This window comes from Bolinopsis microptera, chromosome 12 (genome assembly GCF_026151205.1).
Source record: "Bolinopsis microptera isolate Bmic1 chromosome 12, MBARI_Bmic_1.0, whole genome shotgun sequence".
Classification (NCBI taxonomy): domain Eukaryota; kingdom Metazoa; phylum Ctenophora; class Tentaculata; order Lobata; family Bolinopsidae; genus Bolinopsis; species Bolinopsis microptera.
The window spans coordinates 5,941,195-6,085,373 of record NC_087083.1 but is presented as its reverse complement, the minus strand read 5'-3'; the positions used below and the strand labels follow the sequence as shown (position 1 = coordinate 6,085,373).

Below are 144,179 nucleotides of genomic sequence, written 5' to 3'. Positions count from 1 at the left end.
CCCGGCAGCTGAAAAGACATTAGTTCGATGTATTTTTGAACGCTAATTCCCAATTATCTGTCCGTCAGAGCTCATGCGATAATTAGATTAAATTAATTAAATTAAATTAAATCAAATAAGCGTAGAGGAGTTAATCGCCGTAATCCTAAACTCACAGCGATTTGGATTTCTCGTTAACTACTTTAAGTGATAGATAAAACTTTAGTTAGTCCTCTCGAATAAAATATCACACACATGCCACTGTTTTGCGCTACCAACGCATTATTTGGACCATATATACCACAGCCAAGTGATCCAACAGTGATGTGGTCATGACCACGTGTGTGCATGACGCGGCATGAAGCGTCATCACTAATAGAACATCAGTAAAGTTACATTATAGAAATAAGTTATTGTCACGAGAATAAGTTACGAGAATCAGTCTTGAATTGTTTTTTGGATTTGTCACAGCCAGGGTATAAAAAAGGTGCGTGTGTATAACTATACATGTGACATGAATAACACGTTCTTCTTAGTGAATACCTATGTGAATACTTATGTTGAGTCGCCGATATAAGATTGGTAAAGATGCAACAATAATGGCGGTGATACTAACGTACAAGGTCGGCATGCGGGCAATCTTCCCGGGTCGGATTACGATGACGAAACGAATCTAAAAGGGATATACTTTGAGCTAGTATAGTAATATCCTGTTGTTAATGTTAATGTTGCATATGTTGGTTATTATTTCACAAAAATCTGTATCTTAATTAGGTTCAACCGTTTGTTTTGAAAGTTAAGGTTTGTAACCTACATCTGAAGAGAACTATCGTTTATTCTTTACAACTTGTTGAATAGAGTAAAGATCCTCCAGCGGCAGGGGTTCCTAAGACCTGTAGTGATTGTAAAGCCATACCTCCGTGCATGAGTATTACAGGTAACCTGGTAACCTGGCAACCTGGTAATTTGATACTCTAGACATGGACAGGTTAGTGCTCTTCATAGTCTGGATCGCATTGTCTCCCATGATGACAGCAGAAAGTTGCTCGAGTATCTGTAAGTTTATATACAAAGACGATTCATGGGCTGATGTAACTGGACATAAGTATGTGGATATTAGGGCGGTGGCAGCTGATTCAGTGACAGGGGTTGTATCTATAAGCTTGAATTATTTTCAGACTTCGTCTCAATTTGATGAGTTTAGGTTCATGGATAATTATGTGAAAAAAAAACGACTTTTAGCATTTAAAGTTTATTGCGATGAACCAAAGATAAGGTTATATGGAAAGATATCATCGGGTCAGACGTACGGTGAAAAAGTTGTTGACACAGAAGGGGGGAAGCCAACAAAGATTCAGGTATCAGATCTAAATACAGATTTCTACAAATTGTTTCTCGGAGTGGGAGAAGAGGCTAAAAGTTTTGATTACAACTTTGGTTCGGTACAAAATTGGTCTATTTTTCAATCCCAAACTGAAAATCTCCGACTTTCTGACACAACCAGGATAAGAAATAACATGCAGACTAAGTATGGATGCACGGCTGTTGAGTACGTCTCAGCTTGCAGCAGCCCCGCTCCAACACTTTGTGACACTGAAGCATCGGTCTCACTACCAATACAACTTGGAACTGCTGTTACCCTAACTTGCTCAGGATCAGGGGCACCATATTTAGGTGTTAGTTGGACTAAAGGTGGTCGTATAATTCTAGAGTCAATAACAGAAACATATGAGGACTCAGGAGCGGATCACTACATCAAATCCACTCTAGTGATTGGCTCTCCAAGTCTGACTGATCTTGGTTCTTGGACCTGCACCATCTTCAACAAGAACTTTAAAAATAGTGTCACCAGAACGTACGAGCTAACCTACTCCAGCGAGGTAAAAGTTATATCAAAACCAGATCTCGACTATTACACAAGTGAAGAGGATGGGGCTTTTATATGGGAAGTAGAAGGATGGCCTCTTACTGACACAGCTCTAGATTGTGAGAACACACCGCCAGCTTTTATAAAGTATGATACCGATGAGAGTCGCTATTTCAACAGTAACCCGCCAAAGATGAAGATCATTTTGTCCCTGACGACTGAAAACATTATAAGTTGCATTCTAAAAGATGGAGATAGAATTCTAGACACTCATACTATCACAAAAGTTGTTTACAACTGTGAAGTAGGAGAAAGGGGGGTTGGTAAGATCTGCCAGGATTGTTCTTTAGGACAGACCAGCCTAACAGGAAGTGCAGATTGCTTTGCTGCAACAAGTAGTTGCGTGGCAGGAGAGTATGGAGTCCTGAGCTGTGAAGATGATGACTGCTTAGGCAATGGTCCATTGGTTCTTAATACATGTAAGATTTGTCCATTAGGTAAAATAAGTAACCATGGTGCTGTGAAGAAACAAGAATGCTTTGAAGTAGAACAAAAAAACTGTGAACCAGGTACCTATCATGGGCACGGTGGCACTTGCACTAAGTGCCCGGATGGAGAAACCAGCCTGGCAGGGTCTGTTAAGGTGCAGGAATGTGAGTCGAAGACAAGTGAATGTACAAAAGGAAACTTTGGTGTTGAGTGGGCCTGCACACCATGCCCGGATGGACACATCAGCCTTGATAGTGCTGTAAAGGAACAAGAATGTTTCGAAAAGGACAGTAGTTGCAAAAATGGCACTTACGGAGTTGAAAACTCCTGTGCAGACTGTCCCCAAGGACAAACAAGCAATAATTATGCAGTGAAGGAAGAGGAATGCGTTCCTGTGACAAGCACTTGCGAGGTAGGGTCTTGGGGAGTTAACGGTATTTGTCAAGCATGTCCAATAGGAGAGATAAGTCTTGTTCATGCAGTCAAAATTCAGGAATGTTATCAGGTTAGTAGCAACTGTGGGGCAGGTACGTATGGTATTGGTGAAGACTGTGCTAAATGCCCAGTTGGTAGGACTAGTGAAGAACACTCAGTAAAAATCCAGGAGTGTGAATTTGCTTCAAACACCTGTGGAGAAGGAGAATACGGGGTTGGTTCTAATTGTCTGGTATGTCCTAAGGGTACAAGTAGCATTGAGCAAACAGTGAAAATACAGGATTGTGAGCAGAAAGAAAGCAAGTGTCCAGAAAATGAGTATGGGATCAACTCAGACTGTAAAACATGTCCAAAAGGCCATATCAGCTCTCAATATTCTGTAAAGATACAAGAGTGCAACATAGTTGCAAGTACCTGTGAAGCAGGCACATACGGACATGATGGTAGCTGCACCAAGTGTCCAGTTGATGAAGTAAGTGATATGGGTTCAGTGAAGATACAAGAATGCTTATCAGCTAATAGCAATTGTAAAAATGGAGAATACGGCATTGATGATAACTGTAAAGTTTGTCCTCATGGAACCAATAGCATTGAATCGACTGTAAAGGAACAAGATTGTGAACTAAAGACAAGCAACTGTGCTGAAGGGGACTATGGAGTAGGAAATAAGTGCACACACTGTCCTCATGGACAAATAAGCGCTGAAGGTGCTGTTAAAGAGCAAGACTGCACCATGGCAAAAAGTAACTGTGAAGCTGGAACTTTTGGAGTAAACGACCAATGTTCGAACTGTCCGGTGGGACAAACAAGTCACCCTTCAGCAGTGAAGCAACAGGAGTGCTTGCCGGTAAACAGTTATTGCAAAACAGGGCTCTGGGGAGAAGAAAATGACTGTATGAGTTGTCCAAAAGGTCAGATCAGTCTTTCTAATGCTGTAAAAGTGCAAGAGTGCTACTCAGTTGAAAGTACCTGTGAAGCAGGCACATACGGACATTATGGAACGTGCACCAAGTGTCCAGTTGGTAGGGTAAGTGATATGGGTTCAGTGAAGATAGAAGAATGCTCATCAGCTAATAGTAATTGTAAAACAGGGGAATACGGTATAGACGATAACTGTAAAGTTTGTCCTCGTGGAACCAATAGCATTCTATCGACTGTAAAGGAACAAGATTGTGACAGACAGTCAAGTAGTTGTGCTGAAGGGGACTATGGAGTAGGAAATGAGTGCACATCCTGTCCTCAAGGACAAATAAGCGCTGAAGGTGCTGTTAAAGAGCAAGACTGCACCATGGCAACAAGTAACTGTGAAGCTGGAACATTTGGAGTAAACGCCCAATGTTCGAACTGTCCGGTGGGACTAACAAGTAACCCTTCAGCAGTGAAGCAACAGGAGTGCTTCCATATGAATAGCGATTGTACAAAAGGGTCGTGGGGAGAAGAAGATAACTGTATGAGTTGTCCAAAAGGTCAGATCAGTCTTTATAATGCTGTAAAAGTGCAAGAGTGCTACTCAGTTGTAAGCACTTGTGAAGCAGGCACATACGGACATTATGGAACGTGCACCAAGTGTCCAGTTGGTGAAGTAAGTGAGGTAGGGTCTGTGAAGATAGAAGAATGTGCAGAAGTTGTGAGTCTCTGCAGCGAAGGAAGGTACATAACAGATAACGATTGTGCTTTATGCCCAACAGGACTTATTAGCTCCGATCACACTGTAAAAGTTCAAGACTGCCAAAATGTGACTAGCACCTGCACTGAAGGCACATTCGGAGTTGGTCAAGACTGTTCACCTTGTCCGAATGGGACCATTAGTAATAATAACGCAGTTAAAATCCAAGAGTGCTCATTAGCAACCAGTTTCTGCAAAGAAGGTTCTTATGGTGTGGATAGTCAGTGTTTAAGTTGTCCGATAGGTCAAGTCAGTCGCCCCTCTGCAGTTAAAATACAAGAATGTTTCTCAGTAAGCAGCTCTTGTACAGAGGGATTCTGGGGAACAGTCAATGATTGTAAACCATGCCCAGATGGTCAAATCAGTAAGCAAAACACTGTTAAAATACAGGATTGTTTCGGTTCGAATATACAAAGGACAGACTGCATGAATGGTGAGCAAGACCATGATAATGACTTTACCATAGAATGTTTGAATTCCCCAGCGAAGAACAACACGATTCAAACAATTGGAATTGCCTCTGGTATGGTTGGACTGGCAATCCTACTTTGTGTTTCTGGACTCATCTATTTACGAAGGAGATCTACAACACCGGAGTTAATCGAGAATCTCGTTACTGAGGGGATGAACTCCATCAATCAAAATGTAAATAATCCAGCATACTCAAACGCTGACTGTGCAATAAATCCGGCAATTGTTAGAATTGATGGAGATGAAGGTAGTAGCCATATTGACAGAGCTTCTACAGCTTGTGATGACACCTATAGCTATGCAATTTTCAACAAGAGTAGGCATGCGGAAGAAGTAGATGCAAACTCTAAAGATCATTATCATGGGAATGATCAACAGATGTCTTCAAAGTTTACATATGCTGCTTTGAGAGCAAACGAAGGTATTCAAGAGGGTTCAGCGCTCTATGCAACACTCAATCAGACGGTCAATGTAATTGTACCTTTGGTTAGTAAAGAAGATAATGATATCGAAGACGAAGATGCGTACGCCTGTCTTAATAGGTCTGCAACGATAAATAAACCTCTACTGAAAGTGCACTCAATGAACAGACAGACAAAGGCACATACTGATACTTACTCAACATTGAACGAGTTTAATAGAGATGTAGAGGGTGCTCACACTGTTACCTGTAATAGTAACGCTGGGGGTTCAAATGAAGTGCTCATAAATCCAGTAGGTAATGACGATTACTGCTATGCTGTTGCTAATGTAAAAAGGAATAGCATGATTGGTACCTCAAATCAGATGAATGCAGTGAAATATAAAAATAATATCGATTCTGAAGAACATGTTGGTGATGATCTCTATGCCCGTCTTGATAAAACGCAGTCCAATAAACGCTTGATTTCGTCAGAAAGCCCAGGTCTCCTGAGAAGTTGTACAGATAGTAACACTACGGTGCGTGTAGAAAATAACTCATATGCAACATTGGGTCAGTTATTATCACTCCCTGTAAATGAAGAACTTGATTCGAATACTGCCGAAGAAAGCATGTATGCTAATTTTACTACAAATACACGCTCAGATAGAAGTGCACTGACTGTTACGAGTTCAGTGAGTGGAAGGTAAGAATTAACAATTTAATGCTTTACTAGATTTGTTAAACTTAAATAATACACCTTCCTTTTCGTCAGTTCAAATCATTTCACGAGTCTTTTGTTTTTCGGCCCTAACTGTGTTGAGACATCGGCAATTACGCAAAATTATCATCAGGTATACAGTAGTATATTTTAATTAGAATTCACATTACAGGGAAACCAAAGCAGTCCGTGAAGAGGATAAAGAGAGCGCCTACCATGAGATCACATCTGAGGAAGAGGAACCAACATACATTGAGAACAAACTCCCTGAGGAAGAGGAACCAACATACATTGAGAACATACTCCCTCCAGTTAATAACAGGTTTAATTTAATGAACTATTAACTATTAACTACTAACTTTGTTATTATATGTACTTTGAATTATATATTTCTGTACAAAAAATAAATTATTAAATCGTGTAAATTACCACCTGACAAAGTTTCATCAAAATAATTGTATAAAAATCAATAAAACTTTGTGTACCAGGGACGATCAAGGACTCAGTATGACGACCACTGGAAAGGAGTCAAACTACATCGATAATGTGATATATCCAATTGGAGAAAGGTGAATTGCTGAAAATAAAAAATGCTATAGACATATAGCACTAAAAAGTAATTCTGCTCATTTAATAATTAGAAAATCAAAGCAGTTTAAACTCAAAAGAATATGAATTCAAGCTCAACTGTTCTTACCATTAGCAGAGGAGATACAGGTGCCGCTGAGACTGACTGTGTGTACGCATGTGTAGAACTAGGAGACTCAGCAAGATTCCACCAGAAACGAAAATCTGCTGAAGAAAGAATTGACCAGCCAAAGGACATTGAGTCGAACTACGTTTTTGTATCTGAATTTAGAGACTGCTCAGTTAGCGAGGTACTATAGTAAGGGGGCTTATAAGTATACTACTATAGTACTTTAGTGTAGGATAGTCAGATATTTGAAGACAGTATATTAAGTAGTAAGGCCAGTAAGTTAGAGCGAGACTCACTGCTTAACCTTATTACTTTATTACCAAATACTTACTTTAAAGAGCTTAAATATATTGATCAGAAACTTTTCAGTAGAAAATTAAATTCGATAAAATTGTCTGTTTTTTTAGAAATGGGTCCCATAAAGAATTGTTTTAGGAAGTAAACCATCGTTATTAAACGACTAAAGTAAGGCACGACTGTTAGTTATAACTTTATAATTAAAAGTGACGTCACTGATTAGATATAATGTGAATTGCAGGGTAATTTTCGAATAAATTTTGTATCTACTATACACCTGAATCCTAAAACTCTCCCTATTAAAGTCCATAACATCGATAATATTGTGTCTTTTAAGAGTAAGTTGAAAAAATATTTGTATGATCAGTTATAGCCTCGTTAGACTTTTGTTAGTGGTTAGGTATTTTTTGTGTGATGTTTTTTTCGAGAATCCTCTTATTATTTTTTAGTTTGTTTTTCGGTGCGTCAATAAAATCAATTATATTGAATGTATATAACTTTAATTCCGTTTCACCCGTTAATCTAATTTAACCCCCCCCCCTCCCCCCATTCTACGTCCTTTCTTGATTTTATAAAACCCGATTTTATTTTCAACTTTCTGCTCCGAGGATGACTGTTTTTGAAATGAGCCGCTCAGACATGGGCACCGTATTGTGTAAATTGTTTAGATATATTTTATGCAATATCTTTGTCGCATGGTACTAGTAGCGGGGTAGTAAATACTGTGTTTCGTTTCGTCACACTTTGAGGGTGTAATTTTACAATACATTAATTATATTAATTGTATTTTTTTATGATATCCATTTGAACTGCTGTGAATATTTACACAGATGTTTTTTATGAACGTTTCCTGTTCCCTTCCTGATAAGATCCTTTTCCTTGTCGCAACAAACGGGATCAATACAAATTTACCCAAGAAACATATCATCTATATCAATAATGTTTTGATCCGGATTTACGTTTCTTGTTCCCTTCAACATTTTTACTTGTGGTTCCATCTCCAGTGCACTCATAGTTGAAAGGAAAAGTTTGGTTTGATTCGGTATTTCAGACACTTTCGGACTAATATCCTGATCTTTGCAAATGAAAAACGATGGATTTAGTTAGAAATATGATTGCCCGATTTTAAGTTTATGTTCTGATCATTATAAAGTGACAATCATCTAATTGTTTTTAAAATATCACATATTTTCTTCGCCACATATTACAAATACCAACGTTTAAATGCCAATAAAACACACCTCGTCACATTAATCTTAATAGTCAGTACTCCCGACGTGCGTCTTGGCCAGGATTGGCAGATGCTGCTTAGGAATGATTGCGGAGGTAGATGTTGCGGAGGCAATAATGGCGGAAATTCTTCTAGTAAGAGCTGATTAGCGTTAAGTTGCACAATATAATACGATAGCAAACACAGGTCCATTGTTTGGTACAAAACAACCATATGCATATCTCCACAATTTTCATTGCATCCGTGATCACGTCATGATCATCGAATCTCCTGCAATCCATTGGAGAGGCGCGCATGCACGTGGGCAGGTTTGATTGAGCGGAGGGTGGTGAAATTGAGCGGGTATTGGCAGCAAGGATTAGGTCAAGGAAATGGATACATTAGGCAAATTTGCAAGCAGTAAACAAGGAAAATCTGCAGTGTTTTCTCAGCATTTGTTGGCAATTAAACTGATAATTATCTCAATCTGCGCTGCTTTGTTATTATTTTATTTGCCACCCATACGTCCTGCAATTTTTATTCAGAAGAAGAACTGGAGCAATTGTGAATTGTAAAACCAGTTTCCCTGGTTTTAGTCGGCAACTTTTAGTTTAAAGCCCTGGTCTTTTGAGGTTCAATGCTTTATTGTATATTTTTATTAAAAATCCGCTATAAGTCGAAAGCATTATTTTATGAAATTAAAAAAAAATCAGATACGTTCTAATGTAAAAAGCATATATATTTTATTTGACAATGACAAAAATATGTTTAATATTTCCTAAACAATACTTTTTACTTTTTATCGCATCAAAAATATCAATCACAACCTAAGTTATGAATATAACTATATAAGTGATAGAGTGAGCGTAAATGTGACGCATCATAAAGCACGGCAACGCGCATTTATAATCTGTGCTTGCTCGCGCACGTGCAATCTTTTGATGTTGTTACGCAACGACGCAGTCCAACTTTGATGAAAGAACGACATTTTCTATCGTCAATCTTTTCTCCCTTCCGACGTTAATAATAATTAGTAATCTTTTTTTGCTCTTATGAGTGGGTCAATCATTTATTTTGAATTGTAGTTGACGAAGTGAGAGTCTCCACTCAGTGTGTAGACTTTCACTTCGTCAACTACAATTAAAAAAAAAAGTTGATAATAATTATAAAAAATCTATAGCCTAAATCAAAATTATAAAATGACAATCTTTAGCTTTTCTATATATTATTTTTTAATAATACCGTGCTAAAAATCGCAAGTTTTCAACTCCGTAAATCCATTTGAGTGCTAAAATGTTTTTCAACGGAGGGTCCCTTTTTGGCAACTTTTTTGTGTTTTTACTGCTTTGGACTTTTGGTCGAGTTTAATTTATAGTAGTGGTATTATAGTCATATGTAGAACGCTTGAACCTTTTATGTTAAATCATTGAATCTCCTGATATAATATATAGTGATATAATATATAGTGATATATAATAATATAGTGATATGAGGTATACTGTATAAGTGTAGAAGTGTATAGGCTATTTTATTTATACAAGTACTTTCTCTTCGCGAGAAGATCGTGGTCAGATTTAAGACATCATAAAACCAACATTTTATAAGCATTCCTAACTTCCTAAGTTTTGATCATCTATACAATTTCGACGGCCTTTAGAAGTCAGCAATATATATTGCTGTTTGAACCAATATTAATTTGTGGTCCACTTTTCTGCAGACTCTGCAGAAGCAATGACATCATTTTCTTTCACAGCTAGCACAATAACTTTGCAGAGGACAATAACTTTGCAGAGCACAATAACTTTGCAGAGGACAATATACAGTGTTTACCCTGCACGTGCAGTTATTCTGTTATAGTGTTATTGTCTTCAGCATCAGGAAAACATAGGGCTCACTTTGTGTACCATTATATTTATGTTAGTGTGAGTGTACTGTTACTTCTTTATAAGTTTATACTACCAAACTGGGCAAAACTGTGGACAAAGCAGTGGAACTGAGAGTTTTAGGGTATACAACTTTAACATGCTCGATAATTCTTCGTTTTTCTCTTTATCTTCAGTATTTTCGGTCCAAGAGAAACATCTCTTGGACACTGATTACGCTGATGACATGGCCATGTTAGATAACTCAAAAGAGGGGCTGCAGGAAACCACTGACCTTCTCTGCAAATACAGTGCCTATGCGGGTCTGAAGATTAATGCTGGCAAAACACAGAGCATGGTTGTCAGCAAAAGTGCATCGCAGAGGCCGTATTCTAAAGACGACACTATGGACATCAATGTGGAAGGTTTCCCAATACAGCAGGTCAGCAATTTCACTTACTTGGGTGCAATCATCAGTGCGAATGGAACAATTGACAAAGAACTATCAGCTCGAATTCAAAAGGCCTCTGGGGCATTCTATCAGCTTAGCAGTATATGGTACAGTCGCAGCATTAAGACTCCAACTAAAATCAGAATTTACAAAGCAGCTGTGCTCACTATACTGCTTTATGGAAGTGAGGTATGGAATACCACACAGACGCAGATGAAAAGATTTGAGGTGTTCCATCATAGATGTCTGAGGAGAATCCTGAAAATCAAATGGTTTTATCATGTATCTAATGCTGATGTACTTAAGCGGGCTAACATCGCCCCTGTTGATACTTTCGTACGAGCAGCTAGACTCCGATGGTTTGGCCATGTGGTGAGGATGCCAGAAGAAAGAATACCCAACTATCTTCTGCACTGGATCCCAAAGCATGGTAAAAGGTCAAGAGGTAGACCTCGGAAAAACTGGTTGTCATGTGTCCGGGAGGATGCAGCAATCTTCACAGGTGTCGATAACATCACGATAGAAGATGCAGAACAACAAGCTACAGACAGGGTTCACTGGAGAGGTCTAATACGCCGGAGAAAGGAGTTACTATGTGGTGCAGGCCACTCCAACGACTAGGAGGAGACCTTTTCAAGTACAAGTAAGTAAGTTTTAAAAAATATTCGACTTAATTAGCGAGACAGGATGAAAGGTTTTCGCAAAACATTTAGCTATATTAATGATCAAAGCGGCCTTGATCGACAAAAGATGTATAGCAATTGCAAAATTAAAGTAGCAAAATTTCGTGATTCTTTTTTATTAACAATAATTAATTTCATGCTTCCTTCACAGGAACTGCTGAAATGAAAACCCCCAAAAATATCTGCGTATGTGCCTGAACTCCTGGATAAATTCCAGCACATGGCTATATAATACAGAATATACAGAATTTGTCTTTTAGTAGCTGGCATGTTTTATGAACCTCTCGATGTAATATCATACAATTTCCCAGTTTCTAGGATCACAATATTGTAAAATCTTGTAACTTTGTAATTAGTTCCTTTACAGTTTGGCTTGAACCAAACTTCCCCGAAAATATTGTTGGGTATACCGTATATATTATATATATATATTATATATATAGGGTATTATTGACTATTGTTTTTTGCTTTTCTCAAGAAATCTTCTCATCTATAGATGTGTATAACCCGATTTTTTGTATTGCTCGCTAAACTCCCGCGGAATTGTTTCTGATTAAGATGCAAGTGTACCGTGTAAGGTGTATGATTTGTGTTTATAATGTTGCTTGCTGTTTACGCAACAGCACACTCGTTACAAAACCCAGTGTTTACATTAATATTATACAACATCAGTCCAAGTACTTAAAATAAACAAAGTGGTGGAGCTGCATGTGGTAGGATGTTAAAAACCACTATATAATGTTTTATTTTCAGACCGTGCGGTGAAGCACCATAACTTTCCTTATTTACACTAAGTCTGTTATAACAAGCGTTTTGCTTTGACCACGTGACTTCTCCTCCCCTCCTATTGGCGCGCTCGCCCACGTGATGCATGCTGATTGGCGCGCAATGTCACGTGACACATGATCTGCTCACGTAGGCAGTCATCTGCTCAGATGGCGTGAAGCGCGTATTGCCTTGCAGTCAAGTGACTGGTATATAATGGTCACGTGATCCAGCTCACTCTCACGTGACCACGTTGCAGGGTAAACAGAATATATGAAACCGCAGGTTTAGTAGCCCCCCAGTCACGGTATAGTGCGAGAGGGTTAACCACTTTACTTTGTTTCGTACTCACCCGGTAACCCTGGAGTCACTTTATACGCTTCGTAGCGCATTCCAGTGCACTTTTATTTTATTGGTTTTACGGCAATCCTTTGACGATCCGTATTTGAGTAATTGTTTAAGGTTTTGAATGTAATTCCTTTTTTTGCGTTGCTCTTTTTATGTAAATCCACTGAAGCATGAATGAATTTCTAGCATGCTAGTTGCTAAGTTTGCTCGAAAGTCGAAAAGGCGAAAGCCGAAAAGGCGGGGAAATGCGGGGAAAAGTCCTCAGTTATTTTACTATGTTATAATAACATAAACCCGCCACGCAAAGGGTTTATATAACAGATCATCCCGCGCTAGCGGGATGATCTGATAAACACATACGAGTGCGCGCAGCGCACGAGTTTTGTGTTAATATGTAATCCCGAAGCGCCAGCTGAGGGATTACATTTATTTAGCCCTGAGCGTGAAGTGTTTATGGATTATAATTATCTCCGGCGATTTCGACAAGGGATTGTCGAAAGCAGGAACACGATTGGAAAGCAGTTCATCAATCTGAATGTCAAACCGATCTGTCATAGTGGAGCAATAGCTTGAACGTTAGCAGGAACAAGAGCTGGAAGGAGAGCAAGCAAAACAATACTATTTTTAGGGCACGGATAAAGGTAGCTGGCTAGTCGCCAACTTCTCACGCCACGCGTTGGAGAAATTCCAAGAATTAGCTGCTTTGGCAACGTTCCCAGGAATTTGCGTGTAAAAGAAGTGGACGGTTACGATGTTTCATATCATTATCACGTGGTGCGCTTTCGTGTCACGTGGTATAGACTCGGCGTATGCTATTGGTGGCACGTGGTACGCACGTGACGCGCCCACGTGATCGCGCGTCTAACTGTTCTACTATTATCGAGTTCTAATCAGCAGTATCATTGATTATTGTAAGTCGGAGAATTGAATGATAAACATCAGTTACGACTAAAAAGCGGGCCGGGTTTATACAAATTTCCGGGGCGGGATGTTATCACCTTGAGATGTTTATCTAACAGCGGGCCGGGCTGAGTGATAATATGATCCCGCGTCGAAATCCCGGAGATATTTATATATATATATAAGCTTATCGTCGGTTTATATATGGTTCATTAAACATTACTAAACACTATAATAATAATAGTGTTTATACTAAACATTGGCAGCCACGCATTTTCCACTGTTTATCATATAATCCTCTCTCACTTCTACAACGTTTATAATAAATATTTGCATTTGCAGGAGATTGCGTTAAGATATATTTTGATTTTCGTTAGGAGTTCGCAATTAACAAAAACAGAAAACACATGTTTACTGGTGTTTTTGTAAAGGGTGTTGCCGTAGTAAAATGACAAAAATATAATATGCGTCCAGTTTTTTCTATAATAAGTGCCTTTCAATATTATATAATGAAATATTATTAAATGAAACGCATCCTTTATTTATAAATTAAATCACTTACCTTGATTTATAATAATCCTGCAGGAGGCGTTTATAGGTTTCTATGTATTTTGTCTTCTGTAATATCCAAAATGTTTAAAAAACCATCAATTCTTAATCGTCCTGCTTCTGAGGTGTTACGTTCATATTTTATTTGTGCGCTCAAAATATTTAAACAATAAACACCTTCAATCTGTCCTGGAAATCTGTTAGACTCATAAACGAACCCAAAACCAATTTGTCAACAACATTTGATCTGGATATATTTGAATTCTATAATATTCAATATTTGACAGGAATCTCAACTTTGAATTGCCTTTAATAAAAAAGCCTCTAAAATTCGTGACAATATGGTTCAAATATCATTAATTCTACGATAATTAATCTATCCTTTGACAAAAGTAAATCTCAATCCATCACAAAACCTTGAATGCGTCCGCCCACGATTCAAATGGATCCATATAATATAAAATACAATAAACTGGTAATGCATCACCTATGTAATGATTTGGTGTCCTGTATCCCTTTACATACTCCAGTGGTTGCCATGGTAATTCCAGAAGTTTTTATTTTTGACCATTTTTGCCGATCTGCTTGTATAATCGCGGACAGAACAATTCGCTCTCTCAAATAAAAAGATTACATATAATTCCTTATGTAAGCTGAATAATAACTGGGATTTTATGTCTTGATTTGCAAACCTTTTACTAAAGTATACCACTACTAGTTCCCGGGTATTCCAAATATTGAGAGAAAACACATCCGTATACATGAAAGTTGCCAGGTAAACAATCCCCTTATACGGTAGAAAACATGACCATATATGGTAGTAAGCACATACCCTATAACACGGAGTTTCCTGGAATTAGCTTGTTTTTTGGTAGTCTCCTGATGCATATATTCGTTGTGTTCTGTTTACCTGACCCTCTTTTTCTATCTTTAGTTTCTCTGACCAGCTTGGTCGGTTTCTGTAGAAGATACTTCGTGTTCATATTGCACAGTCTTACGCGTAACTGACTTCAGTTCTTTATACTGTAGAATTCCAGGGATTTTATAAGTGCTTGCAGTTGTTATTTAGTAGTTTAGTATTTAAGTTGAATTAAAGTATAAAAACAGTGCGACCAACCCGAGTGTCTGAAGTCTGAACCACTGACTGAAGAATAAAAGTATATACCTGGAAACTTATATATTTTTCATTTCAACTGCAGTCTCCTTAATATCCGTCCATACTTAATTCTTCAGAATAGAGCATGATAGCTCATCTTATAACTGATCTGTGTATTGTTTCTTTGAAAATATTCTACCGTTTTGGCTCATATATAGCAGGGACAAAAGGAAATCGCGGCATGTACGGAATCGCGATTTTTCCCATAATTTGCGACAAATTTTATGTATAGTTTAATGTATAGCCTGTTAAAAATCGCGGTATCGCGATTTTTGGCCAAAATAATCGCGAAATCCTTTTGTCCCTGATATATAGGGTAATAAAAAATACGTGGTAAAAATTGGTACGTAATAAAAAAATGCAAAACAAAGTGACCAACTTTTCTGAAATTACTTTTTGAGTAAACGAAAATTCATTTCCTCTTGGTCTAAACATCCCCATAACTCCAAGTCCCAATATTATAACACGTGTCTCTATCTCGGACCTCTGCAGCGTCTACGTAACAATAGTTGCATGCTCTAGAAGTATTATCTCGTTTCATGTCGTAATGATAAACAATAGAGTTTACACACCATAAATGTTTCAGCTGCAACCCTGCACTGGTTGTTAATAACAATAAAACACAATGGTTTCCTTATCACGTGACCTACTGGTCCGTACACCACGTGACCTACTCTAGCTCCCAACTCCTCTGCAGGCCTGCATGGTCCGTACACCACGTGACTTTACCATCTCCACAGCTCGCTGCGCGCGTCTCGCACCACCTGACCAACACGTGATAACGCGCACCAAGGATTCAGAAACCCGGCCAGTAGCTGCAGAGATCGCAACTACCGGGATGAGAGCTCATTACAAAGACGAGGAGGTCACGTGAGAGAAGTGCAGACACAACAGCCTGTCCCGTGACCAGGGGTACCAGAATGAGAAGAATACAGGGCGTGAGCAGACAGAGGAGTGTGCAAATGTTGTTGTTATGTTGCCTTTAGTTCTGAGGATGGTGATGTCGTCGTCATGTTAGTTGCTACCAGAGAACCATTCATGTTCTTCTCCCATCGCTGCATTTTTTGATTCGTACCTTTAAGTATTTTAGTGCCCCTTTATGTAGCTAAAGTCGGTATATTACGTAGTACTGCTAGTTCGTGTGATCTATAACAAGATTCATCAGCTGAACAAAGTAGTTAAATTAAGCTGTTCATCACAGTTGAAACGGTTAATTACTAATTAGTACTCATGCTCCCACATAAACCTTTCTTCATTAATGCATTATAATGCTCACAGAAGATTTAGAGCCCAGTGGCTGAACCATTAAAGTTGTGAGCCAGTCTCCATTACCCCCACGTGTACTCTCTACCGCATGTGCACTCGCCGCGCTACGAAAACACCACAGCTAACACGTTAATCTACCATTTTAATTACAGGGCTGGTACCAATTAACTGAACTTTTAACCGGGAAACCAATGAGGTTGACGTTAAGAATGTCTTAGTGCTACTTGCGGGCCCTAGCTACCAATCAAAAAGCTCACTTTAGTAAAGAAAGTGAGGGTGGTTCAGCCACTAGAGTTTCAGGGCGATAAGTTTTATTTTAAATTTTTATAACGTAGATTAATTATAAAGTTCGTAAAAACACGTGGGGAGTTTATGATTAGGAGACGGATTGGTTGGGCGGTTATCGGTTGTTCCGAAGAGATAAAAAGAATAAGCTCTACTTTAGACTCTACTTTTTTATTCCTTTATTAAGGACGGGATGCTTCAATTTGGTTCACATTTTCATCTTATTACTTTATTATTTATCCATATTCATGCCAATTGCAAGTCATCCGTTCATCGTAAGGTGATTTTTAAAGGTTTGAATTCTTTTTGGCATATATTTAATTTTTTGATAAAGATATTAAAATCTTTCTTATCGATATTTCAACAATTCAGTTTATAGCTGATATTATTATTTTGCGAAATAGAGACCATTTGATCGTTTTTAACTGTGATATAGCATAATTGTATAATGCCTATATATGCATACTATCATGAGCAGAGGCAATAGTTTATCTACCTTTTAGAAATCCCAGTGATGCTGTCAATTATTGGTGAAAACTCTGTCTATGATTTCAGTAATTGTGGTACTCTATCATAAGTAGACAGCCTATGACAATTACTTAAATTACAACATAAATTCCCATAGGACTGTGTGACCGGAATATTTCTCATTGTAAATTGCCCTGTCTGTCCTTAATGTTGGTCACTTATTGGCATGTATCCTAGGTCACGTGTCAGAACAGTAATACTGGACCTTATATCACGTGAAAAGGAACTACTATGTAGGAACTATACTATGTAGTTACTTAGTTACTATACAATAACTGTTGGGATATGCTGCCGATTAACCATTAAAGTACTCCGTTACCGACTGTATCGTTATTAATAATCCGCAGTTTTCCCACAACAAGCAGTGAGCTTGTGAGAAGCAGGAGAGCTGAACAATCAGGATCTAGTATCGGGTCACGTGATGAGATATCAGCCAATCAGGAACACGTATAACATCACATTAACCAATAAAAGAACCATATTTCGGGTATGTGTACTATAAGTGTGGGACAGATCGGCGTCGTTGATAAGCAGCAGACACTGAACTCTTTCCTCAGTTACTGTTTTCCTCTTTCGAGGTCGGCAGCTCTCTAAGTTTACCACCATGGTCAGCCTCCCCACGTCTAGTTCAAGTAAAGGGGGGAGGGGGGGGGGGGGGGGGGGGCTCTCCTTTCTTCTTAGCGTACCATCTTAGTTAACTAACATACAGTTTTATTATTCTCTATCTTTCTGCACCATCCTACATCATCCTATATCATCGTACATTATCGTACAATCATCCTACATTCACCTGTTTCCTACCTTAGTACCTTACGTGCAACATATTATGCTTCTATAGTATCCGGCCCCCTTGCCATTAAGTTTACCAAATACCAACTCCTGGTCATGTAGTATCCGGCCCCTTGTTTTATCAAGCCGCAGTCTCACATGTACTGAGCTCTTAGTCATCAGGTAGGAATCTGCGTTTAACATATTTGTAATACTTGAGGAGGACAGGGGTAGTTTACTTGAGCCACGCAAGTTAAATGACATTGCTTGTAAACCCGGCTTATCGACAGAAAAAGAAGCATGCTCCTCCTCCTTCTCCTTGTTCAGGTCCTCCTCCTCCTCTTTTAGGCCGGAACGAGAAACATTGGCAAACTTCACCACCACTTCAGAGGTGCTAAAACACAGTTCAGTTCAAGTTCAGAGGTGCTAAAACACAGTTCAGGTGGTGTTCATGGTGCTATTAATACACCTTGGTCCCCGAGCACGAGCTTGCCGAATTTAGCACATTCTATTTTAAGGGATTATTATGTGACCTTATTGCGTGTACTCGTAGATAGCCGTGGCGTCCTGTAAGCCTTTGCTTGTCCGTGATTGGGCGGTTGGGAGAATGGGGCGATGTGATTGGGCGGTGTTGAGGTGTGTGTTTTACTGTGTGTTCCTCGTTGTGATTGGTAAGTAGTCCTGCAACTTCTTTCCTTCTCTTGTCCTGACCTCTCTTCTGGGCCCTGTCCTCCGTTCAAATTACAGTTCACTCTTGTTTTGTGTTAATACCCGTAGATCTAATTTACAAAATCATTGATTGTAACTCGTTAGTTAGTTAGTTGGTTAGTTGGTAGATAGTCTTTTAGTTTTGGAGGGAAAATGCAATTGTCGTCACCACATGCCACAAAACCGGGTAACTTACCGGCGCTGGCCCGACTCAGACCAAGTCTTTAACCCCATTTAACTATTTAATAAATCAATTGTTTGTAAATAACTAAGGAAAAGCACAGTTATTCTGTATGTGATCTTCCTCTCTGACCTACAACACTATAACAGGTAATATCTAGTCTCTAGTCTAGTACCTTGAATCTTGATAATCACTGCTTTCTCTCTCTCTCTCTCTCTCTCTCTCTGCTCGTGTTTCACTATTTGCACTATATGGTTTGTAGTCGTCCTGACTGGGAGATCTATGAATACTAATTATCCTTTAAACCAATCAAGGAAACAATGCTCATGCACCGCCTCCCCTCCTAATACGATACAGCTACTAATTTATGGTTTCTTTATACCGCACCGGGGAGAATGTCCCAACCTCTCAGCCATATCTCTTATCTGCATTTATATTGACTGTTGAATAAGAGATGCGAGATGTGAGTTGTATTTCATAAAACTTGCGGGCTGGTCTCTCCAGCGCTCCTCCCGGCTCCACTCAACCCCCTGCAACCTCACTAAAATAGGACCGGGGTTGAATAATGCAACATGCTCTGGTGTCAACAATCTGCTGCAGGAACAATGGGCTAGTTAGCATTACAAACTGCGACAGCGAAGAGAGGAGGGAGGTCAGTCAGCTCTGTGCTGTATCATCCGCACCACCCCAATTATGAGTTTTCTCCTATTTGTTTTGTGCCTCACGTGTGGGGCAGGTTAATTGGCGGGTCTGAATAAAACTTCAAGGATCCCCCTTGGTAAAGTATTAACAAAAAACAAGGCCACGTGATATGGTAAGGAGCAAACCTACCCTCCTCCAGTCGCCAGATTTCTGACATAATTTCCTTCACACTCACCTCACCCGGGGCCCCCTCGACCCGGGTCCTTTATACAGGTCCTTTATAGAGGTCGGCCCTGGCGTCAGGGGTGCAGCACAGGGAAATTGAAACAAGTTCCAGCGGAGGCAGTTAAGCTAGCTCCAGAGCTGGACCTAATGTAAAATGACAATGATTTGTGCAGGGCATGCTGTAATACGCGGTCATTGTAGTAACGAGTTTGTGAATATTCATGGACCGGTGAACTGCAGTTTAAAAACATCGAAGTGCATCTCTCCAGTCTTTACTGTCCTTTCAACGCAGATCAGCACAGTTTAATTCACAAAACTAAACACGTGGGGTTTAAACCACCGTTCTGATTGGGTTGATTCTCCCTGATGTTGTTTCTAAGGTACACCACCCCCATTGTGTGTGTGTGTGCTCCTTTAGCAATATCATTGTTGTCAAATGTCAGCTGCCTGTCATTTGTTTAACCCTTAATTATCCCTAGTGCTTATTTAAACGGGTTTACAAGCTATTCAATTTGTGCAGGGATCTCGCTGATAAAGAGATATTATAGGGGGGCAGCTAAATTCATTAGTCTATATTGTAACTTTAGGTTGTGCCCCCCATGTATTATTCATAGGGGCTGACTTGATAATTATTTGGATAAGATTCACAAGCACCTCGTTACAGAGGGATCTGGGGTAAGATCATTGGGGTTAGTCACGGAGTGGTGTTAGTTGCACGGAGCAGTCACAGAGTGCAAGTTATATAGTCTCGGTCTGTAAGTGGGAGCAGTGACTGATCTCTGAGTATGAGTTGTGGTTGTTAGTCCCGGAATTGTTAGCGGATATCGGGATATTGGGACGTATTTAACACATTTCTACCTGAAGTCGAACATTATTTTATTTTAGCCTATCACTCCTGATGATATACGTATTTTATCAGGCTAAGTATATCACCCTTGATGTTTTTCTTACTTCATCCTTTTCTGGCCTAAGTTTACTCTCCGAGTCTCCGAACTTCATCATGGAACATTGCAAAAACTTTATTATTATATCTGACAACATAACATTGTGTAAGCAACATGCTGGTTAGGAGCTCATTTGGGTAACAAACAGAACTTGTCTGCTACGGAGGTCAGTCCATAAAAAGACACATGGTCAACTAGACTTGTAGTAGTCTTAGTTTAGACTAGTTTATATCCCAACAAATCCAAGGTTTCCAAGAATTAGATGCACCGAGATTTACGCTTATGTAAAATGCATGTGAGCGATTATACTTATGTGCCATACATTAGGATACCCTAAATTGAACTCCTGTTAAAATCTTGTTGACCTCCTGTTATATTTTTAGGGAAAGATTCGATTTTGATGTTATCCCTTGTTTAAAATCTTTATTTAATAACAATCATGTTAAAATTGTTGCCCAGAATTTCACGACGTTGTTTAATGTTCTTATCAAATCTCGACCTTGTGTATTTATCAACAAAAATTCATTTGTGCAATCGGACCGGATGATTCATACCTCATCAATTAATCAGAAACTTGTATCTCTGAAATAGATTTCCAAGTAAATCAGGGCGATACTTTGTATTCTACGAAATGTAGAAATCCGACAATCATAATATTTGGATAGATTGCTATTGGTAATGTTATTTAATAGTATTGCTATTGGTAATGTTATTACTTAATAGTATTACGTTCCTTAAACTTTGGGATACCACCTTTCACATCTTAACCAGCTGGTAATGTCAGTATACGTTTTAAATTGAAAATTCTGTGTTGTATAAGGTTTACTTATCAAAATCCAGTATTGCCAGCGCGTTTTATAAAATTTATTTATTGAAATCCATTATAATTGCTAGCTTTTTTTATAAAATTTACTTATTATGATTTAGTATTGCCAGCGCGTTTTATAACTATAAGAGTATAAGGGTTTTTTAAAATAAAATCCAGTATTTCCATTAAGATTATAAGATTTGCTTTAAAAAGTTCAATATTGTGTTTTATAAGATTTACTTATAAGAATTCAATATATTGCCACCTTATCTTATAACTTTATAAGATTTATTTATAAGAATCCAATATATTGCCACTTATTTTCTAAAAAGCTAATATGTAGTAACTTTACATCGACTATGGTTTTTTTCTGAATTTTATAATTTCTGTCGAAAAATCCACATTGTTGCGCCGTTTAGATATTTTCAATCTACTTCATAAGTTCATAATAGGTTTTTGTCCATTATCGTGTTTTTGTTCTCCGCACTCCTTTTAAGCTTTTACAACAGCAAAACACAGAATAATTTGTTTTGCTCGATTACAAAATTATGCGGTGGACTCATCGATAATACAGGACATTAAGTTTGGAAATGGTGATCCCATAATTATCACGGTTATCAAATTACTCATGTTTCAGTACAAATAAAAATATTTAAAATTAAGCACCGTTTGAAAAATTACCGGATTTCTTGGCTGAGTACGATCTTACACTATTGCCGATATAATCGACGTAAAATCTAATTGTTTTTATAATCTATAAACAATTTCAGATAAATAACAAAAACACTTTGAAGTGGCATCTGTACGTGTAACTAATAATCGCTTAGAAGCATTTGCCGTGAAATTACTTTCGTCAACCTACGCAAACCAAATCTTTCTCCGTTACACGTCACGCACAAATTGGATACAATTTCGAGATTATAACTCAAATTGCAGCTAAAAATCTTCCTCTCATCTGTCAATTTTAGGTTTAACTAGTACAGCGATTAAAAGTAGTTGTAGAGCGTGCAGATGATATTCGCACGGTTTATCCCCAATTATTTGGGAAAATATCAACGACCGTTTACCAGCTCGTTAATAGCTGCTACTGTATTTTCCCGACTTATCTGAGTTATCAACCACTAATTCCGAATTGTAGATTTGTTTAGCTAATTGTATTAACCAGCTTTCAAGCTCAAGTTCACACCGTAGTCGACCAATCAACTGCCTTTACAACCATGACGACCAATCCCCATGACGACCATGGTGTTGATCACGTGCGCGCGTCTCCAACCACCACATGAGAAACTCATCGTTAAACGATATTTTTCCCATAGTTAGAGATTTACCGAACTTGCATTATAGTTTATTACAATTATTTATTATTTCATTCGACCAATTTCATAATTATCGGTCCATGAGCAGCGATAGTTAGCCGACTGCCTTTTACTCACGAGATTGGTCGGGTAATGATAATGCAATTAGTTTAAATTTTGGTCAAATTGTGAGGTCACCATGGTGATAGATATTCTCTTGTCAGAGTTGAGATTCAGAATGTTACAGTGTCTAAGGGATATTCTGAGGGTGGTTAGGAAAGATACGCAGATGTTATTTTTTGAAATAACGTTAAGTGTTTATTTTCATTGTTCAGTTCTATCCCACTTTTAACAACAACCCATGTTTCCAGTTAAAATGTCTGTTGTTCAAATTCCTATCAACTCGGAGAAGTGGGGTCAACTACCGGACCTTCGCAACGAACTGAGGACTACCTCCACCGCATCATCCCCTCTTCAGGTTACTTTTACACACGTTTTAGTTCACTATGTGAAACACAAGGAAATATCTCATTATCAAAACTTATATAAATTCATGACCACGAGTTCTTCACAAAGGACACATCCAAATCTGCCTCTAACTTTGATGTCTTAATTAAAAGATTTTCTTACACGTATAAGTATATACCTTTATCATAACGTTCCTATTACTCTATTATAATGTAAAGTAAAACCCTGATTTGCCGCTGAGCTTTGGGGATAGGCTAAAGCTGCGTTTGCGGTAAATCGGGTTTTTACTGCATAAAATTTAAGTATTCTAATCCGTGACGCGTTCAGGCCCGACACGAAGTCACTCCCCCGATCACCGGATCTGTGTCTGGATCTCCGGTTCAGTTTTCTAACTGTCCGGAGTCCCCTGCTAGAAGTGAAATGCTGACAATACCTGCTCTCTCGACCCCCTTCTCTCTGACTTCTAGTCTTCTGGTCAGTATGGTTAACATGGTTATCATGGTTAACATGGTTAACATGGTTAACATGGTTAACATGGTTAACATGGTTTACATGGTTATCTCTAGTCCTTAATATCTTATCATGATTTTACTTATAATATTTATCACAAGCTTTATCCGGCAACATTCTGTAATTGTTACTAAATTCTTGCGCACTGGTTTTGGTCAACATTTTATAAAATCTAATATCCCTTCAGCAGCGGATGACACCCTCAAAGACGCAATCTGAGAAATGTAACGCGTTTAGTATTGACAATCTGATCAAGCCAGATGCCAACATGAAGTCACCTACCTCCTCTCCCACGTCTCCTCCTACTATCTTCTCTACTACTCCTGGTAAGTCATAGTCCCCATCACTCTCTCCCTCACTCCTTATCTCCCTCTTTCCCTCCCTCACTCCTTCTCTCCCTCTTTCCCTCCATCACTCCTTCTCTCCCTCTTTCCCTCCATCACTCCTTCTCCCCCTCTTTCCCTCCATCACTCCTTCTCCCCCTCTTTCCCTCCATCACTCCTTCTCCCCCTCTTTCCCTCCCTCACTCCTTCTCCCCCTCTTTCCCTCCATCACTCCTTCTCCCCCTCTTTCCCTCCATCACTCCTTCTCTCCCTCTTTCCCTCCCTCACTCCTTCTCTCCCTCTTTCCCTCCATCACTCCTTCTCTCCCTCTTTCCCTCCATCACTCCTTCTCCCCCTCTTTCCCTCCATCACTCCTTCTCTCCCTCTTTCCCTCCCTCACTCCTTCTCTCCCTCTTTCCCTCCATCACTCCTTCTCTCCCTCTTTCCCTCCATCACTCCTTCTCTCCCTCTTTCCCTCCCTCACTCCTTCTCTCCCTCTTTCCCTCCATCACTCCTTCTCTCCCTCTCTCCCTCCATCACTCCTTCTCCCCCTCTTTCCCTCCCTCACTCCTTCTCTCCCTCTTTCCCTCCATCACTCCTTCTCTCCCTCTTTCCCTCCATCACTCCTTCGCCTCCTCTTTCCCTCCCTCACTCCTTCTCTCCCTCTTTCCCTCCCTCACTCCTTCTCCCCCTCTTTCCCTCCCTCACTCCTTATCTCCCTCTTTCCCTCCCTCACTCCTTCTCTCCCTCTTTCCCTCCATCACTCCTTCTCTCCCTCTTTCCCTCCATCACTCCTTCGCCTCCTCTTTCCCTCCATCACTCCTTCTCCCCCTCTTTCCCTCCATCACTCCTTCTCCCCCTCTTTCCCTCCATCACTCCTTCTCCCCCTCTTTCCCTCCCTCACTCCTTCTCCCCCTCTTTCCCTCCCTCACTCCTTCTCTCCCTCTTTCCCTCCATCACTCCTTCTCTCCCTCTTTCCCTCCATCACTCCTTCTCTCCCTCTTTCCCTCCATCACTCCTTCTCTCCCTCTTTCCCTCCATCACTCCTTCTCTCCCTCTTTCCCTCCATCACTCCTTCTCTCCCTCTTTCCCTCCATCACTCCTTCGCCTCCTCTTTCCCTCCATCACTCCTTCGCCTCCTCTTTCCCTCCCTCACTCCTTCTCTCCCTCTTTCCCTCCCTCACTCCTTCTCTCCCTCTTTCCCTCCCTCACTCCTTCGCCCCCTCTTTCCCTACATCACTCCTTCTCTCCCTCTTTCCCTCCATCACTCCTTCTCTCCCTCTTTCCCTCCATCACTCCTTCTCTCCCTCTTTCCCTCCCTCACTCCTTCTCTCCCCTCTTTCCCTCCATCACTCCTTCTCTCCCTCTTTCCCTCCCTCACTCCTTCTCTCCCTCTTTCCCTCCATCACTCCTTCTCTCCCTCTTTCCCTCCATCACTCCTTCTCTCCCTCTTTCCCTCCCTCACTCCTTCTCTCCCTCTTTCCCTCCATCACTCCTTCTCTCCCTCTTTCCCTCCCTCACTCCTTCTCTCCCTCTTTCCCTCCCTCACTCCTTCTCTCCCTCTTTCCCTCCATCACTCCTTCTCTCCCTCTTTCCCTCCCTCACTCCTTCTCTCCCTCTTTCCCTCCATCACTCCTTCTCTCCCTCTTTCCCTCCCTCACTCCTTCTCTCCCTCTTTCCCTCCATCACTCCTTCTCTTCCTCTTTCCCTCCATCACTCCTTCTCTCCCTCTTTCCCTCCCTCACTCCTTCTCTCCCTCTTTCCCTCCCTCACTCCTTCTCTCCCTCTTTCCCTCCATCACTCCTTCTCTCCCTCTTTCCCTCCCTCACTCCTTCTCTCCCTCTTTCCCTCCATCACTCCTTCTCCCCCTCTTTCCCTCCCTCACTCCTTCTCTCCCTCTTTCCCTCCATCACTCCTTCTCTCCCTCTTTCCCTCCCTCACTCCTTCTCTCCCTCTTTCCCTCCCTCACTCCTTCTCTCCCTCTTTCCCTCCATCACTCCTTCTCTCCCTCTTTCCCTCCCTCACTCCTTCTCTCCCTCTTTCCCTCCCTCACTCCTTCTCTCCCTCTTTCCCTCCATCACTCCTTCTCTCCCTCTTTCCCTCCCTCACTCCTTCTCTCCCTCTTTCCCTCCATCACTCCTTCTCCCCCTCTTTCCCTCCCTCACTCCTTCTCTCCCTCTTTCCCTCCATCACTCCTTCTCTCCCTCTTTCCCTCCCTCACTCCTTCTCTCCCTCTTTCCCTCCCTCACTCCTTCTCTCCCTCTTTCCCTCCATCACTCCTTCTCTCCCTCTTTCCCTCCCTCACTCCTTCTCTCCCTCTTTCCCTCCATCACTCCTTCTCCCCCTCTTTCCCTCCCTCACTCCTTCTCTCCCTCTTTCCCTCCCTCACTCCTTCTCTCCCTCTTTCCCTCCCTCACTCCTTATCTCCCTCTTTCCCTCCCTCACTCCTTCTCTCCCTCTTTCCCTCCCTCACTCCTTATCTCCCTCTTTCCCTCCATCACTCCTTCTCTCCCTCTTTCCCTCCCTAACTCCTTCTCTCCCTCTTTCCCTCCCTCACTCCTTCTCCCCCTCTTTCCCTCCCTCACTCCTTCTCTCCCTCTTTCCCTCCATCACTCCTTCTCTCCCTCTTTCCCTCCCTCACTCCTTCTCTCCCTCTTTCCCTCCCTCACTCCTTCTCTCCCTCTTTCCCTCCATCACTCCTTCTCTCCCTCTTTCCCTCCATCACTCCTTCGCCTCATCTTTCCCTCCATCACTCCTTCTCCCCCTCTTTCCCTCCCTCACTCCTTCGCCTCCTCTTTCCCTCCATCACTCCTTCTCTCCCTCTTTCCCTCCATCACTCCTTCTCTCCCTCTTTCCCTCCATCACTCCTTCGCCTCCTCTTTCCCTCCCTCACTCCTTCTCTCCCTCTTTCCCTCCCTCACTCCTTCTCTCCCTCTTTCCCTCCCTCACTCCTTCTCTCCCTCTTTCCCTCCATCACTCCTTCTCTCCCTCTTTCCCTCCATCACTCCTTCTCTCCCTCTTTCCCTCCATCACTCCTTCGCCTCCTCTTTCCCTCCCTCACTCCTTCTCTCCCTCTTTCCCTCCATCACTCCTTCTCTCCCTCTTTCCCTCCCTCACTCCTTCTCTCCCTCTTTCCCTCCCTCACTCCTTCGCCTCCTCTTTCCCTCCCTCACTCCTTCTCTCCCTCTTTCCCTCCATCACTCCTTCTCTCCCTCTTTCCCTCCCTCACTCCTTCTCTCCCTCTTTCCCTCCCTCACTCCTTCGCCTCCTCTTTCCCTCCCTCACTCCTTCTCTCCCTCTTTCCCTCCCTCACTCCTTCTCTCCCTCTTTCCCTCCCTCACTCCTTCTCTCCCTCTTTCCCTCCATCACTCCTTCGCCTCCTCTTTCCCTCCATCAAGTCCTCCATCATACCTTAATGATAATATTATGTATGTATTGATTCATTACATAATCTAAATGATTTATTATTTCCAGTCCGGAGGACACCTCCTAACTTAACGGAACAAGGAACCCAAGTGACTGTTTCCCTCAACACTGAGCAAGTGAAACCTGCCACCAAGTTTGCAAAGCCCCCTTACAGGTACTTTTTCAAACACAACGAATAGTTTCGTAGTTATAATAAGTTGAATTGGAAACTCCGTAACCCAAACTAATGTAACAAACCTCCACGTGTGCTATTTTAGCATATAAATTTGTGATACTGATAATAGATATTTTTGTTTTTTTTTTTCATATCTTGTGATTTGAAACTGATTTAATAAGAATTTTATAAAGAATCACATTCATAATTCACCTATCTGAATTACCGAGAAATAATTATTATTAATGAGCGAGAGTCCTAACAAAGCAAATCTAGCCTCCTTTATTTCCGGTTACAATATTAACTTCTAATCTCACTCAATTTCAGTTACAACGCACTGATAGCCATGGCTATAAGGTCCTCTCCCAACCAAAGATTGACTCTTAGTGAGATATACGAGTTTATAATGGGAAAGTTTCCATACTATCGGGATAACAAACAGGTAAACTACAAATTAATGAACAAATTGTGTGCTTGAATATTAATTTATTGGTTCATAAATTGTAAAGTCTAATCATGGCTTTTATTTATAAACACATTTTTTCTGTAAGTAAACTAGTAAAAATACATTTTTAACAATTTTATATTATCAAATCTCAAGTGTTATCCATACAATTGTATCAAAAATGGTGTAAGCAAAACTTGAAAACTTGGTCAACAATTCTAAAATTCTAAAAATATGAAAACATCACACAAAAAGATTACGAGCTTCATTTCGAATGAACGGCCGTTTTAAAACCATGACTGCATTATTGCATTAACCGATCACCTCCATTAACCCCCACTGTCTCTAATATCTTCACAAACCTGCCTCCACCTCTAACTCTCCTCTCCGCCAAACAGCCTCCCCACTAAGTAGGACATATCTTCATAGCAGCTATCTCCTGATCCCCCGGACACGGCGGGCTCACCTGCTCCCTCCACCCGCTCCCTATATCCACACCCCACCTCTCCAGCTCCCCTGCCAGCTCCATTCCCATCATGCAGGCTGAGTCTAGACCCTGACTACCGTACTTTGCTATAGCTTCTGCCATGCTCATACCTGGGGGAGGTAGGGTAAATCTGGTTTAGTAATAGTTACAGTGTTATGATATAGCCTTCTTACTTTCTTAGGTACCATTTTATACACAAGGAAATATTTTCTATGATCGTAATCATAAGTTGAATTGGAAGATCTGTAGCCCAGAGCCCTCTGTGATGTAATGGTGTAAATCTGGTTAAGTAGCAACAGTAACAGTGTTAGAATGTTATGAGAGCATATTGACTGTTTGAATAATTCAGAGATATTGAATCTTTAGTATTGTACACTTATATAATATAACAATAACTACAGTAGATGGGGGATGATCCAGGTGTGTTAGAGGGCTGGGTAAGAGTTGCTGGGTAAGAGTTGCTAGGTAAGAGTTGCTGGGGAACTGTTACCAGGGTCGTTAGGGTGGCGCCAGTCTTGTTGGCTGCTCACAAGAAATGTTACTGTTGAGGCAACACAGGGTGTCAGAGGAGGGGAGAGAGGTATATTTAGAGATTTGAGGGATTGCTATTCAGTGGGGGATTACTATTCAGTGTTGTAAGCCTGTTATAGAGTTGGAACAATAGATATAGGGCAAAGTTGAAACAATAGGTATAAAGATATAAGGCTGTGATACAGTTGGAACAATAGATATAGGGCTGTTACAAAGTTGAAACAATAGATACAAGGCATTAGGCAAGATATTGTGCATAGCATTAAAACGAAGCATTCAGATTCTACGGAACTGGATATAACTATAAGGACTACTTGAGAATATAACAAAACTTACGACGACTGAAATTTTATGAAACTTTAGAACATTTCATAATTACATGAGATATAAAGAGGTTTCCTTCCGTAAAAGCTAAGAAAGTTTTCTAAACTAAAACTGTAAATAGAAGAAAACTGTTAAGTAAGTCATTGCGAGCTACAGTAAAACCCTGATTTGTCGCGGAATTTTGGGAAAGTACAGCCATGGTAAATATGGGGTTTTGTTTATTCGCATTATATTTATTGCTGTAAAAGTGTTAAGCCATAATTCAGGTAAAGGGGATGCCCGCGTTACATCTGGGTTTAACTGTAGCAAGTTAAGACACTTCAGATTTGTTTGGAGAGGCGAATCATATAAAGTTTAGGCTCTTGGATTCTTCGAATAAAATATCATCTTTAGAGAACCTCCTGAATAGAATCAAGTTAGACTCATACTTAGGTGGAACAAAACAGGCTTAAAATCAAGAATCCCAAAAATTTCGTGAAAACTAATATGAAAGGAAAAAAGTTAAGACACTCCCAAACCTGCAGCTATAGCAGCAGCAATAAGGTCCTCAATCTCCGCAGTACAGGAACCATCTCCAGTAGTCTTACACCCAGCTCCAAACACCAGCCCGGCACACCCGTCAAAGTAACAGTTTGCTAGAATCTTCTCTGAGTCGACCACGTTGCCTTCTTTGCGTAAGAGGGGTATGTTAGGACATTAACGTATAACAGTAACGTATAACAAACATTAACATTATAAAGGGGAGCCTTTATGTTCGTCGTCATGTGCGACATTTTGTGTGTCATGATACGGACATTAAAACAACGTATCTATTAAAAATATAAGTAGAGCTTAAAGTTTTTACCTGCGAGAATATTGAAGTCCCCGAGGTTCATGATTGCGTTACATCTAGCTTCAACTGCAGATCTCTCTTCAGCTGGCACAGCATCACAGGGCCTATCTCTGTGAAAACAGATGTGAAATGTAGCAATATCTCAATATCTGCTAAGATTGTAGTCGTGTAGTTGAGGCACTACGTCTTATAAAGAGAAAGAGTTTATCCAGCTAACTGACTTATAGAGATGGAGACAAATACTCCTTTATAAGTTTATAATACTCTTTTATTCCCTTCATAAGAGTATTTAACAGAGTCACGTCAGAAAGGGTCTTGAAGGTGTTTATTGTAAAAACAAGCTAATTTAAATACCACAAATTTATAGCACTTTTACTTTATTTACTTGTTCTGGTAGCGGGAACTATTATATTACTATTAGTAATATTAGTAATATTAGTAATATTAGTACTTTAGTAATATTAGTACTTTAGTAATATTAGTAATATTAGTAATATTAGTAATATTAGTAATATTAGTAATATTAGTAATATTAGTAATATTAGTAATATTAGTAATATTAGTAATATTGGTAATATTAGTAATATTAGTACTTTAGTAATATTGGTGATATTAGTACTTTAGTAATATTAGTAATATTAGTACTTTAGTAATATTAGTACTTTAGTAATATTAGTAATATTAGTACTTTAGTAATATTAGTAATATTAGTACTTTAGTAGATACCTATAGATAGGGAGGGCACCATCCTCTGGTTCCATTACTGCAGTATCAGGATCAACAGCCCAACTGTTGCCGAACTCGGAACTGGAAGCAGCAGCCCAACTGCCAGTGTATGGGTTCATGAAGCCTCTCCTGTAGGAAGGGGAATGTTAGTGGGGGAGGGGTGGGTGAGGGGGGGCTAGTAAGTTATTAAACTGGAGGAGGCTACCTGGGGAAGGGGTAGCTTGGGTTTATCAGATCATTATTTCGGCATATTCCTCAGATAGCAATCCATTGGAAATATATCTTCAATTGGATACTTTTACCGTGGGAAAGGGTAGAGATACAAATTAGCTGATTAGCGACATGTAATTATCAACTTACGAGAGAAACTCATCTCCCGCGTCACAATTAGCGTTAGCACACAGTCCTCCAGTGTTTCCAGCGCATTTAGACACGCATACCTGGGATTAGCAGGGATTATCAGTTGCGGGAACATTTGGTATCAGCTGCTCCCTTGGGAATCAGTCGTTTTTCATGATTAAGTGAAATTACTTAAATCGTTTCAGTGGAGAGAATAAAGTTGGCTTGTTTTAGTTTTTAATACTACTTATATCTTTATATAATTAAAAAAACTACTATAATATGACAAAGCCCTCATTCGCTGATAGAATAAACGATAAGTAGAATTCTGCAGAAGAGGCACAAGATTTACCTGGCTTGTAACAATTCCGTCCCACTTGACTTTAACTCCAGTGCTCCCTAGAGTCGCAACGTATTTCAAGTCTATGTTCTCAATGAAGATGCCACCTGGAAAGGGGTTAATTACTTCAGCGCTATTTACAAAGTGGGCCTGAATTAGCTACATGTAAGCACCGCAGGGCACAGGCAGGCTGTTTAGTTGATTTAGGTCAAGCTTCAGAGTTGAGACTGTGAAAAGTTTGTTTAAGATCAAAATGTCATAGTTAGATCCCAAGTCATTATAACTCTCTTGGCCATTTTAAGTTTAAGCTGCAAATCATGAATTATTTAACCTAATTCCCACAAAAGCCTTCGCTCTACATTTACGTATTATATCTAGTTTATCTAGATTTAAGTTCTAACCTACTAACCTATGTATCTAGATCCGCCTAGAGGTACCATAAACTCCTTCCCATTATTGTTTATCCGCCACATTCTCAGAAACTGAACTTTCTCGTTCTCGTAAAACACTGTTATAGAAGAGTAATAATTAGTAGTAAAAACCAATTAATAATTGTTAGTAAGTAGAGATCTGACCTTTTATTTTATTTAATATCTGACATTTCAGCATATTGACCGACTTACACAAAACTTCTTTAGTAGCTACTGTACGATTTAACAGAAATTCTTACAAGAAAGTAATATAACGTAATCAATAAGTACTTATTACTGATGACTAATAACTATTACTTACCAGTAATACTGGTAACACATGACAATAAGTACTTATTACTGATGACTAATAACTATTACTTACCAGTAATACTGGTAACACATGACAATAAATACTTATTACTGATGACTAATAACTATTACTTACCAGTAATACTGGTTACACATGACAATAAGTACTTATTACTGATGACTAATAACTATTACTTACCAGTAATACTGGTAACACATGACAATAAATACTTATTACTGATGACTAATAACTATTACTTACCAGTAATACTAGTGACACATGACAATAAATACTTATTACTGATAACTAATAACTATTACTTACCAGTAATACTGGTGACACATGACAATGAATACTTATTACTGATGATAATAACTATTACTTGCCAGTAATATGGTAACCATGAAAATAAATACTTATGTACTGATGAATGATAACTGAGTGAGCTTACCGTAAGTACTGGTTTATCAGACAATAATTCGCTTTATTACTGATGATCCATAATAATCTATTGATACTTTACCGTGAAAGGTAGAATACAAATTACTATAGATGTATTTTTAACTGAGAGAACTCATCGGATTACTTACCAGTATCTGGGTAACACACTGGATACAATTATCAGTACTTATGTACTGCTGACTAATATACTTTATTACAGTAATTACTTCAATCACATGGACAATAAATTGACTTATTACTGTATTAATACTACTTATACTTACCTAGTAAAAAAACTGTGACTATAAATATAAACTTCATTACGTGATAGATAATACGACAGTAAATTGCTAGACCAGAATACGGGTGTAACACATGACCATTTACTTTATACTGATGACCTAGATAACGTATTTCATTATTCTCATGAATACTATCACTGGAAATTAATTACTTCATTTACGAAACCTAATTAGCTATTACGTACCAGCAGATACGGGTGTTCAGTGATTACAATAATACTGTAATTTTAAGATCAAAATTCGTATTATTGCCAAGTAATATTTTGGTATTAACATGAAATAAATATTATTATAACTAATTAAAAGCTTGTTACTTACGTATTATATCTGTATCAATTAGTCAATAATAACCTTGTACTGATGACATAATAACTTCTTACCAGTTTATGTTTATCCACATAGAAATGAACTTTACTGATGACTAAAACACTTTATACAGTAATATGGTAAACACATACAAAAACTTGATGTGATACATAAATATTTACCATTCCAGTAATCTGGGACCACTGACTACATAGTACTTCACTATATAGCTGATGACTATTGACTATTGACATGACCTTTCTTTACCCATTAGATCAATAGTACTTTTACTGATGACTAACTATTACTTACCAGTAATACTGGTGACACATGACAATAAATACTTATTACTGATGACTAATAACTATTACTTACCAGTAATACTGGTGACACATGACAATAAATACTTATTACTGATGACTAATAACTATTACTTACCAGTAATACTGGTAACACATGACAATAAGTACTTATTACTGATGACTAATAACTATTACTTACCAGTAATACTGGTAACACATGACAATAAGTACTTATTACTGATGACTAATAACTATTACTTACCAGTAATACTGGTAACACATGACAATAAGTACTTATTACTGATGACTAATAACTATTACTTACCAGTAATACTGGTAACACATGACAATAAATACTTATTACTGATGACTAATAACTATTACTTACCAGTAATACTGGTAACACATGACAATAAGTACTTATTACTGATGACTAATAACTATTACTTACCAGTAATACTGGTAACACATGACAATAAGTACTTATTACTGATGACTAATAACTATTACTTACCAGTAATACTGGTGACACATGACAATAAATACTTATTACTGATGACTAATAACTATTACTTACCAGTAATACTGGTGACACATGACAATAAATACTTATTACTGATAACTAATAACTATTACTTACCAGTAATACTGGTGACACATGACAATAAATACTTATTACTGATGACTAATAACTATTACTTACCAGTAATACTGGTAACACATGAAAATAAATACTTATTACTGATAACTAATAACTATTACTTACCAGTAATACTGGTAACACATGACAATAAGTACTTATTACTGATGACTAATAACTATTACTTACCAGTAATACTGGTGACACATGACAATAAGTACTTATTACTGATGACTAATAACTATTACTTACCAGTAATACTGGTGACACATGACAATAAATACTTATTACTGATGACTAATAACTATTACTTACCAGTAATACTGGTGACACATGACAATAAGTACTTATTACTGATGACTAATAACTATTACTTACCAGTAATACTGGTGACACATGACAATAAATACTTATTACTGATGACTAATAACTATTACTTACCAGTAATACTGGTGACACATGACAATAAATACTTATTACTGATGACTAATAACGATTACTTACCAGTAATACTGGTGACACATGACAATAAGTACTTATTACTGATGACTAATAACTATTACTTACCAGTAATACTGGTGACACATGACAATAAATACTTATTACTGATGACTAATAACTATTACTTACCAGTAATACTGGTGACACATGACAATAAGTACTTATTACTGATGACTAATAACTATTACTTACCAGTAATACTGGTGACACATGACAATAAATACTTATTACTGATGACTAATAACTATTACTTACCAGTAATACTGGTGACACATGACAATAAATACTTATTACTGATGACTAATAACTATTACTTACCAGTAATACTGGTGACACATGACAATAAATACTTATTACTGATGACTAATAACTATTACTTACCAGTAATACTGGTAACACATGACAATAAATACTTATTACTGATGACTAATAACTATTACTTACCAGTAATACTGGTAACACATGACAATAAGTACTTATTACTGATAACTAATAACTATTACTTACCAGTAATACTGGTAACACATGACAATAAGTACTTATTACTGATAACTAATAACTATTACTTACCTGTAATACTGGTAACACATGACAATAAATACTTATTACTGATGACTAATAACTATTACTTACCAGTAATACTGGTGACACATGACAATAAATACTTATTACTGATGACTAATGACTATTACTTACCAGTAATACTGGTAACACATGACAATAAGTACTTATTACTGATGACTAATAACTATTACTTACCAGTAATACTGGTGACACATGACAATAAGTACTTATTACTGATGACTAATAACTATTACTTACCAGTAATACTGGTAACACATGACAATAAATACTTATTACTGATGACTAATAACTATTACTTACCAGTAATACTGGTGACACATGACAATAAGTACTTATTACTGATGACTAATAACTATTACTTACCAGTAATACTGGTAACACATGACAATAAATACTTATTACTGATGACTAATAACTATTACTTACCAGTAATACTGGTGACACATGACAATAAAGCAATAAATACTTATTACTGATGACTAATAACTATTACTTACCAGTAATACTGGTAACACATGACAATAAATACTTATTACTGATGACTAATAACTATTACTTACCAGTAATACTGGTGACACATGACAATAAATACTTATTACTGATGACTAATGACTATTACTTACCAGTAATACTGGTAACACATGACAATAAGTAGAAAGTACTTGTTACTGATGACTAATAACTATTACTTACCAGTAATACTGGTGACACATGACAATAAGTACTTATTACTGATGACTAATAACTATTACTTACCAGTAATACTGGTAACACATGACAATAAATACTTATTACTGATGACTAATAACTATTACTTACCAGTAATACTGGTAAGACATGACAATAAGTACTTATTACTGATGGCTAATAACTATTACTTACCAGTAATACTGGTGACACATGACAATAAGTACTTATTACTGATGACTAATAACTATTACTTACCAGTAATACTGGTAAGACATGACAATAAGTACTTATTACTGATGACTAATAACTATTACTTACCAGTAATACTGGTGACACATGACAATAAGTACTTATTACTGATGACTAATAACTATTACTTACCAGTAATACTGGTAACACATGACCATAAGTACTTATTACTGATGACTAATAACTATTACTTACCAGTAATACTGGTAACACATGACAATAAATACTTATTACTGATGACTAATAACTATTACTTACCAGTAATACTGGTAACACATGACAATAAGTACTTATTACTGATGACTAATAACTATTACTTACCAGTAATACTGGTAACACATGACAATAAGTACTTATTACTGATGACTAATAACTATTACTTACCAGTAATACTGGTAACACATGACAATAAATACTTATTACTGATGACTAATAACTATTACTTACCAGTAATACTGGTGACACATGACAATAAATACTTATTACTGATGACTAATAACTATTACTTACCAGTAATACTGGTAACACATGACAATAAATACTTATTACTGATGACTAATAACTATTACTTACCAGTAATACTGGTGACACATGACAATAAATACTTATTACTGATGACTAATAACTATTACTTACCAGTAATACTGGTAACACATGACAATAAATACTTATTACTGATGACTAATAACTATTACTTACCAGTAATACTGGTGACACATGACAATAAGTACTTATTACTGATAACTAATAACTATTACTTACCAGTAATACTGGTAACACTTGACAATAAGTAGAAAGTACTTATTACTGATGACTAATAACTATTACTTACCAGTAATACTGGTAACACATGACAATAAATACTTATTACTGATGACTAATAACTATTACTTACCAGTAATACTGGTGACACATGACAATAAATACTTATTACTGATGACTAATAACTATTACTTACCAGTAATACTGGTAACACATGACAATAAGTACTTATTACTGATGACTAATAACTATTACTTACCAGTAATACTGGTAACACATGACAATAAGTACTTATTACTGATGACTAATAACTATTACTTACCAGTAATACTGGTAACACATGACAATAAGTACTTATTACTGATGACTAATAACTATTACTTACCAGTAATACTGGTGACACATGACAATAACTACTTATTACTGATGACTAATAACTATTACTTACCAGTAATACTGGTGACACATGACAATAAGTACTTATTACTGATGACTAATAACTATTACTTACCAGTAATACTGGTAACACATGACAATAAGTACTTATTACTGATGACTAATAACTATTACTTACCAGTAATACTGGTAACACATGACAATAAGTACTTATTACTGATGACTAATAACTATTACTTACCAGTAATACTGGTAACACATGACAATAAGTACTTATTACTGATGACTAATAACTATTACTTACCAGTAATACTGGTAACACATGACAATAAATACTTATTACTGATGACTAATAACTATTACTTACCAGTAATACTGGTAACACATGACAATAACTACTTATTACTGATGACTAATAACTATTACTTACCAGTAATACTGGTGACACATGACAATAAGTACTTATTACTGATGACTAATAACTATTACTTACCAGTAATACTGGTAACACATGACAATAAATACTTATTACTGATGACTAATAACTATTACTTACCAGTAATACTGGTAACACATGACAATAAATACTTATTACTGATGACTAATAACTATTACTTACCAGTAATACTGGTAACACATGACAATAAGTACTTATTACTGATGACTAATAACTATTACTTACCAGTAATACTGGTAACACATGACAATAAGTACTTATTACTGATGACTAATAACTATTACTTACCAGTAATACTGGTAACACATGACAGCTGCTTTGTCTTATCCCCACAAGCCTCAAAGTTCCCGTACACCACCCATAGTCCCTCCTCGTGTTGAGCTATCACAAATGTTCCGATACCCATGTAGTCGTACGCTTTACCGTCAAATGTAAGGATGTGGGGGTCACCGTATACTTTACAACACTGAAGGGGAGAGTAGGGGAGTGAGGGTTTATACTTTTATAATACTGCAGTAGGGGAGGGGGAGTGATGGCAAGTATTGGTTGTACTGATCTGACAGTTTTTGAGGGGTTTATCATGGCGTATAGATTAGGGTCTTCACTCTTCAAGGTCAAACACGGACGTTTTCTATCAGAGACCATTTGTATGTATATAGAGCATCTGATTAAGTCTTGAGTCTCATTTGATGAGTCGTTCTGATTTTTCTAGATCGACTCAGTGATGACAATGATCTAATGAGCATGCGAACAGCACTAATAGTTACACGTATTAAATCATCACAGATAAGTAGTAACCTGATCATCAGGTGGGGTAAGGTCCTCATCAGTCACCATACTCAGTCTGAAAGAAGCGGCTGTCTCAAAAGAGCCGTGACAGTTAGCAGCTTTCACCTCCCAGTCTCCTGCAGAATGTTATGATATTACCTTATTTGGGCATTACCTTATTTGGGTATCACGTTATGGCCGTATAAGGGTATAAAAATCAGGGTGTTGGCTTTATGCAAGGTTGGGTTTCTATTGCATTTCATCGGTTGACGAAAATATCGTCAAGTAGCCCATTAAAAGTCGAAAATAGCATTCCTTACAGTTAAGGCTGTTAAATTATAGTGGTTAACAATTAATGTGGAATCTAGTGGTGAGGTGGGGCATATTTTTAAACCAATCAGCATCCACTGTTGATCAATCAAACGTCATAATAACTGTCACGTGGCAGCAAACATGCCTCCACCAGACTGCACATCTCCACTTACCCTGAAAGTTAGACTTCATAGTCCCAGTGAACACGTTCCCCTCCCCAACCTGCACACCATTCGCGAACCACACGTAGGACGGTTCAGGAGTACCAGTAGCCGAGGCTTCCAGGTTCAAGTCGGAGCCTCGTTTGTATTCTGCGTCAGAAGGTGATGTTCTTATCTGAGGAGCTGGATTAGGTTGGGGTGTTAGAATAGGTTTGAGGTTTTAAAATAATTTATATTCGTAGATTATTTTTTCACGTCTCTAAACAAGTAAAGAATCTTCGATGAAAGCAAAGATTTGGATGGACAAATATTCCTGGAATTAGAAGACACCTCTAAAGAGTCTAAACACGTGTAACTGCGCGCGTCTCACCAGTTGGAGAGAAGGAGCACAGTCCCCTGCTTGCCACAGTGACCCCAACCAGCCCCTTCTCACACGTCTCCTTCTTAAGAGTGCACTCGTTAAAGTAACTAGCACAGTCACTGCCACACACTGGATCGAACTGAGCGTCACAGTCGCCCGGACACACACACTCGTATTCGCCGGTGTACGCGTCGGGTTCACAGATCTGAGGAGGGGGCGGTTGTGTTTGTTGTAATTAGATATTGTTATTAATCAATAATCATCATGATTAATTATGATAATTGATTATAATAATTGATTATTGGTTATGGTGATTGATAATAGTAATTGATCATCATGACCCGTAGTCCCTACAAAAGTAATAACAATAATATAAGGTCCCTTCGGAGCCAACATAATCAATAATATCACTCCGGGCATATACTATCTGAAGTAAGAACTAATTCCACATTAAGTCAAAGCATTAATTGTCAAGGAACGTTTTCACATAAGAAACACGAACTGAGACTACCTTTGGGTCCTGGCAGTCAGCACCACCACAGATATCTCTTATTTCTAGATACGCCTCACTTGAAACACTGGTGCCTCCTACACCGTAAGCTGTACACGTGTACCAGCCTGAAAGGGTTGTGTAGCAACTGTTGCTTAGTAAGGGAACTGTTGTTTAGTAAGGGAACTGTTGTGTAGCAACTGTTGCTTAGTAAGGGAACTGTTGTTTAGTAAGGTTACTGTTGTGTAGCAACTGTTGTTTAGTAAGGGAACTGTTGTTTAGTAAGGGAACTGTTGTGTAGCTACCTACTGTTGTTTAGTAAGGGAACTGTTGTTTAGTAAGGGAACTGTTGTTTAGTAAGGGAACTGTTGTGTAGCTATACCTACTGTTGTTTAGTAAGGGAACTGTTGTTTAGTCTACATTAACCCTCAGGGCTGTGTTTGTCCTTCTCTGATGGTTCAATTTTATATCATTCATAGGTTTACGGTAATCAGAAGTTATGACTGTAATTAGGAGCTCGAAGGTTCATTTTATATTTTACACCATCAATAGAAGAGGTTCAAGAATTATAAAAAATCCCTGGTTACCAGTCAGCTGTGACCAGTGAGCTGTGACCAGTGAGCTGTGACCAGTGAGCTGTTACCAGTGACCAGTCAGCTACTGGAATCAGTTTTCAAACCTTCGTGTTCGTAAAAAGCAGCGTCTATCTCTTGTATGGTGGTTTGTTGTGTGGGATTACCCTCGTTCATGTTATCTTGTAGTCGCTTCTTGTTTAACTGAACGATATAATCATATAATGTTACAAGAAACTTTTGAACCACTGCTGGATTACCCTTATAGTGAAATCACTGCTGGATTATCTTTTAATGAAAATCTCAGCTATCTTTTAGTTGGTCTAATATTTGAAAATGCTGTCTTTAAATTTGACCCAATAAATTTAGAAAACGTAGTGTCAGTAAAAGTAAAGAATTATTGTCGTCCAGAGGACGGGTACCATGCTAGTGGTTATAAAGCTCACACTGTCCCATGTCTTGATTTCCATCTAAACTTGACATATTTCCCATGTAAATTCCACAACCCAAACACTTACCTCGTTATTCTTGATAATGACAATCCTAAGAGCGTTATCAGCAGAACACCTGAACGCAGCTGCCGTACCCTCGGCTACGGTCAGGTTTCTTGGTGGGGTTGTTATGACAACAAAGCTATCATCCTGGCTTCCTGAGCCGCCTTCGTCATCGTAGGTAAATCCTGTAGAAGTCACATAGATTATATAATTATAAATAAGTAGGATATTAAGATATGGATTAGCAGGATATAGCATATTTGAATATAAAGAGGAATCAACATTATCAGAAGTAAAGCTAAACCTTGAATCTCACAGAGATACTTAAGATCGTCTCTGCTTGCAAAACCAAGTGCTGTCCAGCAAACATTTAGATTCTTGCACATAAACGCAGTGTCTCCGGAACTGCAACCCTCGAGACCAAACACTTGGCTCGGTGCCAGAAGAGCGATCACCAATAATACCAACATCATCTCGTGAACTAGCAGTGCCACAAGGAGAATAAGAAACTGGGACTGTAGAAATAAAACAGACTACGCCACGTATTATTGAAACAGTATTAAACAGGTTATAGGCGGAAAAATGCTTTTCCTTGACACGGTCCACGTTAAGCAATAAAGTAGTCACGTGGTGTTGTTTTGTGAAAGCTGTCTGTGCCCCCAGGTAGCACCTGGGTGTGATGTGTAGCGGTGTCCGTGCCTCACAAGGACATGTCCAGTCAATCTTTGTTTGTTCTGAGTTACTATAGTTACTAAAGTTACTATGGTTACTAGTACTGCTACTGCTTTGACAGTTTAGTCATCTCACATGATAACAGTTATTGTATGGGTGGATGCACATAGACGGGGTAATGGTGCTTGTAGACAAGAAACTTTTGTACCTTAATTCAATTTGAAGAAGCACAACACAGTCGCGCGGCTATTTGTCTTGGAAGGAAAGTAGCCATGTTGCAAGCATTGCAAATGTATCGTCACAGTGAGAGAGTTGTGTACATTGGTAGCTAGTTCTTACTGGCTTCTTCTTACTTAGTTACTTCCTACAGGGAATTAGGACATTTCATGAACCAAACACACAAGCTTTCATTCAGTCACATGGAAAACAAACAAATATGCAACTACAAATATGCAATGTTAACCACAAAGTTAATTGAAGTCAATTTAAATGAAAAAAAAAAAAACAAAGCGAATATGCACTCAGTGATAAATTTGGAACTTAAACGATAGTCAATTTTCTAGCAACGTCACATATAAATGACTGATCCAAATTTTGCAAGATCAAGAAAACAGTCCATTAAAATAATCTAAAAACTGATAGGAACGTAATAAACTTTCCTCACTAAAACACGAATTGAGCGAGTAATAACTCATTAATTATCCATTAACCAATACTGATCCCAGGGTTGGCAGAACAGTATTCGACACAACTTATCCCTGAACAAGTGTTTTGTGAAGGTCCCCCGGCACTACAACGATCCTGGGAAGGGTAACTACTGGATGCTGAACCCTTCAAGTGATGAGGTAACTAACTTTTTAATTGCAATAAATTGAGTGGATCTTTCTTAAAAAGGGTGATTTGAAATTATATTTTATTTTGTAGCTAGATGCTTTCAACCCTTCAAACTCTTGATAATTAATCACTGTATTTATGAAACAAATATAATCATAATGCGAGCAATCACGCGACAAAAAGCGAGAAAGCTGAATTCGAACTTACACAGGTGTTTATCGGAGGAAAGTTGAGACGACGCCCTAACCTCAGCAAAGCAGACAAATCCTACATGCACCTTCGCACAGTAAAAACAGTGCCCACCCCTAACTGGCTAAACTACACCCTGACCCCCCTCACCAATTCCGTGACACTAGCCTCCACCACACGGGATCTACTCTCATCCCCTGCTCTTGCTAGAGAACTGCTGGCCCCTCAACTCGTCCCTCTTTACTCTGATCTCGCGTCTTCTCTGTCCCGTCCCAGCGCTTTCAGTGCTATAAGTAGGGGTGTGACTGACAGGGCTATTGACCGGCTGATGCAGTTATCCTCTCCTCTGTCTGCGCTGGGACTCCACGGACTCAAGATGAGCCCGATAGTGTCCCCTCTGGAGGTGAGGAGTCAGGGACTTAGGTTTGAGGAGAAGAGATGAGGGAGTGTGTGTGTGTGAGGTGTTTAGTTTGCGCTGTGTGACTATATTATGGTGTAGATCTCTGGATACTGCGTGGGGGGTAATGCGTGATTTTTTCGGACACGTGGCGGTGATTTGCCAATCAGATTCCAGCATTGACCAATCAAAACAAAAAATCACTTTCGTGTGTCAAAACAAATATGGTTTGCCTCCCAATAAGTATTTAGGTCTGTCATGGGCCCTGTGACCATATAGGCCAGTTTTGCTATTTTAGTATTTTACCTGATTTTGAATTAGTGACAATGTCTGATCAATCCATGTTAAGGTCTTTGTAGATTTATAGATCTTTAGGAAATAGGTAAATTATTGAACCGTTCTTTAACTTATATAAGTTGTATAAGTTAAGTTATATTAGTTATATGGTTATAATACTTTTGGACACGATGGTTAATATATGGTTAATATAACTTATATAGTTAACTTTAAAAAGTTAACTTATATAAGTTATATAGTTTATATAACTTATATAACGTATAACTTATACACTGCTATTTGCTAGATTGTAGGGATGACTGACGCGACAATCAGTTAGGCTGATTTGATTATTTTTACAATTTAAGTTAAAACTTCCAGCAATCCACTGAGTGTAACTGAGATATAACTGGCAGATGTAAGGAATTTCATGAATTTGATTATACACGGTGTACTCTAGTATACTCTGGTATACTCTAGTTTACTCTGGTATACTCTGGTATACTCTGGTATACTCTGGTATACTCTGGTATACTCTGGTATACTCTGGTATACTCTAGTTTACTCGGGTATACTCTGATATACTCTAGTTTACTCTAGTATACTCTGATCTACTCTAGTTTACTCGGGTATACTCTAGTTTACTCGGGTATACTCTGATATACTCTAGTTTACTCGGGTATACTATGGTATACTCTAGTTTACTCGGGTATAATCTGGTATACTCTAGTTTACTCGGGTATACTCTAGTTTACTCGGGTATACTCTAGTTTACTTTGGTATACTCTGATATACTATAATTTACTCTGGTATACTCTGATACACTCTAGTTTACTCTGGTATACTCTGATACACTCTAGTTTACTCTGGTATACTCTGGTATACTATAGTTTACTCTGGTAAACTATATTTTACTCTGGTAAACTATATTTTACTCTGGTATACTATAGTTTACTCTGGTATATTATAGTTTACTCTGGTATACTATAGTTTACTCTGGCATACTATAGTTTACTATAGTTTACTCTGGTATACTCTGGTATACTATAGTTCACTCTGGTCTACTTTGGCTCTGACGTAAGATAACCGCGGATTGTGATTTTTTGAGTGTATTGAATTGTTGACAGTTTGAGATTTTAATTATGATCTATGTATAACGATATTTATTACTTTTATAATATGTTCCATGGTATAAAATTGATATTATTTTACATTGAAATTTGAAAGATTTGCAGTAGGAATTATTGTAAATTTATTTACATAACCAGCTTGTGTGTATATCAGTATCAATTGATTGTAACTGTGGGTCCTTCACAGCATTGTTTGCGCAGCTCTGAACGACAAGTGTTAATTCAGAGCCGTGCCAATAATGATGTGAAGGAGTCACGGTTAGAAACCACAAGCTTTGAGAATTAACAAAATGGAATGTTGTTTTACAAATTGCTACCAAGAAAAGAATGTGTATTATTTTTTATTTTACCTTAATCGATGATAAAATCAAAAAAGGGAAAAAAATTGCTACAAAACTATTTTTTTCGAACCTTTTTTGGAGGCCTGAAGTCAATATTTCAATTTGAGATTAAATTTACCCTTGGATCGACTTAAAAATGAAATTCCCAGGGCCAAAATTCACAGTGCACATGCAGTTTAGATTTAATGAATTTTTCTTTAGTGACCAATTAGTTAGTTAACTATCATGGACAGCATGAAACAAATTGGAATATTGAAATCTTGATTCCGAGTAGAGAAATTATTTCCCATTTTTAAAATGCGATATTTCCTGGACCGAAATATCACAAATTTTTTCAAAATTTACAAAATTTGTGTCCAGTGACGAATTGGTAAAATAATTAATTATATAATTATGGATGGATTGAAGTAAAATGGAATCGTTTTAACCAGGTGAAGCCACACCCTGGCTCCATAATTTAAAGAATTTGATTCACTTCTAGACGAAAAGCTCGAATAATACATTTTTGACATCCAAACATTCATAAAATACTCTTTTTACATTTTTTTCAGCAACAATTCTTAATAAAACTAGGCCACAGCTTCATTACAATATTAATATTATGACTTATTTAACTATGCAGAAACAATAATAAACATATTGTATAATATCACTGACATCATTGCAATAAAAATGAATTAGATCCATTTCACATTCATGTTTATGGAAAAAATGCAGCTTCACCGGGTTCATTACCAATTCCGTGGTAGGGACTGGTGATAAATCCGATTTAACCACGATTACTGTGGTTAAATCGGGTTCATCACCAACTGTGGTACATAAATCGGGTTCATCACCAGCCACAGTTAAATCGGGTTCATCACCAGCCACAGTTAAATCGGGTTCATCACCAGCCACAGTTAAATCGGGTTCATCACCAGCCACAGTTAAATCGGGTTCATCACCAGCCGCAGTTAAATCGGGTTCATCACCAGCCGCAGTTAAATCGGGTTCATCACCAGCCACAGTTAAATCGGGTTCATCACCAGCCGCAGTTAAATCGGGTTCATCACCAGCTGCAGTTAAATCGGGTTCATCACCAGCCGCAGTTAAATCGGGTTCATCACCAGCCACAGTTAAATCGGGTTCATCACCAGCCGCAGTTAAATCGGGTTCATCACCAGCTGCAGTTAAATCGGGTTCATCACCAGCCACAGTTAAATCGGGTTCATCACCAGCCACAGTTAAATCGGGTTCATCACCAGCCACAGTTAAATCGGGTTCATCACCAGCCGCAGTTAAATCGGGTTCATCACCAGCCGCAGTTAAATCGGGTTCATCACCAGCCGCAGTTAAATCGGGTTCATCACCAGCCACAGTTAAATCGGGTTCATCACCAGCCGCAGTTAAATCGGGTTCATCACCAGCTGCAGTTAAATCGGGTTCATCACCAGCCACAGTTAAATCGGGTTCATCACCAGCCACAGTTAAATCGGGTTCATGACCAGCCGCAGTTAAATCGGGTTCATCACCAGCCGCAGTTAAATCGGGTTCATCACCAGCCACAGTTAAATCGGGTTCATCACCAGCCACAGTTAAATCGGGTTCATCACCAGCCGCAGTTAAATCGGGTTCATCACCAGCCGCAGTTAAATCGGGTTCATCACCAGCCACAGTTAAATCGGGTTCATCACCAGCCGCAGTTAAATCGGGTTCATCACCAGCTGCAGTTAAATCGGGTTCATCACCAGCCACAGTTAAATCGGGTTCATCACCAGCCACAGTTAAATCGGGTTCATCACCAGCCGCAGTTAAATCAGGTTCATCACCAGCTGCAGTTAAATCGGGTTCATCACCAGCCACAGTTAAATCGGGTTCATCACCAGCCACAGTTAAATCGGGTTCATCACCAGCCACAGTTAAATCGGGTTCATCACCAGCCACAGTTAAATCGGGTTCATCACCAGCCACAGTTAAATCGGGTTCATCACCAGCCGCAGTTAAATCGGGTTCATCACCAGCCGCAGTTAAATCGGGTTCATCACCAGCTGCAGTTAAATCGGGTTCATCACCAGCCACAGTTAAATCGGGTTCATCACCAGCCACAGTTAAATCGGGTTCATCACCAGCCGCAGTTAAATCAGGTTCATCACCAGCTGCAGTTAAATCGGGTTCATCACCAGCCACAGTTAAATCGGGTTCATCACCAGCCACAGTTAAATCGGGTTCATCACCAGCCACAGTTAAATCGGGTTCATCACCAGCCACAGTTAAATCGGGTTCATCACCAGCCACAGTTAAATCGGGTTCATCACCAGCCGCAGTTAAATCGGGTTCATCACCAGCTGCAGTTAAATCGGGTTCATCACCAGCCACAGTTAAATCGGGTTCATCACCAGCCACAGTTAAATCGGGTTCATCACCAGCCACAGTTAAATCGGGTTCATCACCAGCCACAGTTAAATCGGGTTCATCACCAGCCGCAGTTAAATCGGGTTCATCACCAGCCGCAGTTAAATCGGGTTCATCACCAGCCGCAGTTAAATCGGGTTCATCACCAGCCACAGTTAAATCGGGTTCATGACCAGCCGCAGTTAAATCGGGTTCATCACCAGCCGCAGTTAAATCGGGTTCATCACCAGCCACAGTTAAATCGGGTTCATCACCAGCCACAGTTAAATCGGGTTCATCACCAGCCACAGTTAAATCGGGTTCATCACCAGCCACAGTTAAATCGGGTTCATGACCAGCTGCAGTTAAATCGGGTTCATCACCAGCCACAGTTAAATCGGGTTCATCACCAGCCACAGTTAAATCGGGTTCATCACCAGCCACAGTTAAATCGGGTTCATCACCAGCCGCAGTTAAATCAGGTTCATCACCAGCTGCAGTTAAATCGGGTTCATCACCAGCCACAGTTAAATCGGGTTCATCACCAGCCACAGTTAAATCGGGTTCATCACCAGCCACAGTTAAATCGAGTTCATCACCAGCCACAGTTAAATCGGGTTCATCACCAGCCACAGTTAAATCGGGTTCATCACCAGCCGCAGTTAAATCGGGTTCATCACCAGCTGCAGTTAAATCGGGTTCATCACCAGCCACAGTTAAATCGGGTTCATCACCAGCCACAGTTAAATCGGGTTCATCACCAGCCACAGTTAAATCGGGTTCATCACCAGCCGCAGTTAAATCGGGTTCATCACCAGCCGCAGTTAAATCGGGTTCATCACCAGCCGCAGTTAAATCGGGTTCATCACCAGCTGCAGTTAAATCGGGTTCATCACCAGCCACAGTTAAATCGGGTTCATCACCAGCCGCAGTTAAATCAGGTTCATCACCAGCTGCAGTTAAATCGGGTTCATCACCAGCCACAGTTAAATCGGGTTCATCACCAGCCACAGTTAAATCGGGTTCATCACCAGCCACAGTTAAATCAGGTTCATCACCAGCCGCAGTTAAATCGGGTTCATCACCAGCTGCAGTTAAATCGGGTTCATCACCAGCCGCAGTTAAATCAGGTTCATCACCAGCTGCAGTTAAATCGGGTTCATCACCAGCCACAGTTAAATCGGGTTCATCACCAGCCACAGTTAAATCGGGTTCATCACCAGCCACAGTTAAATCGGGTTCATCACCAGCCACAGTTAAATCGGGTTCATCACCAGCCACAGTTAAATCGGGTTCATCACCAGCCACAGTTAAATCGGGTTCATCACCAGCCACAGTTAAATCGGGTTCATCACCAGCCACAGTTAAATCGGGTTCATCATTAGCCGCAGTTAAATCAGGTTCATCACCAGCTGCAGTTAAATCGGGTTCTTCACCAGCCACAGTTAAATCGGGTTCATCACCAGCCACAGTTAAATCGGGTTCATCACCAGCCACAGTTAAATCGGGTTCATCACCAGCCACAGTTAAATCGGGTTCATCACCAGCCACAGTTAAATCGGGTTCATCACCAGCCGCAGTTAAATCGGGTTCATCACCAGCTGCAGTTAAATCGGGTTCATCACCAGCCACAGTTAAATCGGGTTCATCACCAGCCACAGTTAAATCGGGTTCATCACCAGCCACAGTTAAATCGGGTTCATCACCAGCCACAGTTAAATCGGGTTCATCACCAGCCACAGTTAAATCGGGTTCATCACCAGCCGCAGTTAAATCGGGTTCATAACCAGCTGCAGTTAAATCGGGTTCATCACCAGCCACAGTTAAATCGGGTTCATCACCAGCCGCAGTTAAATCGGGTTCATCACCAGCCACAGTTAAATCGGGTTCATCACCAGCCACAGTTAAATCGGGTTCATCACCAGCCACAGTTAAATCGGGTTCATCACCAGCCGCAGTTAAATCGGGTTCATCACCAGCCGCAGTTAAATCGGGTTCATCACCAGCTGCAGTTAAATCGGGTTCATCACCAGCCACAGTTAAATCGGGTTCATCACCAGCCACAGTTAAATCGGGTTCATCACCAGCCACAGTTAAATCGGGTTCATCACCAGCTGCAGTTAAATCGGGTTCATCACCAGCCGCAGTTAAATCGGGTTCATCACCAGCCGCAGTTAAATCGGGTTCATCACCAGCTGCAGTTAAATCGGGTTCATCACCAGCCACAGTTAAATCGGGTTCATCACCAGCCGCAGTTAAATCAGGTTCATCACCAGCTGCAGTTAAATCGGGTTCATCACCAGCCACAGTTAAATCGGGTTCATCACCAGCCACAGTTAAATCGGGTTCATCACCAGCCACAGTTAAATCGGGTTCATCACCAGCCGCAGTTAAATCGGGTTCATCACCAGCTGCAGTTAAATCGGGTTCATCACCAGCCGCAGTTAAATCAGGTTCATCACCAGCTGCAGTTAAATCGGGTTCATCACCAGCCACAGTTAAATCGGGTTCATGACCAGCCGCAGTTAAATCGGGTTCATGACCAGCCGCAGTTAAATTTGGTTCATCACCAGCCTCAGTTAAATTTGGTTCATCACCATTCACCATTTTATAAGTTACACATGACATTAAGTGCATTTAATACGGATGCGCTTTTCCAGAAGTATCCCAACTCCAGCATCATGAGTTTCCCTGGAGTTGATTCAAATCTAAATAGAGTTAGACTCTACTATGTAAAATCACAACCAAAATTATAAATAGTCATAGCGTGAGCGTAAATCAAAATGTATCAAAACCTAATTTGCATGTGGGCGGTCGTACATACATACTTAAAGAATCTTTCATTTTATATAGTAGATGGACTAAAGAGCCCGTGGTCAGTGGTCACAGGGAGGAGGCTAATAGTTTTCTTTGATAGTTCAGGTCACTATCATTATTTCCCCAAATTATTTTTCACGTATTTTCCTTAATTATAACTTTATAGATTTACTATCGACTTATAAATATAGTAAGTTATAAATATGATTCATCGAACAATTAATGAACACTACTATCGAGCGTGCTAAATCACTCTACAGTCGATCTGCGAGATTGTTCTAAAAGGGCCCCCGATAGTTGAAACCAACTTCAATCGATGTATTTGCGGACGCTGATTCCGAATCACCCCCATGAGTCCATGACATAGAGTTAAAATGCTCCCCGGACGAGATATTGGCGAAAAACTGTCTCAATCACGTGATATAACCGTATAAAGAAGTTAGTCTAATTTCTCGTTAGGGTTAGGGTTTCAGCATATGCTTTTGTTAGAGATTGGGTTATGGTTAGGGTTGGGATCAGATTAGAGGGTTAGAGTTTCGATAGTCGTTCAGGACAAGCTAGAGAATGGGTTGAAAAAGTCACGTGACAGTCGAGTGTAGAGTGAATAGTGATTAATCATCATCCCACTACTATTCGATCATGAATTGCTTTAAAATGATTTTTGTTACCCTCTGGAGGATTATAAATTAAGTTGAGGCTAACTTTTAAAGGCTCCGGAGAAATTGTTCACAAAATGAAACAGCTGATCAGAGAAGATCTTTGTATTTAATTTTCTCAAATATTGAGTTTCATTTTAATAAAATAAGGAGATGAAAAAATCTCCAAATACAATGATTTAATGGTACGGGTCAATTACCTTAGAACATTATGTAAATTTCCATATTTTCGTTCCCAAATTATTTTATTCAGGTCACCGGAATTATGTCGAAAATAAATATGTCAGTCAATTACCTTGGACATTAGAACATTGTGTAAAATAAACGCAGTATTAATTACATTGACTTTAAGATCGTTATTACCTAGACCTTTATACAAATATCAAAGGTATAGGGTCAATTACCTTTGTGATATTATGAAATTGTAAAAGTATAACATTAAATTAAATACGGAGAAATTGTTTACAAGATGAAACAGCTGATCAGAGAAAATCTTTGCAATTAATTTTCTAAAAATATTGAGTTTCATTTTTATAAAATAAGGAGATGCAAAAATCTCCAAATACCATGATTTAATGGTACGGGTCAATTACCTTGAACATTATGTAAATTCCCATATTTTCGTTCCCAAATTATTTTATTTAGGTCACCGGAATTATGTCGAAAAGAAATATGTCTCGTAATGTAGAGTCAATTACCTTGGACATTAGAACACGATGTAAAATAAACGCAGTATCAATTACATTAAGAAATTTATTACGTAGACCTTAATACAAATATCAAAGGTAGGGTCAATTACCTTTGTGATATTAAGAAATTGTAAAAGTATAAGATTAAATTGAATCCGGAGAAATTGTTTACAAGATGAAACAGCTGATCAGAGAAAATCTTCGCAATTAATTTTAATAAAAAATATTATTAAAATAAATAAGCAAATTTCCGTAAATAATGATTAAATGAACTCACTGGTACGCATATCCCTCCATCTGATCACTGGGCACCACAACAGGATTGGGCTCCACAGCTGCATGGTTCTGAAGAACAGTAGCTGTTGTTTTGACAGTAACCTCCTTGCCCCCTGTTCCTTTGTACACCCAACACCTCTTCTTCTTACAAGCGGTTCTAACTGCTTTTCCAACCGTAGAGGACCCCTGAAAGAAGACATGGGAGTCCGCTGGGATCTCTTTCTCGAAGTCAATCCTACCAGTTACGTACGTCACGATGTTTGGAACTTTGCTATCAGGCTTGCTCAAAGTTGATAAACCTGATGGCAAAGTGACCTGAACTGCCCCACTTCTATCAGTATTAGCTAGAATAATCCTGAGATTTGCATCGTCAGGAAATACCATCTGGTTCACCAGATCTGATACCCAGTTGTAAAGACTATGATCACGTGTGCTCCACAATATCACCATCTGTCTGTCTCCTGTAAACTGGTGTTGTAATGCATCTATCAGGTAATTAACTCCAGACCCAGTACCGACCAACACCACAGATCCACCTGCAGTTTTAAAGGGGAAGCTCCACACTTCCTTCTCATCTTGGGTTACACTAAGTGCAATGTTGTTGAAGCAGAGTGACTCTGTTGGGTTATGAGCTAGTTTGATCAGCTCTGACATTTCACCAGTGTACGGGCCCCGCACTTCCAGGGTGGATGACTCAGTGTTGCAGTCGTACAGACGACCAGTGTGTGAAGTACTGTCTGTTTTAGAGAGAGCAAGTTTTCTTTTATTGTGATAAACTCTCATCACAACACCTGATGTCCAGGATTCTTTAAAGTCTCGGATTCGGAGGAAATTCCTGTTTTGGAAAGATGTGAATGCATGGAAAGGTTCCGATAGGGAGCTGTCCTTTAACCTGAGGTAGAAATTAGGACCCACTGATTTACCTGGTGGTGAGGTCCACAAAATAGCCATGTAGTCATAACCCAATCTTATTCTGTGAAAACAGTGTGAATCTGACTGAATCCACGTAATATAAGCCTTCTCCACCAACCATATAAAGACAATAGGGGTATTAAGAATAATGGCATGCGGGTGGGAATGCCTTCTGATATTGTCGATAGAGACTATAACAGCAGCAACACGGTGAATGTGTATGGCTATATGATAACGCTTCTGAAACCAGTAGCTACTGAGGGGTATCAGGATACCTAACGTCACTGTCATCTCCACCATCCTGAAAGCATCATCCACTTGGAAGCTCATCATTTTAGTTTTGGGGTCAGCTTCGTGGAAACCAGGTGGAGCTCGTTCCGAGAGCGGGTACTCAAAAGAACCTGGGACTATCTGGACACCGTACCTGTGAAACATACATGGCAGGAGAATACTCCAGACGTGCGTTAGTAAAAGTGTACAGAATGCTATCCCGTTCCAAATATGCAACCTGAGATTAGCCTTGACGATGTTGCTACAGTCAACAACGTGCTTACTAATCCATGATGTTGCTAACCAATTCTCTATTGTCTTTAACCTCACAATGAACAACAAGTTTAGCGTCAAAATGCAGAATCTGCCAGAAGCACGTGCAATGATATCAAAACACTTAACCGACCAGGGACCCTCCATGAGCCCTCTCCTATCACTCCCAGCATTACCACTCCCTATCTTGTGACTCTCCCTCGGCCAGACGTTCCAGAAGAATCGGTCCAGGCAGGCTAGAAGGACTATGGTGATGTGTAGAGTCCACATGAGTGCCTCGTAGGAGATAAGGGTGGTGTGGTGGGAGATAAGGGCGGTGTGGTGGGCTGTTTGTGGTTGGTTCCCGTTATTGAGGGTATTGTCTGTTTCTTGGTGATGCTCCTTTTTATCTTCATGATCTTTTTCTTCTGTCATCACATCAATGTTAGCTTTGAAAGTATTTTCTAAAGAATTTTCTGCGTTAGACTTAGATTGGTTGCCTAATGATAGAGCACCTGATACCATGAGTCCGTCTGAAAATGGTTAAGTGTTCTATTAATCTGAAGAAACATGGACAAGCTACAAGCTACGAGCTGCATTAGCCATTAATCCCTTAATACTTTAAAAGTTAACAATAATAGTTAATACGCCCAAAAACACAGTTTTTACAGCTAAATTTGTGAACTGTTGTGATTAAAGTCTAAATCATGTACTCTTCGGACTTTGGTGAAAACATTGTTACCCAGAATCTTGACCGGAAAGGCAAATAGCAGATTATTTGGATATGATGCCTTATAAAACGCAAGGTTTCATTCCTTTACAGCAGCACAGACTATGATTGAGACTAACCTACAACCGGAACAGAAAGGGAGACACTGTAATAAAGTAATAAGATTGATAGATACTGGTAAAAAGACAACAAAAGCACGCAAATATAGAAATATGTACGTGTGGGTCCTCCGTAATTGAATGATACCTATATTTAATCAAGTCAGTCAGTATTTTACAGGCTGGCCATTGGCCAAGTTACAGGTTGACCTGTTATATTTTACTTGATCCTATTCAAACTAGGGAGGTGTGTTCTGGTGCACATGACAAGGAAGATTGGTTGATTCTGGGGGCCGGGGGGTTATACCTTAGGGGTACCGTTAGGTACGTTTTACCACTGAGATCAGACCACATCAAACAACTGATTCTTTATAAATTAAATTCAAAATACATTCAATAAATCGATGAATTTTTAATAAATTAAATCACTTAAAAGCAATACTTCTTTTCATTTTAAAAAGAATATAAAACAGAGCACAGTGAAATGACACGTGATATTAATTACTTATTATTAATTGTTGTTAGCCAAAATAGTGAACGCTGAACGCAGCGGTAATAGTAATACATACACAAAAATAATAATTTTCTTTCTGCTGAGAAAATTCTTAAATTTCGACATTTTTTAATAAAATATAATGAAATTTTTATACGTAAGATTCGGACTGACTCAAACTGGACGATTCTGACTGGTTCGCCAGACAACGTGATGCATCATTACTTTCATGTTTCAGATCGCGTGACGTACTTTCACAGTCCTGATCAACACTATAAGAAGAACTAGAAGTATTGTTGAAATACACGTACTTAGTCCGGTACGTTGTGTCCCGCTCAAAAACTGAAGTCAGTCTGTTCTTAGTGGATCTCACAATCTTAGGTCGGTAATCTGATGACACGTGACCTTTCATTTTAGTCACGTGATCTAACACGTGACCTCGCATTTTAGTCATAGGGTCCACCACGTGATCAGTGGAGACGTGGTCTGTTGTAATACTACTGTCTTGTGCGGAGGAGAGGGAGGAGAGTGATGGTTCTCTGTTATAGTGGTGGTGTGTTTCTGGAGAAGTCGCTCTGGAGGCGTGCCTCTCTTCTTGTAAGCTTACTGGGTCCACGAATAACACCTGGTAGAGGAGTGTGCAGGTTAGAGTGTGATTAGAGTTATCAGCTATATACTTGATACTTTAACTCTTTGATAACAATAATGCTGTCTACTTTTCAGGACTACTTTGTGAATACATTTTGTTGTAACTCCGTTAAAAATGTATACAATTGGATTTGGTATATAATTGTAATGTATACAATTGGTATATACATTTATACAATAACTCTCACTGAACGTACTTGTAATGGGGTGAACAAACATCCTGATTTTCTTTCACAGAATACTTTAGTGACCATCAGCAATATACCAGTGGTGGTGTTTATAAGCCCAGTTAGAGGCAGTACCCACACTATAATAGTACTGTATTTTAGTGCTAGCATCTGATAACCTGGGGTGAGTGCGAAGTAAGAAATGGACACAATTTGTCGATGAAAGTTAGTGAATGTTGGGAAATGCACAGTGTTTTAAAAAATAACTAAAACTTTCCTTCGAAATGAAAACTTACCAACAAATATTTTCCTATGAATCCTGGAAGAGAGAAGAATGAAGAAAACCAGGACCCCAAGCTGTAACAAGCCCGATATGGTGATTAGAAGAGATCCAGTTTTAGAGGATCTGTTCCCTGCTGCTAAGAGTAGCCACCCGATAGCTAGACCTGTCATTGAGATCCTGAAATGGGGGGGTTGGGTTAGAAGAGGATTTGTTGTGTGTGAGATTGGTATGGTTAAACAAGCCTATTATTTGGGAGAAATATTTTAATATATTCTGGTGAATGAGGTTTAACGACTTAAGGAGAATTCTTCCCACCACAAATAAATGTTTATTGATGATAATGTCAAAATTGCAATATCAACATATTCTACAGAATAAACGTTTAACAAGGTGACATGAAGTAGCCAAAGTTACCAATTATTTTAACAGAAGCTATTCAAGTCTAGCGTGAGAACTTGTCAGTTGTCAAGAAATAGCCAAAGATATAATTTATTTCATCAAGTCATCACTAGCATTATAACGTTATACAGCTGGTCTAACATTTTAATCACTTTAGGAACCGACCGGAATGGGCTTCTGGCTGCCGGACCGGATTTTTCCGGATATCAATCTATTATCCGGTTAGCCGGATTTTACTGGACCGGAACCGGTTGTTGAGAGGGCAAATATAAGGCTGCCGGAACTTGCCGGAATATGCCGGTAAATTTAAATTAATCCTTATTATTGGGCTTTTGTCATTATCAATTATGATATTATTAATCCTTAGAGTTTGTAATTACACAATAAATTCCGCAATTTTATAAGAGCTATATATTTTGCAGTTTTAACTCCCGGGTGCAAATAATTATATCTGCACCCGGGAATTAAAAACTGCAACCCGTCTAATATTATAATGCGAATAAAATGGGTCTAAATTCTTTTCTTTCTAAAGGACTCAGGGTATAGGTAATAAAAAAGTGTGGGAGCTTGGGAGTAACTCTTAGAGGGAATATCTTCGATCAGATTTGCAAGGGTTTTGCTTAACCGTCCTTTTTCCAGTTCCCGCTCTCATTAGCGATTCATCAAGAGCGCTTTTTCCAAGGGATTTATTTTCGTTGACTTACATATTGCGTAGTCTGAACTCTGATATCATTGTGGTAATTTAATTTCCCGAAGCTGCAAGATTTTGCAGTTTTCAATTCCCGGGTGCAGATAATTATATAGACTTAAAATAGAATTAAAGTCGATGTACCATGAATGTACAAGCGCTTAAGGGCCGTTGCAATCTATAAAAGTATAAATAAATTGTATATTGGAGGCACTATTTAGTCTCGTCTAATATTATAATGCGAATAAAATGGGGGTGACAGGCTCTGTTAACTTGGTGAGAAAAATCGCCATCAGGTCTAAATTCTTTTCTTTCTCAAGGGCTCAGGGTATAGGTAATAAGATTTCAGTGATGTTTCTCCGTTTATTATTTGCATTTATCTATTTTATACGTATAGTAAGATAGTAAATAGAGTTATAGTAGTTACCACGACATATTTGCCCGGCTAGTTCTCTATGAATATCATGTCTACTGCAGTATCGAATTATAATCAGTGTGCAGTTAATATATTTCATTACAAGCATCCAATTATTAGCCACCCGTTTCTTAAACTGTACAATTATCTATAGTTTGGACTTTGGAGAGTGTGCACTGTGCATTCCCACATTCGTCATTCAATTTCACTGATCATGCAGCTAGATTTCGAAATGTACACGTAATTTATAATTCACAGACTGTGTATTTTATCACAGACTGTGTATTACTATTTCATTGGGAACCGACCGGATATTCGACTGAATCCGGATCCGGTTCCGGTTCCGGTTCCAAAAAATTTTTTGCCGGATATTTCTTCAAAAAAATGAATTTAAAAAATGAATTTATAAAATGCATATTTTTCGTCACATTTTAATCCTCAAAAAATCAACAATTTTTTGACTAGGTGCGGACTTCAAAAAACCGAAAAATGTTTTCAACTAATAATGAATAGGGTAGCATGAAACATGGAGAAAATTGGTTTCCAAAAAACTTTGAAAAAATGTTGACTTAAAAAAATTCGATCCGAGTCACTTACCACAGCATTATTCTAACAGCGTAGAAGATAGGTTGAAGAGAGAACCCGAAATTAGGACCTGCTAGATCCCCCTGGAACTGTTGTACCAGCCAGGTTACTGACAGTGGGGCTCCCGAGATACTATCTGCTAGCTTCTTGTTGTGGGACCCTGTAAGGGGGTGCTGTTAGCCTAGTGGACAAAAAGTATTACAAGTTTTAAAAGTATTTATTAATTTGCTGGTTTACAAAACAGCAAACTTCTATCATTAAGCTTAGTAGTAATAAAATAATAAAAAGTTACAAGTCGTGTCAGCTCACCTAAGGCGGATCTAAAGTACTGGCCATTCCAAGCATGGTTCATAGTAACTTCATAAGTAACACTGGATACAGTGTAGGAGATGTAGAGTGTAGACAGTCCTATGTGAACTGATAATCTGATGGGAGATAGTTCTCTAGAGAACCCTGGGATGGAACCTGGTCAGTAAACAACACTACACATTATAAACGTACATATTAACCTTAACAGAGACTTGACCTGGGTACTAGTAGGCTAGTACTTTATCAAGGTTTTTATATAACCTACAGAAAAGCAAGCCCCAGCATCTTTTTCTCCAGGGCTTTGGGCAATGTGTACCCGGATTCCGGAACTTTATATTTATTATTTTATTTTATTGTAGATGAATATGATAGGATTGCTACTTTAAGGTCCGTAAATTAAACAGGAATTGAACAGGTGCCAAGATGTCCAATATTACGAAGTAGCTGAATAACTCACAGTTTATTAGTACGTGTCAAATACCATTCGGAATTGCAATTATTTTACTGCATTTTTGTGCTGATTTGTGTCGATTTGCTAAAAACATAATGGCTGGAGAAGATTAAAGAAACGGCCACGTAGACATATTTTTTATACTGCATATTACATAACCAAATATTTTAGCTGCTAAATACTAAAAGAGAAGTGCGATAAATACCGACAAAAGTATGCTCCATTACTGTTAAAAAAATACTAGTTTCAAAACCCTACAACCACAAATAGGCTGGATGTAAAGAGACTATAATAGTTGAAAAATCGCTAAAGTCTTAGTAGTTAATAATTAGTAGTAATTAGCAGTAATTAGGTACCTATGATGTGTAGTTAATAATTAGTAGTAATTAGTGTAGTTACCTGTGATGTGTAGTTAATAATTAGTAGTAATTAGCAGTAATTAGTTACCTATGATGTGTAGTTAATAATTAGTAGTAATTAGTGTAGTTACCTGTGATGTGTAGTTAATAATTAGTAGTAATTAGTGTAGTTACCTGTGATGTGTAGTTAATAATTAGTAGTAATTAGTAGTAATTAGTTACCTATGATGTGTAGTTAATAATTAGTAGTAATTAGTGTAGTTACCTGTGATGTGTAGTTAATAATTAGTAGTAATTAGTGTAGTTACCTGTGATGTGTAGTTAATAATTAGTAGTAATTAGTGTAGTTACCTGTGATGTGTAGTTAATAATTAGTAGTAATTAGCAGTAATTAGTTACCTATGATGTGTAGTTAATAATTAGTAGTAATTAGTGTAGTTACCTGTGATGTGTAGTTAATAATTAGTAGTAATTAGTGTAGTTACCTGTGATGTGTAGTTAATAATTAGTAGTAATTAGCAGTAATTAGTTACCTATGATGTGTAGTTAATAATTAGTAGTAATTAGTGTAGTTACCTGTGATGTGTAGTTAATAATTAGTAGTAATTAGTGTAGTTACCTGTGATGTGTAGTTAATAATTAGTAGTAATTAGTAGTAATTAGTTACCTATGATGTGTAGTTAATAATTAGTAGTAATTAGTGTAGTTACCTGTGATGTGTAGTTAATAATTAGTAGTAATTAGTGTAGTTACCTGTGATGTGTAGTTAATAATTAGTAGTAATTAGTGTAGTTACCTGTGATGTGTAGTTAATAATTAGTAGTAATTAGCAGTAATTAGTTACCTGTGACGTGATCCATACACGTGATCTCCCCACAGAACCAGTCTGCCCACCATAAAGCCACAATAAGAACAGCTGTGTTGCCAGTAACATAGCCCAGCTTTAACAAGTACAGCACTTTCTGTGGAGAGTGCTGTTAGTATCATGTAGTTAATTATATTAATTAATAATTAATTAGTTAATTAATTAGTCAGTATGATGTAGTTCATTATATTAATTAATCGATTGGTTTGTATTACAATCTTATAATATTCCTGTCCGACCTGTATTATAGTGTATTAGCATAAGCCTGTGGAAATCGCAATATACAGTAACATCTACGGTAAACTCTACGGTAAACTCTACGGTAAACTCTACAGTAAAATCTACAGTAAAATCTACAGTAAAATCTACAGTAAAATCTACAGTAAAATCTACAGTAAAATCTTCAGTAAAATCTACAGTAAAATCTACAGTAAAATCTACAGTAAAATGTACAGTAAAATCTACAGTAAAATCTACTGTAAAATGTGCACTTCAATTTAAATTACATACCGATTTGAGGTGTCTGATAGCAGGGACAATAAGAACGAGGGAGGTGAGTAAAACACCTGTTAAAACACTAAGAAAAAACTCCTTTTCTAATCCGGGGGCACTGATGAAGTCTTGGTGGAGTAGGTGGACCATGTGAGCTAATGTTGGGATTAATTTCCGTTAGATTCAAGTAAATATAACGTATTTTCGTTTACTGTTTATGAATTGACAAGATTTTTATGGATAAGTAGGAATAATTATGAACAATTTCGGTTAACTTTGATTACAGAAATTATTACGAATTATTGCGCATCATCGGAACTTCAAACAAACAATCGCAACTAACCATTATCAACAATTCCAAATAAATGCAAACAGTCGCTGTCAGCATTTGACTCTAACAATAGCGTATCAAACAATATAGCTCGATTAACTGCTATATCCTGCTGCTGCTAAACACAGCTTCTCAAACAATTATTATCTGTTGTTGCTGCCCTTGTCATGAGATCGACTTCCGCCCTCGAGTCCAACCTTTTAGGAAACTTCCGCCCTTGAGTCCTTCGCCCTTGGGACTTCCGCTCTGTTGACCGATTCCCGTTGCCAGAACCACGCTCAAAGCATGGTTCTGGAAATATTCAAGCGATTCGATCACAGATCATTTGCTTTTAAGGCTTACAAATGACTTGAGAACAAATCGTGTTCATTAGTTCATTGATGCATGGAATAAGCGCATACATAAAGTGATCATGTGACTTAACTATAGCGTCTTCTGTAATCTTGTGGGTTAAGCCACGATTTCATATTGCATATATTTTATTGTATCATTGAATTACCATGAAGAAACAATTACTGACTCTGTTATTAGGGGCAATTTTAAAAGCAAACATGACATTCAAAACACTAAGAAAAGAAAGCAAATATTATCTTATGCTCCTTCAATAGTTCAATAGAGAAGTTTTATCTCTTTTATAGCATAAAACAACGTTAAGTTTAACAAAACAAGATCCAACTGCAACCAAGCGCGAAGAGAACCAAAGCGACACAAAGCTTGACAAGTCACAGCACAAATACCAGAAATGCCATGGTACCAACTCACTACCACATAACAAATGACATACGATCAGTCACTAAACTGTCTGCATTCTGCAGCAGTATGTCATCTCTGCAGTCCCATCTACATTCTACATCTCACTATACGCCCTGAGCCCCCCTCTGCAGTCCACGGTCACTATATGCTTATATTTCATCCCTAAACAATTCAAAGCATACAAACAACGACTGAATAAAGATAAACAAATCCAACAGAAATCAAGCGTGACGATCAGGAGCCAAGCAACGAAACACCACAGCACAACTGGTATTTGAGCCCCCACATATACTGCATCAATATGCCAAAATACATGGTGCAGATATACTGTCAACACACTTAAAACAGGATCTAGGCAACCGAGCGTGAAGAGCACCAAAGCAGCACAAAACATAACACTACAAGTGGTGTTTGAGCCACCAAATATTCTGCAGTAATATGTCATCTCCCTTGCAAAATAGAGGGGTGGTGCACAGATATAGCAGATATAGCTGTCAACAGACTTACGCCTTATCGTTTACAGCGTATATACAGTGCTACGTATCTTAGTGCAGAGTCGTTTGCGTGTTACGTAAGTTTTAGGGAGGTGATTTGAAAAAGCAGACTGTAATTTTTATATGATTGCTTTGTGTTAAGCAACTTATGGAGTCTAGAATTATCAAAAATTGGCTTACCTAACGCATGTGAACGATCCCTTAGATATGCGATATCTCAATATATACATGTGTGATATGTTACGTCACGTTGGCAGGATAGACAGTTTCGGTTCAGGAAATGGAAGTATTTTTGGTATTCCGATGATGTAATGGAGGAGAGGTGGAGGATTGGGTAACCTTATCTTATCTTCGTTATAATGGGTATCGATTATTATTATGGGTCATGTTTATGCCTTTATAGACAAAGTGTTGGGTTATGTCAGGATGTATGGAGAAAGCCTTAAATCAATTAGCTGCGCAGGGCTGCATAGTAAAATAAACTGTAACAACTGTTGGCTGTTGTAACTGTTAAACTAGTGCCACAACAACAATGATATAATGATATAATACTGATAATTTCAGATATGATATCATGATTGGGGAGTGGCAGCAAACTGATTACAAGGACCAAAATGTCTGCCTCGCATTTATGGCTTAGGTGAAGAAAATGGGAACGCCTTTTACGGATTTTTAACTTTATATGTGAGGATGACTGTGTACGTGTCAGGAAATATAGTGATGACACTGTTCTTGCAACTCACAGGGTGTCAAAATGATTTCAGAGGCTAATTTAGTCCGTGGTATCAGTTTTTGCACATTTTATTTTTTATTCATGACGTTTCACTCAGGGATGGCTCTATTGAGACTATAGCTATATCGGTAAATGTATCTACTAGTCACGTCTACTCACGTCTACTCATTCATGAGTACAATCTATTCATAGTGCTTACAGCCTACAGGTTACATAGCTGCCCCTGATTTAGATTAACGTACACGAATCACACCTCTGTAATCTGTATTGCCTATAGTTATACACGTCCAATAACAAAGTCTCTAATACAGTTTCTTCAGATTTGAAGATTTAACTTTTGTAGTAGTTGTACAGCAATACTAAGGTAACGAGATAGTTAGTTTCTACATAGTTACGGTCTTTAATGTATAAGAAGGTTATTAAGATAGGACACTCAGTCATAGGTAGCATAAATTTATTAAACAAAATAATGGAACAATTTAGTTGACCCGGAGATCCGTCTTTCGCCCAATAAAAATAATGCAAAGTTTGCAACATTTTTATCATTTGATGTTTCACCCTTTTCATCTCACGACATTCAACAAGCTGCACAAAGCTGCACAAAGCTGTACAAATCTGCACAAAGCTGCACAAATCTGCACAAAGCTGCACAAAGCTGTACAAAGCTGCACAAAGCTGCACAAAGCCGCACAAAGCTGCACAAAGCCGCACAAAGCTGCACAAAGCTGCACAAAGCTGTACAAAGCTGCACAAAGCTGCACAAAGCTGCACAAAGCTGTACAAAGCTGCACAAAGCTGCACAAAGCCGCACAAAGCTGCACAAAGCTGCACAAAGCTGTACAAAGCTGCACAAAGCTGCACAGAGCTGCACAGAGCTGCACAAAGCTGCACAGAGCTGCACAAAGCTGTACAAAGCTGCACAAAGCTGCACAAAGCTGCACAAAGCTGCACAAAGCTGCACAAAGCTGCACAAAGCTGCACAAAGCTGCACAAAGCTGCACAGAGCTGCACAAAGCTACACAGAGCTGCACAAAGCTGCACAAAGCTGCACAAAGCTGCACAAAGCTGCACAAAGCTGCACAAAGCTGCACAAAGCTGCACAAAGCTGCACAAAGCTGCACAAAGCTGCACAAAGCTGCACAAAGCTGCACAAAGCTGCACAAAGCTGTACAAAGCTGCACAAAGCTGCACAAAGCTGCACAAAGCTGCACAAAGCTGCACAAAGCTGCACAAAGCTGCACAAAGCTGCACAAAGCTGCACAAAGCTGCACAAAGCTGCACAAAGCTGCACAAAGCTGCACAAAGCTGCACAAAGCTGCACAAAGCTGCACAAAGCTGCACAAAGCTGCACAAAGCTGCACAAAGCTGCACAAAGCTGCACAAAGCTGTACAAAGCTGCACAAAGCTACACAGAGCTGCACAAAGCTGCACAAAGCTGCACAAAGCTGCACAAAGCTGCACAAAGCTGCACAAAGCTGCACAAAGCTGCACAAAGCTGCACAAAGCTGCACAAAGCTGCACAAAGCTGCACAAAGCTGCACAAAGCTGTACAAAGCTGCACAAAGCTGCACAAAGCTGCACAAAGCTGCACAAAGCTGCACAAAGCTGCACAAAGCTGCACAAAGCTGCACAAAGCTGCACAAAGCTGTACAAAGCTGCACAAAGCTGCACAAAGCTGCACAAAGCTGCACAAAGCTGTACAAAGCTGCACAAAGCTGCACAAAGCTGCACAAAGCTGCACAAAGCTGCACAAAGCTGCATAAAGCTGCACAAAGCTGTACAAAGCTGCACAAAGCTGCACAAAGCTGCACAAAACTTCAAAAAGCTGTACAAAGCTGCATAAAGCTGCACAAAGCTGCACAAAGCTGCACAAAACTTCAAAAAGCTGTACAAAGCTGCATAAAGCTGCACAAAGCTGTACAAAGCTGCAAAAAGCTGCACAACGCTGCACAAAGCTGTACAAAGCTTCACAAAGCTCCACAAAGTTGTACAAAGCTGCAAAAAAACTTCAAAAAGCTGCACAAAGCTTCACTAAGTTTCACAACAAGAAACATAGCAATGAAATAAGAGTCAACAAATCGTCGGCAGCAATGGTATGTCATCTCTGCAGTCCCATGTCAATATGTCATCCCTAAACAATTTAGCTTAGTCTATTTTTAAAGCTCCAGCATATAAACAACAACTTAAACATATTCGACGGCCGCAACGGTAATGTGGCATCTGCTATGACCTTATATATTTTGGATCGGTTCAGCTAATTGTTATAAGTTTATTTTTCTAGCTGAGTTAGTTTTCATCTTGTCACACATTATGTAACTTATATTGCGGTACCAATTTTTCCATTAGTTTTTTATAAAAACAATGTCATGATATATTTAATAATAATTATTAATTAAATTTTCAAATTTTAAAAATTTGTCAAAAATGTCCAATAGAATCCAAGCATGATGACTGATGAGCATCCAAGCAACAAAACATCATATGACAAAACTTCGTAAATTTAAGTTGGACAGTTAATGAATTTTTTACTTATTTTGGTCAATTTTTAGGATGATGGTTTCAACTTTTAAAACATCTCGAAGTTCGAGAGTAGAGTTATTGATTTAGCTCGCTCCTAATGAGACTACACTACCGGGTAGTAGGGCGACTCGTGGCCTCTTTACAAGAAACGGGTCGGACATCAACGAATGCCTAAAAATGGCTAAATTTAAAAGTAATTGTTATATTATTTCTGATCAGTTCAATTCATATCAGTTGTAACTTGTATTAGCTGAATTCATTTTCGCCTGTTCTCCGTGAATCCACTACTACGTGCTACAATACATTCTAAACATAAAACACTGTCAGAAAAACGATGCGCTACACCAACATTAACAACAATATTATAAACTTCAACCTAACGCTGATTTACACGACGGTTCGCAAAATATAATGTAGTGCAGTGTGCAAAACAGTACATTCATGACATTCAATTAATCCATTAATTATTTAATTAATTACTGATACATTTTAATTGCTTAATTGTTTGATGAACGTGTAAGCCGAGTTTGTTTAGCTCTTGAACCGACACAAATTCTGCAGTTTACTGTTTGGTCACCTGTCAGGGCAGACTGAACAGGACACAACCACGTGGTACTGTCACGTGGTCACGTGATGTGTGTGCGTTCTAACTGTAACAAACTGTTTTGGTCACATGATAGACAGTGTTAATTCGAATGTCAGCCCACCAGGAGGACTGGTGGGACATCACATGACAAATATGTCTCATTATGTACGGACTTGCTGGAATTATGTGCATGTTTCAAAGGATGTTACCAAATTTAATCAGACCGGATGGAAGGTTAAATAACGAAAAAGACCAGACCGGTTATTTGGTATGATATTATATTATTTAACGAATCAGATATATCGATTCTTGAAGCTGAGATAGCATCATATATGAACGATCAAATGAACGAGATGACAGGACTTGTAGTCATCGGAATTAGTTCCACCGGGATCTGGTAGTATTCATCATTCTGCCAATAAGTCACTGGTGGGCCAAAAGTCACTGGAAATACGTTGGCCTTAATAGCTCAGTCACTGGGTGCCCAATTGAAATAATTCTTTCTGGTATGATTTACTACCACCACTGGTTCGGGGAATTTGTCAAATTGAAAAATATTCGAGTTCGTGTTTTTCAAATGAAGGTTCATTTTTGCATTTATTTGATAGTTTGGATAGTCGGATCGAGCCAAATTTTATTGAATCGTGTTTGGCCATTCGGATTACGTTTGTCCTAAAACAATTAGAACTGTAGCTTCTCAGATGACCGATATATGAAGCATAACGTGTAATCAGGTGATTGGTTTACCTAATCACGTGATTAGGTGACCCCGTCACATAATCACCCATTCAATTTTATTAACGAGATACAGAAAATGCTTGATAACTTCGTCATTTCTAATCCGTTTTGCCGGCTGACGGACAACTGGGAAATGTCAATTTTACCTAGTTAACTAATTAACATGAAAGCTTGAGAAATCCAATCAGCTCCGACAACTGGGAACCAATCATTACATATCCCCGACAACTGGGAACCTCTGGAGATACTTTAAACATTCAGGTGTCCACTGATTTCACAGCTGTGCTGTATATATTTCTGCACTAATTAAGATAGTTCAAACATAATAATGATAGTTCAAACATAATAATTACATATAGAATACATTACTCAATATCAATCTCATGGCCAAAGTATTTGGCAATCTCAAACAGATAGTCAACCTTGCTAGAGCAATCCGAGTATTTGGAACAGATATGGAACAACTGGTCATTGGAAGTTTTCCTTTTAATCCTTTTCTTAGAAGGAGTTTTTCCAACACCCAGTCGATCGATGGTAATCATTGATTACCTGCTGCTCCCGAATAGCACGGAATAGGAACTGACCGGTATCCGGCTGAATCCGGATCCGGCCGGATATCCGGCTTCAATATCCGGTTCCGGCTCCGGTTTCAACAATTTTGCCGGATTTTTGCCGGATATTTCTAAGTGATTCTCGATACGTACCTCTCGTATCGAAAGCTCCCGTTTCCGATCTCGTGTTGCAAAGGGGAGGCCTGCCTTCCGAGATCGCGTTACCAGGGGAAGCCTCGAGTCCAAAATTGTGTATCGAGGGGTGGGTGAGGACCGAAAAAATATATTGGCCCTTTTTGGCCCCTTGCACAGATTTTATGGCGGGCGATGGCCCCCTGTCCCCTCCCCCCTTCCTACACCCCTGTCAAAACCAATTAAAAAACTGCTTGCTCAGATACGACAGTTGCGCCCAATCGATATATTGAAATTCCTCCAATTATAATAAAAGTAAACTTTATTCAATAAAAAATAGTACGATCATAATGAATAACGATGGACGCAAAGCTACAAAGAATTAAAAGTTACCTATCTTTACCCTAGTATATATATACTAATATAGCACAAACTCAGAAAGTGAGTTATCGAGAATAATTTGCGATTTTTCAGGGGATATGCATTCTTCAGAGCGGACTGTAATACAGTATTCGCCCGAACTTCATTTTTATATTTATTTAGCACATTTATTTATAATGTAATTTGACCAAAACCCATAATCATGGGTAGAGTGTACCGCTGCCAGTGTCTCTCTTTTCCAAACAAAAGGAAATGATATTAATTTGAGGAACAGTCCGCTAATGCAAATTGATACCGAGAATGAAATCGGTCGCTCGCTTTTTCAAATCAATAAGCTTTATTACAATTCGTGAGCCGTGATCGAATGGAAAAAGCGAGCGACCGATTTCATTCTCGGTATCAATTTGCATTAGCGGACTGTTCCTCAAATTAATATCATTTCCTTTTGTTTGGAAAAGAGAGACACTGGCAGCGGTACACTCTACCCATGATTATGGGTTTTGGTCAAATATCATCTCTTTTTGATTATAATGTCAGGATAATTTACACAGCTAGTCGAAACTTCATTAACAAGGAGGTAATTTCGACGATTTCGAAATTCTGCCTTTGAAAACGTTTCCTTGTGTTTAGTAAGGTATATCTGTCGATAACCGACTGAATATGGCACTTTTTACTCATTCAAGTTGGCATTAAATTCATATATAATGCCATTTAAATATCGTGGAAAGCAGAATATATTCGAAATCACGAATGAGCAAAATTCTCACCTTTCGCACGTGCAAACTTTGAGCGGACGCAACGTGCGCATACAATATTGAATCACCGTAAATTTTTGCGTAGTGGTATTTAATATATAGTTTGATAAGCATGCAAAGTTTCAGAAGATTTCAAAAAGAACTTGGATCACAACGGGACTCCAAAGTTGATAAAAATCGTGAAAATCAAAATTTTTAGTGATTTTAGCTATTTTAAATCAATTTGGGCGTGTCCCCACGTGTGCAACTTTTCGATTTTTAACTTTAAAACTAGCCTATAACACAATTTACACCTTTAAGAAGCAAAATTGAGCTCCACAACCCAAGGGATAGCCCAACACCAGAGAATACTAATTCACAACTTTTGTGTTTTTATAAAATTATTCTTCAAAAAAGCACTAACTTCAATAGCAAATATCTTTATGAAGGAGTAAGGTAGGAAACTTTTCCGGTAGATTTTTAGAATGCTTGAACAATTATCTAAGATGAAAATGTCCTCAGATTTTGAATAAAATTACTCTTTAATGGTGTAAAATCGATTTGAAAAGTTGTTGTTTTGTCAAAAATCAAGTTTAAAAAACACTTAAATTGATGACGTCATCAAGTGATGATGATGATGATAAATTATTTTTAAATATAAAGTAAACTAAAGTATAAACGATTATCTTTAAAACCTGTGGTTCGAAATGACTGTATCTTTTATACTTTTGAATCTACGGACACTTAAATGTAGGCTACAATTGACTGCAAAAAGCGTCTATATATCATATATATCTTCACGACAATCTGTTGTAAAACAGGGGTTCCAGAAAACCAACTTCCCGATACTCCTGAAACATGAAATTTTTTTTACTGTCGACTTGGACAAGGTCTAGACGCCCTGCAAAGTTTCAGATCTCTAACTCAATTTTAACATGGTTTTTAAGGCACCTGAATATGGCGATTTTGGGTTTTTTACCTAATTTCGTATAACATGCTGGCGCGTATTTTGCGCAAATTTCTTAAAAACCTCCATATAACTATTTCTTATTCCTGTCATCTTTAACATTGAATCAGAATGTTTTGAACTTAAATGTACCTGCTGAATTACTTTCGAAAAAGTCTTAATGCCTGGAAAACAATAAAGGGGATATAATAGTATAGGGGGTAAATAGTATTGTGAATATAAGGGCGACGGTAATGCTTGCCAGCATTGTGATTTGACTCCCTCCAAACGTCCAAAACGGATGTTAATTCCACAAGTTGCAGGAGAAACTGTGGCTTTATGCCAAAGCTTAGACGTTGCATCCTGGGTGATGGGTGTCTTCCACAAACAGTTTATGGTGTATTAAAAATGACTTAAGTACAAATTTTTACATTTATAGTGATTCAGACAAGGGCTGTTCAGCTGAACAGCCCTTGCTAACAGCCCTTGCTAGCAGCTTTCCGCTTAAGTGAGGAGAGGACTTCACGCTTCTGTGGAGCAGTGTTGTCAGCAGGGTGGTTGTGGAGTTTGGAGCTGCAAGGGATAAAAAGTTATCTGACAGGTTGAGGTAGGCATGACAGGGACACTTGGTAGGAGGGATACGCTTCCGGCATCGCCAAGCAGAGTAGAAGGCTGTATCTTTAGGCTTCTTTCTGGAGTAGATGTAGTTGTACCCGTCCGTGTCCACCAGCTGTTGAGATCCTCACGTCCGTTATGTGAACACATGCCGAGAGCTCAGAGACTTCTTAATATACTTCATAATACACAGCTACTTACTAAACTGTCATGTGAACCCTACACAGGTTCTTGGTTGTCCGGCTGTTAGGATGGTTATAATATGGATCACATCACAAATGATACGTCACTGATTGGGCCATGTGATGTGATACTTGTGGGAGCCCGGAATGAGAGGTTCCCAGTTGTCGGTCACCGGTTTTGCCTCATGTTTTTAGATCATATGCAACATTAAATAGTCTACTGTCTCTGAAAAAATTAGGCGTTCAGCATGTTCAGAGAAAACAATATAGGTGTTTTAATAATGAATGAGCTATTAAGGCCAACGTATGTCCAGTGACTTTTGGTCCACCCTGTATTAATAAATAAATATTAACAACAAAGAGGTTGTACGGTGTAAAATGAAAACAGTCCCCTATTGTCCAACTTTTAGCAATTATCATATGTTTCGAACGGAAAATCACCAAACTGCACCACTATTGTCCCTCATGGAATATATCATTGAAAAGAGTTACAGAGTAACATGTTTACTTGTCCAATTGCAAATAATGAAATTACGGATACTAGTTAACGCATATCAAACTATAACTTGTTTCATTGCAAAGTACTCACCTTATCAGTCAAACATTTTGAAAGGAAGATAATAAAACTGCACCATTAACCTTTTGTGTAGAGTGCAAACAGATTTTGATGAGGTTCGACACCGCACTACCGCAGTAGAACCTCTACTATAAATATAGACAGTGAGAATATAAACGCTATTATTTCTTTCGACATAGTCTAGAAGATCTCTCTATTGTACAACATTAAAGATGAGGTGTACGCTCTTGCTGCTGGTTCTATCCCTGGCTCTCTTCTCCTCCGCGGAAGCCTCACGTGTTAGAGATGGATGCAAAAGCTCGATAAAGAAGTACGGGAAATGCTTGAAGAAAGGATTCGTGTCAAATCTTGGATGCAAGTACAACTCAAAGAAAACGTTGAAAGGCAAGAAAAACAAAAAGTGTAAAAAGATAGAGACGACAGCTAAAGATTGTGGCATGAGTTGCGCAATGGCGGCAATTGATGGTGGGTGGAGTGACTTTGGAGATTGGTCTGAATGCGATGCTGTATGTGGCGGAGGATCTCAGGAAAGGAAAAGGACCTGTACTAACCCTGCACCTGAAAATAGTGGATCTGAATGCCAGGGAGATGATTCAGAAAACCAAGATTGTAACACACAAGGATGTCCAGTTGATGGTGGGTGGAGTGACTTTGGAGATTGGTCTGAATGCGATGCTGTATGTGGTGGAGGATCTCAGGAAAAGAAGAGGACCTGTACTAACCCTGCACCTGAAAATGGTGGAGCTGAATGCCAGGGAGATGATTCAGAAAACCAAGATTGTAACACACAAGGCTGTCCAATTGATGGTGGGTGGAGTGACTTTGGAGATTGGTCTGAATGCGATGCTGTATGTGGTGGAGGATCTCAGGAAAAGAAGAGGACCTGTACTAACCCTGCACCTGAAAATGGTGGAGCTGAATGCCAGGGAGATGATTCCGAAAACCTAGATTGTAACACACAAGGCTGTCCAATTGATGGTGGGTGGAGTGACTTTGGAGATTGGTCTGAATGCGATGCTGTATGTGGTGGAGGATCTCAGGAAAAGAAGAGGACCTGTACTAACCCTGCACCTGAAAATGGTGGAGCTGAATGCCAGGGAGATGATTCAGAAAGCCAAGATTGTAACACACAAGGCTGTCCTCCTGCCCAGTTGAAGTTTGTCTCTGCCGTTCAAGATAGTACTAATCATGGGGGAGTTGCAAACCGTGCTTTTGACGGTAACACTGCAGGTGCCTGGCCTAGCAAGTAAGTTTCAATAAACAAATTAATGGAAAATTACAAACGAAATAATGAATAAAGTTTTAGATTAATTAAATTAAGCGGGAAAAAGTTAGTCCCAACCCTGGCTCCATAACATGAAGGCCTTGTTTTTATTTGTATTGAAAAGCACTAATATAACATATTATTTAAATCTATATATAGTACATGGCATAGTTAGTGCGTAAATTAAACTATAAAGTCATCAATGTTAATTTATAAAGCATTGCTAAAATTAAAACTAATGACGTTATTTTCAGTTCCTGCACTCACACAGCAGGAAATACGTACCATTATTAGTGTATGTACTAAGAGCGCCAACTTGTGGGTGAGATTTTATGTCTCAAAACCCAACATATTATACACCATTGGAAAGGTCTCATTGAGTAGAGTCATATGGTACCAAGTTTTGGGGAAATGGCTGCTCCTAGCGGAAGTTATAACCCGTCAAAGTCCCAAAAATGATCAATTTAGAAAATGGGGCGGGACATCGTGTTCTTAAATTTTTTTACGAAATTTTTTTACAGAATATTGTTAATCACATTTTTTTACACAAGATTTGCTGTATGCCGTAATTTTATTTTCCGATATTTGAATCAAAAATAATTTTTATTTGGATTTCAAAGTACGCGCTACGCCGCGCAGTTAGAAATCGCAATAAGGAGATTTAACCAAATTTTTTGTTGCGCCATTTTTATTCTCATATCAAATATGCGCTGATACTTTTCGGTCGAATTTCTTTTTGTTGCCGCTCATAGCAATTAGCATAGAGCCTCAATGCACACACCTTATATTTAGTTTGATAGTAGTTGTTTTGTTGCACATTGTAATAATAATATAATGCAGATGTTACTAAATGATCTTGAGAGGGTATTTAATATAACTGAGTTAGTATTACTTCGTTTTGGCTGCGATGTGCTGGAGACTACTAGAAACTTGTTCTAGTATAGAATAGCTTAGTGGATCAGGATGTTGCTAAATTAAATCCCTTGTTACACTCGTTTAGTTCTGGACAGGATTTGAACGTTTTACACTTTTATCAGATCATTTCAATCATGCTTCATACCGAAATTACAATTAACCCATTCAAGCCTTGTATAAACAATAACGGACAGTATTCTGTGTTAGAAAAAATATATGTACTTCCAATCAAATCGTGCAATTGCCTTGGTACACAGGTGCACATTCTTTGATGCCCGAAACGCATTCCAAGCTCTAGATATCTGCCTTCAATAATGGCCTATAATCACATTTGCCAAAAAACAGCTGCTTTGTAATGCTGGTGTGTCCCACTTAGTTTGATTATCTTAGTTAAGCTGTAATATCGAACTCGAAGACCTGTTTCGTTATTGTTTCTTGGAATGCAGGTATTTGAAGGTTTTGAAGCAATTTTTTTCAATTAATCTATTTTCCTGGTGTAGAAACAGACCTAACTTGATGTATATTGTTTATTCTAATTAAAGTATATTTGAATTTAAAATATGAACTTCAAATATCATTATTTCTAGCTGAACCAGAATTTCCTTTGGGACAAGATGCTTTCCTGACAAACATTATTGTATGCTGATATAATAATTAACAACCGATCCTATGGGCTGAAATATGTAAGTACTTTGTTCAAGCTTGATGTGACATTTTTTATCTTAGTATACTTATGACTGCTTTAGCTCAGCCTTTATAATAAAAGATAACCTCTTACCAAGCGATTGTGGAGAGAAATGACAGTCCTATTTACCATTACCATTTTACAACTATTTAACAGTACCACCAACTGACTGTAATTTTCAAGCAAGAATTATTACTGATGAAAACCCATTAAATACCTAAAACTGCGTTGTACAAACACACTTGTTTATTGATAGTTAACATTAAGGATGGTTGATGCCTGTTAAGTTCATTACAGTGGAGTTCCCACCTACGAGTGGTGGCTGAGAGGTGGCGCGCCTGAGAGGTGGCGCGCCTGAGAGGTGGCGCGGTGTATGCAGAGTATGATAATGTCAGCCTTGCCGCGGACGCGATAATTCAAACGTAATGAAAGCTAATGTCAGCTGCGCCGCAAGGCTGACATTATCATACTCTGCATACACCGCGCCACCTCTCAGGCGCGCCACCTCTCAGTTTACCACTCGTAGGTGGGAACTCCACTGTTATGCTCATCTACTTACCAGTTTATTTACAGCCAATTCTTATCATTGTGACTTTAGCAAGTGGATATTTTCAATGCATTATTTAAACATCGTTTTTAGGCAAGATTGGGCAATTTGGTTTTGATCACTGGATTGATCACCAAAAGTTACTTAATTGAATAATAATTTGAAACTAAATCATTCGAAATCACTGATTAAGTGCCATTGATTGAGTGAAGAAATCACAGATTAAGTGCCAGGATCATGTATCCGTGCCAGATCTTAAAGTGATGGTTATGATTTAAAAATGCACTTCCTCTAAATGGCTTAATTTACCACGTACATGAAGGAGTAGAGTATGCCAATCAACATCCAGGCACTTTTAAAACTTGAAACTCGTCAGAAATCAAATTACGCCCTCTCAAACATTCAGCTGATACGTCACCGCAAGGTCCCATACCGCGGGGCAGCATTAGAGCAGGCTGTAATCCTTGCAACAATTTGTTGTTCCTACTTCCTACACAATTGATTTTTAACGTTTCTTGACCCGTTTTTGGTTTGCCCTGCAATTTTTCTAAATTAAAAACAGTTGCTAATTAATTATGTTGATCACTCTTCTTTTATAGCTAAAAGTTTTGTCGATAATGGTGCCTTTCTGACATTATGCCATCATCCTGCGTTGTTGGAGGTTGTAGTCACAAGGTGGGAGACTCCTCACAAAGACCTAGGAGGGAATTTCTAATCCTACATGCCGTACCAAAAAACGGGAAGATGAGGCAGAAGTGGGATAAACGGGTGAACAGGCAACCAAACCACGTTTGTGAGAGCAAGATGAAAGCTTATTACGTGTGTTCCGATCACTTTAATGATTCGGATTACAAAACTAGCGATTTCAATGTCATGAAGTTAATGGGCTATAAACAAAGGATGAAATTGCGACTTAATCCTGAAGCCATACCAAACACTCACCCTGAAAAAGATGAACTCTTGCTGTTTCTTAACGGGGAGGTCCAAATGAACGAGGGGAAAACTCCTGCCAGCACTGACCGTTCAAGAGTAACGAGGAGAGCACTCAATGATATGGATGAGTTCAGCTCTTCTATTGATACAGATTCCTTTCCTTATACTGCTCCTCCCTGCAGCTCTTCAGATAATCCGTCTGATTTGCCCGAATCAGCTTCAGTTGTTGGAACAGTCGCAGAAGGTGTCGAGATTACCAGTGAATCTGATCATTGGTATCCGGAGTTTCCGGACCATGACTCTGACGATGAGACTTTTATTGAAGATTCAGACGACGATCCTGACTACGGTGATCTGAACTACTCTACTACTACAATAAATCCTCCAATGCAAGGTCCCAAACAGAAAAAAGACAACAGGAAGAGCCCGGTTGAATTTGTCTGGGCGATTGTTTCGTTGGACCATTTGCTTCAGTTGTTCAAATGGTGTCCTGAATGTGGTAGCGAAAATAAGATTGTTGGAAGCTGTGTTGTAGGGCTTTGCGTGGAAATTCAGTACAGTTGCTCAAATCCAAGGAACCCCCATAATGGTACGTGGACATCATCTCCTGTTAGTAAAAAACGATACCTCATTAATATTCTTCTGACATCAGCTCTAAATATGTGTGGAATTGGTTTTACTGTTTTTCAAGCAGTCATGTCTGCAATGAGAATGCCGTTTTTGAACAAATCTCGCTATATCGAGATAACTAAGCTTTGGCTCAATCCAGTTGTATACAACGTCTTCATACCGATTAGAGATGCAGCCATTTTGCAGTTAAAATCAATGGATACGCAAATTCTTTCTGGCGATGGACAATATGATTCACCCGGGCACTGTGCAAAATTTTGCATCTACACGATAATGGACCATGCATCTGGTCTTATTCTGGATTTCTTTATCGCCCAAAAAGGACTGAATTTTGAAGAATTGGAGCGAGCTGGATGCCGGGAACTTTTAAAGAAGATCATTGGAAAAGGTGTAGTACAATTCAAGTTGGTAACAGACAGGCATAGTGGTATTAGAGCGATGATCAGGGATGACGAAACCTTCAGCTCTGTCACACATTACTTCGATATATGGCACTTGGCCAAGAGTATCGGGAAGATCCTCAAAGAACTAACTAAATTAAAACGAAATGAAAGTCTTATTCCTTGGAAGCAATCAATAATAAACCATTTCTGGTTTAGCTGTCGAAACAGTGCTGGGAATCCTCAAAAACTTATTCAGACGTTTCACTCGTTTTTGCTCCACGTTACAAGTTCTCATAAATGGTCTCACGGAACTTTTTCTAAACTGAGAGGCGACGGAATTTTCCCTAATTTTAGCGAGGTTACCGAATGTGCTCACGGTAAGCTTCAGAAGATACAGTTGAGACGGGGAGCTTGGATAGATAAGACTTCGAGCACTTTCAGAGACCTCTTTGACAAAATCACTAACAAGCAACTTTCTGAAGATATGATGCACTGTTCGGATTTTCTACACACTGGGTCACTCGAGAATTATCATAATGTGCGATTGAAATACTTGCCGAAGAGAATAGCCTTTTCAAGGGAGACAACAGTCATACGATCAATGATAGCAATTATAGAAACCAATCGTAATGTCTCTTGCAAAACTGATAGTGCTGAAGAGCCAAAGATGTATGTGCGATATTCAAAAGCAACTGCCAAGTGGATTCTGCGAAAGGAGAGCCAAAAAAAGGACTACTCTTACCGTCATGAAATCCTAGCCAAAATCGAACAGAACGTTTTGAGCGGAACTTTAGAGAAAGCCGATATGACTGAGTATGTCCCTGAAAACATTCCTAGGAATATCGCCACTGTTCCCAGGCCTGGAAAGAGAGAGCTGCTAGAAAAATATAACGCAAGAAAAAGGTTTAGGTGAATATTATCAATTATTTCTGTGACCTAATCTAGTGCAGTGTATTATACTACAATATACTTTAATTCGAGTCATGGGTGCAGGTGCAGGAAGCTGCATGAGGTCGAACTAATTTTCATGTTTTTCTATTTCTAATTTTCATCTTTTTACACCAATAATTGAAGTGCCATGCAGTACGTTATTCACATTTATTCATATTCAACGCAATTGTTTTGGTTTTATTGTAATTTCTTTTAATACTTCTGTGATATTCCTCAAAAACTTGTAATTTTCCGCTAACTATGTACGTCGTACACTCTCTATATAATTTATATTTTGCAATAAAGGTATCACAATCGTAGAATTAAAGTTCCCTCGTTGTATCTTCAGAATATGGATGCTGACTATGAAAACAGTGATGGTAGTTCCGAAGATCAAGCATATCACGAAGAATCAGCTAACTCCCAGTCCCAAGAAAAACTTGATCACTTCAATCCATTCATTAAACCCGGATCAGACCATGAGAGCGATGAGGACTGGGTAGATCCACCGGCTTATGAGAGCGAGGATGACGAAATACCAGAAGAATTGGACCATACATTTTATGCCAATCTAAACCAGGATCGGATAAATAAACCTGTCAATGAATGGTGTTCGTGTGGGGGTTGCGTAACCATGGCAACAGAACAAGAAAATGTGTGTTGCCTTGAGTCACAGTTTATCGCACCGCACAGAGGAGACAAACAATGTATCACACAAGTTGACATGTTCAAAGTTAATGTGATAAGTAAAGAAGGTCTGGACTTTGGACGGTACCTATATTCGATGCAAATTTCTGATCCTGCAAAAACAGAAAAGTTTTTAAAGAATAAGTTGACCAATAAGCAGTACAGATTCTGTTCTTATCGGATGTTTATTAACATGATATCCAGCGAAGACTTTTCTAGGAATGTTAGGTATATTCTGCCGGCTTGCGTTGTTTCAGCTATTAGAGAAAAGTTCCCGAACCCTGATGGTATTCCCTACACTGGTTATATCTCTTTGAATACCAAAGAGGGCCACAATTTGCCTTGATGCATGTCATTTATCAAACATTGGAATCGCGATTTAGTCGTATCCTCCATTTAATCTTTCTTTTCAGTTCTGTGCTTATAATTTACCCTCATTTTTGTACTATTACTGCGATTTATTTTGATATTTTCGTCGGTGCCAGCCAATATTAAGTTTATTAAGCGATATTTTTGAATAACAATAGTTAACTCATGCATATCAACCATTATAATGCGGAAATATGCGTGATTAACTCTCATTTTATGGGGCTAAACACTAATAAAACAATGGACCGACCCGCACTCGAGCCTCTGTAGAACCTTGTCGTGACGTAACAGGGTGATACTCTAAATGGAATTACGAGGATCAGGGAGTAAATCTGGGAGTGTAACTTTGCGTACGTGTTTAAAATGATGTTGTCTACCTATCAAGCATGAATTTAAGTAAAATAATTGCTAAAACCAAATCATAACCATCACTTTAAAATGGTCATAACTCGGTTTAGTTGTAAACAACGAACTTGAAGTTATAGGAAAGCACTTCAATTATCAAACCAAGTCCAAATGTGTCTGGAAATTTTGGAGTTCCTAACTCAAAACGTTCTCAATTTATGGTGACAATAGAGAAAAAGAGGGAGTGTACAACCCTATACAATCTCACTAGTGACAATATACCTTTAGAATTTTAGAAATAAGTGCTCTATATTCGTTTCCTCCTTCAAATAGTTGATTTGGTCATTTACTTTTGAAACACTGAGACAGTCTGAGTTCTTTAGCTTTGAGCAGTATCTGATGAACGGTGCTAGAGTTTCAAAATTATACTTTGACAGCTCTGGGTTTTTCAGCAGACATATTCCCAATTTTAGCAGCTTCGAAGCGTGGCTTTTCTGCAATTTGTTCAAACACATCACAAATTTGATCGTCAAGTTTCTCTCCTGTATCCTCCTTGAGACTAAAAATGAAGACATTTCTGCAATCTGCTGCGATCTTCTTCAGCTACAACATTCCAAACTACTTTCTTCAAGTTTTCTGCCGTGAAAGTGGAGACAGAGCTGGGGGAAGGGTTTCCTCTGCATTTTTTGCTAATTTCTGAGCACTGATGATTTCACTTTTCATTTCCTCTATCTTTTTATTCGTGGAGAATACGCTGATATTAGACAATACCCTAAAACGCATCAAAAAGGTGCTTTACTAAAACGTCCTTGTTTGGTTTCTTGAACTTCTCGAATGTGATATCACTATCTTCATCAAAGTTTATTGTCTTCATTACCTCAACCCAAATACCAAGATCATTAGAAGCATCTGAAAGCTGGTCAAAATGTTTACTTGACTACATTAGAGAGTCTAAGTACACATCTTCCATAACGTACTCACAATTGTATAGCACCGGACACAAAGTAGCAGATAAGTCGTCGAATTTTAGCAATAAGAGATGCACATACTACAGAAATGTAGTAAATCAAAGTTTTCACTTTTTAGTCCCCGTCGGATCACATGATTTCTCTCCGCATAGAATTGGTTCCCAATTAGTGGTTTTACAGTACCGTCGAGCTAGAATAAAGACTCCATATGAGTGTGTTACGTATTGTTAAGCTAGGAATTAGGATCTTAGCATTAAGCAATAAGGTGTCAGAGAGCTAAGAGATGACAGGGAGTGATAGACAAGGTTCGACCGGGATCCCGGTTTAATCCCGGATTTTTTGAAAAACTGAAGTTTAAAGCAAAATTATTTACCAATTAATAAACAAAACACTGTCAGAGTCAAGTGCCAATTTGTTGGGTAAGCTGTGCTTGTGCTTTTTATCAGTTGCGGATACCAGATTTTAGTGTAAGTGTTAAGTGCTGGTTTTCTTAGCTATGATCCCGGTCCCAAATCTGGCTGAATCCCGGTCCCGGCGTATACCTGGTTCCGGCACTCCTTTCCAGTCCCGGCCAAAAAAGCAGTCCCGGTCGATCCTTGGTGACAGAAGGGGCGGTAAATAATGTTTTGTTTCTGATGTTGGTCAAAGAGCATTGAACCTACACAGTTTTAGTACCCCTCACTTGAGTACTTGTGAACCATAGTCCATGACCACTAATTGGGAACCAATTCTGTGCGGAGAGAAACCATGTGATCCGACGGCCAAGGGGACCAAAAAGTGAAAACTCTGATTTACCGCACTATTTATCTTTCCCCAAACTGTACTGTAAGTCGGGGTTTTACTGTATATATTATCACGAAGATCAGCCCAGGCTAGTAATTGCCATCCTGATATTTAAAGTAAATACCATTTTATTTAGAAAATAAGTGCTTACTTTTTATCACCATCTTATCAGTAATACTAGGCAAAATAGTGATACGTATATATATATAGTGCAGAGTGCTACATAGAGATCAATTGTTTCATCTTAAGTTTGTTACGCAACTTACGCTCATACCTGGTAGTGGTAGTGGTACCAGTAGTAGTGATAGATTGCCCGACCCTAATCGTGGGTTTTAATCACGTGCTTCATGCTTGTTATAGGTGGTTATCAGCTGTTATGTTCTAAAAATTATAGCGCTCATTGTAAGACGTAGGTTCAATGTTGGTATGGTTTTAATTAAATTAGTTACCCAGAATTTTATTAAGATATTGTAACGTAATAGCTTTTTGAGTTCCGTTATTTTGTTTAAGTGTAATTGTTATTCAAAACATATAATTTCAGGTGTTAAAAGCTTGGAGCAAGACACATTACGATCGATGGCGTTCGCTGACTGATGCATTGCTATTTACTGCTGACTAGCTTATCCTTTTGTTGCCTCTAATCAGTGATGAACACCAATTAGAATCAATCGATTTAATTCACAGGATATTACGATTGTTTACAAGGGCCCTAGCACCTGTAGTTTAAGTTATTCGATTCGATTTTTATTAAATAACGCCATTTTTCTTTTTCTGATCTATTATTAGAGCTGTCAATGTCTTCATCTTATGTATTTATTGCTGCGATGTTTTACTTTATTTTTTATATCAGTTGAGACTAATTAATGAATTTGACAAATTTACAAGTTTTACATTTTTGATAATATTTGATATTTCGCCATATTTATAAATGTGTTATCAGTAGTCAATAACTACACAATATGTAATGTATTTGATTTCTGTTTGTGTGTACAACCACTCCCGTGCATAGTAAAGCAGGCGGAGACTTGCACGTGCACGTGTTAAGAATTTGGAGCTAAATTTCGATCATTTACTGTTGAGTTTAGAGTGTTCTACGAAATAATAGCATGTATCTTCGGTTGTGATTTAAATTTTATGATACGATAAAAATTGATTTCTAGCTTCCTCCCTGTGACAACGGATTTTCTAGTATGTCTTTAGAGTAAAATAAAGGTCGAGACATATTTATATGGTACGAAATTCGGGGATTTTTGGAAAAAATGGGAAAAAATCCCCATATTTTCGTACTGAATTTCTGAAATTTCGTATTGAATTACTGAATTTCTGAAAAAAATCCCCATATTTTCGTTCCCCCATAATTTCGATCCCCGCTAATTATGATCCACATAAATATGTATTGTAAGGTATGCACCACATACGATGGAATCAAACATTATACTTCGATCAATTATGCGCAATATCACGAACATCTTCTAGACCGGCAACAGAAATCAAACTAAAATGATGCTAAATTCATCTTGTATTGTACTGATTACAATTACGATTCACTCGATGTCAGAACAAATTCGGGAACTAAGACTTGTGAAATGGTAGATACCTATAATCTATATTTTAATACTCACTATTAGGGATACGGACAGCATTACAGCAATAGTCTTTAGTGCTTTAAATGTTCAATAAATTCCTCGCATGTTTGGGTGTACTTCAGCATACTAGTTGCATACCATAAAGATTTAAGATATAACCTGATCTCGTTCTATTAACAAACGGCTCTAGATACAGTTGGGAGCAAGCAGGCCATAAATGGGGGCACCAGGCCACCATTTCATTAATTTATGTATTGGTTAATTAAGTAATTAGTGACGTGGCTAATTACTAGCTGAACTCTCTACAATTAATTCCAATTATAGTTGTTAATAACTAGTTTCAGAATAAGTTAGATTCACATTCGACACAAAAACCGAGAATGCACTCTGGCATTGTTCGTGCGCTGCTCGGGAGAGCACGTTTCCTTGATTTGTGTAGGGGATTTCACACTTGTATGAGTTCCCTGGTATTTGGAACATTTTCAGGTGGTTTAATGGTTAGTACTTGTCCCTAACAATTAGAAAAACCGAGTTTCGACATCTTGACCCACTCAGGCCACTCCCAGGGGCCACGCCCACCCCAAAATTACTGAAATCCAGGTCAAATCAAGAATGAGAATCTTTACCCTTGTATAGGGTTTATGTTCCGGGGTATTTGGAACATGTTTAGGATGTTTAATAGTTATTACCTGTCCCAAACTGCATCAGAAAGACCGAGTTTCGACATCTTGACTCACTCAGGCCACTCCCAGGGGCCTCGCCCACCCCAAAATTACTGAAATCCAGGTCAAATCAATGAAGAATGAGAATCTTTACCCCTGTAGGAGATTTATGTTCCGGGGTATTTGGAACATGATTTGGAGGTTAGATAGGAAGTACCTGACCCCAACAACCAGAGAAACTAATTTTCGACGTCTTGACCCACTCAGGCCACTCCCAGGGACAATTCGAAACTATTTTTAGGGGATTTGAAATCCGTGTCAAATCCCCTACAAAATCCCCAACAAAATTCAGGGAAACGTCTTCTGCTACGTTACTCGGAATTGTAACGCGCAATTTAACAATTTGTAGACAAAGAAGCGCGCCGCGAACCACGCGGAATATCAATTGTCTCTTCAAGTATTTCAAACTCTGTTGACAAAATAAATTGATTGTGACTCTAATAATGGATTAAAAATTACGGCATACAGCAAATCTTGTGTAAAAAACTGTGATAAACAATATGCTGTTAAAAAAATTTGTCAAAAAGTTTAAGAACACGATGTCCCGCCCAATTTTCTGAAGTGACAATTTTGGGACTTTGACGGGCTATAACTTTCGCTAGGAGCAGCCATTTCCCCAACACTTGGTACCATATGACTCTACTCAATGAGACCTTTCCAATGGTGTATAATATGTTGGGTTTTGAGACATAAAATCTCACCCACAAGTTGGCGCTCTTAGTACATACACTATATTGGGACGGTACTCTTGCTCAGAAGTCCGCTGTGAACAAGGTTACGATTTACAACAGGTTGGACTGCTGCCAAAATAGGATCGACAAAGCTCAGGTGAGATTACCTTGAAAGCTTCTAATAGTTTTTAAATAGTTTCTCAATTTGAAATTGCGATTGATATTCTACTTATCTTTAAAGCTTCAATTACCCTAAACTTCTTTTAATCTCTTTATTCCACTAATTTGATGGATTTGCCCTCTGTAGGTTTTCGTGGATAACGTTTACTGTGATGAGGTGGCATACCAGCTTGGTAAGGAAATGTACGAGGTTGATTGTGGTGGTAAAGTTGGGACGACAGTTAGAATAACAGTACAGAGAGGTGCTCTGACTCTGTGTGAGGTGGAGGTGACAGGGACAATAGTTTAAAAAGGATTTCGAGGTTGAAGAGTAATATCATGTATTAAAAAACAATAGTGCACTTAAGCACCCGTTTTAAAAGATACCCGTTTTAAAAGGCAGTAATTTGACATTTGCCGAATTTAATGTTTCAGGTTACTGTGTTTCAAGTTTTTCTCCGCTATTCAAAAATTTGTTTCAATTTGTATTTCATCACTCATATCATAGTAAACTTGCAATTGGAAAATTTTAAAATCTTGGACACAATCGATATTTTATAAAAGTACGACTTACTCCAAACGATAGCTCAATAAATTTCAAAATTATGAAACACAAAAAGATAAAATTAGAAACTGTTGAAAACTAATAAAATGTCTACAAAGATAGCTTATACTTGATGGTACCGCATAAAATCAAAATTCAAGGAGTTTATTTTCTGCTTCGATTTCTTATGAAGTGAGTTTTAGGGACTTCTTGATCTGAGCTTATCATCTGAAAGATTTCATTAGTTATAACTTAAAACAGTAGCTTGAAAGTAAAACAATTCATAAGGAAATCGGTTAGAATTTTGACAAAATCGATCAAAAGCATTTTTGACGATAATAATAGAATTGATTTAATATTCAAAAAACAAGAGTGAGTAAATATTCAATATAATAATCGATCGATATAAATATAATGTAACTGTACTCTGCATTAATATAGAATATTTATTGATAAATTAATTGATAGATTGTTAAAATAAATTTCTAAACACCTGGATCATTTCCCGCCAGTGCTCCCCCTCACTCCCTGTACTCTCCCAACTAAACTCTAACTCTCCTATCTTGTTGTGAGCCACCCTGGGGTTGACACAATTCAAAAACAAGGAAATATTTTGTTTCAATAGTTAACCCCAACAATACAACACGGTGTCTACTGTCTCGATCGTACCCGCTGAATAGTGATTATTTAAATGGTCTATTTATAGATCTAGTACGGAGACTAACCTCATATTCGAGTGTGATAGTTCGAGAGTAAGTTTAACATGTGATTTAAGCTCCAGAAGGGGCACGTCAAACATAAACCTTTTCTCGTCGCTGTAACTAAAACGATAATTAGAAACTTAGAAAACTACAACCAATTTAGAAACATTGTGCAATTTTTATTGAATCATCCTGAGATCAAATCATTGTCATAAATCACAATTAGCTTATATATCGCACAATAGAATAAATCCTTGTGTTTGAGAATAGATATTAACCTGATATTATAACCCTTGATCGGGTCAGTTCGCTGAGTGTCCCTGACGTTCCCATCTTCATCAGATAGGGTGATCTTCACAACTGGCCGTGGTTCTACAAATTTATTAAATTTTTGATTTATAAGTTTCTTAATTTGTTAATTTATATTAATTTGATTTGTTCGCTTTCAATAAAAATACATATTTATTTTGTATGATGAAAAAAAAATGTTTAATCTGAATCACTCATTATATCAACCAATTACCGACTACATCACTGTAATTAATCAATAACTAATTACTAACTTATTAAAATTAATTAATTAACCAATTAGTAACTAACGAAGAAGAGCACTATCTGAGAGCGCAGTAGCAAATCTCCTCCACCCTGTCTTCTGAACATTAGCAACTGACTGGATCCCAACTACTAGCTTACTGTTCCGGTTGATGTAACGGAGTGTCACTGAAACTTCCGGACAGTCTGTTGTGTCTTCCTGGGTAATTAAGTATAATTAGCGGGTGATTAACAGGTGATAAGCTAGCAATGATTAGAGGGAATTTAGGAACCGATTAGTAAAATCAGGGAGCAATTAGGGACCACTTTAATTTTTTAAATACAAATACAATGCTTAATTTTTGGTTTAAAATAATTGAACTCACTTTTTGGCTCTTAACAAAGTCCCCAGATGTGGTTTTACCTTCACCTTCAGCAAAATCTGCTGGTTCGAACTTGAATAGGCAGTTTCCAGCTTGGTAGGTTCTGAAAATTATATTAATTTAAACTATAAGTAAACCATGGTTTGGACATTCGTTATAACGACACAATTTTTCGTTTTCGTGATATAATTATCACTAAAACTTTATCGTAGATCTAATTCGGATAGGGGCGTTGAGAATGAAACAGGCAACAAAGATGAACGCTTTCGATCCACCGAAGAAAATGAGCAAAACATTGTCCTTTTTATAAAATTACTGGATGTTTAACTTTAACAAAAATACAACATAACTCCTAAATCATCTTTTATGGTGCAGTAACAATTACCTAAGTCAATGCCATTTCAATTAAAAAGTCCAAAGCTCGATCTAATTGTCCCAGGAAAGCAGGAAAATAAATAAATGGAAACGATATTCACGTTCTACAGGACGAACTGATCGTTCAACACTACAACTAGCTAACCTGGAATAGCTGTCTGTGGACCAGAGGTAGAAGTTAAATTTGTACTTGCTAATGTCCTCCACTGACATGGGGAACCTGTACTTCTTGTCTGCTCCTGTTCATTGTTGATTGTTCAGATTGTGAGGGTATGTTTGATGAGAGGAGTGGTTAAGAACGGTGGATGTTATCCAAAACATATTTTAAACACAAGGAAATATTTTGTTTCAATAGTTAAGCACGAGGACACGACACTGTCCAGTATGAAGAAGTTGGACTGTTTTCCTGATCTTAAATTGTGATTTGAAGCTGAGAAATCACAGAGGATCACCTGTATTTTCTATAACTTGAGTTACTTTGTCCCATCATCTATCATTTATGAACATACCAAGCATTATATTTTTATGTTTAACAGGCATGACCAAAAAGCTTTCATGTGTGATGATTTAAAAGCCAGCGTAAATAAAATACAAAGTTGATCCCCAACTAACCTTTCAATTTCCCAGACTTCTGCACCAGTTTGACAGGTAGAAGTTTTCCCGCAGATTTCCCGTTTTCCCGTCTTAACTCTACACTGGCAGTTTGGTAGTTCATACTAGAGTGGATTGACCTCACCTAGTGTATTAAAATGTGGAGCAACTGAACAAACTGGCAGAACCATTTGGAATCAGATTTGCTGACCAACAAATCGGTAAAACTGTTAATTTCCTTGACATCACTCTAACCTTGGATACTTACAACCAGATCCAATATAGACTCTACAGAAAGGAGACAGATGCTAGGAATTACTTGCGAACGGATAGCTTTCATCCTCACCATGTATTCGAATCTGTGGCGTTTTCCCAGATGATACGAATCATAGAAAGGAACTCGCAAGACTCAACCTGTGTAGAAGACTTAATGGAGCTGAAAGCAGATTTATCTAAAAGCGGACATAACAGCGTTAAGTTAGAGGAGATCGAGCCGAGAGCAGTTGTCAGAGTACTGGAGAACACCCACGGAGCCAACAGGTCTAAGGAGAGTGAGAACGCTGATAACTTAGTCTTTTCAGTACAACACTCTTCGGACAACATTCAGCTGAAGAAGTTGATTCACGAACTTGGACCGGACATCAGGAGGATATGTGGAGATATACGTGTGATATTTGCCACACGAAAACATCCTTCAATCGGAAACAGGGTAGTGAAGAATCGACAACTTGGAAATAAGGCTGAATGTCCCCAAAAAACATCACAGAAGTGCTCAGCCCCTGGATGCAAGACTTGCCCGGTATTGTTCGATCTTGACTCTAAGATCATGGTCAACGGCATGGAGCTTAATCTAGACGAATCCCTCACGTGCAAAGATAAGCACATTATTTACGTTGCACAATGCCAGCAGTGTAGGGCTATTGAGGGATCTGAGGACACTTACTTTGGGCAGACGTTGACTCCATTCCACATTAGGCTCAATGGGCACCGGAACAAGTTCAACATTGACGACCGTGCCCTCTACGAGCACTCAGCCTTATCAATGCATTGTTACGATGTACACAAGGACACTTTCAGTTTTGACTGTTTCAAATTCGGGATTGTGAAAAAGACTAAACCTTCCCTATTAGATAGGGAAGAGGCTAGATTTTGTGCAAAGTTTAGAACTAATGTTTGGGGTTTAAATAGGATGGAAATTAAAAGGTAGTTTTTTTGTGGTTTTTACCAATATCTGTAATTCATTAATTTTAACAATTTTGTGCCAATTTTGCGTCATTTTTCTTTATAAATTTTATCTACCACGCTATCAGTGAAACAATTTTATCGTATTCCAATTTCTGATCGACTTTCATGATATTCTCTAATCATGACCTTTTTATAAATTTTTGAATCTCTTTGACTGAGTATTATGATTGATTTTATCTGACTAATTTATTTCTTTTTTGTAGGCTCTAGCGATGTAATAAACGAAGTTTCCAAGCCAAATTTGTGTGTTTCCCTTCGTGTCCAAAATCAATCAGTATTAAAATGTTATTTTACATGGAAGCGTGTATTTCATGATTTTTTATTCTAAGGACAATACAACTTGAATTGGCTTTAATTTAAATTATCATCTCAATCTAGTCCTTTACCACAAAACGCTGAATAAAGCAAATTGTTATTCTCAAATAGCTGCATTTAAAGAACATACCTCAGCTACAGTAATCACCAGCTCGTTCTCGTCGTGAAACACATTTATTTTAATGCTTGCTATCTTCCCTTCCTCAAACCTCTTCTCTAAACGACTAAAACAGAGATTATCAATTAGAAGTATATTCTATCTTAAATATATTCTATTCTAATTATATTCTATTCAAATTATATTCTATTCTAACTTTAGTAGATAGTAGCACCCTTAACGTTTTCGTGCGTAGTTTTACTTTTATGATTTTTTTATTAAATAAACTTGTATCGTGCCCACTTCAGACGGAAACCACTAAAAAAAACATAATTTAATAATTAATAAATTAATACTTAGAATAGCAATAATAGTTACTTTATTCTGCTTTCAGTTTCGTGCATGTCAGACACACTTGATGTGGTACTGGGGTGAGTGGAGGGTTGTATTGGAATTATTGCAGTGTTGGGGTCACGAACTTTCCTCATCCTCGCTGGACTCTTGAAGAGGGAGAATACATTATATTAGGAGATAAGTTACTAATTAACTAATTGACTCATTAGGAATGATTAATGGACTCATTACTATTATTAATGATAAATGGACTCATTAGTAACGACTAATTAACTCATTAGTAACGACTAATTAACTCATTAGTAACAACTAATTAACTCATTAGTAACAACTAATTAACTCATTAGTAAATACTAATTAACTCATCAGTAAATACTAATTAACTCATTAGTAACGACTAATTAACTCACCAGTAACGACTATTTAACTCATCAGTAAATACTAATTAACTCATCAGTAACGACTAATTAACTCATTAGTAACGACTAATTAACTCATTAGTAACAACTAATTAACTCATTAGTAACAACTAATTAATTCATTGGTAAATACTAATTAACTCATCAGTAAATACTAATTAACTAATTAGTAACGACTAATTAACTCATTAGTAACGACTACTTAACTCATTGGTAACAACTAATTAACTCATTAGTAACGACTAATTAACTCATCAGTAACGACTATTTAACTCATCAGTAACGACTAATTAACTCATTAGTAACGACTAATTAACTCATTAGTAACGACTAATTAACTCATTAGTAACAACTAATTAACTCATTAGTAACGACTAATTAGCTCATTAGTAACGACTAATTATCTCATTAGTAACAACTTAGAACACTTACCAGCGGAGGTGGCACAGGAGACAAGGGACAATTAGCTTTCTCCTTTATAACAAACAAACAGTTGTTTTTACTTTGTTCAATCACTCCCTTATCGATTGGGCTCGGAATTGACGGCTGTTTCATTTTTATAGCGGGTCTACGTTTCAGCTTCTGCTTATCTGTGGGGAGAAGGTGAGTAAGGTATGTCCGAAGGTATGTTTTGAGATATTTTGAGAATCTTGAAATTTATGCATTACGTTTTATTTAAATCTTTAAATGATACTTCTTTGCCGTTTATATGGGTATCTTACTATATAAAGCAAGACGATATGTATACAGGGTGGCCCACAGAAAGTGTATATTTTTTGAGAAATTATTCAAAATATTATGAAGAGCAGTTGCTAAAGACTTTTCATAAATATATAATATATCTGTTGCCATTTTACTGACACCACGACATAAACTTTAACACGAATTTCCGCAAGAACCGTGAAAGATATACCATTGGAACTTTTTTGGCTGGGTCGAATACCAGTATAAAGAAAAACAAATTGGCAAAGAATTAAAAACTTTATGTTCCGAAATTTAAACCCCCAAGTGGTGTCAAAATCACAAATTAAATAAATATTGTTATATATCTTGCTTATGCTACAATACAATGGTAAAGTCTGACCCAATATAAAAAGTTAATTCACCCACCACTTTATAGTGTTAGACGGGCTTATGCTAGTATTATAGTGAACGCATGGGTCTGGAAGAGTATAATATGAAGGATTATCTTTTTAATATTAGTGAAAAATCCGTGGGTCGGGTGCGGGTGCGTTCGTTTGTGCGTTATGTACGAAAAGGGAGCGACGTAAACTCAAACTCAAAACCAATTCTAATTTCTTTGGGGATGGCTAAAAGTTTATATCTCTCTTCTGATTTAACCGTAGTTTACTCTTTTACTGTATTGTACCAAAAACTCAAATAATAAATACTGTGTGTAACGTGTTGTGTAAATCTGGTCACGTGACCCTTAGAATCAGCTGCTGAGTAGGCTGGTTGTCTAAAATTTGCTCGCCTAAGCAAGACCCTATCTAGACGGTACGTGATGTGTCACGTAATTGATCCCGTAAGCGTCACGTCTAGCTAGGACCAAATACACCAATTATACTCTCGTGCCAGCCAATATTTTTTTCAAACGTTCAAATGATCTCATAACTGTTGAGTTGGTGCGGAGCCAAGTAATTTTCACCGTTAGAATGTTCTAGAAGAGGATATAGAAGAATTAATTAGAATTAAATTAATTAGAATTTTAATTAAACCACATAACAAGCTTTAGAAACTATGATGCAGTTCGCCAAGTGCTACAAACTGCCAATGAAAGGAATTTGGTCGTTATAAAAATGTTTTTTAAACTGAGAATCACAGTACTGGCAAGCGCGACCGTAGATTTTATTTCATTATAATACTGGCAGTGTTTAGCCTCATAACTATTGACAGAAATTGGCAAACGGCAATAAAACGTTACGGGAGGAGTACGATCACTACATGCAAAAACATTTGAAAAACTTTTATGTAATAAAATAGCCTACAAAAGAGATAAATTATAATGGTGTTATTGTTTTTTTTCGTTGTAAATTGTTCTTTTTTATAAGAAGAATGATACTATTATGCATTAAAGGTTCTAGAGGAGCATTATTTAATACCAATCAAATATCCAATTATGATGATTTTCATTTAGAGTTTAATTCGTTCGAATCGAAAGCTAATTATTTATTTTTTTCGTTCTATCCGGGCTGTTTGCTTTTGAATAAACTAAAGCTAAAAAGTGAATAGGAGAATTGGAGTAAAAAAACGCACTTTTACTTTTCCGTTTACAACAACACCACCAGAAGAGGAGGGAAAGAAGAACTCCAAGAAGTACTGCTCCCCCGCACACGCCACCCACTGTGTAGTCAGATACTTCCCCTGTCAGGAGCGTTTAGTTTATTTTACTTTAGTTTAGTTTATTTAATAACATTTTATAGTTTATAGAAAAATTATTTCCATGATTTAATAAATAGAATACGAAACTTATAATCTAATTAAATAAAATCAACTTAACAAATTGTTTTGACTTAACCTTGTTATTAATAACAACTGAGTAATAATAACTTACGGTAAATAAGCGGAAGCCTCATGGTGTGGAGATATTGATAGCAGTATCGCGTGTTCTAACAAGGTGTCAGCACTCTGAACACTACTTTATATGGTAAATGCAGCACGTGACTAGGTAACTATGATAACTGCAGCACGTGGCTAGGTAACACGTAACCAGGGAGACTGGTCATTAACTCTTGGAATAGTCTGTTAGAATTGGTATATTTGAAGTTACAAATCAATGAAGACTTTGATTTAAAACGTTTCAACACTACAATTATTGTGAACCTATCACAGTTGTGGATCTTCATGAATTGTTTTATAAATTACTCGCAATCACAATGAGTCACGACTGCCTAAAGTTAAATCGTGACTCCCAGACTACAGACAAGTTTATAACGATAGACAATACAAAAACCCTAAAAAATAAAAATGACTTGTTACAAATTAATAAAGTAATAAAGCACTCACAATTCCACACCCTCGAGGGGAAATCACAATCAAAAGAGGGCGCGATACAATGATCCACAAAAGCATGGAAAAGTCGAAATACAGGAAAAGTCAAAATACAGGAAATGGAATACAGTTACTGGGCGGCTCTCAGCCTGTCATTCCTTCGCAATTTTCAATATGTTTATGAACAGAAAAGCCTGAAGTCCCAAGGTAAGGATACAGAAACACAGGAAAAGACGGAATACAGGAGGTAATATGTAATGTGTGTAATCCATTACAGTTGAAACTTGAGCATAATCCATTGGCATTACAATATCACCGTGATTGTATGGACTACTCAACTACACATTTCAACTGTAAACAGATATCCAAGTCCTGTTCCTGATGGTGATATTACCTTGTATAGCAATGTTACTATGGGGACATTACCTTATATGGTAGTGTTACTATGGTTACGTAACCTTATATGGTCGGTTATTTCTCAGAAACAAACATCCTGGTCCGCCAGTGAACAATAACTTTACACATTTCCTGAGGTTTTCATATCATGAGATAGTAGTAGTTTTACAACTACTTCTTCTCGTGAGAAGGTAAGCGGCTACAATTGATAAATAGGATACAGATTACACGATACAAATCTTATCTGCAGAATAGTCGTATCGGTATAGTAGTATAGTATAGTCATAGAATAGTCACCTGTCGGGAATTTCTACCCTTCCATTGACATTCTACAGAAGGGTTCTATTTTGATAAAATATGGATTTGAGTATATTGAGAGTACCTGGCAGGAAGGAAATTATAGGGTATTGTGGCATGTGGTCACGAAATATAGGAATTGGGTGTCATAACTATAAGCTCATAAGATTATTAAATATTCTTATACTTAGGTTTGTTTCTCTGCGGTATAGTAAGACCGTTTCGTTTATGGTTTACTTAGAATATTAATGGGCGGCGCTCAGCCTGTCATTCCGCCTAATCTCTATTCTATGATTATGAACATAAATATAATAGCCTGGGGTCCCCAGGTAACTATAGTGCGGTATAAAATAATCCTTTTTATTTGGCTCTCTCGGTCTCGCAGTTACATTGGACGATCATGATACGCCAGAAAAGTCTTTAAAAAGATTTAAACAATTAAAATTTTTATAAGTTTACCTATCTGTCACGTGATCTAGAAAATGAATGAATGTTAAAATTGCGTACAAAACGGGAACAAAACGGAAGCACGTCACAATCCTCAGATACACAGCAAGATATTGTGACGACAAAACATTAAATGATGACGCTAATTATCGTTACAAACGAAAGAGTTATTTATATTAGAAATGATGCTCACAGTATCTGTATAGTACGTTACCTTTTCCAATGGTTAATAACTATATTAACCGTGCCTATACAACTTTAACTGCTACACCGCATGAAATGTTGGTTGTGTACTTAAATGTTTCATCATTCATGTCTATATGTTGGTTCTAAAGAACTAACTATTATTCAAGTTTTTTTATAGAGTTTTATATTTTATTAGAATAGGAGTTTTCATGACGACTTTAAACTTTAAAGTTCAATAATTCAAGCTTCTAAAAGTTGTGCTATTTCGCCTTTCCAATGGAACGTAAATGAACTGGACCTTTACTGATAGTTGAAATTCGACATATGACGTCATCTAGCGTCATCTAGCGTCATCTAGCGTGAAATATCGCCAGATGATGATAGATGACGCTAGATGACGCTAGATGACGCCAATTAGCGACATTGTCGCTAAGTGCACGGCACCTTTCGAATGTCGCTATCTAGCGCTATCTAGCGCTATCTAGCGCTATCTAGCGCTATATGACGCTATATGACGCTATATGACGCTAGATGACGCTAGATGACGCTAGATGACGCTAAGCACGCAGCACTGACGCCAGGCGACAGATAGCGCTATTTTCATAAAATTTCCCCCTTTTTTTTGCGACATCTAGCGGTATCTAGCGTTAGATAGGTATAAAATTAGAATATTGGGAGAACGGTTACTCCCATACCGGACACTACTTGAAAGAAACACCATTTGCTTTTGGAGCCGGCATAAAAGTTATAAAGTTCAAGTTTTTCAAATTTTCACGATTCATACTCACATCTAAACGTAAAAAGAGAAAAAAGAGAAGAATGAACCGATGAAAACTAAGTAATAAAAATAAATATGAACCGACTATACGAGTGATAGAAAGTGAATTGACATTTGCAATTGGAAACAACCTCAAAGCTAAAAAACATCAAAAAACCAAGCTACAGTCGAATAGTTGAACAGCTTGTTTAGTGTTTACCAGGACTGTACGAGCAAGCAGTCAGCAGGGAGTATAACAAAATAACACCCTCACTCACAAAACAAAAGACAATAAAACTTAACAATGTAAAGTAAGGTGGGACCACGCGAACAAAGGAACAAGACAATAGGCAACTGTAGTGGTAACAGGAAACTTGTCTTACTTCATTCTTTCATTTGTAATGAGGGTGTTGTGCTGGGTTACTGATCCGTTGGTATGTGCTGTGGTGCATAAACTATTGATTTGGAAACTCATGATACGAGGCTAAAGGTCCTGAAAATAATCCATTATATTATTAAGATTTGAAGCTTAAAAATGGGAAAAGCAAGTTAAAACTACAAATAGAACTTGGGGACGGTTTAGTCTAAACCGTCCTCAAGTTCTATTTGTAGTTGTAACTACTTGAGATAACGATCATCGCGTAATTTAGTAATTTGAGGAATAGGATTTTAATTTGATATCTTGGTTAAGCGATAGTTTATGGTTATAATACCGAACAGTCATCTAATAACAATTAATACTTGTTTGTTATACTTGTCGCTAATTATAACGATTACACAGCTTTAGTTTGTAATAATTTCATCAATGAAGCTAATTTAAAAGATTTGATAAAGTTAATAAGTAATACTTTAATAGTAATACAGCGTAGTATTATATAATTTATCTAGACAAGACCTTATAACCTTTTACTAAAAGCATTATATTGGTATATCTAGATTGTAGTTTATAGTTTATATATATTATCTAGCTTAATAGTGTAGTGGAATATTAGTTACTTTTAATGTGTGATATACTGATTGTAGATTGAATTGTGGAACAGCAGCTGTGAGTGAAGTAAGGAACAGCAGCTGTGAGTGAAGTAAGGAACAGCAGCTGTGAGTGAATTGTGGAACAGCAGCTGAACTTGAAGTTGACAAACCTGCTGAGAGGCAAATAGATTTTAACCAGCACATTTCAACGTTACTGCTGAATGTCTGCTCTCCTGCGAACACAAATATTATTGGAAATATGAAATACCCCAACTGTTTCAACTATTTCAACTATGGACATTGGAATGATTCGTTGAAAAAAGTCATTGACACTGATAGGTACTGTAATAGAATATCAATTAAAGCCAGTCACCAAAAACAGCGTTCTATGTCAGTTGTTGGAGATCAATCCTAAAATAATCAGTTAACCTTTACGGAGAGAATATCTAGGAGAAGGATCTGAATCTGGCCTCCCCTCTTTAGTGATAGACTTACAATCAACATCTGCAGGAGGTAGATTACTATTTATTTGTTATTTTTATCATGATCATGACAGGGATAGATTCCTGACAGCAAATTTAAAACTTGTATCTATTGTATGGGGGGGGGGGGGGGGGCCGGGGGGAGGGGGGGTGCCGGGGGGGGGGGGCTATTGTATACTATGGTAATTAACAAGGATTTTCATTCGAAGTCGTGAATAAAAATAGAACTTTCCGAACTCGGCTTACATCTGACAATATACTGATTTATATTTTAATTAGAAACCAATTTATACGTTAATTATGAACCAGTTATGAACCAATTATAAAGCGACTTACCCGCATTACAGTTAGATTTCGCGTCCTCTAAAGTATAATACGACTTCTCAGGGGTAAACTTCGTGTTGGTGTGAGAAAGACTGAAGAAGTTGTACTGGCACACCAAGTAGCAGCCTGGCAACAAATTAATTCAATTTAAACTAATTAACTAATTAAAATCAATTAAGATAACATTAAAGTTATCAGTGTATCATAATCTGGATGCTAATGGGAAGTTGTTCATTTTCTCATTTTCTTATTTGTTTCTTCATATAAAAGCATTACAAAATAAAAAAACTTTTGTCTAATGGACCGAAATTTCATAGTTTTGACTGAATATTTCTTCATTCAGTGACCAATTACTCAGTTAATGGTTAAGTATAATCAATATCGTAATAAACCAGCAGAATTGTGGGATTTGACAGCATGTAAAAATCTGATCCCGGGGACCAACTCTTTCCAGGCAGAATTTCAATCGGCCTAGAGCATAACTATAAAACTCTGCATTGTATCAAGGATAAGCTCAGAAACTCACCCGCATTTTGAAACTGGAGCACGAGCAACAAAACAAGCAACAAAACACGCAACATGATGCAACAAGTGAGGAAAATAAGAGAAGGGTGAGTAAGCGGAGCTTGTTAATTTAGCGTCACTGTGCATCAGATACGCGGTTATCCTGCAGTCGTATCATGTGATGATGTGTTCAGTAATTCAAATTGTAGTGTTTTTATCTGCTGTACAAATTTTCAGAGCTCATTTTTTCCTGGCACCCACTGTGACGTCACCGTAACAGATACGGTTGTATCATACACAATGTAGTCTTATCACTCGGTCATTTCTAATTGGTGTCATGTGATGTTGTATTGTCGTTTTAAAGTAATTGCGTTCTTTATCGGCTGTACTGTATTCAGGTGCAATGTTTCAGCGCTAATATATTCTGGCACCCATTTTGCGGTGTTAATTCTTGTAGCTGTGGAAACTGATAGATTGATCAATGTGAAACAATAGAAAGGGAGTATCCAGTGAATTTAGTGAGTTCCCCCTCCCCCAGGCCCATTTAGAAATAAGATAATTTTTATTTATTTCAAAATCAAATAGCTGAACTAATTACAATCCACAATTTAAGATATCCAATCCCAATAGAATCAAAGTTAGTTACAAACAAAATCGACATTACCCAACCCAACAAAAACAAGGGAGGGCCTAGGCCATACTTTTCGGCCAAAGAAATATTTGAAATATATTAGACTAAAATCAAAACAGTAAGTTAGTAAGTCTGAACATTTCAGATACAACTTTTCAAAGTACACATCTTTGATAAAGTTACAGTTACAATATCGACAAATTCAAACGAGCCTTAAAGTCGAAGACTTTGAGTAAATATACCACGTGTCAATAATAACAACAACAAGTAATAATAAACACAATACTGCACACAATTTTCTGAAAAAGTGATCTGAATACTAGGACCCACACATCAAATATAAAAATCTGGGAGTTTTGCTCCACAAACAGTCTCTGATCATTCATAATTTCCCCGGCCAGCCGTGGTCAACGGTCTCATAATTGACAAATTTTGACCACACGATTTAATCCAATTAATTAGTTAAATTAATTAGAGAAATTAACTAGGTTTTAGGTTTTACTCTGTGAAGCCAGTTCACTCTGAGCAAGATGATCCGTGTGAGTTCAACTCCCTCATCTCCAGTAATGCGTACCCTGAAAAGTTAAACATGTTACGTGACCTCATCTAAGTTAGGCAGCATTGCCAGTCAATTCAACATTTGATGTTGTTCAACTACAATTATATTGTTCCTGGCCTTAATGGAATTGTGAGCCGCGCAAAGCGCGCGATTTTGCTTTTCTGTCATAGTAAACGCTGAAAAAGTCCATTCAAATTTTATTGGCGCGTTACACCAGATATTTTGCACAAAGCGAAAGTTGGAAAAATACGAGTTATCTGTTTTGGAATACAATTCAATCGAAACAAGATGGATAAATCGCATATTTAACTTAGAATTCTCACCCAGTTTAATTCTTGAAGCGTTAAGTTTCTTAGTCTTCTCTCTCAGCTTAGTTTTACATTTGGTGACCATGTCCTCCTTCGTTCTACTCAACTCTTCTATCTTCGCGTTAAGCTCGTGTATTGACTCATTCTTATTTTCCTGGTATTTGAAGTTTAAGTAATCCAGTTCCTAGAGCATTTAAACAGAAACCTCATCCCTCAGAAGATAAGCTTTGAAGTTTGAGGTCTCCTAGATTTGTTTACGTACATTTTCTAGATAATTTATTGTAGTTTTTATATTGTATACAATTTTACGGACGATATGATCTAAACATAAAAAGTAAAACTTTTCTTTGAGTACCTTAATTTTCCCTTATACATTAGTACATCATACAAGTTAACATTTCATTCCTAAATCTTGCACAAAAACTCGAGCCAACAAAAGATGCAGCCTCATGCTTGCACTTAGTTTGCACTTCCCGGCATCCTCACAATTGACCAATCACAGCACAGAACTCCCCCACGTGGTACACAATCGACCAATCACTGCACTCGAAACCATAATTGTTTAGTCACGTGACAGTAAGCTTTTCCTGGTAGTAATAGGGGACGTGCGAGGTATAGTTGTGGGTCTGTGTAGAGTTGTTGGCTCATACAATATACACACTATCTAGTATCTGTGATTCTACGTGACATACACTGTATTATAGCTATTAGCTCAAAACGGTATGAATATTAGAATTTTACTAACAAAGAATTGGACAGTTACCATTGTTAGATTGTTATAACATCATGCTGTATTACAGCGTATAATTTAGTGATTCATTGGCACAATTCCAATAATAGCTATTCATATTATCTCATCCACAACTTCTATAAAACCATATTATCAAAATTTAATTTTAAAATTCAACGAGTTGAAACGCAGGTTATTCCATTGCCAAGTAGGCAGTTTCAAAGTTAGACTCAATTAGTAGGTACAAGACAACATAAATGTTCATGATAACTTAAATAATTATTTAATGACTAAATGAATAACGACCACAAGTTTCAGTGGAATCTTAGCATGCTCCAATTAATACACATGTAAGGGGCCGTGGGAGGATTCATTAAATCATGTATAACTATACAATCCACTGCACTATAATCCACTATTCCACTATAATTCCACTGAAATTATTCCAATAACCACATTCAGGCCCACTTTAAAATAGTGAATCATGACCGCATGGAGCCCAACTCTCTCCTTAACCTGTCACCCTCAAGCACCAAACCGCGTGATACTAAAACACGTGATACTAAAACACGTGACCAGCACTAAAACACGTGACACATAAAGTACTATAAACCTTATTAGAGCAAGTTGTCAAGGTGGAATTTAATTGGAGAGCAATCTGTCCACCTTGACAAAGTCCGGAATATTCCAACGTTGATTTTATGTCTTTATGTGTTGAATATATGTATGGGCAAGTAGTACTTGCAAGGGTGGTTAAATTATTGTACAGGGCAAGCAGGCAAGATGTTTTATATTAAAAGGGAGTGTTCTGTTTAAATATAATTAAAGTAGTGTATCAAATGAGAAGCTGTGAGATATGAATAGCTTTTAACGGACGGACGAAACAAATCTGGGAGTAGTCTACATAATGATGATAGAAAATTAATATCAGATTGCGATTTTCATGTCCATCAAAATGAAGACATTTAAAACGGACGAATCACGACAAATCACGACACTAAACTAAAACTACGTTAAAGTTGAAGGAACTATTTTATTATTTAATTAGTAGCAACTTATTTAATTAGTAGCAACTTACCACATCAGCTTCAATAAAGCTGTGCTCCACTTGGAGAAACTCCATGGTGTTGTGTAGATCCTGTACTGAGAGGTTCGCGTCCGACAGTGAACACGTCAACTCCTCTATCTAGTAGGGTGATTAAGTAATTAGTCAATTAGCTGGTTAATTATCTGCAGAGTTTGAGGTACATGGGCGAGGTTTAGTCTGGTTTGATTGTTAAACAACACCAATACAAAGCTTATGTAAGATATCAGTATTTTCTAAACTTCCATACAATATCAAAAGTAAATCACATAGACAACTTAGCTGTTAATCACGTGATACAACTAAACGGAGCTGCTAAATATTACCTGTTTAGCCATACCGGCATTCTTCTGTACCTCCTCATCTAATCTCCTCCGCAACACCTCCACCCTCTCACTCAACTCCTCATTACCTGATTAAATAAAAACAAGACTCTTAATATCGTGAAATTTAATTATTTGTTAATATTGTCAGTGTAATGGAGTGGGGCATGATATCATTATTATCTTGACAGTTACTATGGTTACTATTGTAGTTACTATGGTTACTATTGTAGCTTAAGATTTGAAATTTGTACTCCTTCCTTACCAGCTCTCAGCTCTTCATTCTCCCCAAACACTATGTTATGTTCGTGTGTTTGTTGTCTGTTGGTGTCACATTGTTCTGCACAGCGGTGCCGTAAATCTTCTACGCTTGTCCAAAGTTCATCGTTACGGGATTCTACGTCTTGTAGCTGGGGGTAGAAGGGTTTAATGTTTATTGCTAGCTACTGGTTTTAGGGTGTAACATGCCAAAACACTATGGTGCCTGTCGGGATCTTGCTTTTTCAAGGGTCCAAGTCGGGGTTTGTAACCCCTGGCCCTATACTGTTAACTATACTGTTAACTATACTGTTAACTATACTGTTAACTATACTGTTAACTATACTGTTAACTATACTGTTAACTATACTGTTAACTATACTGTTAATTATACTGTTAACTATACTGTTAACTATACTGTTAACTATACTGTTAACTATACTGTTAACTATACTGTTAACTATACTGTTAACTATACTGTTAACTATACTGTTAACTATACTGTTAACTATACTGTTAACTATACTGTTAACAAGGTGTGTGATTAATTAAGGGTTATATTAGATAACTAGTTTCTGATTCCAGTGTTATGACTAGGAAAACACCACAACTATTATGTAGCTGTATATTCTATTGTATTCTAACTGTAGTGATATATGGACCACACATCCGAACCATAGTCACTTCTGTTGTTTGACACGAAATGTACAAGGTTATTGGCAATAACTGTTGGACAAATGACAATAGAACACTTTTCTATCACTAAAAAGGATGAAATTAATAATAAAGCCTATTCTATATAATGTAGTAGAGGAACAACCTATTTAAATAACACCTGGCACATAGTTACACTCTAAGACACATAGTTACACTACGTGGCAGCGTGGTTTAATATTTTAAAAACGTTCACAATTCTGGTAAATTTAAGAAAAAGTTATTTCAAAACCATTTGCATTACTAGACATCATACTCGAATGTAACATTTTGTCTTAAATTCTAACTTTATTAATTAATCATACTAAACACATTTCTATTTCCATAACTCTCCCTCCAACCAGCCTCACCTGTTTCTGAAGGTCACTTTTTACACTATCCTCCACCATTCACTCTGATTTCTCCGGCAACCTTCCCCAGGGTTGCCACACCCCAGAGGTAGGCAGAGCATCTCAATGCTATCCTCTCGTGGGCTATTTTGGCCCAGCCTCTCTTAAAAAATAATAATAACTCTCCCTCTAACCAGCTCTCACCTGTTTCTGAAGGTCGCACTTCTCCTGAAGTACCTTATCAAATGCAGAGTGAGCAGAGCGAGTGTTACTTAGCTCCGTGTGTAGAGTATCAACCTCCCCGCGTAGCATCTCTGTTAGTTAATGGAGTAATTGGTAACTAATTATTCTGTTAAGTGATTAATTGATAGCTTAGCTGAGGTTAGCATAATGCGGGATGGACACCCGGTTTAGGAATTTTTATTTAAGCTTTGCTGTGTAATAGGGTGTAACTGTACCAATTTATAATCAATAATTGAAAAGGTTATTTAACAAAAGGAGAGTAAGACGTTATATAATTTATAACCATCGACTCCAATTTAAGTGAAAAGATAATTACTAATTACGTACGAGGCTATATAGCAATTATTGGAGCCAAAACGACTTCTTTCTTACACAAAAATATTGTGAAACTATTGTAATTTATTGGTTAAGAATTATAATTCTTAACCAATTACAGTTTTCTCTCCACTATATCACGACAAAAAAAAAGAAAAAGAAAAATTTAAAACAAGCAAAAACAGGAAAGAGTCCCACTAAGAACACATAAAAATCAGTAAAATAACTCACCAACACAATGTTTAAGCTCACTGTTCTGTTTACACAGCACTCTGTTATCTTCCGTAACATCGTTACACAGCTCGTCCTTATGGGGCGCGTCGCACTGATCAGCACTGCGCTTTGTGCTCGCGCGCAAGTAACGTACCTCTTCTAGTGTCTCTTGGTGCTCCTGAAGAGGGACGTGGTTGAAAATCATGTGAAAATAATGAGATATATTGTCATATTTCACTAATATTGCACGTGGTTGAAGAGGATTATAACTTGATCATGTGAAAGTAATGAGATATATTATCAATGTTTTACTATTGCACGTGGTTGAAGAGGATTATAACTTGATCATGTGAAAGTAATGAGATATATTGTCAATGTTTCACTATTGCACGTGGTTGAAGAATGAAGAGGATTATAACTTGATCATGTGAAAATAGTGAGATATACTATCAATGTTTAACTATTGCAGCGGAACCAAACGTTGTACTAGTGTACAACTGATAAAGTTAGTGGTAGTAATATCAAATTTAAAGTTGCTTACTTTAAATTTTACTTTTGCTTACAACTACTGGCGTAGATTTATGTTCATTCGCATGAATTCAATATATCTTTTCAAATGTTTAAAATATTTTGCTGTTTTTCTTTTTCAAAGGAAGCTGATCTTCGAATTTGATTTTGGGGCAATTGTATTCAGCAATCCAGCACCACAACAATTTACATCGTATCGAGTTGGGTTGACATTTGGCAACCTCCTCATCGCGGTATTTCTGGTTTCACCCCTGCCCCTTAGCTATGGAGGTAGGGCTACGTATAGGTCAGTTTACACAAGATACCAGGAACTTATCTGACAGTGGTCAAGTAATTTACAAGAGCACAATCTACAGGTGATGATAGATAGTGGGGGCCGTGTGTTATCATTACACACGTGACAGCGATTAACCAATCAGCTTCCACTGTTAACCAATCAAACCTCAGGAGTACTGTCACGTGCCAACAGAATGCACATTTATTAGAGATGTTGTGTTATAAATAGGTTGACACTATATAACAGGTGCGATATAATACTGTTTATATATAACAGATATAATAATGCTGTTATTTAATCAAATCAACACTACTGCAGGTCTGTTATAATATTAGTGTCTCAACGTTACTATTATTTGAGAGTGAGAAAGAGAGGGGGTAATATATTGTATAATATGTGAGGCAATTACATCTGTTGTTACAGTTACTGTTACATTTACTGTTAAATTTACTGTTACATTAGTTACAATTGTTACATTTAATAACTCCTGCTATTCAGATAATAATCTGAACAGTGCAAGTAAATAAAGTGTAGAGCTCACAGTATACAATAGTATATAATTATAGTGTAGTATAGTGTAGTATAGTGTAGTATAGTGTAGTATAATGTAGTATAGTGTAGTATAGTGTAGTATAGTGTAGTATAGTGTAGTATAGTGTAGTATAGTGTAGTATAGTGTAGTATAGTGTAGTATAGTGTAGTATAGTGTAGTATAGTGTAGTATAGTGTAGTATAGTGTAGTATAGTGTAGTATAGTGTAGTATAGTGTAGTATAGTGTAGTATAGTGTAGTATAGTGTAGTATAGTGCAGTATAGTGCAGTATAGTGTAGTATAGTGTAGTATAGTGTAGTATAGTGCAGTATAGTGTAGTATAGTGTAGTATAGTGTAGTATAGTGCAGTATAGTGTAGTATAGTGTAGTATAGTGTAGTATAGTGTAGTATAGTGTAGTATAGTGTAGTATAGTGTAGTATAGTGTAGTATAGTGTAGTATAGTGTAGTATAGTGTAGTATAGTGTAGTATAGTGTAGTATAGTGTAGTATAGTGTAGTATAGTGTAGTATAGTGTAGTATAGTGTAGTATAGTGTAGTATAGTGTAGTATAGTGTAGTATAGTGTAGTATAGTGTAGTATAGTGTAGTATAGTGTAGTATAGTGTAGTATAGTGTAGTATAGTGTAGTATAGTGTAGTATAGTGTAGTATAGTGTAGTATAGTGTAGTATAGTGTAGTATAGTGTAGTATAGTGTAGTATAGTGTAGTATAGTGTAGTATAGTGTAGTATAGTGTAGTATAGTGTAGTATAGTGTAGTATAGTGTAGTATAGTGTAGTATAGTGTAGTATAGTGTAGTATAGTGTAGTATAGTGTAGTATAGTGTAGTATAGTGTAGTATAGTGTAGTATAGTGTAGTATAGTGTAGTATAGTGTAGTATAGTGTAGTATAGTGTAGTATAGTGTAGTATAGTGTAGTATAGTGTAGTATAGTGTAGTATAGTGTAGTATAGTGTAGTATAGTGTAGTATAGTGTAGTATAGTGTAGTATAGTGTAGTATAGTGTAGTATAGTGTAGTATAGTGTAGTATAGTGTAGTATAGTGTAGTATAGTGTAGTATTCTAGTACAGTGTATAAGGGTGTAGTGTAGCGGACACAATTAAAGATGGTTTAATGATTGCTACCTTTTCTTACACGGTGATATTTACAACAATGAAATCCATGCTTTAGTGCTCACATAGTGTTAACGTATTATGGCGACTATTCAAATACAAGGTAAAATATTGAACAGTTACTTATTGTGTGTTAATAAATAACACGGTATGTATTGTAACATTCCACTTTACTTCAGAGTGTGAGTTTATCAGACACCCTAGACAGTTTAACCTACAAACCTAAATGGGGAGAAGCGCTGTCACGAAACTCGTTCCAGACTACATTTGGATCGACCTAGACAGGACAAACCTCTAGTAAAGTAATAACTTAGTAAATACTAAACTACTAGTCTGGACATGATACAAACAATACACACAGGATACACAATATGTAACAATAGTCACGTGACACATACAATAATCAACCCCCGTTTGTAACCAGACAGGAATTATCAGTGAAGATGTACAGAGTGGACCAGAATTAACTGTACACACCACCACAGTCCTATACTGAAGGCACCTGTGTAATTTGTAATGTGCTGTAAACATTGCCAGTTCACAGTTTGATATGACACTAAAACAGGTACAGCCCCCCCCCCCCCCCAATGTATTATACAGTTGATTCTCCAAGACTGCAGACTGCAGGGTGCAGGTGTTCATGTTGCTCTGTTGCAATAGAAGAAACATGTTGTACAATAACCACAGACGAGCCCCAACAATAACCCTTCTTACAGCTGTGGTATCTTGTACATAATATGTTACTATTTGCTGTTTCTCTGTGGCCCGTACAAGGTTAAATTAGATGAAACTACAGAGCATTACAATACAGAACTTGGCTGAATAGTCAGACAATACTACAGTAAATATATGGGGGTGGTTGGGAGCCAGGGTACTAAAATATATTCTTACTTTATTGTTATTTAATTTTGGTTTTACAACTTTTAAAGTTTGTCCTTGCTAGCCTTGCTAGAGGATGTAGTTCACATTACACTAAACAAACTAACATGTAACCACTAATAATAACCACTCTAACCACTCCACTGTTAGAACATGATAATTGATACTCTGAACAGTGTACAGTGTAGTGACGTAGTGTAGTGAGGTGTATTAGTGTATATATTATATAAGTGTAGTGTAGCCTCATCAAGATAGCGACCATCAAACTAACCTCATCAAAACAAACTCAGATTAAAATTTAACATCTTTAATTATAAGCGATTAATTAATTAATTAATTAATTATAAGCGATTGCCTGGATCAGCTCCTCTGCAGCTGTTCCCTGACAAAAGGGAGTCAACTCCAAAATTCGAGGTTTTTAAATTATTTTGTCACATTTTGGTAGTTTTCTGATAGTTTTCAGGGATAGTTCTCGGTCCAACAAAGAAATTTGGATAAAAAAGTTCTAAATTTCAAATATTACGATCTTTAAACTCTTTTGTCAGAAAACGGCAGAACTGGTGTGGGTATGTGGTATGTTAAATTTATAGCTTGAAGCTCCTTGTCCCTCTAATCCCTCTCTGATCCCTCTCTAACCCCTCTCACCCATCTCTTCCCTCTAATCCATCTCTAACCCCTCTAACCCATCTCTACCCCATCTCACCCTCTCTAACCCATCTCTACCCCATCTCACCCCTCTCTAATCCATCTCTTCCCTGATCCCTCTAACCCCCTCCGTTTTCTTTACCTCTAGGAATGAAGAACATTCCAGTATGGTTGGAAGCAACATTCGTCTAGTCATGGTAATTGGGAGGGAGACGGAAACACGACGAGATAATGACAAGAGATGAGATAAGAAGTGAACGTCCGGAGCTTTAGTCCTTTATGGCATCAACATTTCCATCATTTTCTGATAACTTTGAAACAGACTTGACTGCTGGTGGGAAAGTAACGTACATTTTTGCTATAATACTAGTAAAGCGGAAATAACATTATTGTAACGATTCTTGAAATGTGAACCAATTCCACCATTTTTCAAGTTCCCTGCTAGTTCAAACTTTGGAATTAGGAAGTCGAAAACTACTAAGCTGCTTAGGCGATACTAAAAACATTATTAAAAGCAGTTTAAACTATAAACTCCGTTACAAACTGACCGTGAAACAGCCGATTATCAAACAAAGCTCATGAAACTAAAAATGAAACTTCTCAAGACAGTATCAATCTAAAAGCAAGACAACAGCAGCTGTAACTGGGGAGGAGGAGATGTAGCGGAGTGTAGCTCCCTGGATCAAACCTTCAACATAGAACACTGTAGCACTATAAGCAGTGTATTGTGTATATTATTGTATACCCCGTATTATTGATAACATGTGTGCGCAGGTGTGCCTCATTTTATATTTGATACTTGTTATGGTCATATTATATAAGACAACATAATATATGAGACAACATATAACATGAGACATCGTACACATATGTTAAAATGTGACTTTTCTAGGATGATTTCGATAATAACAGTTTCCAGAACACCCTTCAAAGCTTTAACTCTCTAAAAATACGATAAAGTCAATCTAAAATTATCGCAGCGCCACTAAAAAGCACAAAACATCTGCCACCTTGTACAATAAATATAATGTACATTAGATATTTACTACAACTACTACACAAACAGTACCACAACTCGGAGAAGGACCTCTTCCCTTAAGAATTATACAGTTGCAGGACCACAATTACAACTGCAGGTGTTTGCGCAACAACTGCAATGTCATGCACTACATTATGTAGTGCTGCAGAATGTACTCAAACCTCTCCTAAGGATTGATCTTTTTGAGCAAATCTGTAGAACCGCTCCGCTCATCATGACAATTGTAAATTTTACATAAGCTATATAAAGCTACAAGCTACTAGGTACAACCATGGATCAAAGTATCATTTAAAGCTTTATTTTTAATAGCCAGACAATAGATGTTAATCTTTAAAAAATACTCTCTAACGAGCACAACTAATGACTCAATTAATTAGTTAATTTAAATAAATTAGTTAATTAGCAAATCACCTGAGAAACAGATTTCAGCTCTCTCTTCACACTACTCAAATTAGCAGATATAACCCCGTTATCTTGAGCTAATCTCTTGTTCATTAGTATAACACTGTCCTTACACTCGTCATAGTTCCTACTGATTCGTCTCAGCGCACATAACTGACCCTGACAGTGTCATTATGTTATTAATTAATTAAATATTTTGATCGATTTTTTCATTCGTAACAATAAAAATTTCATAGTTGTTTAATTGCATATTATTATAATTATTATATATCTCCTTGCCGATTTTTGAACTAGGTTATCAGTGTCAACAATGAAATAAATAAGCGCAAAGGTAACTACAGACTTATTCGTGTGGAAGTAATTTACTTGTAAGTAAGATTAATTAACCAATTATAAATAAAAGTAACGTACGTTAAGAGAGTCAAGAGAACCGGTTAGAGCGCGGTTGTCGTGCAGTAAACGAATGTTATCTACTCTTAACATCTCTAGTTCTCTGTACTCTGAAATAGAAATTAGTACAAATTAGTAAGTAGTAATTAGTACTAACTACTGTACCAATGATATTATAAGGGTTTTGTTGGAACTTTTTAACTCATTCGTTGTCTGACTGTGGGAACTATTGATTTTTGATCTGTACCAACTGTAGCGGACAATAATCAGCAACTTAGTTTAAAACAATTCCCAGCATAACAAAAAGTTACAGATATGAATACTGGTATAGCACGTGGTATAGCACGTGGTATAGCACGTGCCACGTGTCCTCCCCACCACTATATTGATTACTCAAACGTAACATTACACAGTTATCACAATAACTAATAATATAACTAAATATAATTATTTACTGAGGATTGGTATTGTTTTTTCTATACCATGAACAGATCGTATGCCCGCCAATTTGATTGTTTCAATTGTTCAAAATAAATATTATTATTACATAATATAAAATTACCGTTGATCTGTTTGGTAAGTCCAGCAGTACTGTTGGGTTGTCTGTGTAGCAAGTTAAGCTCCTTATCTCTTAGTACTAGTGACTCTTTTAGTGTTGCCACGTGACACTCTTTTTGTGATACCTGGATTAATTGAATAATTGGTTAATTGATTAAAAGATTAATTGATTAATTGAATAAGTTGATGAAAAGTTATAATAATAAACAGGATCACACAGGACTAAAGTATTCATAACCAAATTATTATATCTTTAAGATCGTCCATCAATAATTTGAAGGCAAGTTATGCCAGGAAAATCTCGTTTTTGAATAATAGCTTTTTTGTAATGAATCAGACAAGTCATTGTATAATGTCTAGTATTTTAATATCATTCTAGAAAAATTGGTTGCGCACTCTCGAGATTTAATAAGGATTGCATATTTTACAATAGCGTAACAGTGGAATGTTTTCACTGCATGTGGATTGTGGAATGTACAGTTCTAACATTTTAAAAAAGACCACAGTAACATAAATTATAGGGAATGTAGAGATATTAGGCTTGATATTTGTAGGTTCAATTTTTCCTAGTAATTTTTAAACCTACTGTATAACATCAATGATTGTGAAAGAAGAAATACTTGGCAGCCTGGTTATCACTAAACAAACGGGTCACGTGGTGTGAAACACGTGGTGTGAAACACGTGGTGTGTAACACGTGGTGTGAAACACGTGGTGTGAAACACGTGGTGTGAAACACGTGGTGTGAAACACGTGGTGTGAAACACGTGGTGTGAAACACGTGGTGTGAAACACGTGGTGTGAAACACGTGGTGTGAAACACGTGGTGTGAAACACGTGGTGTGAAACACGTGGTGTGAAACACGTTATCAGCTGTGACGTCATCAAAGTGACGTCATCACATACCTTCTCTGTTAGTTTGTCATTATCGTACATCTTCTTAACGCACTCATTTTGAAGAGCTTCAGTTTGGGCGAGTAGTGATAATCTGAGGATATGTATGATTACTTCGTTAAAAGATTCAGAATGAAAGTTATTGCAGTATGGGATAAAATGATGAAGATGTAGGTGGTATGAAGAATGTTGATGGTATGAAGATGTGGAATATTCTTTGTTTCGATTCAAGCAAAACATGAGCTCTAAACATCGACCACTAAGCTTAGTTGTTAATATATCCCGCAAAGCAAACCTCATAAATCAAAGATAACAGTTCACAATTACCTCTCTGTATTGAGACCCGAGCATCTCCCCTCCAACCTACTATTCTTCTCAACAACACTATCCTTCTCAACTATTACTTTATTCAGCTTATTCCGCAGATTCAATAACTTCTTATTGAGGGTGTTGACCGCTTCATCTGTTATCTGACACGCCTTGCTTACCTTCCTCCTCTTAGTCTCACCCTCACCCTCACCCTCACCCTCCACTTTATCTGTCTGCACTCCAGTTGTCAGACACAGTTTAGATTGGAAGTCTCTGTTGAGGATATCAACTAAATCAAGGTCTTTTGTGACAGTTCTGTGATAGTTCTGTGACAGTCCTGTGACGGTTATTGTTACAGGGGGGAGTGTTGAGGTTGAAACGTCAATGTTTGGTTTTTCTAGAATTTTCTCTAGGTCGATGTAGGAGGAGTCAAAGTAGCCTTCGTCTACGTCATCAGATTTCTTTTTGTCCTTAGCTGACTCGAGTTTAACTGAGTCAAGTTTAGTTGATTTCTCTTCTGCAGATTTTTCTTCTGCTGATTTGTGGTCTACTGATTTGACTTCTGCAGGTTTCTCTTTTTCTGATTTGTCTTTTTCTATGTTGCCTTTGTCCCTGGCGTTTAGATCTGAGTCATCTTTTACTGGTTCGTCTTTAGCTAATTCTTCTTTTGCCGAGCTGTCTTTATCATCAGATTTTTCAGTTTCTGGAGCTCCCACTATTCTGATTTCATCTTTTTCCTTCACTTTGTCCTCCTCACAAGTTTCACTTGACACTAACAAAAACTCAGCCGACTTTTTAACGGATAATACTTCAATATCGTTATTACTGAAGATTCCAGTGTCCTCAGAGTCACTACCATCACTGTCGCTGATATCTAAACTAGGGAAAGTCTCATTATCTTTCCTATCTCCCAATTCAGGTATGTCTGTAGTTGAGAGGTTGGGGGAGGAAGGTATGTCTAGGGTCCTTTTGCAGGATGGGATTCTGAAGGAGGGTCTACTTTTACGCTTCTTTGGGGTGCGTCGAGGGGAGGCTTTGGGTGAACGGATACCTGGAACAGTTTTAATACTTTCAACACTACTATATAACAAATAATTTAGGCATGGCTACCGATGAGTAAATCGCTGGAGTAAAGTCTGCCGGTGTCCTGGGTGTGATGGATTTGAGTTAGATGACAGGTTGTTGAGGTGGTAATCGTTTCTTCCTAATGCCCTGGTAGTCTTGTACTACCAGGGCTCCTGCGGTCTGGTACGAGGTTAGTTTTATTGTTAGAGATCTAGTGATGTTTGAAATTTATTGACTCCTTTTTAAGCTACTTCTCCCTTAATTAAGTATTGCATTATTTTTTCTGCTATACAGTTCTTTACAACACTTCTGTTCATTATAATTCATAATTTTTCACTCTGAACTATAAATCTCTGGCCTATTAACTGTTTCAGATCCAGATCGCTATGGTTTATAGCGGTGCCACTGAAACATCCTGCTGTTGATCTCTTATCCGGATCACCCAGTCTCCTCCTGATCCTCCCACACTTCACAACAAGATGCCAACACTGCCCGCCAACTTTCTCACCTTACTGCAAGACTTATCTATTGAAGTAAAGCAACATATGCATACCCTCCTTACTCAGAGTATCCTGGACAGTCTGAAAGAGGAGAAGCTTGCTTCTAAAATAGAACGTATAGATGAAAAGAAGAAGGAAAAGAAAAACAAGAAGGAAACTACTGTTCAAAATTTCGTGCAAAGCCCACATCCGCTCGTAGAGCATGTTCCGGTCCTCCCTGGAATGGACGAAAGTCTATTCCAGGCAATCACAGAAGAATTAGATTCAATGAATCTTGAAGGCAAACCTAAAAAAGTCCACACCCTATGGCTAAGCCCTTCGTCAGAAAACTACTGTTTTGGAAACATAGTTAACAAGCCACATCCCATCAACAACTTCCCTAGCATCTTTAAGTTGATGGGACTTATTAATGACCTCCCCTCCACCACCAACAACATGGATGCTTGCCTTGTTACTAGGTACGACACTCAGCAAGCTAAGTTAAGCCTCCATAAAGATGATGAAGACCTAATAATATCACAGTCCAGCTCCATTTGCACTTACTCAATAGGGGCTCCACGGTCGCTTGAGTTTGTGCTTGATACAACCCAAGTAGAACAACGCACAACTAGGGCCTCTAGGTCAAGGCCAGCCCGAGAGTTGATTAACGCAGACTTCACCCTCCCTGCCACCAATGGCACTCTGAACATCATGAAGCCTGGTGCACAGCAAGTCATGAGGCACAGGATTGCCCCAGGAGATGTACCTTCTGACAATGAAATTTGTTGGAGGTATAGTCTCTCCTTCAGAAAGTTAGCCACACCCCCCTCTTCCCCTTCATTTCCTATTCTTCCCTCTCCTACATCCGACAGTCCTAATAAAGTATCTCCAAAAGCTCCCATCACAGACTCCCACAAACACCAGAAGTCTATCATCCTCATTGCTGGTGACTCCTTTGCTGCCCGATTGGACGCTGATCGCCTAAGTAGAGGTAAAGAAACTGTCACCAACATAGCTAAGGGTGGGCTTAAGATCTCCGCTATACAGAACTCTATTGAGGCCTTTCATACAAAGAACCCTCTAGTGCAGGTAAAGAAACTGTTCTTAAGCTTCGGTGCCAACGACATCCGGTACTGTACCCAGGGTGTCAATCATCTCAAGACCCCTGTGAGTGACCTTATGAAGACAGCCAAGAAACTTTATCCGAATGCACGTGTTTTTGTACAAGCAATTCCACCAGTCCACCCCAACGGACAAGAGAAAATCCCTGGTAATGTTTGTGCTATGAATATTTTGATCTTTGATCGCTGCTCTAGGCATAAACTGTTTTACCTTGATGTTTTTTGGGCTTTCTTAGACCGCTTTGGAAACAGAAACGAGAGATTATTTCCTAAGTGTGACAATAGGGGCTTTTATGATATTCATCCCAGCCCCAAGGCTGGGATGCCAGTGTTGGCAAAGTTCTATCTCAGAATTATACACTCAAAGTGGTTTAATCCATTGGGATACTGATGTGGTAATTCAATTCAATTTTTCATTGTCTGCATCAGTATCCTATTGGATCTGATCATTTGGATGTTATTTATATGTATTCAAACGAAGTGATAGCATAATGTATGTTACTTCATATTATAGCACAATACCTAACAAAACACAACGGCGAGACACAATTCTGTTAATAATATACTTATAAGTTTTATGGGAATATCAGCTCAACAACACCGTGTTGCAACTGGTATGTTTTCTAGGTATGTTATCATCAGTAAAAGTTATAGAGGTAACGGGGAAAATTTGTTGTCCTGTCTTCTGTCTCGTCATATGTTATGTGCTCTATTGGGTCTATTTTATTTTTATGTTATTTTGTATATATTTTCTTTGACTATCGATGCTAATATACTCCCTAGTGCTCCCCTCCAACCTAAAATACACTCTGTACCATGTTTGAGGTCATCCATAAATCTTTACTTTATGGTAATATTTTGTACCATTTTTCTCAGACACTTTAAACTTGTGTATAGGGGGGAGAGGGGCATTGGGACAGCCTTAGCTGCAATTTCTGTAAAATTGCTATCTACCACAAAAACCGAACTGTCACCTACCATGTCACCGAAACAGACTGTTAAGTTACTTTTCGGTATTACCAGCAGCTGGTATGGGGTCATGTCTAGGTGTGGTCTGGTTTTTCTATCTCTCCTTAATATTTCCCTGATAGTAATTTGTAATTGTTCCTTACTGAACCCTGGACCAAATTTATCCGTTGTTTACAATAATGTCCATGGTTTCCTAAATACCCGTGATCTAGCATCAGGAACACCACCACTAAATATGACCAAGATACATGAATTCCATGGTTATATCTACAAACATAAGCCTCACATCATTATTCTAAACGAGACATGGCTGAAAAATTCCATTCTCAGTAATGAAGTGCTCCCTGACAAATACAAAGTATTTAGGCTTGATCGATCCTTAAGATCGCATCCAGTGGATGCAACCCAGCCCAAGAAATTCAGAAAAAACGGTGGTGGTGTTCTGATTGCCCATAGAACAGACATTGATATCTCGAGTCTAAAGTTCTCAAAGGTTAGTGTTCAAGCTGAATTATTATCCGTCATAATCAAGACTCAGTGTGGAAGAAACTTTTGCATATCTACATTCTATAGAGTAGGAACGCTTGGCTTAGATAATTTTGAATCTTTCAAGAAACATTTTGTTACTTTAGCATCTGCCAGAAAGTTGCAAAGACACATTCTGGTAGGGGACTTTAATTTAGCTTCGATTTCCTGGCCAGATGGTCAGTCATCTTGCCAGCTACATTCTAGCTTTGTAAATTTTCTCACTGATGACCTCGGACATACACAACTTATTAGCTCCCCTACTCACAAGTCAGGCAACACCTTAGATCTTGTGTTCACTAACATTCAGAACCTTATTAAGAATGTTAAAGTTTTAGATCAAAACGAAATGTGTATGTCCGACCACTTTTGTATAACATTTGACATTGATGTTAAGACCAAGTATATTAAGCAGCCTAAAAGAAAGATCTTTAATTATAGTAAAGGTAATTTTAGGGGCCTGAATTCTGAGTTATTTAGCATCGATTGGGATAGTATATTTGAGTGTAATGATCCTTATCTTGCCTGGAGTCGATTCAGAGGAGTTCTTGATGCAGCCTGTGACCGATGGATCCCTAAAAAGACCATTAAGTCTCAGTTCCAGCCTCCATGGTATGACTCCGAATGTGATCGTCTCCTACGAAATAAGGAGAAATGGAGAATAAGGCATAAGGGGAGCAACTCTGAGTCTCATAAACAAAAGTTTCGTGCATTTCGAACAAAATTTAAAAATATGATGGACGAAAAAATGAGACTCAGTGTTGAGGATGACTCCGATGATGCTCTTATCTCCAAGAAATTCTGGACCTACGTTAAGTCTAAATCAAAGTCAACCAGGATCCCTGAAACTGTTAAATATCATAATCGCTTTCGAAACAATCCATCTGATCAAGCTGCCCTTTTTAACGAATATTTTTATGAGCAGTTTTCTCAAGAGAGCGATTATGGCATTGACATAGATTTTCGTGATGATTGTTTTTCCAGTCTTGTGTTTAGTAGAGAAGATGTTCTGTTGATTCTTAAAAAGTTAAATCCTAACAAGGCCCCTGGCCCTGATGGGATTCATGGGAAAGTCCTCAAAAACTGTGCCCAAAGCCTTGCATACCCACTTAGTGTTTTATTTAACCTGTCTTTCTCAAGCGGATGCATACCCCCTGATTGGAAGCTGGCACTTGTAGTACCAGTGCACAAAAAGGGTGATAAGTCTTCGGTTGAGAACTACAGGCCTATCTCGTTAACATCTCTTGTAATGAAAGTCTTTGAAAGGTGCATAAAGACTGCATTATACGCTGCATGTTCTGATCTGTTGGATGACCGACAACACGGTTTTGTTAATGAACGTTCATGCACAACCCAAATGATACCTTTCACGGACAATCTTGCACTTGCACTGAACAACAGGTCCAGGACTGATATAATATATTTTGATTTTGCGAAAGCTTTTGATAGCGTTTCGCATGACCTCATTTTAAGTAAATTAAAGAATATTTTTAAAGTCGATGGACTAATGCTTAAATTTATCAAGTCCTATCTTGAGGGGCGACAACAACAAGTAGTGATAGGAGGCCAAACGTCTTCCTCTCTTCGGTTGGTGTCCCTCAAGGTTCTATTCTTGGCCCTCTATTGTTTGTAATATTTATAAATGACATGTTCTCCTGTGTCTCTGAAGGCACCAATATCGCCCTTTATGCAGATGACACTAAAATTTGGAGGGAGATTCTTGGTTACCCTGACCATCACATAATCCAAAATGACATCAATAGATTGTATGATTGGTCAGTGAGAAATCGAATGAAGTTCCATCCACAAAAGTGCAAAGCCCTTTCTGTGTCCCTGCAAAGAAACGTGCTGGATAACTTGCCATTCAATACCTTCTTCTATAAACTTTCTGGAAGTGATATTGACTTTGTGCCCTCTCAATCAGATTTAGGAGTCGCAATAAACTCCAGGTTTAATTGGGGTGCACAATGTAAAGCGCTTGTTTCCAAAGCTAACTCCAGACTTGGACTACTTAAGAGAACATGTCATTTCACTACTGATAAAAGGCAGAAAAGATCGTTCTATTTGGCGTTAATTAGGTCTATATTTGAACATTGTTCTGTCATATGGTCCCCTCAATCTGCAACTCATCTTCAACAGTTTGTTGCTATCCAAAAGAGGGCTATTAAATGGATCAATGGTGAACCCTACTCCAGTTATAATGACGATAAACTTGCTACAGAGCAAAAGAAGCTAAATATTCTCCCTGTCATGCAGAAGTTTATTTATAACGATCTTATGACCTTCTATAAAATAGTGAATAGCATAATCCCAGTTTCGCTTCCTACTTATATAGTCCTATGCCGTCCAGAGGGCACCCGATACACTAGGCACAATGCTCAAATAATTGATAGGTCGGATACTTCAACTTACATGAGTACCACTGTGCCCTGCTCGGATGCCTTCCGAAATAGCTTCTTTCATAGATCTATGCTGAAATGGAATAGTCTACCAGTATGTATCCGGCAGTCAGAGCGGATTTCTACTTTTAAGGCCAATCTGATCAAGTACCTCTGGGCTGCCGATACAGTCTGGCCAGACTAGCTCAAATGTGTTTTTGTTGGTTACAATTCTGCCGTCCAATTTCCTATCCGCTTGTCCTTTCTTTTTTCTTCTATCAGTTGTGACGGAATTGTAATGAACAAAATCCATATATAATTATTTATGATATGTTTGATTTTTTGTTATTGTATGTCATTCAAATTTGGTAGACGGCCCCAACGTTAATGTGGCTCTTGCTATGTGTTGGTTCAGCCGAATTAATTATTATGTAATCAAGTTTATTTTTCTCTTTTAGTTAGTTGTCATCCGGCCAAACATTAAGCAACTTATATTGCAGTTCCATTTATCAATTAGTATATCAAAATATGTCATTGTAATTTTGCATGGCTGAAATGTAACGCTTGATTTATATATATAATAATTAATTGAATTTTCAAATAAAAAAATAGTAAAGATTATTATTGTACTTATTTTGTGTCCATTAATAAGTTTTAATGAGAGCTAGAGGCCGTCAAAATGACAAGGTAGTCAGAATATTATCAACAAAACACATAGCTGACCCTGATCATTAGAAACACCCCTAAAAGTTCGTTTTTGAAAAAAAAATTTAAAACATCCGTAATTTCATTTCTGTTTTAGTTTCGCATTTAATTTTTTGTATGCGTATAGAAAATTAATACGGCTTAAAAATGAGATGTCCGGCGACCTCCTAGCTCACTCACAAGACTCAGTAGGAATGATTGAACTGCGAGGGACAATTGAGGCTAACGAATTTACTCATTATTTTCAAAAAAGAACATTCTCGTGTTACGTCCATGATATCCAAGTTGCAAGTATAATCCATAGTGATTATACTTGATCGAGATCTAAGCTTTAATTATTCGAGGTGAAAATGAGGCTAACCACCTTTTGAGAGGGTGAAATGAGGCTAACAAGTATACTTTTGTGTATATTTTTGAGCAGGTTCGGTATTGTGACTATCTAATATGTCAACAATAAAAATGTATTCATCCTCTTCAAGCTCAACATTTCAGAAATCGCCGAGTCTACTTGTAGGAGGCTAAAATGAGGCTAATAAAGAATTTGACCGCATTTTAACTTTAATGTACGGAAACATGTTATAGACCCACTATAAAACTTGTAATTGTAGCCCGAAGGTTATTGAGACTTTATCGAAACTTATGTGAGGTTGGATTGAGGCTACCTTCCCTCCTTGAGGCAACATTGAGGCTAACAGATACACTACGCAGAAAAACGTCACTGTGCCAGCTGTCAAGTAGTTGCTGAGCAGCAGCAGCAGTTAGATGAAGAAAATGAAGTTGAGGAAGGAAATGTATTCTAGAGCTGTTGGCTAGAGTAGGCCCCTTACTTCTATGGAGCTCTCTGGCAATGCTACCCATGGGGCCATGTAATACCACATGATCTGATATCATGCCAAATTAGACTCTAAACTATAAAGTATAATAAAAATGGAACTGTTTGAGAAATTTTACAAGGGAAGTCTTTATTTTGCTTGACACATCTCAAACGCAAGGAAATATTTTTAAACAAATTATAAGTATACATTTTTCCAAAAACCGCAATGTAAGCTGATTGAAGCACTAATGAATAAAAATCTACGTCAAGCTGCAGAATAACTCCAATATTTAAATCAATACCTCTTCATGGTAGTACAACTGGCGAGAAGGCTCAAAAAAAGCAGTGCAATTAGTTTTGAAATGTGCGATTTTGAAAATAATAAGTGGCTTTCAAATAGGTCAAAAATGGAGTTATTTAAAGAAAATAAAAGCATCCAACATTAAAACTATCACTTATAAAATATTATAATAAGCAGGAGTTAGCCTCAATCTTACCTCTCAAATGAATACAGGTTAGGCAGAAACAATTTGAAATTGAAGGGCTAGTCCGAAGAAGCAGTAGAACAAGAAATGCAATGAACACAACCTTGATAGTTAGCCTTATTTTACCCTCCATCAAAAGACAGAAAGGGTAGGTGGAGTCTACCATCGACCTAAAGTATCCATATAATGTATACCAGGGCAAAGGATAGTTTAAAGGACGTTATTGTTCAAACATAATTCAAAAATCGGAAAAGATCTGTTAGCCTCATTTTACTCTCCATTAGAAGGAAATGGGTGGGCCAGCCTTCGACCTAGAGCATCCATCTCATGTATACCAGGGCAAAAGATAGTTTAAAGGACGTTATTGTTCAAACATAATTCAAAAATTAGAAAAGATCTGTTAGCCTCATTTCCCCCTCCATTAGAAGGAAAAAAGGGGTCGGCTGGGCCAGCTTTCAACCTAAAGAATCCATATCATGTATTTTAGGTCAGAGGATACTTGGATACGTTATTATTCAAATATAATTCACAACTTAGTAATGACTTGTTAGCCTCATTTCCCCCTCCATTAGAAGGAAAAAAAGGGGTTGGCTGGGCCAGCCTTCAACTTAGAGCATCCATCTCATGTAATTTAGGTCAGAGGATACCTTGATAGACGTTATTATTAAAATATAATTCATGACTTAGTATTGACTTGTTAGCCTCATTCCCCCCTCCATTAGAAGGAAAAAAAGGGTCGGCTGGGCCAGCCTTCGACCTAGAGCATCAATCTCATCTGTTTTAGGTCAGAGGATACTTTGATAGACGTTATTATTCAAATATAATTTCAAAATTATAAATAATCTGTTAGCCTCACTTTACCCTCCATTAGAAGAAAACAAGGGGTCGGTTGGGAAAGCCTTCGATCTAGAGCATCAATCTCATCTATTTTAGGTCAGAGGATACTTTGATAGACACTATTATTCAAAAATAATTCAAAAATTAGTAATAACTTGTTAGCCTCATTTTTCCCTCAATTAGTGAAAAAATTTCCCTCTTCTCTCTGGATTCTAAAAGAGTGAGATCTGATGAATCGATTAAACATGTTTAAACTTTTATAGCATGCTTGGAAGGTGTTATTAGGAGACAAAATGTAAATGACTCGTTAGCCTCAATTTGCCCTCGACTAAATGCTTCAAAACTTTTATTAATCGAAACAAAATTAGTTGAACTATAGATATGTGAAATATCATATGCCTATCTTAAAAGTTCTTCCTGTGACAATCTTCTAAAGTTAAAATGGGAAAATGTGGTCCATCTCGTGCGAACTTTCCTAATGACCAGGGTCAGCTACAAGATAATTAATTGAGAAACTAAATGTAAGATTTGATGAAAATCTAGAAAAGAAATGCCACCTGAGTTATCTGCAATGTTTAGCTTAATATCCTCTGCCTCACATGTTTTATACTGTCTTTTTTGGGTACCAGTGATAAGGCCCTTCATTGTATTACCACTTCACCTGATACATTGAAAATAGATTATAAACAAATTATATAATTTATTAACACATGTTCAATTAAAACACATTAACGTTATTCATTGAAGCGTGATGACTATGACAGAGTCATGTTATCGATTCTTTAAAAAATGCTGATTAACGGCATTGTTATCAATGGAAATTTAAAGATTAAATAACTAGAAGTTAAATAATCAATAGATTCACAGACCAGTAAGGTTGCAGAGGAAAGCTGTTTCTTTGATATAACTTTACATTTGCACTGAATTCTGCAAAACAGCAGATCCCACTTGAGAACTCACTATCTTGCTAAAAAATAAATAAATGTAACACATTATCAAACATTAGATGCTTTAATCCAAATTCCCGAAATTACCAAACACATAATTCAAAACATCACAGCTAAACAGTAACTCTTAAACCAAATGCACTTTTGTACAGCACAAAGAATAGGTGGGAGAGAAACATCATATTATATACTAATTGAATGTGGTCTGTTGTGAAGGTTTCTGTTCAATGTGGTGTAATGAAACACAATCTGGCAGTAGTACTGGTGGAGTATCATGGCTAATGCATACACAATGCGAAGTGTTAGTCTGGAGGATGTTACGCGTATAAGGGTGTATATTATAAGTATAAGTGTGCGATCTCCATTGTCCAGTATATAATGCAATTTAATTAAATCATCAATAGTTAGCTAATAGTTTAATTAATTATTAACAGTCCCCTTAACGTGGGCAATAACATACGCTATATAAATTAAATTATATAAACAACAAATTTGAGTCTTTTTTTCCATTTTATTACTTGTTTAATGTCTCTTTAGATCTGTTTCGATGTTTTATAGTGGGAGTTCCCACGTTTGTTGGTTGAGAATGCTCAACATAACATACATGATGCTTGACTGCTTTATTGACCCGGGCAGGCAATTTAAAGTTAGTTCATTGTGGAATTATATAATAGAAACCAACTTTGTTTCATTGATTAACTTTCCTGGTATCAATTGTGTTGCAGAAACTGGTTTCGAGCCAGAAAGGTGTCTTATTAATAGAGTGAAGTAAGGCTGAAACTTAAGCACTCTCATGAAGTAATAAATTAATGAATAAAGTCAATTTTTTTACAGGAATTTATCGATAAATATTCGTAAAAAATAAGGAACTAACAAAGATGCTGCAAATAATGCAGCAAATCAGGTCACGAGACAGTTTACATAAGCAGTGCACTAAGGAAAAACAGACATAACACTTAAAATAAAATGACAGATACAGCCATGTATGAAATTAAAACACATCTTCCTAAGATGGTTATGATTATCAAATAATGAGCCCTGTCCTGTAGGTAAAGCAGTACTTGCTCAATTTTTTTTAAATTGCACATTATTATTAAATCTAAAATAGTTAATAATTTAATTAATCATTAACAGGCCCCTTAACGTGGGTAATAATATACAATTGCACAGTGGAAAGTAGCAGTGCTGAATTTAAAATGGTCAGACCCTGTTTAATGCAGGAATGAATAATATGATGCTCAAGTTTGGCTACTTTTTACAAGTTTCATCATAGCTACAGCATCAACTAATTAAACCATGGCCGACTTATAAAATTTGGCTCTAAATGACACCAAGGAAATTTAGTATTCTGGACCAGAGTTGGGTCGTATTAGCTGAAAGCTCCCTATTTACTGCTAGCTTAGGGTACTGTTTGGTGATAGGCTGGCATACCTTGTTAAGTTTAAGACTTGTGCACGTACTAGGCCTGTAGGACACCAAAAGCTTGACAGTGCATTTTTCATAAAAGAACACACTAACCCGATGCGATATTCAAGCATAATAATACCCTAGCTAGCCATAATTTCATACATGGCCAAAATACCCTAGCTATCCAAAATCAATATACATACCACTGCTGCAGTTATCTCGAGCTCTATATGATAATGAATTCCCGTGCTCCAATATCCTTACATGAATGTTGTAGCGCGATGCACTACTGGGTCGCGGCGCATCCAATTAAACAAATAATCAATTAAACAAATAATCAAAGTTTTAGCACATTTTACAGCATAAAATTTAAACAAATGAAAACATATAATGCTCTTAGTGGTAAATGGCTGTTTGTTCTGAGCTGTATGATTTTTTGACAATCAACTAGCAGGGCAAGGAATGTACTGGCTGGTAGCTTTTGTACACACCAGCAGTGGCGAAACTTTGCTTGTTGGCGCCCCCCCGCTCAGTGACGAAAAGCGCCCCCCTAAAATTTTTTGTCCCTAAAAAAAAAATTAAAAAAAAAAAAAAAAGGTCGGGTACTTTTTTTCTCGCCCCCCCTACAGCTTTTTGCGCCCCCTGAAGCAAAAAAGGGTACCCCAAATATTTTTTTCGCGTCGGCCGAACGCTAAATTGGACAGGGAAATACACAAACAAAGCGTTTTTTCAGTGGAAGGGCCTAAAATTCAGGAAAATTGCGCCCCCTTATACGGCGCCCCCCCGCACAGCGGGGTCTGCGGGGCCCTAAGTTACGCCACTGCACACCAGAACGCTAGTCTGGTTGATTAGTGACCAAATTAGAGGCGTTGATAGAAAGGCATTATAATTTGTGGGTGTAAGAGGGAATATTTGGCATGCATTATTCTAGCAGCTATTTTGTAACAAATGGTCTTTACGATTATTAAGGACGGTAAGTATTTTGGGTGTTCAATACTAAATCACGGCTAAATGTCTAAGTGGGGGTTTAGATTTAAGGGAGAAAAAGAAATGAATATTGGGTTATAATATTAATCATAGATGTCAACCCTGATATAACTATTGTACTAAAAATTTGATCATAATGCTTAGGGTCTTTATTAGAATTCAAATTGGATACAAAAATAGGATCTCTTTACACTACACTTACTCACACACACACATCACATTTAACTTGACAGAGGAATACGCTGGCAAAGTAAGTCGATTTGGTCATGAAATTTTGGAGGTCAGGTGGAATCCCTGCAGGAGCCTACGAAAATTTAAGGTTACAAATATCAAAGTCTTTATTTGTCCAGTCATACACGGCATGACAATGCTGGTTCCAATAATGTTTCTCGCAACCTAATGCAGATCGGCGAGATACGAAGGATTGACATCGTCAATCAAACATGAATGCTACACATGTTCAACAAAAAAGCCCTGCCTACTAATTTTTCAGTCAGATCCACCTGTCAACCACAATACTATATCAAAATTTTTCCCGATCCATGACTCAAAGTGTACGAAATAAAATAAATTACGCTATCACGGATTAATAAATTGAGCGGCCATCCATGATCCACAATATACTTCATACTTGTAGGACTTCGCTGCTTCGACGCGCCGCGCAAACTAGCATTCTTGATCTGCATGCTTCGCAAAGCAACGATTTGGAAGGGTTGACATCGTCAATCAACAATATACAAAAGAAAAGCGGCCGCATTTTTTGTTAACATTGTAACCCCAAAGCTTAAAATGACTGACCTTACCATACCATGAGTGTTTTGTGTTTGCAAGGAAAACTAAAACGTGTACTGTCATGTTAGCTAATCAACACAACCACGTTTTGCTTAATTGGACCGTTAAAGATTTTGACTGCATACATTTTATTTTCCAAAAATCATTGTAGGTTTGTAACCTACCAAAACGCGCGCCGAGTTCGACTCGTCGACGGTCCTATATATGGAACCGATATTTTACGAGTATCACCCGTTAAATGACCAGTGACCCCAATTTTGCTCTGACGAGAACTTTTACACAATTGCAACGCGCGCACGCCATTGACTACCCAGCGTGTACTTCATTATCGTTCATTTGTGAAACAAACGCGCCGTAGTCAGTAGTGTGAAATGCCCAGGAACCCTGACCGGGTGGGGCTTAACTTTGAAAGTAAAAGAGTTGGAGACTTCCGGTTTTTTGTAAGATGTTCCTCTTTTAAAAGTAACGTTACCTCTCCAGGAGGAAAATTCAAGACAACGTAATTGTTGAGTTATCTCAAAATCTCCAGAAAAGTCCCCTTTCGGGCCGATCAAAAGTTTGCAACTTTAACTTTGCGGATTCCTGTACTCTGGTTGGCTGAATTGTGTCACGTGGTAGCTGCTTGAACATTGGAATACGCCACGCGTGCAAATCATGCTTGTTGTTGCGCGCGAGGTCGAGCCGTCTGTTTAAATTAAACCAACTCTAGTACCACCACCAGCCGGTAACTTTTCCTGGGTATACGAAGTAACCAATTAGGGCTACTAAATGCCGAACACAAGGATATTTCGTATTCGGATCATATGCCTGCAGGCTGTCTGTCGCTTAAGACCATGGTCGCTCTTAACTGAGCGATAAGTGACGTTAAGTGAGACCGTGAGCACCACTTCTTGCCAATTTGCTTTTGAAATTACGGCCCAATCATGAAGTGAAACAGTACAAGTTGTGTTTTTGTAGCGCGATGCACTACTGGGTCGCGCGCGCATCAAATAATGCTTCTCGCAACCACAGTAGTGTGCAAACCAACATTCGAACCACCAGCAGCTGGTGGTCAATTTCCTACGAACGCGACTTAATTTTGGTTCAGACTGGAGTCGAGCGCTACGTTATAGCTGTATATATAGCTCGTTTCACGACGAAATCTTCATTTATTGAGTTTGTCTGTCGATTATGTTAGAGTTTGTATTTTTAATTTTGTACTCGAATACTGTTAATTTATTTTTATTAAATAGTTGTTTTTCGTAACAGCACACTAGTACGTGATTCCTTTTGTTATTCTTACATAATTAGGAAGATTTTAAACTTCAATACTATAAATAATCAAATATTTACGAACACCGATCATCGGTATGTACCCATTATGCATTATTGGTATCGAAGTCTTATGTTAAGCTGGATATCGAAAAATTTCAAAATGTAAGGCTGTAATTTTGTACTTGTTTAGGTGTAGAACTAGGATTAACAACTTGATTGCTAGGAGCTAGGAAGAGATTTTAGTAATGATGACCCTTTAAACTTAAACTATATCTCTAGTGCACTTCGATCGGTTTTCTTTTCAATTTTGATAAAACCTAGTCGTGATCTTTGTTTCAGAACTTCACTAATTTATTAAGTTTTGTAGTTTATATAGACGGAACATGAGCAGATACCATTTGATTAATTATAATATATCCGATTTGAAATATTATTCTGTCGGAGTTTGAGTTCAACATGGACACATTTATTAACATCCCGCATGAATTTGTGTCGTCTTTACAATTTTTTGCGCTGAATTTGTATGCTTATTAATACTGCCGCATGATATCAGTAGCTGCTATAAAACTAGAGTGTATAGCATGTGTATTATACGATGTTTCCCACGTAAAAATCGCAGGTTGTTTTGGTGCGGCTGGGCACTCTACTGGTGATTGACACCAGAGACTGAGAAAAACTTTGACATAATTTTCAAGATTGATATGACCTAATAACTACCACATTTACAGGAAGTATGGTAATACATTCTTGTCAGCTGTCTGGGCAAATCTTCTCTCGCAGAATTGGATTAAAATTTAATGTATTTTATTTCTCACTTCCAACGATGTCGCAATTATTAGGTAAAATTTGAAGTTATTTTGAGATTCAATTAATAAATTTTAGATTGCAGCTTGATATCACTTAGTATGTACATTGTACTCGGTTGCAAGGGTAGAACTTATGAGAATACTATCATAGTATTATTGCACTATACTATTATGGGTTCATCAAAGTTCGTATCATGATTTGTCACAATTAAACCATCGAGTCACTTGAGGAAACCCGTTAAAGCTCGCAATTGGCGACGAGATAAAGTTTGTGGTACCTCTAGATGTTAAGTTAACTCTTAGGCTCCAATCTTCCTTACTATACCTACCACTCCTTCTTCCTTGATAAGAAGTAGATCCATCTGGAACAGTGAGCTGCTTCTTCCCTTCTATCCCGTACTAGCCTACTCAGCTCTCTCCAAACCGTGAACAACTACTCCCGGTGCTAGAACTTTAACCGCATAATTATAACAGCACAATTCTTTCGCTTGAATCTCAGTCTGCTGTAAGACTGCTGTACCGGTAGAGTTTTTACTTGTATGATTCAGCAATCTGCTCTTTAGATGGTACCGTTACCTCCCGCCATAAGACTGTGCCGTCTTGGTGACCTTGAGAATATCATAAGGTCCGATATATAAAAGCACTATCCAATATCGAGACCCACTCAGGATCCCAAACCACGACTCCTTTCGGTCGTCTGTACTTGCTTTTTTCCTCCCAGCATGGACTAAGTCAATGATACTGTCTTACATCGCTGGCCTTGTTCTTATAAGTGTTCACTCGGCGCTCACAAGATAACATGTTCAGAGATCTGTTGCAGAACCTTGTCGTGCCGTCATTTATATACTCCTTGACTAAGAGCTACTTTACACCTACAGCAAAAATGTGCTAAATGATACCCATCCTCTCCTCACATTACTGTACTTGCACTTACCATCCTCATCTTCGCCATAGAGGTGGTTAAGAGGGTGACGTACACAGCATCTAGCACGAATCCAATAAGTGAGTCTACAGTGCGTGTCGAAATACATTGCATGTACCCTTATATATTAATTGAGACAGAATTTTAATAAATCAACAAATTCTTAAAATTTAAAAAGGTAGAATTTAATTCTATGGCATTTATTGAAACCTGCTTTTTTAAAGTTGAGAATTGGTTTCAATTTCTAGAATATCACGATAATGTTGACTCAAAACTGTTTCAGGCAGCTATCAAGTCTCAAGATATGACATAATTTGATAGAATGTTAGTACCAACGCTATCAGTGCATTGAAGTCGAGTTCTCGATACAGGTATTATAATTAGGTTCTATCGACCGTTTTTGTAGTCTTAACTCATTTTTATTTGTTATTATACGACCAATTAAAACCTAGCAAACCAGACTTCTTTATGTGCTAAATGTTACTTTAACCTTAATAATAGCAGCATTGTGGCAGATATCCAGTTACATTTTTTCCAGCCGTATATTATAAATATACAGGGTGGGCCAAAAGTCAGTGTGCAAACGTTGGCATTAATAGCTCAGTCACTGAGTGCCCAATTGAAATAATTGGTTCTGGTATGACTTACTACCACCACTGGTTCGAGAAATTTGTCAAATCGAAACATATTTGTGTTCATTGTTTTCAAAAGAAGGTTCATTTTCGCATTTATTTGATAGTTTGGATAATCGGATCGAGCCAAATTTTATTGAATTGTGTTTAGCCATTTAAATTACGTTTGCTCTAAAAAAATGAGAGTATATATATATTACTCATGCAACTAAGATAAATTGAGTATAAATACTCAATTTATCTTAGTTTAAGTTGCAAGTTATATAACTCATTTTCTAAAGGTCTCGTAAACTTTAATCAATTACAGAGAGTGTGGCCTCTTTTTCACTGAAAAGACGCCATCAGATTTCATTGCATTCTGGGACCAATTTTGGTGTGATTTAAAGTATCCTACAAATTGGTGTTTACTGTTTCGACTTTTGTAAAATCACTGTAACAATATAATCTGTATTCTTATAGTTTCAACCATAATAGTGAAATAGAGGGGCTGGCCAATAGCCACACCCTCTGTAATTGATTTAAGTCTACGAAACTTTCAGAAATTTGTGTGTAATTCGGAGATAAATTAAACAAGTTGTTATCGGCCACCATGTGTAAACGGAATGTTCTAGCAGACTGTATAATACTATAACATACATTTTCTTACACACACATAATCTAATCTCTGGAATGTTGCTATGATATCAATGGCAATGTTTTGATACTGTGTATTATCATGATTATGCCTTACAGGCCGATCTTCCGATGGAGTTTCGGTTGCCATGGCAACACATCAATATGATAAAGAATTTGTAAACGCAGTCACAACTCTGTCGTGTACACTGTACGGTGCGAGCGGTTATTTTATGATAGGTAACATCTACTTTTTCAGCATTTGCGGGATGACCAGTTCACACGTATATTTTCGCAGACACAACTTCGCATAAAATTATATCCAATTATTCTATAACCAATTATCTACACGGACTTCTGTCTAAATATGAATGAAATCGAGAAAACCAAATATTATATGTTTCATCCTGAAGTGCTGAGTTCTCAGGCAGTAAAATCATGATCCTGATAGATATCGAAGTCTCCTTAAATGATTGTCTCTGCTGCTTAATATATCTGGATTGTCGTTGGGAGGCGATGCAGATTTGTTTACTTTTAAGGGGGAGGTTCTGCTCAGCAGGAGAAAGAGGTGATGCACATTTTGTATTTGTCTGACATGTAGGACTTGAGCCACTTTTCCGTAAGTGCAATAAATGGTAACGAGTGGTTTTTGGATTTCTCCTGAATAAGAGCTGAGATTTTTGGCACTTCCCATATACTCGCACTTGATGCACTAGGATTCATGGACTGGACATTTAAGACGAGGCATGAGGAATAACGGGCACGTGCAGTGTATCCTCTGAGGCGGTAGGAACTGCTGGTAGTGGTATAGTGGGAGCGCTGTTCCTGGCTGAAGAGGTGGACGTGGTCTGGGGTAGTGGTAGGGCATTTGAGTTTGAGGGAGGCTGGACCGGTGGTCGACTATTTCTGATAGGAGTCCGATCCTGGTTTGCATCGTTTCCAACAGTCTCCGTAACTATAACAATCCTGTGATCTGGTATTGGTTACTTAAACTTATTTAATTGAACATGGTGTTTGACGTTGGAGCGTATCACTTTACAGTTTACATCACCTTACCTGAATAATTGAATAGGATGAATACTGAATAGCATTTATTAATGCTTTCTTTACCCGGAGAACTCTGTTTTACTTGTCCCTCGGTAACACAAGACCGTGAGCCGTGACACTTAGTCACAATAATTAAGTCATAAGTTAGAAAGAAGTCCATAATTCGTACACCCATGATTATGTTAAATATAGATTGACTCCAGTCTCCATTGTTCAATGACTTATTCAAAATGTTTTAGGAAAATGTTCACAGATTTGTTAATTTTGGACTCAAATTAACGTTGAGAAAAACTGAATTTATTTTGGAAAAATCCCGGCCGGTACCGGTACAAAATCGCCAAATACCAGCCGGTATTCCGGCTGCGCCGGTTATATCCCGGTCGAGTTCTGTCTGAGACCTAATTTTCTCTATTTCTCGTGCAATTTTAGATCAGACACAGTCATCTAAATTATTTAATAAGAAGGTTTAAATTATAAGCAATTAAAAACAGTTGGGACTATCATTGTTTGTGAGTACATATTATACGAATATAAGGTGGTTAATATAATTATAACACATTTAATATAAAACATTTAAGACACATTTTTTTATTCCTGCATTGTACTCATTAATTTAACTAGTAATATTATATAAAAACCACATTTTTATTTGTACAGGGAGCTGCTGGTAAACTACCGTCGCTATACATCGACTATGACTACAATCCTACTTTTAAAAACAAACTACATACATATCTCACATTTGCGAGGACTACTTCATCACAAGCAAAAATCGACATTGGTAAATAAAGGTAGGTTCTTTTCACTGACTTCGTTAAATGAGTTACATATTTTCACACAAATTACGTGCGTGATCATTAAAGGGTTGCTTGTGTGCAGTTACTTCTGGGCCAGCGCCACCCTGTTGGGAGTTTTCACATAAGTAAATTTGCCGATAATACAATTTTACTCATTCTGGACATGTTACCTATATTATCATTATACTAGTATTTCTTCAGGTCTGTCTTCTATAACCACGATGAAAAGAAAAGCTGGGCGAAAACATTTGAGACTGCAGATTGCAGAACTGGAACACTCTATTTGAAGACAGTGGCTGCTGAGTGCTGAGCTGCATCAAATCTATCAGCATCATGTAACTTCGATCAGGAACAGACTCCATTTCATTTCCGACAACTAGCACCTGTTTTCCCTAGACTTACCAAGTATTAAGTAACTGCATTAGTATTAGGTTAAATTAAAGGCCCTACATCGAACAAGTCTAACAATTAAAACTTAAATGCAAGAGTGCACAATTTATCACTAAATATCTTCCTCTTTTAATTCTAATCAACACACGGTTTCGTCTTTGTTTCACCCAATCGATCGTGCTGATAATCAGTAATCATGCACTCTGCACTCTAACTTCGAGATGTTTCAAAAGGGCTCCCGACGAGTTGAATTAGATCAATATTTTCTTTTGATACATAGATACTGATTGGGAGGTTCATCATACTATTCTTGTCACATGGTAACGATTAACGATTAGCTGATCAGCTTCCAGCATCGACAGGCCGAAATCCATAAATATAATCAGTTGTAATTTAATATTTATCATCGTCCGGATCATCATAATATTTTAATTTAAAGTTACAATTGAACGGTGTTAAGAAAGATAATTTAAGAGAAATGTTTTGAAAGTGCCTGATTTCGAGTATAAGATCTGTACTGATACATTAATTTTCAGATTGTTATTATAGTTTATTTGTATTTTTTATATTATCTTATCCGCACAAGTTCGGAAGCCATCTGAACGCTATTGCCAGACACAGGCATATATTTATTTTGGGGTATCATGCTCTCAGAAATTTCAACTCAGTCCGATATTATAGTTATACTAACCTGCATTGCATAAGGTTAATTGTCTCGCAGTCTAGTGCATAAACCTTTTATTTTGTATAAACCCTTTATTTTGATTGGGAAAACTTTAGTTTAATGTGGTTACCGTCTCTAAAGTTGGCATGATAGTTAATAAACTCTTATCTATTATGTCACTGAAGATGACGCCTTGCAACATGTTTGACGATAGCCTGTAGATTGATAGTTTGATCTAAGTATTTACAACAATTCATCTAGTTTGATTGATTCAAAGGGAAACAAATTCCTCTCTTATCTATTATGACTATATTTAAATTCAATCCTGTAAAGTGATACTCCTTTTTTAGTAATTTAAACATGTGTTTTCTCCTTCTGATTTTTAAACTATTACCGAACACGCTGAATAATAATGACATCAGTGAATCTAAAGCTATCGTTAACATCACTCAGAAAATGCGCGTCTTTAGCGCGTGTCTTGTTGTTATGCATCAATCCTTCGGTAGATCGGCGAGATGCACCACTGTGCCTCACCGAGCTGCGAAGGATTGACATCGTGAATCAAGTTGTGTTTTAACGGCAAAATACAGCGAATTCTAGCCCTTGAAAGTTGTAGGTTTGGAAGATCAATACGGCTGCTTTAATTCTTAAAAGTCTTAAGTTAGAACGGCCAAAACACCCTACTTGGCGTCAGCCAGCTGCACCCAGGAACCCTGACCGGGTGGGGCTTAACTTTGAAAGTAAAAGAGTTGGAGACTTCCGGTTTTTTGTAAGATGTTCCTCTTTTAAAAGTAACGTTACCTCTCCAGGAGGAAAATTCAAGACAACGTAATTGTTGAGTTATCTCAAAATCTCCAGAAAAGTCCCCTTTCGGGCCGATCAAAAGTTTGCAACTTTAACTTTGCGGATTCCTGTACTCTGGTTGGCTGAATTGTGTCACGTGGTAGCTGCTTGAACATTGGAATACGCCACGCGTGCAAATCATGCTTGTTGTTGCGCGCGAGGTCGAGCCGTCTGTTTAAATTAAACCAACTCTAGTACCACCACCAGCCGGTAACTTTTCCTGGGTGGTGCGAAAGCACATGATTGAATGAATTGAAACCTAGTCGACGCGATGCGACACTAATCGTAACCTTCACATAGCCATGTGTATACGCGTACTGCGTGACGCGCGCTTGTTTCACAAGTACAATATTTCCTCCTTTGCCGCCTTCGGCGGGATCGCGTGCTACTGCAAGCGAGATCAGAGGGCTCTGGTTAGAGCAAATCATAACCAAAAATATCCTAACCCAATATAATAAATATTGTGTACAGTTTCACAGGTACATGGTTACCTAGGCATGTTGATTCACGATGTCAATCCTTCGCAGCTCGGTGAGGCACAGTGGTGCATCTCGCCGATCTACCGAAGAATTGCGAGAAGAATTATTTGATGCGCGGCGCGACCCAGTAGTGCATCGCGCTACAACTGGTTGACGGATGTTACTCGTCTAAATTTCTTCGAAGTAGCGCGCGCCGCTTTCTTCTCGAAATGGCCCGACGGCAAGTGCTACGAAGTAGCGCGCGCCGGGCCAGATCATTAACAATGGTCAATACAACTGGGCATGGGGACCTCAGGCTATTATGTTAATAACGAGCGTACTAAATCACTCTACAGTCGATCTTCGAGATTGTTCTAAAAGGGCCCCCGACAGTTGAAACCAACTTCAATCGATGTATTTTCGGACGCTGATTCCGAATCACCCCCCATGACATAGGGTTAAAATGCTCCCCTGACGAGATATAGGCGAAAAACTGTCTCGATCACGTGATATGACCGTATATAAGGAAGTTAGTTTAATTTCTTGTTAGGGTTAGGGTTTCAGCATATGCTTTTGTTAAGGATTGGGTTAGGGTTAGGGTTGGGATCAGATAAGAGGGTTAGGGTTTCAAATAGTCGTTCGGGACCAGCTAGAGAACGGGTTGAAAAAGTCACGTGACAGTCGAGTGTAGAGTGATTAATTATCATCCTGTTAATAAACATAATAGAGATTCGGCGGAATGACAGGCTGAGCGCGGCTCAGTAAAGTGTAAAGGTATGGTGGCAACTGTTAACTGTTGTCATACGTTGTATGACCCGCCGCGCGGCTCCCATGTATCGTCAGGACGATAAAGTGAAACGATAAAGTGAAACGATAAAGCTAAGTGAAACGACCGTGGGGGTCGCAACGTGATACAAAGCAATTGTACGTACACAATAGCGCCGGGCTAGTCCATTGAAAAAGGACAAAGTTTAATACAAATTAAATATAAAATACAAAGATAAAAATTCAAGTTCACATAAATAAAAAGTATTTTGATTTATAAAATGAGCAAGTCTTGTTGCTAACCATAATCCTAGCCCTAACACGAAATGTTTAAAAATACATTGATTCAAATTTGTTTATATGTTATTTAGCGCAGCACGCTCGGCCGGTAAATAATTGTTTACCCGGCAACTTGAACTAAATTGTAAACTCAGTTTAGTCATCTTACTTCTGATTCGCGCGCGATCTGTATCATGTATAGATTATTGATTATACTTACAATTACATACAACAAGTACACTGTTATGTACACGTACGCAGTGTAAATGTAATAAAGTTTATCATAAAGTTAAAAGTAGTAGTACTAATTCATGTATTATCAATTATCAAAAATTTTGAAGCATAAAGTGATGAAGGCTAGGATCTGATAAATTATATGATAAATATCTTGACGGTTCTTAAAACTTTCTGCATCACTGACAACTGAATTTTAACTTATTTTTTTGTCGATATCATGCAGTAGTGTTTGCACATACGTGATATGGTTGTGCATATTAGTGATTATTATTACGAGGAAATAACATTAATGATTAACACTAATAATATTAGTTTAGTAACGTTGATAATTTGTAATAATAATAGCAGAGAAAATCAAAAAGTTGCATAATGAATGCGAAGCAGGAAAATGTAGTGCAGCTGGATCAGTGGATCCTCTTGTAGGTTTACAACCTACCAGGACGCGCGCCGAGTTGGACTCGTCGACGGTCCAGGAACAGATATTTTACGAGTAACACCCGTTAATGGATCCTCAACCTCCTTTGGATGTGAAGTGGGATCGATCGTGGGGACATTGATCGCAAATATGGACAAAGATAGCTGTGGTACTGTGCACTTATTTGCAGTAATTCTTATCACTTATTTGCAGTAATTCTTATTTTGTATTTGCAGTAAATGGGGGTTTTTTGGTTCGCATTATATTTGTTCAGCCCGGCCCCATCGATCCACCATATATCTGGGTGAAAAGGATGGCCGCGGCATATCACCATTGACCATTGCATTGGGGTTTCCGTTTACGGTAAATCGCAGGCTAGGACGAGGTAAATTGAGGTTTTTATGTATTACTTTTTAAAAATTCGGTTACAAATAAAAGGCATTAAATAATCTATGAAAAAATCAAAAATTAAATCTAGACTATTAATTATATTTTTTCCTTTATAAACTTACAATGAAAAATTTATCATAAACTTCAAAATCGTGAACGTTATGAATCTACCTTCTAGTATTCTTTTAAACAAGATCCTTTTCGGAAAGTATAAAAAACCGCAAGGCAGCTTTGATCGGCTAGGTTAAAATTGCCATTTATGTGAGGGTTCAGTTTTGGACGAATCTAACTGATTCATTAAAGTAATATTAAAAGGCACGGTCACTCTTGTGATATGCAAGTTATTCTGTTGTATGTAGAATGAAGATGGTCGAATTTTAAATATAATCTACCGCGTACATTGTACAGAGTTTCTAAACCGAAACGGAAACCCAGAAGTAGATGAGCAGGGAAGCCAAGAAGCAGCTCAAAACATGAATTGTTGTGGTGTTACAAAGATTTCCTTCGCAGGTATTAATGCTACAAGAATTAATTTTCGTTTTATCTTCAGAAACAAACATTTTCCACTTTCCCTCGAATTCATCAGACAATTGTCCTATCCCTTCCTCGAATGCTACACAATCTCTCAAAATATTGCTGCCACAACCTTTGAAATATTCCATCTTCCGTTTTTTATTCCCGATTGTCACCGCCATGTTACCTTCCACGCAGACATCTGATCCTGAATCGCATTTCTCCTTGAAGCTCCTCGAACATTCTGGCTGATCAGGATAATCAGGGTCGGGTTCTCCATCAAAAGTGCTCTTATGGCAAGTGTAGCAGGAAAATTCTTTCATTTGTGCAACCGTTTTATCATTGCAGTCATCCTGTATGCAGTACTTCATGTCACATTTAGGCATGGATAATGAAACCTCACCTTGGAGCGTTTTCATCATATCTTTCACATACTCACACTCGACTTCGGTAGACTTTCCACAACCTTTCATCCAGTCTATAACGATTTCCCTCTCAATTTCATCGACCTCATCTATATCTCCAACGAAAGAGAAAGGAAGGAAGTCGATGGCTTCAGTCAGAAAGGGACCTTTAAAGTTGATGGTAGCCCAGCCGTAGCTGCAGACATCTTCGCCAGATTTGCATAATTTCAATTCACATTCAGACCCATATTCATCAGAGGAACCTGTTTTTTTAGTTATGGTGTAATTGGAGCAAATTTGACATGATAACCCATAACTCAGTGCCACCAAACCAGCTAGTAGTAACAGAGATCTGACCATTTCCCTGTAAAAGATGGTATGAAAACTAAATGTTTTGCATCGAAATTTTATAAATTGTCAGAAAAAAACTCCGGGTTATATGACACGTGTTTCCACTCTTTGTCAGCTTAGCGGGCATGCTATTCCGTAAAATAATACATGAATAAATTAAAACACTGCCAAAGTCCCATCTTACAATATATTATCACACCCTAGACGCAGAGGCGGCTATTGAGGTCGTCCAGGCGGCCGTGGACGCCCTAAAATTATTATCTGGTGGCTGGTGCTTGAAAATAAGAATAGTGATTAGTAATGGTATTCGGAAATATCTAACTGCAATATAAAGCTCTCTATTCATTCAAACGTTCGAATGTAAGCGCACGCATGATCTTTGTGAAATTTTGTGTTGTAGGGTGTCCAATCCTCGTTTGGACAACTTAGACGTGCAGTTTTAACACATAGTTAATTGTAAACGGTACAAAGCACATCAAGCGCATCCACTACAGGTAAACTATATGCTATGAATTGCTGAATTGGTTGTCCAGGACACCTTACAATCTGAACTGTTATGATACTGCGCGGCTGAGATCGTACACTTGTGTGTCCTGTTTCACTCATGTTACGGTTACGGTTACGTTATAAGTTTTTGTTTTATTTATTTGCTGTCGCCTGTGACACATTACATACATGAGGCACTGTGGCCTGTGTGTAACTGTAATGTACGTTGGAATAATTTAATTAATTAAATAACTCTCTGCTATGGTAATGGTATTGTATGCAGTCATCGGTGAATAGACATCGGCAGTTTGGGGGGAGGAGGGGGGAGGAGCTTGGGGCGGCCCCCAAGCCCCCCTCCCCCAGTTGGTCGGACACCCAACAAAACTGCCAGCCAGCTCCCACGAGCCGCCTCTGCCTAGACGTGAATAGCAAATTTAGTGTAAACTACATAATATAGTCCAAATATGTCAGTCGTGCACTCTAAATAATCCGGCAGACCAGCTTAAAGTACGTATTCAACTATTATAAAAATAAAAGTTATGCTATGCCTTTGACCTGATTTCAAATTATTAATATTAAACAAATATTGCCTCGAAGTTCTAACCGGGAATTTATATATAAAACTAAAAGGGTTATTTGAAAGGACAAAATAAATAAAAACATTACTGCCAATGGTTAAGAATAGTGTATCAAAAATAAAATTAAGCCTACAGCTTTAAGCACACCGTAATGTAAAGTTAACAATGTATTAAATCGCACGCGCAACGAAACCAAACTATCAAACAAAACGGATTATGAGCTAAATGTACTCGATCGAATCATCAATATAGACGCGCGCTGCGTGGCATACGCACGTGGCATACGCACGTGCGAGTTAAATCAGTAAAAGGCGCACGTTATAATTATATCTCCGCCCGCGCCAAAAGCACATCCAATTTGATATGTATGAAATATTTTTATAACTTCCTTGATTGTGCAATGTGCACTAAAATGGCGTTCAGCGACTAAAATTGAACGGGAAATCGTTTAAGATCATTTTCGAGGCACCTCGACAAAAGCTTTTTATGCAGAAATACGTCAGTAGCGTTTTTGAGCTTGTTATTCTCTTTCAAAAGTATTCCAAGTGATTTTTGATTTGTATGAGTGCATATATTAACTCTGAATACATTACAAAATAATTTATCTCGATTCATGAAGTTTGAAAGAAGTTACAGCAATGCGCGCAATTTGGGGAGTGTGCTTTGGGCGGAAATATATATGATATAATACTATAATATATAATAAACTGCGCCAATCAGTAAATGTTTTTTTCCTCAGAATTTTATTTATACACGTGTCATGTTGTCACCCCTTTTTGCGCCTTTTAGCCCTATATAATCTTGAATCTGATCCAATTACCCTAAACCTGGGGCCCAATCTCTAACAAAAGCATATTTTGAAACCCTAACTGCTAGCTAGGCTAAGCCTAAACTGCTGACCCTAACGAGAAATTTGACCAACTTCATTATATTATTATAGTATACTAGAAAACCCGTGGTCACAGGGCCGGAGGAACCTAATAATATTCTTTGGCAGTCAGTTTTAATCGTGTCAAAAAGTGTTTATCCCCACCGAAGATACAGCCGATTAAAATGTAGCTCGCACTGAACACAACGTAATAATATCAACAAAACCGATAGAAAACGCCGTTAAAAAAAATCTTTGTACGTGCACGTGCGTGTAACAACCCTCGTTGCCATGGCTACTTTGCAACCTTTTGCTTTTTACATTATTTGCACGTGGGCGGTCGTACAGTGTACAGTGTACAAACAAAAATAATTCTCTGAATTATAAGTAAGACTAGAAAACCCGTGGTCACAGGGAGGAAGCTAATAGTATTTTTTGTAAGTAAGTTTAATTTTAAATCGCGTAAAAAAATATCCGACACAACCGAAGATACAGCCAATTAAATATTGTTTGTACTAAACACATCGTAATATCAACAAAACCGATAAAAATGACGTTAAAACAATCATTGCACGTGCACGTGCGTGTAACAATCCTTGTTACCGGACCATGGTAACTACGCAACTTCCTATTTCTCGTCTGATTTGCACGTGGGCGGTCGTACAGTGTACAGTGTACGTACAAAATAATTCTCTGAATTATTATTGTTTATGTCGTACAGTGTACAGACATAAATAATTCTCTGAATTATAGTAGAGACTAGAAAACCCGTGGTCACAGGGAGGAAGCTTATAGTATTTTTTGTTAGTAAGTTTTAATCGCGTCAAAAAATATCCTACACAAGTACACAACCGAAGATACAGCCGATTTAAATGTAGCTCGCACTGAACACAACATAATTACCACAAACCCGATAAAAATGTCGGTCGCAAATCTTTGCACGTGCACGTGCGTTTAACAACCATCGTTACCATGGTTACTTTGCAAGCTTTTGCTTTGTTTACCTAATTTGCACGTGGGCGGTCGTACAGACATAAATAATTCTCTGAATTATAATATAGACTAGGAAGCCCGTGGTAACAGGGACAAAGCTAGTAGTATTCTTCGAAAGAAAGTTTTAATCGCATTAAAAAATATCCATCTCAACCGAAGATACAGCCGATTTAGATATAAAACACTTTAAACACAACGTTATTACCACAAAACCGATCAAAATGACGTTAAAGCAATCTTTGCACGTGCATGTGTGCATTAAAACACCATTGCTATGGAACCTTTTGGTTGTTACCTAAATTCCTATTTTTCATCTAATTTGCACGTGGGCGGTCGTACAGAAGTACAGACAGACAAAAACAATTCTTTGAATTATAGTAGAGACTAGAAAACCCGTGGTCACAGGGAGGAAGCTAATAGCATTTTTTGTTAATAAGTTTCAATCACGTCAAAAAATATCCTACACAACCGAAGATACAGCCGATTAAAATGTTGCTCTCACTAAACACTTAACGTAATATCAACAAAACCGATAAATATGTCGTTTTAACAATCTTTGCACGTGCACGTGCATGTAACAACCTTCGTTACCATGGTTACTAAGCAACCTTTTTCTTTTTACCTATTTTGCACGTGGGCGGTCGTACAGACATCATACAAAAATAATTCTCTGAATTATAAGTATTAGTAAGACTAGAAAGCCCGTGGTAACAGGGATGAATCTAGTAGTTTTCTATTTCTTTGGAAGTCAGTTTTAATCGTGTCAAAAAGTATTCATCCCCACCGAAGATACAGCCAAATAAAATGTTGCTCGTACTAAACACAGCGTAATATCAACAAAACCTATCAAAATGACGTTTAAACAATCATTGCACGTACACGTGCGTGTAACAATCCTCGGTACCATGGTAACAACGCAACTTCCTATTTCTCGTCTGATTTGCACGTGGGCGGTCGTACAGACAGACAGAAATAATTCTTTGAATTATAGTAGAGATGGTCATATCACGTGATCGAGACAGTTTTTCGCCAACATCTCGCCAGGGGAGCATTTTAACCCGAAAATACATCGATTAAACTTGGTCTCAATTGTCGTTGACATACGTTGCATGCCACTCTGATATTTGTGATACGTAACATGTATCAAAATTGTCGCATGTCGGGGGCCATTTTAGAAAAATCTCGAATTTTCGACTGTAAACTGTAAAAGTGATTTAGTGTAACTGCTAGGCTAAACTGCTGACCCTAGCAGTAGCCCCTAACGAGAAATTTGACCAACTTCATTATATTATACTATTATAGTATAACTATATGGTCATATCACGTGATCGGATAGAATATGGAATAATCAATTCTGATAATCTCGTTGGTTTCAATTACTGTCGTAGTGGTACCTTGATAATGATATACCTAAATCGACTGTAAAGTGATTTAGCACGCTCGACAGTCATAAAATATTCAACTGGGATCGGATAGAATATGGAATAATCAATTCTGATAATCAAGTTGGTTTCAACTGTCGGCCGGGGGCCCTTTTAGAATAATCTCGAAGATCGACTGTAGAGTGATTTAGCACGCACGATCTAGTCGAGAGGTCACCGTCAAGTTTAAAACCGTTCTGCCGTATTTAAAAAATGTTTTATTCTTCCATAATTTTGTGTTCAAACACTTTTTGTACATTTCAGCTTTTGACCATAGTGACAAATAAAAAGCGTTAAATGGTTTATGAACAAATTAAATTACATAATTATACTACATCCATTAACTAGAACTAGATATCAGATACATACCTAACGTAACTTTTACTTACTGGGCCACGCTCAGCCTGTCATTCCGCCGTTTATGAACATAAAAGCCTGGGGTCCCCAGGTAACCTTTGTTCAAGGTGCATTAACAATTAAGTTTAACATATTAAATATAACATTATTATTAAATGCACTGAAGACCAGATAGTCAGCAAAAGAAATCCTCCAGTGAGGTTAGTACACTCGACAAGGACCACTCTATAGACTAGGAAATTGGTCCATATCAGCCGAGATTACTGTAAGACTAAGATTTTGGACACACAAAACACAAAATGTACTGGATTGTTCGAGAGCGGGATGGAAGTAGTTGTCAATGGAAAAGAAGTTATTCTGGACATGAGCTTGAATTGTACAGACGAAAATGTCATATATTTTACTCAGTGTAGTGTTTGTACAGGTATAGTAATCTAGAAGAGAGTATATATTTTGGCCAGAGGACCACTGAAGTGCAGAAGTGAGGCAACGATTTAATTACTGGGCCGCGCTCAGCCTGTCATTCCGCCTAAATTCTAATCTCTATGTTTATGAACATGATAGCCTGAGGACCCCAGGTAACGATTTAATGGACACAAGAGTAAATTTAAAATCGATGCTGATAAGTCTTATACTCAGCTTTATCGCAGCATTGTTTTAATCATAATGAACACCCGGACGAATTTTAAAGTCGATCTTGTTAAGAGATGTCCGGCGATGCAATTAGATAGGGAGGAGCATCATTTAATTTCCATTTTCAGAACTAATATGTAATAGTTTGGGATCAATAAAATTAAAGTTATACGAGGGTACGTTTAGATATTTGTTGTGTTATTAGCTTTATTGTTTTTTAAAAATTTATTAAAAAATGGCGAGAATATACAACAAAGGCCTGGGCTATATAAATATAGCCCAGGCCTTTGTTGTATATTCTAATTAAAATGCCAGAATATGTTTATTGCATTTTGTTTTCTGTAAACTAGATCTTGTTAAAATGCTTCCATGATAAGACGTTGTCCTGATGTATGCCGAAACATCGACAACTAATTTAAACACTCGAAATAATGTGTTATCAATTAGTGACTGGTGGGAAACGTACATGGACACATGAAGCTACTATATACAAAAAAACCTCGTTCGCTTATCCTTGTCCTTAACTTTTTTGTGCCCTCGGCACATGCAGAGTCATGGATCAGGAAAAAATATGACTCACTAGGTTGCATTAAACTACTAGTAAAATGTAAACCCCGATTTAGTTTTACCGCGGAGTTTGACGCAATAGATTAAAAAATTACCGCGGTAAATCGACGTTTTTATTTATACCATTTACATTACAGGGTTTGCAGTGAATCGGGGCGAGGTAAATCAGGGTTTTACTGTAATACTTTTTTATGCTAACTTTTTATAATTCCATAATTTTGTGTTTGATCACTTAATTTAAGACATTTCAGCTTTTGACTATAAATTCGGTTACAAATAAAAAGCGTTAAATGCATGGTCTGCGAATAAATTGCTTGGCATGATTATTTCCTTTAACAAATACACAAATAAATATAGATATAATGTAACTTAATCTAGTAATCTAGACTTAATTATATTTTGTCTTATATATAAATCATACACTAGTTATGAATTTATCGTAACCTAAAACATTGTGAACATGGTGTATCTACCTTTCAACATTAGAAAAAATAAGATTTTCGGAAATTCTAAAAGATTGCAAAGCAGCTTTATTTGGCTAGGTTAAATTCAAAAAGCAATAACCATATTTCTTTGTTAATGATTTAGTTTCGGAAGAAATATAAAACTTTATTCTGCTATGTGAAGATGGTAGAATCTTAAGTATCTACCACGTAAAAACGGTTCAGTATGCTCAATTGACCCCTAAACCCAGAGGTAGACGAGTAAGGAAGCCAAGAAGCAGCTCAAAACATGAGTTGTTCCACTGCTGTAAGCTTTGACCTCAGCAGCAGTCATGGTGTTGCATAGATTTCCTTCACATGCATTGATGTTACAAGATGCAATTTTCACGGAATCTGCTCCAAGATAATCTTTCAGTGTTTCCTCGTATGCTTCACAACTCCTCATCGGACCACTGCCGCATTCTTTGATATACTCCAATTCCATTTCTTGTCCTCCCATGGTCGCCACCATGTTACCTGACAAACAGAACTCTGTTCCAAAAGGACACTTTTCCTTGTGACTTTCCGAGCATTCTGGCTGGTCTGGATCCTCTGTATCGGGGTTTGCTTTTCCATCAACAGTGCTCTTTTTGCAGGTGTAGCAGGAAATTTCTTCAATGGGGTCTGGGTTTATTTCTGCAACCGTTTTATCATTACAGTTATCGGTGGTGCAGGTCTTCATGTCGCATTTTGACACGGATACTTTGCTATCTGCACCTAGTTCCAATTTCATCATATCCTTTAGGTTCTCACACTTGACTTCGGCAGACTTTCCACAATCTTTCATCCAGTCAATTACTATTTCCATATCAACCTCTGGTGCATCCTCCTCTTCTTCAGTCAGAGATAAAGCAGTTTTGTAGCCGACAGTAGCGTATCCGTATGCGCAGATATCTTCGTCAGATTCGCATGTTTTCGTGACACACTGAAGGTCCTCTTCTGAACGGCTACCAATCGGGTGACCTTCTATTTTCACGATTGAACTGGTGCATGATTTACAGGTTAACGCATAGCTCAGTGCCACTAAACTGGCTAGTAGTAACAGCGATCTGACCATTTCCCTGTAAAATTTGGTTTATACAAAAATGGTATAATATATATAAAAATCAAATGTTTCCATGAAATTTCAGAACCTCCTGAATATGAATTACCATTGTTAATTAAATTGCAATTATAACACCACAATTTCAATAGAGTAGAACATAAAAGTGTTTGCCACAGTAGGAAAAATATGGAAGCGAAATCAAAATCAAAACTATATAAGTATGAAATCGGATCATCGTCTGGTTTTCGTCTAATTAATAAAATTAAACATCAATTAATTAAATGTACGAATATACGCAAAATTCATACAAAGGTAAAAAACAACGAAATGCTCGCCACTGCATGGTAAGTGGTACAACACAACAATTCAGGACTGTATCAAACGTTAAACAAATATTAATCGATATCATTGTTGACTTAAGTTGGTACTTCCTAGCATGTTCATACCTAGCAGCACTCCAAAAAGTTAACATAAACAAAAAAATTGTAAATATCGATAGCAGGAAGCGCACTACAAAAGCTAAAATTTAACTGAAAATGTAATGAGTTATAATTTATTTAAACTGTCTTCCAAAAGGTATGGGTCTTTAAAGTTTCCTAACTTATTGCCATTGGTGGAGGGGATGGGGGCCCAAAAATTACCTATCGATTTAAATCAGCGTCACAGTGCTCATAGCTCCACTTCAGGAATCATTTAAAAAAACAAAATTTAAACAGTTAAAACAACAATTAGTTCTAACATTTTCCTTCTTCGCTGCACCTGCGTTTAATATTATGTGGTTTTCAGGAAAACTTATTATTGATCAAAACGCGACGTGATACAAGCAATGTCATAATCCTCCCAAGAAAAACCAACACGTTTCTTAACATAGCCTCCAAATTGTGGAATACCATACATAAACGGATTCTAAATGAGAATGGGGAAATTCTCACTACGTCTGTATCTTTGGTTAAATTGCGCTGTAAAAATATCATCCTATGATCCCAATCCATCAACAATAATAATACCTAGACATACCACAACTTTCACATCGCCCCTCACTCAGTCACAGACCAAACCAGTTCATCACTCACTCACCAAATTGCCGACCCAATATATATTGAAGTGGCGAAGATTTTCTAGACAAATGACATATCGATATTATTGCTGCAGCAGATACAAATACCAACATTATTATATTCCCAGCCGTTTGAACCATTAAATTAACTAGGAAATTCAATCCTCAACTTAACTTTTACTGTTTTAAACTGATATGATGACATTAACTTAACTTATTTTTTTTACATACTTCTTCTTAGTGTGGTGACTTGGGGTCCATAAATATAAAAATACAAGCTGATAAACCAAAAAGAACAACTGGGGTAGGTAGGTAGCCCTGGTGGGTGCGTAAACTTTACGGTCTGCTCTCTCCAAGATCAGCCTGAGCCTGCTTCTCCATTTTACCGTGAAGCCTAATTTCTAGTTTTTATGAATACAATGCAAGTGCATGTTTACTAATCTTAATCTACTTAACAATAACAACTCAATAGCCCAAGTCACCATACCCGTAGTATATTCTATGGTAATAGAAGAACTTTAAAGTTTTTCAAATTGTTGCTTTAATTGATTTAAATAAAAATTTGTTGTTTTCTTGAAACAAAATTTTGTTGTTTTCTTGATCTGGATATGTCATTTTTGCTACACGCTGTACTTGTATACTTTCGTGCATGGCCTCTTCGCGCGCGATCAAAAGGGGTTTGGGGTTGCAGCGTGTGTCAAGTCATTTTAGGGCCTACGAAATAATTTCTAACGGTATATTGTAGAACTGAACAACCTACACCCATTGAACAACCTCGATTTGCATGAATAATATTCATGCAAATCGAGGTTGTTCAATTGAATATCGAAGATGGCGAGCTGGAGGAAGGAGGTCTTACCTAGGTTCTATTCTGACGTATCAAAGATTTAGCTACTTCAGCTATAGAGAGTATTATGTCCAATTTAAGAAGGTTAAGACAGGATCTGGAGGAGTCTTTTTAGGTCCTAAAAAATAATTTCCACTCACCTTTATTTTGTCGAGCTGAACATCAACAATGTGCAGTGCACAGTGCTAACAGTCACACCTCAGAAATATTTTCTTTAGTCAACCGAGTTTACAACTGTGTTGATGCTGCTCTCTTCTATATAATGGTGAGACCTTTGTTATTATAATTGCGTTAAATAGCCACAAGTTGTTCCGTCGCTCAAGAACTATAATATAAAGTACACTTTATAAACACTATACATTTATAAACACTTTATGAACACTTTTCACACAATAAACTTTATAGCTTTATAGCTTTAAAAAACCAT

The 144,179-nt window shown here is 37.7% G+C and overlaps 7 protein-coding genes and 1 long non-coding RNA gene across 11 annotated transcripts; 4 read left to right on the top strand and 4 right to left on the bottom strand.

Moving 5' to 3' along the window:
* Positions 1 to 5,931: 5,931 nt before the first annotated feature.
* Positions 5,932 to 6,915, top strand: LOC134823842 (uncharacterized). The gene is made up of 4 exons (XM_063835441.1): positions 5,932 to 6,013; positions 6,201 to 6,350; positions 6,517 to 6,597; positions 6,732 to 6,915. Exons 1-4 carry the CDS (start codon positions 5,940 to 5,942, stop codon positions 6,913 to 6,915), a joined length of 489 nt encoding a protein of 162 aa, XP_063691511.1. The 5' UTR covers positions 5,932 to 5,939.
* A 16,043-nt stretch (positions 6,916 to 22,958) lies between these two features.
* On the top strand, positions 22,959 to 44,829 carry LOC134824069 (forkhead box protein fkh-2-like). Of its 3 annotated transcripts, XR_010161344.1 has the most exons (8): positions 22,959 to 23,074; positions 23,392 to 23,538; positions 23,762 to 23,900; positions 27,372 to 27,477; positions 27,805 to 27,919; positions 42,411 to 42,530; positions 42,731 to 43,900; positions 43,942 to 44,829. XR_010161344.1 is itself a non-coding variant. In XM_063835770.1 (7 exons), the coding sequence occupies exons 1-7, from the start codon at positions 22,973 to 22,975 to the stop codon at positions 43,148 to 43,150; spliced, it is 1,149 nt and encodes a 382-aa protein (XP_063691840.1). In that variant the 5' UTR covers positions 22,959 to 22,972; the 3' UTR covers positions 43,151 to 44,829. The 3 variants fall into 3 exon arrangements, 2 of the variants coding, with proteins under 2 accessions (XP_063691840.1, XP_063691841.1); XM_063835770.1 differs by having other exon boundaries at positions 42,731 to 44,829; XM_063835771.1 differs by lacking the exon at positions 43,942 to 44,829 and having other exon boundaries at positions 23,765 to 23,900; positions 42,731 to 43,233.
* On the bottom strand, positions 27,934 to 41,555 carry LOC134824068 (uncharacterized). The gene is made up of 15 exons (XM_063835769.1): positions 41,318 to 41,555; positions 41,038 to 41,198; positions 40,627 to 40,723; positions 39,969 to 40,075; positions 39,467 to 39,662; positions 39,109 to 39,279; positions 38,654 to 38,760; positions 38,144 to 38,321; positions 31,911 to 32,009; positions 31,514 to 31,608; positions 31,183 to 31,262; positions 30,823 to 30,951; positions 30,109 to 30,206; positions 29,783 to 29,932; positions 27,934 to 28,519 (listed from the first exon to the last, which is right to left on the bottom strand). The coding sequence occupies exons 1-15, from the start codon at positions 41,484 to 41,486 to the stop codon at positions 28,329 to 28,331; spliced, it is 2,028 nt and encodes a 675-aa protein (XP_063691839.1). The 5' UTR covers positions 41,487 to 41,555; the 3' UTR covers positions 27,934 to 28,328.
* A 9,558-nt stretch (positions 44,830 to 54,387) lies between the features above and the next one.
* Positions 54,388 to 60,226, bottom strand: LOC134823841 (uncharacterized). The gene is made up of 7 exons (XM_063835440.1): positions 60,095 to 60,226; positions 59,564 to 59,681; positions 57,910 to 58,053; positions 57,613 to 57,760; positions 55,527 to 55,690; positions 55,261 to 55,409; positions 54,388 to 55,040 (listed from the first exon to the last, which is right to left on the bottom strand). Exons 1-7 carry the CDS (start codon positions 60,224 to 60,226, stop codon positions 54,567 to 54,569), a joined length of 1,329 nt encoding a protein of 442 aa, XP_063691510.1. The 3' UTR covers positions 54,388 to 54,566.
* A 10,335-nt stretch (positions 60,227 to 70,561) lies between these two features.
* Positions 70,562 to 71,599, top strand: LOC134823840 (coadhesin-like). The gene has a single exon (XM_063835439.1). It carries the CDS (start codon positions 70,562 to 70,564, stop codon positions 71,597 to 71,599), a length of 1,038 nt encoding a protein of 345 aa, XP_063691509.1.
* An 11,829-nt stretch (positions 71,600 to 83,428) lies between these two features.
* On the bottom strand, positions 83,429 to 91,131 carry LOC134824185 (uncharacterized). 2 transcript variants are annotated; one of them, XM_063835943.1, is made up of 13 exons: positions 91,036 to 91,131; positions 90,738 to 90,845; positions 88,914 to 89,071; positions 88,087 to 88,208; positions 87,742 to 87,835; positions 86,073 to 86,196; positions 85,606 to 85,699; positions 85,089 to 85,188; positions 84,772 to 84,922; positions 84,450 to 84,543; positions 84,196 to 84,291; positions 83,964 to 84,048; positions 83,429 to 83,698 (listed from the first exon to the last, which is right to left on the bottom strand). In XM_063835943.1, exons 1-13 carry the CDS (start codon positions 91,055 to 91,057, stop codon positions 83,636 to 83,638), a joined length of 1,311 nt encoding a protein of 436 aa, XP_063692013.1. In that variant the 5' UTR covers positions 91,058 to 91,131; the 3' UTR covers positions 83,429 to 83,635. The 2 variants fall into 2 exon arrangements, with proteins under 2 accessions (XP_063692013.1, XP_063692014.1); XM_063835944.1 differs by having other exon boundaries at positions 83,540 to 83,698; positions 90,744 to 90,845.
* Positions 91,132 to 96,399: 5,268 nt separating this feature from the next.
* Positions 96,400 to 119,482, bottom strand: LOC134824183 (myosin heavy chain, clone 203-like). The gene is made up of 14 exons (XM_063835941.1): positions 119,376 to 119,482; positions 119,064 to 119,167; positions 109,147 to 110,179; positions 108,832 to 108,913; positions 107,930 to 108,050; positions 107,389 to 107,477; positions 106,987 to 107,136; positions 101,560 to 101,719; positions 100,975 to 101,084; positions 99,735 to 99,879; positions 99,473 to 99,558; positions 99,141 to 99,248; positions 97,348 to 97,486; positions 96,400 to 97,040 (listed from the first exon to the last, which is right to left on the bottom strand). Exons 2-14 carry the CDS (start codon positions 119,149 to 119,151, stop codon positions 96,982 to 96,984), a joined length of 2,370 nt encoding a protein of 789 aa, XP_063692011.1. The 5' UTR covers positions 119,152 to 119,167; positions 119,376 to 119,482; the 3' UTR covers positions 96,400 to 96,981.
* Positions 119,483 to 124,622: 5,140 nt separating this feature from the next.
* LOC134824442 (uncharacterized) lies at positions 124,623 to 128,675 on the top strand. Its single transcript, XR_010161421.1, has 3 exons — positions 124,623 to 124,732; positions 125,905 to 125,992; positions 128,570 to 128,675. It is a non-coding gene; the product is annotated as an uncharacterized LOC134824442 (long non-coding RNA).
* Positions 128,676 to 144,179: the final 15,504 nt, after the last annotated feature.

Bases quoted from the DNA above. Each gene is read 5' to 3' on its own strand.
- LOC134823842 (XM_063835441.1), top strand. From the start codon at position 5,940: ATGTATGCTAATTTTACTACAAATACACGCTCAGATAGAAGTGCACTG. The intron at 6,351-6,516 runs GTTTAATTTAAT...TTTGTGTACCAG, and splicing joins CTCCCTCCAGTTAATAACAG to GGACGATCAAGGACTCAGTA. The intron at 6,598-6,731 runs GTGAATTGCTGA...TCTTACCATTAG, and splicing joins ATATATCCAATTGGAGAAAG to CAGAGGAGATACAGGTGCCG.
- LOC134824069 (XM_063835770.1), top strand. From the start codon at position 22,973: ATGTCTGTTGTTCAAATTCCTATCAACTCGGAGAAGTGGGGTCAACTA. The intron at 23,901-27,371 runs GTAAGTCATAGT...TATTATTTCCAG, and splicing joins TATCTTCTCTACTACTCCTG to TCCGGAGGACACCTCCTAAC. The intron at 27,478-27,804 runs GTACTTTTTCAA...ACTCAATTTCAG, and splicing joins TTTGCAAAGCCCCCTTACAG to TTACAACGCACTGATAGCCA.
- LOC134824068 (XM_063835769.1), bottom strand. From the start codon at position 41,486: ATGATGTTGGTATTATTGGTGATCGCTCTTCTGGCACCGAGCCAAGTG. The intron at 40,076-40,626 runs GTTTGAAAACTG...CAACCCTTTCAG, and splicing joins TGCTTTTTACGAACACGAAG to GCTGGTACACGTGTACAGCT. The intron at 30,207-30,822 runs GTATCTACTAAA...CTGTTTTCACAG, and splicing joins GGTGCCCTCCCTATCTATAG to AGATAGGCCCTGTGATGCTG.
- LOC134823841 (XM_063835440.1), bottom strand. From the start codon at position 60,226: ATGGTCCACCTACTCCACCAAGACTTCATCAGTGCCCCCGGATTAGAA. The intron at 59,682-60,094 runs GTATGTAATTTA...CACTCTCCACAG, and splicing joins CTATCAGACACCTCAAATCG to AAAGTGCTGTACTTGTTAAA. The intron at 55,041-55,260 runs GTACGTTCAGTG...CTCCTCTACCAG, and splicing joins GTTTGTTCACCCCATTACAA to GTGTTATTCGTGGACCCAGT.
- LOC134823840 (XM_063835439.1), top strand. From the start codon at position 70,562: ATGAGGTGTACGCTCTTGCTGCTGGTTCTATCCCTGGCTCTCTTCTCC.
- LOC134824185 (XM_063835943.1), bottom strand. From the start codon at position 91,057: ATGAGGCTTCCGCTTATTTACC. The intron at 85,700-86,072 runs GTTAGTTGGGGA...AACAATGAACAG, and splicing joins GAAGTCTGGGAAATTGAAAG to GAGCAGACAAGAAGTACAGG. The intron at 84,923-85,088 runs GTGAGTTCAATT...TTAATTACCCAG, and splicing joins ACTTTGTTAAGAGCCAAAAA to GAAGACACAACAGACTGTCC.
- LOC134824183 (XM_063835941.1), bottom strand. From the start codon at position 119,151: ATGAAGGGCCTTATCACTGGTACCCAAAAAAGACAGTATAAAACATGT. The intron at 110,180-119,063 runs GTGGCATTTCTT...AAACTGTTCCAG, and splicing joins AAACATTGCAGATAACTCAG to GTATCCGTTCACCCAAAGCC. The intron at 107,137-107,388 runs GTACGTTACTTT...TGACACTGTCAG, and splicing joins GTTCTCTTGACTCTCTTAAC to GGTCAGTTATGTGCGCTGAG.